General features: G+C 52.4%; 2 protein-coding genes across 2 annotated transcripts; both read right to left on the reverse strand.

Moving 5' to 3' along the window:
• Positions 1-5,524: 5,524 nt before the first annotated feature.
• On the reverse strand, positions 5,525-59,796 carry CSGALNACT2 (chondroitin sulfate N-acetylgalactosaminyltransferase 2). Its single transcript, XM_062214265.1, has 8 exons — positions 59,766-59,796; positions 39,462-40,369; positions 37,031-37,247; positions 35,014-35,115; positions 31,985-32,163; positions 24,968-25,062; positions 12,870-12,951; positions 5,525-6,984 (listed from the first exon to the last, which is right to left on the reverse strand). The coding sequence occupies exons 2-8, from the start codon at positions 40,123-40,125 to the stop codon at positions 6,692-6,694; spliced, it is 1,632 nt and encodes a 543-aa protein (XP_062070249.1). The 5' UTR covers positions 40,126-40,369; positions 59,766-59,796; the 3' UTR covers positions 5,525-6,691.
• A 20,003-nt stretch (positions 59,797-79,799) lies between these two features.
• Positions 79,800-104,458, reverse strand: RET (ret proto-oncogene). The gene is made up of 20 exons (XM_062214332.1): positions 104,416-104,458; positions 101,413-101,676; positions 98,640-98,927; positions 96,810-97,051; positions 95,725-95,920; positions 94,540-94,739; positions 92,815-93,073; positions 91,956-92,081; positions 91,390-91,500; positions 90,744-90,863; positions 90,105-90,361; positions 88,253-88,400; positions 86,477-86,584; positions 85,911-86,125; positions 85,696-85,818; positions 84,175-84,245; positions 82,944-83,081; positions 81,861-81,960; positions 81,219-81,366; positions 79,800-80,086 (listed from the first exon to the last, which is right to left on the reverse strand). The coding sequence occupies exons 1-20, from the start codon at positions 104,456-104,458 to the stop codon at positions 79,929-79,931; spliced, it is 3,315 nt and encodes a 1,104-aa protein (XP_062070316.1). The 3' UTR covers positions 79,800-79,928.
• Positions 104,459-142,396: the final 37,938 nt, after the last annotated feature.

Below are 142,396 nucleotides of genomic sequence, written 5' to 3' on the forward strand. Positions count from 1 at the left end.
TCATCTCCCCGACGATGGACTGACTGAAAGCTACATGATGTAACTACACACACGCACCAGGAGTTAAAGCGCCTGACTTAACAAGACTGGAAGTGCTGGGCTCAGGAGGACGTGAACCTCACACCTGGCTGCCCAGGGTCCACTTCTTGAAACGACTGAAAAAAAAATCCGCCAGCCCCCAGCAAGGCTGAGCCAGATAAAACAGACAGCACAGACGAACAAGATCAGGAGGAGAAAGAGGTTATCACCGTGAGTCCTGCACATCCACACTGCCAACAACTTCATGCATCTCATCTAAGTTTTCAAGTTTATAAGTATAGACTTCTAGAGAACTATAATTTATCCCAAATAACTCAATCAAATGATTCTAGATAAAACAGAAAAATCTGAATAGTCCTACAATCATTAAGTAAGTTGAACCAATGAGCCATCATCTTCCTGGGTAGAAAAGTTAATGCCGTGCCATGGGGCTCTCAGGCCGCCTAGCCAAACGTTCAGGGAAGACATAACTCCAGTTTTACAGATCCTCTCTAGAAACAGGATAAAAGGGACCTCTGGAACTTATTTTTATAAGCAACCTTAACAGAAAAGTGCAGTGAGGATGAGAAAGGGCAGTTACGGGCAATCTGACTCATGAACATGGATGAAAACATTTCACACACACACACACACACACAGGAACACAGATGTGTGTATGTATGCAAACCAAATCCCGCAATGTCAAGCAAGGATAATAATACATCGTGACTCACTGGTTTGCCCAGGAATGCAAAGTACTTCAGAAAATCTATGAATTCATTAATGTAAGATGCAGTAAAGGAGGGGAAAACCATGTGTGCATCTGAACAGATGTAGGAGGATTTAATGACTGCTCTTAAGCATGATGAAGACTAAGTACGGAAGGGAGCGAGCTTTCTCAACTCTGAGACTGCTCCCAGCCCTTGCACTGCAGAACATGAGCAGGGGTGCATTTTAACCTCCTCCATCAACACTGCTGGACAAGTCATAACAAGCACCAAGAGGCAAAACGGAAATCAAAGACCAAAAAACTGAAGTGAAAGCTTCCAGCACTCATGTGGTGTGAGTAAATGATACAGTTGTGCAACTGCAAAACAAACCAGAAATATATCATTAAAGAGTTTCTGAAGACAAAACTTAATATACAAAAATAAATGACTTCCAAATGACCAGCAACAGGCAATAAAAACAAACAGAAGACAGGCATGGCATAAAAATGCAAAGTATCTAGAAAAAAAATCTAAAAAATAATATATGTATGTTTACTGTGTGAAAAATTCTGAAACTCCAGAGTACGTCATGCTCAAAGACTGGAAGATTCCTTGTAAAGATGTCAGCGTTTCCCAAAGGGAGCTGCCAGATTTAATGAGATCCCAGCCAAATTCAGAAAAGGTTTTTATGAGACTTATCAGCGTACTCTAACATTTATATGAAAGTGCAAAGGCTGTGCCCAGGATGGCCTTTCAGGAGAAGGTGAGTGGACAAGTTCTCCCAGGTGTGAACTAGCTGAACGTCAGTTAGACCACGGGTTAAGGGTGCAGTGACAGGAAACCTCATGAAACAGGAGCCCCCAGTGCTGCTCCTGCAGGGACAGCTGGTGGACGACGGGGGTTCTGCACAATAGTAAGGTGGTGCTGGACAGCAGTGAAGGTGACCCTTACCTCACACCATACACAAATCTCTCCCGTTTGAAGACGTGAGAAATTCAAAGCTATCCACGAGGGTTTTAGACCAAGCTACAGTGTCTTTAAGAAACCCTTCCCTATTACGGAGTCATAAATCAACAATAAAAACTAGAAACCAACACCCCACTGAAGAAGAGGTACAGAGGAGAACAAGTCCAGAAAAATAGGTTGCACATCTAAGTCATCAGGGAACTGCAAATGACAACGAGACACCACCACAGGCCTGCTAGCCGGCCAACTTCCAGAATGCTGACACCATCACACACATCACTCATTGCAGGAGGCAGTGCAAAACAGTGTGTTCACTTTGGTGTCTTACAGAACCTCACCGCACAATCCAGTAAATGGACTTGCCCAAAGATGCTGAAAACTAGGACCACATAAAAACCTGCACCCGGGCGTTCACGGTAGCTTTGTTCATCACTGCCAACAACGAACACGTTCTCTGACGGTGACGGCACAGACTGTGGAATGTGCAGACGATGGGGTTACTTTCCAGCACTAAGACATGAAAAACTATACAACAAAAACGTAGATGAGGATTACTCAGGGAAAGAAACCCACCTGGAAAGGCTCTCCGGAGGTGACTCCCAACTCTGGCATTCTAGACAGGCACAACTATGGAGGCAAAGACCAGCGGTTTGCCAGCAGTTAGTGGGAGGCAGGGGTGAACAGGCAAGCACAGATTTTCAAAGGCAGTGAAACAAATCGCTCTGTGTGACACGGCAGTGGTGGACACGCATCCTCACGCTCGTCTAAACGCTCTGTGTGACACTGCAGTGGCGAACACGCGTCCTCACACGCTCGTCTAAACGCTGTGTGTGACACGGCAGTGGTGGACACGCGTCCTCACACGCTCGTCTAAACGCTATGTGTGACACGGCAGTGGCGGACACGCGTCCTCACACGCTCGTCTAAATGCTGTGTGTGACACGGCAGTGGTGGACACGCGTCCTCACACTCGTCTAAACGCAGGGATTCCACAACACCAGGAGTGGACCATAATGCTAACTATGGATGTGGGTGGTGATGCGGTGTTACACACACACACACAGAGTTTTTGTATACACTATATATATGTGCACACTGTATTATCCTTATACATACATACTTGTGATCAAGTTTAATTTACAAATTAGGCATAGTAGATTAACAATGATTAATAATGAAGTAGAACAAATATATACTGTAATAAAAGTTATGTGAATGTGGTATCTCTCAAAATACCTTCCTGTATAGCACCTACCATTCCTGTGATGACGTGAGATGGAGCGAGGTGAACGATGTCGATGCCGGGTGAGTGTGAGGCTACTGCTGCCCCCTCCCCGAAGGCCAAACCCCAGGTCTTCCAGGCTGCAACAGTCAATCAATCTGAGAGCCCAGGCTGCTACAAAGTGACTAATAGGCTGTGCACACTGATTCACATCCAGGTGGGCTGCAGAGAGACCTCATCACACTGTTCAGCATGGCGTGCGATTTAAAACTGAAGAGGTTTTATTTCTGGAAATGTCCATTTAATATTTTTAGACCACGGCTGATCATGGGTAACTGAAACTGCACGAGGGAGGAGCACTGACTGTGGAAGCAATCTGTTCCTTCTGCTCAGATTCTGCTAGAACCTAGGACTGCACAAAAAAACAAAGCTGATTTTTCAAAAGGTAGAATCATAAAAGAAAAAGATCAATCAGATTAAAGTGAATTTTTATTCATAAAAAAGTACCATAAAGAATGAGGAAAGCAAAAGAAAAAGCTATTTAACACACACACACACACACACAAAGCTGTTTAACACAAACACACACACAAGAATAAAAAGAATGAGGAGGGGCCGGAGCCGTGGCTCACTTGATCTTCCGCCTGTGGTGCTGGCATCCCATATGGGTGCCGGGTTCTAGTCCCAGTTGCTCTTCTTCCAGTTCAGCTCTCTGCTATGGCCCAGGAGGGCAGTGGAGGATGGCCCAAGTGCTTGGGCCCCTGCACCTGCATGGGAGACCAGGAGGAAGCACCGGGCTCCTGGCTTCAGATCAGCACAGCGCCGGCCGTAGCAGCCATTTGGGGAGTGAACCAATGGAAGGAAGACCTTTCTCTCTCTCTCTCTCTCACTATATATAACTCTACCTGTCAAATAAATTAAAAAAAAAAAAAGAATGAGGAAAGATAAACTGGGAAAAAGATATCTGCAAATATTTTAAACAAAATTGGTATTCAGAATGTGCAAAAAAATTCTATGAACTAGTAAAAATGGGTAAAAGCCTAGCAATGCAAAGTATCTGCCCATTAGATTAGCAAGAACTAACAGGCTTATAAAACTAAATATCGCCGGCCGGTGCTGCGGCTCAATAGGCTAATCCTCCGCCTTGTGGCGCCGGCACACCGGGTTCTAGTCCCGGTTGGGGCGCCGGATTCTGTCCCGGTTTCCCCTTTTTCAGGCCAGCTCTCTGCTGTGGCCAGGGAGTGCAGTGGAGGATGGCCCAAGTGCTTGGGCCCTGCACCCCATGGGAGACCAGGAGAAGCACCTGGCTCCTGGCTTTGGATCAGTGTGGTGTGCAGGCCATAGTGCGCCAGCTGCGGCGGCCATTGGAGGGTGAACCAACAGCAAAGGAAGACCTTTCTCTCTATCTCTCTCTCTCACTGTCCATTCTGTCAAAAAAAAAAAAAAAATTAAATATTGTCAAGTATGCAAAACTAACTCTCACCCAGTGCTGGAAGGTGGCTCACCTGGAAAGTAGGAATCATGTGTATGGCCAATGACTGCACGTTTACACCCAGAGAAACCCTGGCACATCTGCTGGAGATAGGTGCAGTGTGGTCATGGCAGCACTGCCTGTAACAACCACAGTAAACAAGCAAACAGCAAAAATACAACAACAAATATTTACCAATAGCAGAATTTTGCAATACTGTAGTATAGTCAAATGGAATACTATTCAATAATAAAAAAGAGTGAATTTTGAGATTGACATGGGTGCCTTTCAATATAAAATTGCATGAAAGAAAGTTAGAGACTATATAGTGAGATAATAATGTATGTAAATTCTAAACAGTATTTTGGGTACAGGTACATACACAGTTGAGAAAACAATGGAGTAGAGGAAGTACAAAATGACTGCGACAACCAGGGGGCTGCTAGAGAGAGGGTGAGGGTGTGGGATGCAGAGGGGCACACAGTGGTCACGGTGACGTCCCTGCTGTCTGCCGTACTGGCTCGCCTTCTTCTTCTTTAAAACGCACAAATGCATGTGGTGTACTTGTCTGTATTCATGACATTTTTCAACAGAAAGACAATGATATATCACAACTGCATTTAACTTTTGGTAACAAAATACTTTATTGGTACCATTTAATGTCAAAAACATAATATATTTCCACTGCTTAGCTTCTGTCTTTAAATTAAAAGCTAGTTTAAAAAAACAGGAATAAAAGTAAAATAATTTTTCTCAAAAAACAATCCTCAACTTACCTGTGCAAATAGTTAAGTTCTCTCACTTTAAATACCATAATTCGCTGGGCTTCACGATAAATAATTGTGTATAAAAGACGACGCAGTCTGAACTGTCTCGCAGAGAACATTTTACATATCCTTTAAAAAACACCTAAACACTACCCTGACTTAAGGTTTGTAATAATTGGTTAAAAGGAATTGTAAAACTCAATTCATTTAGCACCTAGGAATTTAGAACTTTTGACATTTCAGATATAATTTACTGACCAAAAGGAGTAATGATTTTTCCTGTGTGAATTTTCAGGGGTTTATATACAATGAGGTCCTTTTTAAAAGGAAAAGGCTAAAAAGTTCATGCATGCTTTCCACCTTATCTCTATTTTCTGGATCAAGCAACTGACCCAGTGGTAAAAGAGCCGCGAGTGATAAATAATGTAGTACAGTCCTATCTGAATATATTTTCTTATTCATTTTGTCTGTAGTTTATACCCCAATTAAAACAACATTCTTTCTATAGGCAAGTAATACATTTCTCTAAAATATTCTATAGTTCAGATTTCAGTTCAGACTATCTTCTCTCTCCTCAAATCAGTTCTCTTACAGTAGATCTCATTACATTGTTTTCCTCGCCTCAGTGACATTCTTTCAACTCACTATTGTAATAATGCAAGTACATATATATTAGTTAAAATAAAGGATAATAAATATATATGGATCCATGCTAAATGAGACAATACAAAGCGAAAAACAAGCAAAATCACACTATAGTATCTATCCCAAGCCACCTTGGGAAGGCCCTGGTGTAGCTCACTCACGTAAACTGATGTTCTGAGACACTGCTAATATCTTGTACGCCATCATAATTAAAAGCTGTTAAAAATGTTTCTGTGTTTATTTCTGCTTGTTCAACAGTTACTGCAACTGTGACCATTAATCCTGAACATGATGTTATAGTTGTATGTTTATTTAAGCCACAGGCTCTAACCTGTTTCCTATTATTACTCATTCATTGAGAAAGACATTCAGGGGTTTTGATTTTTCTTTTCTCTTGACTGGTTGGGGATTTACAGGTGCCATTTAATTATCTCTGCGTCAGTGCGAAAGGACTCTTCAGCCAACCAGAGCACTTTATTTAGACACCTAGCTGATGAGCTTGGCGGCTGGCAGGTGAACACTACTCCTGTAAGACTGTCTTCCCACAGGGAAGGGAGGCACCTGACCCTCCCTCAGCCCAGCACATCTCATCCCGCCACCCCCTGCATCCGGGGCAACATGAAATCCCACATGCAAGCAGAACAGGGTACAGCGTAGAAACTAACTCAAAGCTACTTTTGGGACAAACACCAGATCTCATTTGTCAATTATTTCATAGTGCAGTATTCTCCGAGAACAGAGGCTTTGCACTGAAACCTTTGTTTTCTTGTATCAAGCTAAAGTAACGTCAGAAAGAACATGAAAAATAGACACGTCTTCCCTGAAAGAGGCACTGCAGCTGGCGCTGGAATTAAGGCTGAATACGCAGTGCTGGCTGTGGTGCAGTGGCACCCTAACCAGCAGCCTCGCTGTTTGTCCTGTACGCCTGTTTATGAAGGTGCGTTTCTATCTCCTCCCTGAAGACCAGCATTCCCAGGTGGGAGTGAGAGGCCTCGTTCATGGCTTTGGACTGGATGCACATGCGGTACTGCTCGGGCGTCAGCTCATCGGCACAGCGTTTTTCGTGCCAGAGGTGGAAGAGACCAGGCACTGGAGTCCGAACAACGATTAGGTCCCCGTGTAAGTATTTTCGGTAAAGATGAACATCTTCTCCACCCCAGCCTTTTACTTCCATGTCAAATCCACCTGCAGGATCAAAATTGACACGGTAAGCAACTGCCTGACACCCACAGCACCTGCAGGCCTCATAAAAACGGGCGTTCTTCTGGTGAGACAGCACTGCACGGCGCCGAGTCACTGACGTGGAGGACGGACGTCCCTGTTTGCCGTCCAGCCGCCAGGTGCCAGGAGGACCCCAGCAGCTCCAGGCCGTCAGCGTGAGATCAAAAGTCTGAGAACACTTTGGAAATGTGAAAAGATCTACAGAAAACTGTAGAAAGTCAAATAGAGGAGGATATGTAAACCATCTATAATCTCAGGTTCTTGTTCTATTCTTTGAGATGTGTGTGTGTGTGTGTGTGTTTTCTGGTTTCCAGAAAACTTTCCAAGGGGGAAACAAACAAGGACCAAGCTGGAGCTAAAAATGTGAGAATGGGGGAACAGATGATTTAAAGAACAGAATAAATGAAAACTACTGAAGCAGTTTACCAGAAAGACAAAGGGCTCAGTGGGTTAGGCCGCCTGCCACATCAGCATCCCATATCAGAGCCTGGTTCAAGTCCCGCGGCTCCTCCTCCAACCCAGCTCCCTGCTCATGTGCCTGGGAAAGTAGGGAAAGTTGGCTCAAGTGCTTGGGCCCCTGGCTTCAGCCTGGCCCAGCCAGCTGCAGTAGCTATTTGGGGAGCTGACTAGCTGATGGAAGATCTCTCTGTGTTACTCTGCCTTTCAAATATATAATTTTTTTTTAATTGAAGGAAAACAAAGCCTAGGTCTGAACAATCAGAAATGCCCATTTCTAGAGGTTAATCAGAGGCAGAGAAAGGTAAGTCAGTAAGACTGACAAGTGACCCCAGACAAGGAAGAAAATTCTGGAGAAGGTACCATCACCAAGTGCAGAAAGTGTCTTGTAGTTGTCGTGTGTGCTACTAAGAACTTAAAAAGAACCAATGGCCTGGCAGCAAAAACGTTACTTATAATCCTACCTAGAACGACTCTGATGGAGAGATGGGGCAGAAGGCTAACTACAGTGGGGTGACACATGACATGGAGATAAAACAGATTACTTTCAAACTATGCTCAAGGTGAACAACGATCTAAAGGAGCACCGAGGGGCCAACACTGTAGCAAAAGCTGCTGCCTGTGATGGCAGCATCCACTGTGAGTGCCAGTTCAAGTCCCCACTGCTCCACTTCCGATCCAGCCCCCTGCTAGTGCACCTGGTAATGTCAGCAGGAAGTTAGAAGTGAGCCTATGTGTGTGAGAGAGGGGCCTAAGGAAGACAAAGCACCTGTGGAGAGGCATGACGCCGCCCCCAGCAGCCTGGGGAGCACACCTGAGAAGCAACACTGTGTTTCACACTACAGAGTCCTGCCCATAGCCCCAGTAACTTTACAGGCGGTGCCAGCCTCCCCCTCAGCGCCAAGTGGGCTACCCAGTCTGACAACAGTGGGTAATAAAACCCTGGGAGGAATTTCACCCCTGCACACCCAGCAGACCTTTATGTCCAGGAGAAGAGGGTGGCAAGGAGGAGAGCTGGCGGGAAGAACTGGACCCCATTCCCTTCCAGCCCCAGTCTGCACACAGGCTGCATGCCGTCTCTCCTGAGATGCCCACCGGCTCCATCAGTGTGCTTCTCTCAGCTCAGCCCCTCGGCTCTTTGCTGAGATGCCCACCTGGCCCGCCAGGTGTATCCTCTCCATAAACCATGTAACCTTGCTTACCCCATCAGATTCCCCTCCTGACAGGTGCCCTACCCCGTTACACTCTGCTACCTTGCTTACCACTGCTCTCTGTCTCATGCCTGAACTCTTTCTGGAGCTCCTGAAGGCAGGAACCTCTACCTCAGCCACCTCCACTAGGAAGACGGCAGCAGAAAGATGGCCCAAGCGCTTGGGCGTCTGCCACTCACACGGGAGACCAGGCTTCTGGCTTTGGCCTGGCCCAGCCTGGCTGTTGCAGCCATCTGGAGAGGGAATCAGTGGATGAAGTGTCATCCCTCTCTTCGTAACTCTGCTGTCCATGTAAATAAATACATCTTTTTTTTTTTTTTCAGGAGGCATGGAGAACACAAACCATTTATAATTTTTAGCAGAGCTAGAAAACAGATTCTTTTAAAAACTGACAAAAAAAGATGATTCTTGGCTGGCGCCGTGGCTTAACAGGCTAATCCTCCACCTTGCGGCGCCAGCACACCGGGTTCTAGTCCCGGTTGGGGCGCCGGATTCTGTCCCGGTTGCCCCTCTTCCAGGCCAGCTCTCTGCTATGGCCCGGGAAGGCAGTGGAGGATGGCTCAAGTCCTTGGGCCCTGCACCTGCATGGGAGACCAGGAGAAGCACCTGGCTCCTGGCTTCGGATCAGCACGATGAGCCGGCCGCAGCGGCCATTGGAGGGTGAACCAACGGCAAAAAGGAAGACCTTTGTCTCTCTCTCTCACTATCCACTCTGCCTGTCAAAAAAAAAAAAAAAAAAAAAAAAAAAAGATGATTCTTTAATTAGAAGCAAGGTTTCCAACCTGTATCTGTGAAACAATTCTACCCCATTTAATTTCACATTCACAAGGTAGACGGTAATCCTGAAATCTCTGGAAGTGTTATTTTGAACGATCACAGCTTTACCAAATGCCCTGTTACACTCTGTTTTTCTTCCCTGTAGATACAGAAAAGCTCTTCAAACACCAGACACGCTGTGTTGACACTTCAACAAGGGGCTCTGGGCTTTCTAGTCTCCATCCCAACAAATCAAAAGCTGAACACACTGAAAAATCAACAAATCCTCTCACTCAGTGAAGTGAGGTCACAGGGCAAACTCCTGCCCCCAACACTGGAGAGCCAGACAGGCAAGAAAACAACAATAACAAAAATAGTAACGACCTCCTGTAGCAGACTGGCCAGGAGCCACACTCCGGTAGGAAAGCCTGGGCTGTAACTGAGGAACTGCTAGAGTCTCAAGTATAGATAAGAAGAGAGTTCAATAGCGGAGGGAGGGGGACCTGTCATCAGGACCCCACTCCTTTGCAAGTTTTATCTATAGGAGCTCTACTGGGTTCTCATACTGAGTATCAGAGACAAATCCTCTAAAATGCTTTGGGGACTGGGAGGTGGAGGGGTGGGGCGTGGGCAGAGAACCGGATGGACAACCATTTTGAAAAATATCAGAGCAATCTACCGAGGGTCAGGGCCTAACCTGCAGGGGTTTTATCAGTAGCCTCTGTCTTGGAGGAGAGGGGAGAACAGAGAAGCCGCGTTAGGTTCACAGTCCAGGGGCACAGGCTCACTCCCCACCTCACCACCACATCCCCAGTGGGTACTACTGCTGTTCCTTCTGCCCAGCAAATCAAGTCCAGCTTCAACAAAAAAGATTACAAGGCATACTAACATGTCAAAACAAACAAAAAAACCAGTGTGCAGAGACAGAACACACACTTGGTCCAGATTCAGGTTTGGTAGGTAGGCTGCAGTTACCAGGCTAGGAATCTACAGCTGTGACTAACACGCTAAGGGTACTAATAGATAAGCAGAGAGCAGTCAAGATGGGTGATGTAAGCAGAGAAGCACGTGCTATCAGAAGTAAATAAATGCTAGAGATAAAAAAATACTGAAGCTAAAAAGAATGCTTTTGATGTGCTCCTTAGTAGCGATGAGGGGTAAAACATTCATTAAAACAGTAGCCACATCAGAAAACAAACAAGCAAGGAGAGACAAAAATGAAATCTCTAGAGGTATGGGAAAGTAAGTATCCAGAACTGTCACAATTTATTACCGAAAATGTCAAGTTTTCAAAAGAAATTTTGACACAGGCAAAGAAACAGGAAGATGTGATCAGAAAAAAGACAGGAAGCAGGCACCGCAAAATGCCTGACAGGGCTCCGATTTTTTTTAACAAAGATTCCAAAGCAGCCATTCTGAATATGCTCAAAAATTAAAATAAATTATGCTTATATGTATCCATCAACATACATATAATGAATATAAGAAAGAGAAAATAAGGACCAGAAAAATATTTCTAGAAATAATTACTGAAACTTCCCTAATATGATGAAAAATAGTAATGTACATATTCCAAGAAGCCCAACAAACTCCAGTAACTCAATTAAAAGTGGCCAAAGGATCTGAGTAGACATCTCACTCAAGAGATGGTCAATAATTACATGAAAAGATGCTCAATATTACTAGACATCACAAAAATGAAAATCAAACCACAGTGACATTCCATATCACCTCCACTATAATGACAGAAAATAATAAGTACTAATGAGGACGTGGAGAAATCAGCTCTCTCATACACTGATGACAGGAAGAGAGAATGATGCAGGCACTCAGGAAAACACTGTAGAATTCTGTGAAAGGTTAAACAATCTTTCACGTGGCCCAGGGATTCTATACTTGGGGATATAGCCAAGAGAATTCAAAAGCTATATCTACAGAAAAACGTATACACAAATATTCATAATAGGAGCAAAATTTAAGAGCCAAAAAGTAGAACCAACATAAACGCATATCAACGGACAGATAAACAAAATATGGTATACAATGACACTGTTCAGCTGTAAAATAATTAAGTGCCTTACACTATATGGACAAATCTTGAAAACATATGCCAAGTGAAAGAAGCCAGTTATAAATGACCACAGATTGTATAATCTCATTTATATTAAATGCCCAGAAGGGGCAAGAAGAAGTAGATTAGGAAATGAGGAAGGGGGTTAGCGGGACATGGAGAGTGACTGTTAATGGGTATGAGGTTTCCTTTTAGGGTGATGACAATATTCTAAATTTGATTGTGGTGAAAGCTGGACAACTCAGTATCTGTACATTTCAAAGTGATAAATTTAATAATATGTGAATTATACCTCAATCAAGTTGTTATATAAAAATAAGGCACTATAAGCATTGAAAAATATATAAAATGTGTTTTTTGAGGGACAATGAACGCTGATTTTTTTATTAAGCAAGAAATCTGAAAAAAGGGCATTAGTTTCATTTAATAATCTTTTAACTGTCATTTCATGATTTTCCAATATCTATGTGTTACAATGGTAAGACAGAGATTTCTAAAACGAATGACTGAGTATAATAATGAATGTACTGTGGGTCTAGGAGGCACCTAAATGTATTCTGTGACTTCTGCTATGCTGCGGAGAGGCAGCCGGGAGACACAGGATCAGGCTTCAGCTGCTTTATTAAACCATCTTCTGACACTCGATGTTTAGCTGGGGAAGACTGAAGCTGGTGTGGGGAAAAGCATTAGACTGGACGATGGGTCACCTCTGGGCCTAGAGCAACGGACAACGAAGCCAGCCCCACCTCCAACAGTTCCATCAGAGCTAGAAAGAGCAGCTTTTTTCCATTTGTCTTAAAAACTGGGATTTTGCATAGTAATGCAAGGAAAATCGAGGATGCTTCATCTCTAAAAAGAAAAGACAAGAAGCCCCCTTAGACTAAATCTGAGAGAAACAGAAAAAGAGAGAGCTTTAGTGACAGTGCTTCTAACAATTGCTGCAAATGTGGGCAAAGAGTCAAAAAGGGTGAGGAACCGGTAAAAATTATGCTTTTATCTTCTGCCCTTAATGAGTTGCACTATGAGAATTAACAGTAAAACTAGTACTCAAACAGTACTTTATACTTTGTGTGTCTGTGTGGTACACCCACTGTTGAAATCTTTACTTTGTACAGAATTGAACTTCTGTATATAAAGCTAATTAAACATGAATCTTAATGAAGAATGGGAGAGAGAGTAGGAGGTGGGACGAGAGTCGGGGTGGGAGGACAGGTATGGAGGTAAGAACCACTATAATCCAAAAGTTGTACCTATGAAATTTATATTTATTAAATAAAACCTTTATAGAAAAAAGAAAATGCTGTGAGAGCTAGAGTAAATACAAAGTCCTATCTTTAAATGTCAGATATACTTACCAATGGTCAGGAAATCTGATCGATACTGACAAGTCATTCCAAAGCCAAAATCTCGCCAAAAGCCAGAATCCTTTTTATGAACCTTAAGTTAAAAAAAAAAATCAGTTTATTCCCTTAAGAATTAGAAGTTTTAAACAATAAAGAAACAAAAATATTTTCCAAAATATTTTTTTCCCATCATTCAAGGGGGATCACATGCATTTATATTATAAAACCTCGAAAAATAAAAAAATTATAGTGGTTCGCACCAACTTTTTGCCACTTCCAATCTAACTGAATTCAAGCCCTGTACAAGGGGCACGCTGAGGTTACTAGTGGTCAGTGTGGTGCCCACCTTCAAGGGGTTTCCTTTCTGAGAGGGCAGCAGTCACACGAAACACCTGTCAACTCATCAACTCTTCCCTGAGTGCCCGCTCAGCATCCGTCCCGTCTCGCCTGGTGGGTGTGCTGCTTTGGTAATCCCTGGACCCAGGCAGCCCAGGAGCCCAGAAGCTACGGCTTCATAGTAGCCAAGACTACCCTACCAGTGAGACAGCCTCTCCCCACTATAGTAGGAACTGGTTCACTATCAGGATCCGATAAAATTCAGGCCAATAAGTAAAAAGGGGGAGGTTGTTGGAAACTTTGGAAAACAAAGTCCCCTGGTTCTTCTGAGACAGCTGCTAGAAAAGACACTTGTGGGGCCAGTGCTGCGGTGCAGTGGATAAAGCTGCCACCTGCAGTGCCGGTTCCAGTCCCGGCTGCTCCACTTCCGATCCAGCTCTCTGCTGTGGCCTGGGAAAGCACTAGAAGATGGCCCAAGTCCTTGGGCCCCTGCACCCACGTGGGAGACCCGGAAGAAGCTCCTGGCTCCTGGCTTTGGATCGGTGCAGCTCTGGCTGTTGCAGCCAATTAGGGAATGAACCAGCAGATGGAAGACCTCTCTCTCTCTTTCTCTGTCTCTCCTCTCTCTGTGTAACTCTGACTTTCAAATAAATAAATAAATCTTGTAAAAGAAAACACACTTGTTCTTTCTGGATGGCTGAGAGCAGGGCCCAGCAAACTACAGCCTAGGACTAGGTGTGCTCTGCTGTCTGCTTTCCTAAGTAATCTTCATAAATCACAGCGCACTCACGTATCTGTAAATTGTGCTGAGAGCTGTGATGCTACAGCAGCCCAGTCGGCGCAGCAGGCCTGCACGGCTTGCACAGCCTAACACATTTCTTATCTGGTTTTACACAGAGCAGTTGGCTGACCCCTGGTGCAGGACGTAGACGTGACATTTGGAACTCCTGCAGCCCTTTTCTACTGCGAGGGAAACCAGCTTTAAAGGGAAGCTGTCGGGGCAGGTGTGCAGGCATCGTCGGTTAAGCTGCTGCCTGGGAGGCCCACATCCTACACTGCAGGGCCAGTCCGAGTCCTGGCTGCTCTGCTTCCAATCTGGCTTCCTGCTAACGCATCCTGAGAGACAGCAGATGATGGCTCAGGTGCCTGGTCCCCAGCCACTCAGGCAAGACCCGGATGCACTTCTGGGCCCCTGCCTTTGGTCTGACCCAGCCCTGATATTGTGGGTCTCTGGAGAATAAATCAGTAGATGGAAAATTTCTCTCTTTCTCTTTCTACCTGGCCTTTAAAGGAGATGAAAACAAATAAGCATTTTTTTTTAAATAAAATAAAGCTGTCACCTGAGTCCAGGTAGAGAAATAAAAAATCAGGGCTTTGATGCCCTCAGAATCACTTCTACTTAGAAGCTGAAGCCCGATAAACCTCCTTTATTTTATTCATACCTTTCCACACGTTTAATCTGCTAGATACAGCTCTAGTAACTGGGATCCGGCAGTGCACACAGGTGACAAAGGCCTTGGCCCATAGAGCCTTCCTTTTGGTGAGAAAATAGCAGATAAGTAAACCTACTTACTAGGGGGTGACACATACTGGGAAGAAAGTCACAGCACAGAGAGAGCACACAGGGGACGATCTAACCCGGGCAGAATAGCACAGAGCTGCCCTGGGGTGTGACAGGGGCCTGGACGACACGAGGGAGTGAGCTGTGCACACTCAGGGAAGCCGATCACTCCAGGTCACGAGGGCAGCATGTGCAGTGACCCCGAGGCAGGAGTATGCCTGGAGTGTCTGACAAACAGGAGACTGATGGTGTAAGGCCTGGGGTTAAGGAAGGGCTGCTCGTGTTTCCTAAAGATAAGCTACAGGATTACAGCATTTCTGTGTGCTTAGGGGAATGACAGGAGGCAAAATGAGGACAGGAGGCGGGAGGATGACTAAGGGAGTCCTTGTGAAGTTGCAAGGGACGAGCTCCAGTTCCCTGCCAAAGGCTGCCCTGCCTTCAGGCAGCTCTTCCATGGGGGTGGGAGAGGCTGGGGCAGCAAGGCTGGTGGAGCTCAGGAGAGCAGCAGCAGAAAAGAGAACTTGCCGCTGCTTCTCCTTTCCCAGTGAATGAGGAAGCAAGACACGTGGAGGGGGAGGGGCAGCGAGGGGCTGCGGGGTGCAGGAGGGGCGTGCAGGACACTAGGGCAGCCCAGGAACCGCAGGCCTGGGGTCACAGAGGCAAAGCCATGCCATGTATGGAGCAGGGCTGTGTGTGGGCCACTGCTCTGGCCTTCAGTAACAGTCACCCTGAACCAGGCTGAAGTTCCATGAGAGAACGCTGGGAGGCGCAAAGAACAGAGCAGGTAGGCACGCGCCAACGGGACTGTGGAAGAGCCTGGCTATCGAGTCCGAGTTGGGCAGGGAGAAACGCGAGAGGGAGGAGCGACGCCTCACCTAGACTGCTGTTCTGAGATAGCTCCCTTGCAGACACCAAGCTGGAGTTGAAGCTGACAGATGAGGAGTGGGCCAAGTGAAAAGATGTGCTTGGGAAAGAGTTCCAGCAAACCGGAAGTTTGGGCCAACGCCTGCAGGTCTGAGAGCGTCCTTGAAGGATGGTGACTCAGTCAGAGAGGGTGAGGTGCCCCCGGTGCAGGCCAGGGCTCGGCAAGCCTGTCTTGTAAGAGGCCAGCAGAACACAGTCCCTGTCACAGCTCCCCACCTCTGCCACTGCAGAAGGAAGCTGTCACTGCCAGTATCTAACCCACGGGAGCAAGCTGTGTCCCAGTACACTGTCTCCATGGACACTGAAATTTGAACTTCCTCTAATTTTCATATGCCATGAAACGATGAAAAAAATTTTTTTTTTTACCATTAACACTATAAACACCATTAACTCATGGGCCACATGAGGTGGAGAAGCAGCCTAGAAGGGGCTACTGGGCTTTGTAGACAACACTGGGTGCCTGGTCTTGTGGCCGGTGCTTCATCCTCATGACAATGAGAAGCCTCCAAAGAGCCGGAGCAGGAGTAACGTGGTGTTTTTAGAGGCTCACTCTGGCTGGAGTATCAAGAATAGAGAAGGCAGGTGGGGAGTCCAGGTAAGAGGCAGCATCTTATAGCAAGGATGGGGAGCTGGAGGTGTGGACGGCTGTAGTGTGTACAGAAAGGAAAGTGAATGGACGTGAAAACGATTCAGCACACAGGACTGACTGAAGTCGGCGAGCGACGGACTGGCAGGGGCGGGGACCAAGGACTGATGGTGCCAGCCGCAGTCCTGATCGCGGCCCGAGATGGTTTCCACAGCCAGGGGGAGGGTCAGCCGGAACAGTAGCACCACGGAGCTGGATCAGGGCTCAGGGCGTCTGAGCAGTCTGTGGGGCAGCCAAGAGAAACTCCCGTGGACGGCAGGAACACGGAGATCTCTAGGGGAGACACGTTTTGAGAGCAGTGGGGAAGGCTGGGAAGCACTGGCACAGAGTGGCAGAATCCACTGGAAAGCACAGAGTGACCCCGCGGCCCTGAGGGCTGGGCTCAGCCAGGAGCTGACGGATGGAGTACGCACTTTCTTTTCTTGTTGTTTCCCATGGAGGCATTTCTTCCCTTTCTAGGACTTCTGTGGGTTCTGATCACTGCTACAGCTTAGAGCCTTGGGTAACACTAGGCACTCAGGAGCTTTCAACACATATTTGCTTGGGTGAGCATTTGGCACAGCAGTTAAGATGCCACTCACGGTGCTGGAATCCCTTACCAAGCTGCCCGGGTTCAAGTCCTGGTTCCACTGGAGTCCAGCTCCTCACTAATGCTCACCCTGAGAAGCAGGCGACGATGGCTCCCGAGCCTCTGATGCCCATGGCGAGACCCGGATTGAGTTCCAGATCCAGGTTTTTTAAAATTATTTTTGACAGGCAGAGTGGACAGTGAGAGAGAGACAGAGAGAAAGGTCTTCCTTTTGCCGTTGGTTCACCCTCCAATGGCCGCCGCGGTAGGTGCGCTGCGGCCGGCGCACCGCGCTGATCCGATGGCAGGAGCCAGGTGCTTCTCCTGGTCTCCCATGGGGTGCAGGGCCCAAGCACTTGGGCCATCCTCCACTGCACTCCCGGGCCACAGCAGAGAGCTGGCCTGGAAGAGGGGCAACCGGGACAGGATCGGTGCCCCGACCGGGACTAGAACCCGGTGTGCCGGCGCCGCAAGGCGGAGGATTAGCCTAGTGAGCCGCGGCGCCGGCCCAGATCCAGGTTTTGACCTTGCCCAGCTCTGGCTGTTGCAGGGATTCAGGGAGTGAATGGGCAGATGAAAGACAGATCTCTTATTTGTCTGTCTCTGTCTCTCAAGTCAGAAGAACTAAAAGTAGTTATTGAATAAATAAATACACATATGGGATATAATTTTAGTGGCAGATCCACATCTACACTCTAATATTCTTTACTAATTTTACTTTTTTTTATTTGAGGGGGGGAGGGAGTGAGGGAGGGGGAGAGAGAGAGAGGGAGGGAGGGAGAGGGAGGGAAGGAGAGGGAGGGAAGGAGAGGAAGGGAAGGAGAGGGAGGGAAGGAGAGAGGGAGAGGGAGAGGGAGAGGGAGAGAGAGGGAGGGAGGCGGGGAGAAAGAGAGAGAAAAAGCACCATCAGAGATGGAGAAGTCAGCTCGTATCTGCTGGTTCACTCTCCAAATGCCCAAATGGCCAGGGCGCCAAAACTGGGAGCTCAACCCAGATCTCTGATGTGGGTGGCAGGGAACCAATGACTTGAGCCTACCCGCTGCCTCCCGGGTCTGCGTCACCAGGAAGCTGGAGATTAGGAGCAGAGCCAGGACGTGAGCCCAGGTGCGCCGAGGTGGGATGCAGGTGTCTTAATCACTAGGCCACACACCTACCCCTAGACTCTCATATCCTTGTCTTTTAGTCAAAATGCAATCATGGTACAAAGTATTAAAGCAAAATATTCACTTTGACATTTCTACCTAATGCTAATTTTGATTTTAATAAAGATTTTGCAGCAATTTCAGTAAAAATTCTTCGAATATTATCAAACTATGAGAAAGGAATCCTTGGTTTCGTTTGATTTTTAAAGTAACACTTTTCACTGAGGGGAGCGGAAGGAAACTCAATTCACTCGTGGTCCCAATTCACCCGCTGGTATTTTCTTGCGTTGCCTTGCCTGTCCTCCTAAGCACATCCCGAGCTTATCCACACACAGCCTGCAAGTGCAGCCCTGGGCCCCTCCCCTCGGACGCCTGATACCCTGGCTCCAGCTGTGGTCCGAATCTCCCCTCTCTCAGCCCCTCCCTTTTCCTCAGGCCCTGTACTTCGGTCGCCAGCAAGCTCTGTGAGCTCCACCTCCGAACCATAGTCAGCCTTCCTCCTAATTACCACCCTGGCCACCTCCTGTCTACGTGGACCGCCTCCTGCTGTGGCCGCACGCAGTCTGCCCTTCTCTGTGAAGAATTCTATACACCGAGTGCAGCATTCAAGCCCCTCCTTCCACGATGGGACTCAGCTCTGTGTGCAACACCCACCACTGTGCCCCTGCACCCCAGTGCCTCACAAGCCGAGGAACTGTTCCGTCTGCCTGCGGCCGCCTTCCCCTAGCCACTGCCAGCTGATGTCTTCTTGCCGCCTGCACGGCTCCTCCAGCAGCCCCATCCCAGGAAGGCCTTTCTGGCCAAACGCAGCACCAAAACCACATACTTCACTCTTCACAACTCAGCCTTACCTTCGGGTTTTACTGTCTCTTCCTGCCGGAATAAAAGTCTTTGTGATCAGTTAACTATGTCCGTTCCAGGTGCCAGGGCTCCAGTTCTGAATGGTGCCTGGTACAGAATGGACTCTTGACATGGGGGTCCATTCAATAGAGGCAGCCTGTGTGGCAGACTGGGGCCACGCTGCCCAGGCTCTGGGCCCCCCTGGGGCAGGCACCCAATGGCAGCACAACTGTTCTCATCTGTCAAAGGGGCCAGTGATAGCACCTACCTCAGAGGTTCTTATGAGGAAAGGACTTAACATGAAGAGCACCCTGCATACAGTAAAGGGCACATCAAATACTAGCTAGCATCATCGTGACACTATCATCTGAAACACATCTCTAGGACATTCCCTCTATATTTACATTGCTGTGTTCTTCACTCTCACATTTCCCTCTTGATACGTAACAGTCACCTAAGCAACCCAGAGCTGATTTAAAGTAGACAGGGGGATATGCAGAGATTATATGTAAAAACATCATGTTATCTGAGGAACCTGCGTATCCCTGAGGATAACGATGGAGAAACTACGACGTGGGAGCCAAGTGTGCTATGACTACTGGGGGTCACTAGTTTGGGCCCTTAGCTGAGAGTGCTAGGTAGAACACTGTGTGCCATATACATACCTTCCAACTTCGAAATCCCAAATTGCTGCTCGCTTCCTTTTTATCATGTGTTTCAACAACAACTATTTAAACAAAAGTTTTACATTTGTTTTTTTGTTCACTACCATTTTATTACCAGGGCTTCCTCTCTTAATGTGTTTTCAGGTCTCATTATGTCAGACGAAAAAGTCTGGGAGAGAAGCACACTTTGAGCCCCCGACTGTCCAAAAACGTCTATTTTGCCTTCAAACAGTAGGTCAACTAAAGATTCTAGAGTCAAAGTTGTTTTTCTTCAGAATTTCCATGGTTTCCTTTACTGTTTTCTGGCACCAATATTATAAAGAAAGTGAATCCCATCCTGACTCTCATTCCTTTGTGGATAAGTGAGTTTTGCTGCTTTGATGTCTCTGCAAGCTATTGGGCTGTGCCCTCACAGCTGTTCTCAAATGCCAGAGGACTTGCATTTCCCTAGTTATGCAAAGTCTTCTTCAGTTTCCTCCCCCTCTATTCTCTTTTGTCCCCTTTCTGGACTAGTATTAAACAATTTGTGAGTTTTGGATTGGTTCTCCACGTCCCAGTTTTTCTCTCACGTTCTCTCTTGCTCTTTGTCTTGTTCTGTTGGCCTACCTTCTAGTTTACAAATCTGTTTCAGCTGTGACCAATCTAGTATTCAGTCATTTACTGATTTTTCTATTTTCAGTTTCCAAGTTCTGATTCCTTTTCAGTAGCAGATCTCATTTTACGCGATTAATACACATTTTTAGTCTCCCTAAAGATGTATTTTTTTAAAGTTGTTTTCTATTGATATTCATATTCTTATGTGTTAACTCTTCTGTTAAAATTTGGTGCTTCTCTTTCATGGTGCTTTCATTGAAAATGTTTGATTATTCTTGTTAGCTGCTATTCATTTTTGTTTCAAAAATCACTGTTCAAACACCCATGGCTGTCAGCTATCATCACAGGGGCTATCTCCACTAACAGCAGATAAGGGCAAAGCATGGTCTCCGGGAGAATGTGCCCACAGCAGCTCATCTTTGGGGTCCAGGCTCCCTGTACACCCTGACCTGTCCCTCCAGCTCCAGGGACCACACAGACTGCTTTACTTACTGGTCAATTCCTGTGAGGCACACCCCAGAGAAGCACTCACACTCCATGTCCCCTTCACTCCCTGTCTGCTGTGAGCTCAGAGGAGGCAAGGCAGCCCCATGTTCATGCATTATTCTCCTGAACAAATTGTGGACTCTTCCGTCTAGCAATCCTATACCAAATGTTGTTATCTTACAGACATTTCTCAAGACTTATGGCTGCCAATGGCTTCTCTCCTTTTCCAAAATTGATGTGCCTACTTATTTTTAATAAAATCATGGAGCCATGTGTTAGATGATTCTGTCATTGTGTGAACACCAGAGAGTGACACAAATCTATGTGGTGCAGGTCAATCCCTTGGCGTGGCCTCAAGGGATGCAGTGAACAGTGTGTATGAGGCTGCTGCCGGCACAACATGGCATACTGCTCTACAGTAAGCTTGTACGGGAGGAAACACTCCAGTGGTTAAAAAGTATACTAGGACAAAGAGCTGAAGCAGTCACATAGTTGATTATCATCAAGGATTATGTACTGCACGCAACCGCACACGCTACACTCCTACACAATCAGCAGAACAGAAGTGCAGGCCTGTCTACACGTGCGCCATCACAGACAAGTGAGTACCCTGTGGCACGACAATGTCAGGACGGCCACCTCACCAGCTGACAGGAATTTTCCAGCTCCATTGTCATCCCAGGAGATCACTGACCAAAACATTTATGCAACACATGACTGTAACTCACTTTTACAAAGGATTTGGGGGGTTGGATCAGGCAGATGTGGGTGCTCAATCTGCCATTAAAAAATTATTTATTTACTTGAAAGGAGACTGACAGAGAAAGAGACGGATATCTTCTATCTACTGGTTCATTCCCCAAATGCCAGAAACATCCAGGGCGGAGCCAGGCTGCAGTCAGGAGCCCAGAACTCCACGGGACTCCCACATGGGTGGCAGGCATCAGTGCTGCCTCCCAGGATGCACCAGCAGAAAGCTAAGTCGGAAGCGGAGTGGCCAGGTGCGGAATGTGGGTGTCCCAAGCTCTGGCTTAACCACAGCACACGCCCCCAGTTTGTCATTCTGATCATATTTTATCTAAATTCATAAATAACACCAGCCTCCAGCTAAGATGGAGGTGAATGACTGTGCTTTGCCAGGCACTGGTATCAGGATAATGGCATTTTGCAATATATTAAGTAGATCATATGATCATATGGCATGAATATTATCAGTTCTTTGAAAATTTGGGAAAACTTACCAATTACACATTTTATCAATGTACTTAGGATAATTTTTGATAACTGCTCTATTTTTTTATCTTTTTTTTTTTTTTGACAGGCAGAGTGGACAGTTAGAGAGACAGAGAGAAAGGTCTTCCTTTTCTGTTGGTTCATCCCCCAGTGGCTGCTGCGGCTGGCGTGCTGTAGCTGGCGCACTGCACTGATCCAAAGCCAGGAGCCAGGTGCTTCTCCTGGTCTCCCATGCGGGTGCAGGGCCCAAGCACTTGGGCCATCCTCCACTGCACTCCCTGGCCACAGCAGAGAGCTGGCCTGGAAGAGGAGCAACCGGGACAGAATCCGCCGCCCTGACCGGGACTAGAACCTGGTGTGCCAGCGCCACAGGCGGAGGATTAGCCTATTGAGCTGCGGCACCAGCCTATTTTTTGATCTTTTAAAAACATTTTTACTTATTTAATTGAAAGGCAGAGTGGGGGCGGGGGGGGGCAGGGGAATCAAATCAATCTTCCATCTGCCGGTCTATACCGCAAATGACGAAACAGCTGGGACTGATCCAGACCAAAGCCAGGAGCCTGCCACTCCACGTCTCTCACGTGGGTGGCAAGGCCCAGGTATTTGGGTCATTCGCCGCCACTTTCCGAGGCCCATTAGCAGGGAGCTGGACTGGAGGCAGAGAAGCCGAGACTCAAACCTGTGCTTGGATAAAGCACCTCAAGCAGCTGAAGCTGTTGTGCCAGAATGCCAGTCCTTCTAACTTCTCAAATGGCTCTTAGCTTCTTCAGAACTTCCTTTTCTTTTTATTTCTAAAATACTAATATGAACTTAACTTGTGCTTATATTTCATAAATTCTTAAGTCTTTTATTCAATCTCTTAAAACTTCACCATGTATGGGGCTGGTGCTGTGGTGCAGCAGGTTAAAGCTCTGGCCTGAAGTGCTGGCATCCCATGTAGGCACTGGTTCGAGTCCCAGCTGCTCCTCTTCTGATCTAGTTCTCTGCTGTGGCCTGGGAAAGCAATGGAAGACGGCCCAAGTCCTTGGGGCCTTGTACCTGTGTAGGAGACCTGGAAGAAGCTCCTGGCTCCTGGCTTTGGATCGGCATAGCTCCAGCCATTGCAGCCATCTGGGGAGTGAACCAGTGGATGGAAGACCTCTCTGTCTCTACCTCTCTCTGTAACTCTTTCAAATAAAATAAAATAAATCTTAAAAAAAAACCTCACCATCTAAAACTGCTTTCTCTCAATGCGTTCATATTCTCCCAATGTTAATATTTTCCTTTGTACCCTGAATCTGCCCATTTCATGATAATTTTTTGCATATAAATAATAAGGCCCTATATTTGTCAATCTATTTTTGTTTTACTAAGCTCTGCCTTCATCTTTTACTTTCCTCCTGCTCTCCCTGGAGTTCTCTTTTCGTTTGTTTTTTAACATTTTAAATTGCTTTCTTAGTTTATTTGTTTCCACTTTTTCTTTTTTAATTGTTTATTTATTTAGAAGGCAGAAAGACAGAGATCTTCCATCTGCAGGCTCACTCCTCAGATACCCATAATGGCTAGGGCTGGGCCAGGCTGAAGCCAGGAGCACATCTCAAGCTGGGTCTACCAATGTGGGTGGCAGGGGCTCATCTACTGAGCCATCACTGCTCCCTTCAAGAGAGTGCATTAGCAAGAAGCTGGATTTGGAAGCGGAGTGGGACTTGAACTTGGGCACACAGATAAGAGATGTGGGCATCCCAAGTGACATCTTAACCCCTTCACCAAACTTTCTGTTAATGCTAACAATAAAAGATTATGTTAAATGTAAACTTGTTAACACAGCCTGGAATAAAAAACACATCTGTGGAAAAACTGGTGAAATTCTATTAAAATCTGTAGTGTAGCTAACTTACTGCTGTTTATGTCTCAGTTCTGACAAATACACCATGGTTATGTAAGTGGCTGGCATCGGGGGAACCGAACAAAGCATGAGAATTCCCTGTGCTAGCTCCACAGCTTTCCATAAACCTAAATTATTCCAAAGTATTAAATTAAAAAATCTTTAAAAAGGTTATGTAACTATAGCTTTGGCAGTAACTGTAAGTTTTGAAACATGGCATTCCCATTCCCTGACTTTCCATGTAATTTTCCATAAGTATATATTACCCATTCTTAGTTATTTAACAGAGTAGTTTTAATTTCTAGTTAGTAGGGTGTTCAAATTAAATTTTTAGTATCACTATGGCCGGCGCCGTGGCTCAACAGGCTAATCCTCCGCCTTGCGGCGCCGGCACACCGGGTTCTAGTCCCGGTCGGGGCACCGATCCTGTCCCGGTTGCCCCTCTTCCAGGCCAGCTCTCTGCTGTGGCCAGGGAGTGTAGTGGAGGATGGCCCAAGTGTTTGGGCTCTGCACCCCATGGCAGACCAGGAGAAGCACCTGGCTCCTGCCATCAGAACAGTGTGGTGCGCCGGCCGCAGCGCGCTACCGCGGCGGCCATTGGAGGGTGAACCAACGGCAAAAGGAAGACCTTTATCTCTGTCTCTCTCTCACTGTCCACTCTGCCTGTCAAAAATAAAAAAAAATTTTTAGTATCACTAAAAGTAAGCTGTACAGAAATGACTGTACAAATCCACCTTCTAGAACATGAGGTTCTTTTTTTCCTCATACTACTGACATCTAATTCTGAAGCAATAAATGTGAAAGCATTTTATTAAGAGATGTGGGTATTGGAAATGTGTTTGTAATAACTAAAGTTTTTCTACCTGTACAACAAAAGAAGTCTAGGAAAGGTCTTTGGGATCTTTCATGACTGACAATATAAAGGTCACCAGCCAGGGCGTAGCAGGTTAAGCTTCCGCCTGCAGTGCCAGCATCCCATATGGGGGCACTGGTTCTGATCCAGCTCTCTGGTAATGCACCTAGGAAAACAGTGAAAGATGGCCCAAGTGCTTGGGCCCCCGCAGCCACAGGGGAGACCTGGAAGAAGCTCCTGGCTCCTGGCTTCAGACTGGCCCAGCTCTGGCTGTTGTAGCCATATGGTGAGTGAACCAGCAGATGGAAAATTTTTCTTTCTCCATGTCTCTCCCCATCTCTGTCTGTAACTCTGCCTCTCAAATAAATAATAAATCAATCTTAAAAAAAAAGTCTCACCAGCTGCTGCTCCACGGGTGGTGGCACATCTTGGTTGGCATAGACGATGGCAGGATTGTAAAGACTGAACACCACAGGGTAAAATACCTTCTTACCTATAAATTAAAAATATTTGTTTGTGTCATACAAATTAGTTAAAAAATGAAGGACTGATTTCGAATACAATATCTAGTAAGACCTTACTGAAGTCTTTACCACATATTATGATTTTTATCAATAGTATTTTGTTGATATTCAAGCTATGGGATGTTGTATCAATTTCATGAACATGGTGATGACTTTAAAACATATCAGGTCAAACCACAAAACTAAAATTTGGTAAGAGAACAGAAAAAACACACTACAGAATAATTCACACGTTTACTCCCTTTGACTTTGGGGAGACAGGCAAAGGTTTCTCGTAGTTGTCCATTAGATGAGCTGTTTATTATTTTCCAGCTAATTGGCAGTAATAATTGTAGATTAACTTCTGGCAATCACCAAGAAACTTAAATTTCTGTTAAACTCACCCTTCAAAATGAATCATTAGAAATAGTAAATCCAAGGAATACTGTACAATGAATAGATATTTAGAGAATAACTATAATACAGAATTGCAGACTGATCTGAATAAAAGCTGGGACAGAAGGGTTAAAAACATGTAACGTGGGGAGCGGCAAGATGGCAGAATAGGCAGGGAGCACACTATTAGTCTGGGGGAGAGACAGTTTAATATAAGTGGAGATACTGCAGGGTCAAGGAAGAGTAGGGGATGAAACAGCAGAGGAAACTCTTTCAGAACTAGTGATTCACAGTGGACCTGCGTGGAGAGCGTGGGAGCCCAAGTTCGGGACACCAGCGGCAGACTCAACACACCAGCGCTGGAACGCGAGGTGAGCCGAACCTCAATAGCCCGAGACACCAGCGGGCAAGCGGAAAGAGGAGGCTAGAGGGAACGAGGCTTGAAACTCTGTGGGGAAAAATTCACCAGGCTAACTAGAAGAGAGAGAGGAAAAAAATAAAAAAAGTGACCGATACGGACACAAGTTTCTCTCTCTCCGCTCACCTCTCAAAAGCGAGCAAGACAGATCAGGCACCATTTTGGACATACGTCATAAGCAGGGCGACCTCAGGTCTGCACCGGCCCTGAGCCTAGCAGAAAAACCTGACTCTGGGGGGAGGGGTGAAATAACAGGAGATTAGCATCTAACTTGGCAACCCAGTGGGAGACTGCAGGAGAATTGGAGCCCACACTGAGGGCAGCAGAGATTCCCTGTGTGGTCCTTGGGAAAGATCTTCCGATCTCTGGCTCCTGTGGGTAGATCATTTGCCTGCTAACTACCTCCAATTACGTTCAGCTGTGCGGAATTACTTCCCTTTTAAATCAAAAAAAGAAAGAGAGATTTACCACACCTAACCTGGGAGTGTCATCTTTGACACACCCTCAACCCTGAGGAACCAAACACAGCTCTCAGTCCACACTCATCTCAAGCCTCTAAGGCTCCACTGAAAGCAGACAGTCCACTTAATATAGAGCCATCATGTAACAAGAAAAAACACCACAGTGAAGAAACCAAATATCTCCAACATGCCAAACAACAAACGCAAAAACCAAGCTAACAAGAACAAGGAAGACACTATGACGCCCCCAAATGAGAAAGACACCCCAATTCAAGATTATGAAGATGATGAGATTGAAGAAATGCAAGAAGTGGATCTCAAAAAATTGATAAGAACATTAAGAAGTTCTCAAAAACAAATTCTTGAACTACAGAAATCCTTAATGGACAAGATAGAAAATCTCTCTCGTGAAAATGAAATATTAAGGAGGAATCAAAATGAAATGAAACAACTAGTGGAACAAGAAACAGTGATAGTGACGAGAAATCATAATGAAATGAAGAATTCAATAGATCAAATGACAAACACATTAGAGAGCCTTAAAAACAGAATGGGCGAAGCAGAAGAGAGAATATCAGACTTAGAAGACAGAGAACAGGAAAGGAAACAGGCAAACCAAAGAAAAGAAGAAGAAATTAGAAATCTAAAAAATATTGTCGGGAATCTACAGGATACTATTAAAAAACCCAACATTCGGGTTCTAGGAGTTCCTGAAGGCATGGAGAGGAAGAAAGGATTAGAAGGCATTTTCAGTGAGATACTAGCAGAAAATTTCCCAGGTTTGGAGAAGGACAGATACATCTTAGTACAGGAAGCTTATAGAACCCCTAATAAACATGACCAAAAGAGATCCTCACCACGACATGTTGTAATCAAACTCACCACAGTGAAACATAAAGAAAAGATCCTAAAAGGTGCAAGAGAGAAACGTCAGATCACTCTTAGAGGATCTCCAATTAGACTCACAGCAGACTTCTCATCAGAAACCCTACAAGCTAGAAGGGAAGGGCGAGACATAGCCCAGGTACTAAGAGAGAAAAACTGCCAGCCCAGAATACTATATCCTGCAAAGCTCTCATTTGTGAATGAAGGTGAAATTAAGACTTTTCATAGCAAACAGAAACTGAAAGAATTTGTTGCCACTCATCCTGCCCTGCAAAAGATGCTTAAAGATGTGTTACACACAGAAACACAGAAACATGGTCACCAATAGGAAAGAAGGTAAAGGAAGGAAACCTCACAGCAAAAGATCACAGGAAGCTCAATTTCTCTTTGACATAGAATTAAACTCTGATGCTCTGTTAAATCAATGTGTTAAAGTAATCTATTATGTTCTCTTGATGTCTGTTAAATTCTAATTGTTCAAAAACAGCTGAATTTTTATTAAGAGCTATGGGTTATTTAAATATGTGCTTATTTTCAAAGATCTGAATAATCACCTTGTAACAATGATCAAATTTGGTCTATGTTATGTCATGATTTTAAGGAATCTTATTTCAACCAGATATTCTGGATTTTGAGCCTTCTTGGCATTCTTGACAGGCATTCAAAAAATCAAAGTTTCAAACAATCTGGTCTCTAAAATTTCCAGTAAATCCTGGACTTTGGTTTTTCCAGTTTGGGCCCAACTGAAAAAATCGAAGGACCTATGTCTCTCATCCTATAGAGACACCAACTAATCAGTCTATTTGGATTATATTAGAAGTACTGTCAAGATGTGATGTGGTACCAGACTTTAAGTTTCTATAATGGAAAATGCTATTAATACAAATGTTTGAGAATTAAAAAGTCTAATGATCTTGTGTTACTAGACATGATAGTTATCTTAATGAGAAAGCCCCAGAGGCCTAAAGGGCTAAATACTTGTAAAATCCTACAGGTGCTTTCAAAAATACTGTGAAGTAAGCAAGTGCCTCTTGTTGGTTGATGAGTTTATAATTTTAAACATGGCAACTTAAAGTCTTTTGTCATCCATAGTTATATATGATGTGCTGCTCATAAAACTAAAGCGTTGTTGGTTCTGTGTTTAGCTGTCCTCCTATAGGTTCCTATGGACTTTTTCCAGCCACTTTTATTGTATTCAGTACTTTGGGATGGCTCTGTAAACAGATGAAGCCAATAATGTATTAACAGTACCAACTGAGAGAAAGTATGGTTAACTGAGGTTACTAAAAACAAAAAGCAATTCAAATCAATTGGCAATCTACAAAAAGAGTTAAAGATTTTAAAAGCTATTATTAAAATTGCTATATTGGTCTATTATGCTATCTTATATGTGTGTACATATTGTATGTCCACATGGGGAAATTTTATTAAGAGTTTTATTTTAAATGGCTTATAGATAAGATTGTCCATAAATTTAAGCTGCTAAAATTAATCAAAGATACATTTTAATTTGTGTGACCTGAATCTGTGTATCATATGTTTTAAACGTGTTGGTAGAAAGAAACTAAAAACATTTTATATGGTTGTGCTTAAGTTTACTGGCTAAACAAACTACACCATGTTAGATATTTAAGAGGTGTTTTCAAATATATGATTCTTAAAATTTATAGAAGGCATTGGACCTTCTGGTAAATGTTTTCTTAAGTTGTTATCTAATGGTTGAAATGGTTTGCTAAGTATTCATGTAATATTGCTATTGTCAGCAAGCGATCTAGGACTTGCTCCCTCATTTCTCTATTCTAAGCCCAACTTGTTCTTTCATTTCTCTATTCTCTTCAAGGTAGGAAACTAATTCTATTATAAAGGAATCTGTAGGATGCACAATTTAATCTTTAGACCTTATAAAAGAGATGGCTAACATTTTTCTGTAATAGCATAGCCAAAATAAGAACTTAAATAATAATCTCATAGCTAGATTCACTTCGCCATCAGCAAAGTATACAGTAAGTAGAAAAAACCTCCCTTTCAGACCAAAGGGAAAGAAAGTTTTAAAGTGAGAATATAATTTTCCTCATGGGCATTGTCTCCCTTAGAAAAACTACTACAGAACATGCCTGTGACTATAGACTTGTAGTTCAGGCCACTGAAGATTAGAGATGGGACTTGGGCACTCCCCTTGACTTGCATCCTCTGGTCTGCTTTAACAAAAACCAGGAGGAAGAGAAAGCTAGGCATCAGAAATATAAAGATAGGTGGCAGCCTATTAATAGCTGTTCTGTACAGTGATCTGCCCTCAAGGAGACCCAACAGGCCAGTCCACTGCAGTGGCTTTCAATGTGGTAAGCCTGGGCTTCAGCAGAAGTCAGCTTGTGAAGAGCCCTGGCAGCTCTGCCAAGAGTTGGATCACTGGAAATGGACCTGCCCTGGAGTCGAAGGATGCCCAGGTCAGAGCCACAGATCTTATTGGCTCTAAGCTGAAAAGCCCTTCACTCAGCCCAACTTCCAAAGTGACCACTGCAGCTGAGGGTATGGTCAAGTAGGGTCAGCAACATTGCAGGCAGAACTGTAAATTTCTTGTTAGAGATGCCCCCTGCCTTTACCTGGCCAGCTCTCCTCCCAGGCCAGCCAAGTAATGAAAGTCAACAGGGTGCCTTCCCCTAGGAGGTTCACACCTCCCTTAGGATATACCCCATGTGAATAGATAGATAGGCCTGGGCCTCTGAATTTACAAGGCCTAAAGCCCACCAGATTATTATCAAGCCCCTTCTATCAGGTTCTATTTGCCTCTCAATCAGAAAAATTACTTGTAGCTTAGACAGCACCTTTCTTAGCTCCTCTAATAATGACTCTGTCTTTTGTTCTAGGCCCTGTCTAGTGCACTTGGGCCTCATTCCTTTGTAATCATAACCTCTACTCTACCACCAATGGCTCTACTCCCAACCTGTGTGTACTGATGGTCCTCTTCCCCACTTAATGCTGTATAATTGTTCAAACCTGGTAAATGCCACTCTTAGGATCATTGGTTACTATCCTCACTTTGTCTTTTATGACCTTGTCTAAATATGATCAGAGTCGGCAAACTTGGAAGGCTTCCATAGCCTTGGCAACTCATGACGACAGCCTAGGGTGGTTACTGGCGCCATAAACTAGAGTGTCAATTTGTTGGGTCAACAACAGGAGCCACTGTGCACTTGCTCCTCATGTGGGATCTCTGTCCTTAATGTGCTGTACATTGTGATTTAATGCTATAACTAGTACTCAAACAGTATGTTTCACTTTGTGTTTCTATGTGGGTGCAAACTGTTGAAATCTTTATACTAAATTGATCTTCTGTATATAAAGAGAATTGAAAATGAATCTTGATGCAAATGGAAGGGGAGAGGGAGCGGGAGAGGGGAGGGTTGCGGGTGGGAGGGAAGTTATGGAAGGGGGAAGCCATTGTAATCCATAAGCTGTACACTGGAAATTTATATTCATTAAATAAAAGTTAAAAAAAGAAAAAAAAAAACATGTAACGTAACAGCTGTGAGGAAGATCTTGTCATTAGCATTCACAAGGGCAGCACTGAAGGCTAGCAGCCCATCTCACTCCCCAGTGAGGGCCTTGCTATGACTGGCTTCACTTGGGCATGACAACACGAGTGCCCAGTGGCTGTCAAGGAGTGTGGGGGCGACACGGCAGCCCTTGCACTGCAGGTCCCAGGCCGATGCTCATTCCACCTTCGTTCACCCCCATTTACAGATGGAGAGTTCAATTTCCCAAGGGAAAACCTATTTTTAGATATAAAAATAGTTCTTTTACACTGAGCTTTTCCAAATTCCCCATTTTGAATTTCATGCTGTCGAGAGTAAGACAAATAAACCCAATCCTCATTTATTCATTAGGCTCCCAGAGACCTCCTGACACTGCTCCTAACTCAACTGCTTAATAAGAAGGCAGGCATTCACAGGATATGAGAATACGTTTACTATGCAATTCTTTTTTTAAAAACCCAACTGTAGAACAACCAAATTACACATATTTATAGTGCACAACATGTTTTGATACAAGCATACAGTGAAATGATTGCTCAAGCTAATTAACAAAGCATCGCTTCACACACTTATTCTTTTCTTCACATGTCTAAAATCTACTCCCTGAGCACGTTTTAAGCATACAGTACATTCTTATCATCTACAGTCACTGTGTTGCCCAACAGATTTCCTGAACTTATTTTTCTTGTTGGGATTCTCTCATACAGAAAACTTCCTTTTTACATTTAAAACAGAATTTGAATTATAAAAATATGATTTGTGTGTTCGTGTTAAAAAATACCCACAACCTAAACTGAAACACAGCAAACCAGCCCCAAATGCAGAGTCTGTGTACTGCGGCCTCTGTGGGAGTGCGTGTGTGTGTGCGTGCGTGCGTGTGGGCAGTTCTGCCTCTCACACCTCCACGCTGTCACAGGGCTCGCCTTCTGTTCAGGGGCTTCCTCCTCATCAACGCCCAGACTTCCCCCTCTTTCTCATTTGTTTATCTGATTTCAAACGCAGTCAGCAGAAATTTGACCCCTACAGAACAAAGGATACAAACCTCAGAAGGTCAAATTCAATTTCCTACTTAGTATTCCAGTTAGGTTATGCCGACTGTAACTAATATCCTAGGGTTTAATTAAAACTTGGCTTCCTTGAAACTAACGAGTCACAGTATGGAACACACCGACACTGCCCTCCATTCTACACTCAACTCAGCTACCAAAATTTTACGCACCTGGTTCAGCATTTAACCGGCAGCTGTTAAGGAATTCGGCTGAGAAGTAGATATCAACATCACAGAAAAACATCAAGACCTCGCCTTTGTCCCATGCTCGGGCACCCACATTTAGTCCTCGTCCACGGTTAAATTCTTCATTCAACGAGACCAAGGTGTAATTGTGAAAATTAGACTCACTATGAGGAAAACACACACAACAAATGGTAAGTCCCATTAAAGGTAATTAACTCTTCCTTCAACATGACTTGCAAAATACGTTTTACAGCTGTAAAATTTTACTGGTTGATCCTACATTCACATGGGGAAGGAAGGCATCCGCTTCAGGGGTCTGACCATCACTGGGGACAGACATTCACTGAGGGCCCACACTTGAGGAGGCATGCTGGTGGTGTGAGGCTTACAGGGCTGTTACATGGCCACTGCCCTCTGGGATCTCGTAAGAAATACACCCACAGCAAAGCGGCCATCATGTTCTCTTCAACCACCTCCCCTACTCCCCAAGAGCAAGGATTTTGTTTTGTTCATTACTTTGGACACAGTGCCCCTCACAGAACAGGGGTTCAATAAATCTTAGCTAAATGAATGAATGCACAGCAGTTCTGAGAAGCGAGACTATGTGTGTCTGAAGCAGTTAGAGAAGATGTTAGAAGTGGAAGTACAGTGATTTATGTCTTAGTTAAAACCCTGGGCTCAGTGGCCAAGTGTAAAGGTCATTCCAAAGAATTACTCTCCAAGGCAAAGATGTAAGAAAGCAGAAAGCATTTCAGAGAGAGCATTTAGGGATCAGACAAATCAGATTAGAACAAAGGAACTCTAAATGGGAACAATGAGGGTCAGACTGAGGAGCACCTGCCATGCGAGGTTAAAGAACTTGGTAGTAGGGTAAAGGCAAGGAGTCAGCGTGGTTTCCGTGGTGGGGCAGTGATTTTCAGTGTCCATCAGGCTCCTCCGCAGACCCACTGAATCCAGGAGAGGAGGGGAGCCAAGCCTCTACATTTTAATAAGCCCTGCAGGTGACTGACATTAGAACTGCAGAAGCACTGCATCAGGAGACAGATCAGAAGGAGTAACACCCAGGAGGATTACTCTTCTAACAGTGCAGAGCCGGTGACAGAGACGGAAACAAAAACGCAAATGGGTCATCAAGGGACTCTGAGGGCTCTGACGCCCAGGAGCCTTCTCCCCACCTTACAGGCTAAGAATCTCTCCCTTTTTTTTGAGAAATATCCCAGTTCCACCCCGCATGCCTGGTACCAATGGAGGCACTGATCACAAAATACCCTTCACTCTCTATCCACCCCAACCACAGTTATTTCCTAGGGGCGGGGCCCAGGCTCAAGTGGGGCCAATCACAGTGGGGCCCATCCCACCTGGCCATAGTGACTGGCTCAAGAGCGGGCAGAAAGTCCTTCCCTGGGATTTTCTCAACTGGACCTGGGAGAAAGCTCTTTCCTCTCTGGTGGCAAAGCTGAGAAGATGAGGGCCCAGAGCCGCCAACAGCCACATCCCTCACCATGTGGAAGAAGCCAATCTGCAACAGGAGCATGCAGTCAGCATGCAGAGAAAAACAGACAAGGCGACAAGAGGGTCCTGATGGCATTCAAGCCTCTGGTCAGCGCCTGAGATGTCAAAGCTGTTTGGACTGCCTTCCCCAAATCTGGCTGTTAACACTCATTCTACTTCTGGGAGGTAGCCAAGACTCTTCAGTGGTGCTCCTAATCCCCTAGGCGAGCGCGAGGCAGGTGTGCTCATCTGCTTCAGCAACATCACGTGAGTTCTTGGCACTGAGCAGGTGATCAGGTAACAGTGAGGGAAGAGAGAGGGAAGAAATGGATGGGGGTGTGGAGATGGAGGAACTAGAGCTAGAGGGACAGAGGATGTCCTGTGAAGTAAGTGGGTGGGGACTGACTCCTCAGGGGGCTCAGAGGTGGAGAAGGGGTAAGAGACTGGTTCTCACGTGTCGAGCCCAGTGTCCCGAGTCTGAACGGAAAGGCCAGCAGGAGGAGGCGCTGGTGCAGGGAAGCAAGACGGGCAGTGTGTGTGTGTGCATCGTCAGGGACTGAGACTCACTCAGCTGTGCCCAGTCTTCTTCCAACTACCCCAGTCAGATCCCCAGGCAGTGCACCTGGAACACAGCAGGCAGGACTCAATGAATGTGAGTAACTCGCGAGAATGGTCAGCCAAACCTGACTCTTACAGAATGGCCACAACTAAGCAGGAGGGTAAGGAAGCATGTAAAAGATAGTTAGTGTGGTTAGAGAAGACAACCAACTCAGTAGTTTACAACGTAACATACTTACATTCGCCAAAATATTTACATTTTACAAACACAAGAAGAACATTTTAGAAGAAAGTACTGGTTAGGTTGTGAAATGTGAAAAAAGCAATCAAAGAGGATAACAGAGAAAAGGCTGAATCTGGCAGTTGGGTTGCACTTTTGGGCCCTTAATTTAGGAAGAAAAGGGCTGAGAAGGTAAACTAGTAATTGAGGAATTACTAATTCATTCATTCAAACCTCTGAGCACCTGCCATGTGCCAGGTACTACAGGGGTTCCTTAGTTACGGAACTACGGTTCAGTGAGGTTTGGCCGTGGAAGGACAGACACGTCACAGCAGCTACTGGGTACTGCGGAGTCAGCTGGGGGCTTCTTAAGTGTGCGGGAGTCTAAGCACCATTTGCTGGAGGGAGGGGGGAAGAAGGAGACTGAGGAGATGGAGGAAAGAAAGGGGTAAGGCAGAGCCGCGCTCTGGAGATGACATTAAAGTGAAGGGATTACATCTGGAGAAGGGGAAGCAGCGGCAAGTACACGGCAGGGAGGGGGCCACAGAGACGGGTCCTGCCTGCGAAGCAGCTGGGGAAGGTGACTGGCGGGGCTGCATGTGGAACGGGGAACCTGCAGCACAGCTGCCCACGCATTCAGCCAACGTTGAACACCAGCTGTTAACCAGCTCACTAAATATCTGAAATTCCCACGCTGCTAGTAATGTTACTATCGGGGACTTCACTGGGGATGGGGGTCACCAACCTTGTAACAGATTCTAGGATAGACTTGACTTCAGACAGTCCTTCTTGACCAAAGTACACTACAGTGAGATGAATCCTCTTGTCCTGATGAATGCAAACATCCCTATCAGAATTGAAAAATAAAGTTTGTTCAAGCAAACACCAGACAGCAACTACACGAAGCTTTAACAAGAAAACGAATGAGGCATTACTCATACAGAATGAAATCACATGAAGAACTGCGGAGAGAAGCAGCAATATCACTGGATTATTCCTAACAGTGCTCCAGCAAAGGCACAGGGCCGCAGTCCCAACTTCATCGCCATATTTCAAAACCAAGTTCGGAGCTTTGGCTTTGGGATTGCTTTCAGAATCAAATTACAAACTCTTCAAGGAAAATCAGTTTAGGACCAGATACATAAATATTCAAGTTCTGGATCAACAGTTATTTTTATCCTCAGACTAGGTAATTAAAAAAATTATACCAATTATCAGGGAAAAATATTTGCCATTGCTGAGATTATTTATTGAAAAGAACAATGCAGCCTCTGAATGCAAGTCCAAGAAAAAATGCTTTAGAAAATCAGATCTCAAGTGAGCTACTTCAAACAGGTAAAACTCTTGACTTCTACATACTTTGCTGCAGAACAGTGTTAACTAACTTTTTAAGTTCAACAATTTCAATACAAGAAGGACTATTAAAACTAGTACATTATAGTATCTAAAACATTAAAAATATTAGTGTTTAAAATACACTTTTCTTGTTATTCTAATGTGTAGTTATTAATTCTTTAACACTTCAGTATTTTAAAATAATCCATTTTAAAGTAATGTTTATTTATTCACTTTATTTGAAAGGAAAAGCAACACAGAGACAGAGATCTGCCATCTGCTAGCTCGATCTCCAAATACAGGCAACAGCCAGGAGCCTGGACTCCATCTGGGTCTCCCACCTGGGAAGCAGAGAGTCAAAGTACTAAGTACTTAAGCCATCATCTGCAGCCTTATCTATATGCATTAGCAGGAAATAGGAAAATGGATCCCAGGCACTTTGATACAGGATGTGGGGTGAAGCAATGCAAAAACTTTATTTTCTGTTTCTCAAGATGGAATAACTTCCTCCTATTTTTAATGACATGTTTGTAGTTCTAAATTTAGTTTTAAAATTTTATTTATTTATTTGAAAGGCAGGGTTATGCGGAGGGAGGAGCAAAGAGGAGGGGAGGGAGAGGGAGATGGGGAGGGAGAGGGAGATGGGGAGGGGGAGGGAGGGAGGGAGGGAGAGAGGGAGAGGGGGAGAGAGAGAGAAAGAGAGAGAGAGAATATATTGATTTTTTGTTCACTTCCCAAAGGCCAGCAGCAACACCCAAAGGAACACTATAGCCAGGGCTGAGCCAGGCTGAAGCCAGGATCCAAAAGCTCTATCCTGGTCTCCCATGTGGGTAGCAGGGGCCCAAGCACTGGGGCCATCATCTGCAGCCTTCCCAGGGCCTGGGCCAGAAGCTGAATTGGAAGCAGAGCAGACAGACTCCAACCAGCACTCTGATATGGATGCTGGCTTCACAAGTGGTGGTTTAACCTGCTACACCACAACACTGTTCCCTTATGTTAACTGAAACTCAAACTGTCCTCAAAGAGTTTCTTGGGAGATAGCAATGGACTGTATCTTGACTGGGGTAATGGGTTGTGGGCACCTATTTGTTAAAAGTCATGAAAATATGTGGATTTTATTGCATGTAAATTATGCTTCAATACAGTTGACTTTTAAAAACTTGTCCTAAAACGAATTCATACACAATTATATTCTAACAGTTGTCACCCTCAATTGATTTCATAGTTTAAACTGTCAATAACACAATATACATGTTTTATGGAAAAAAAAGAGAACTTCAAAAATAAAGTTCTCTTAAAGCCTATCAAATTATTCTGTAATTCTAAGAAATCATACTCAGTGATGATACATTAAGTGCATCTGCATGAAATGTGATTTTTTTTTTTTTAAAAAGATCTTGGCCTAATCATTCAGCACTGCCATTTACCTGAAGTTCTGCATAAACTGTGCAAATGCTTCAGTTCTCTCAGCAAGGGGCACAATGATATTTATAACGGATCTGGTAATGTCAATCATCTCACTCTTCACTTTCATGAGCGGTCCAAAAGGGCGGAAGAGGGTCACGTGTCTGTACTCCATTAGGTCTGCTGTCTTAAAGAAGAGTTCATACTGTGTGCCCTTATCTCTCTCGGTGCGATAGTAACCTACAGGACAAAGTTCGGAACGGAGACATCTCCAGGTCAGAGTTTATACATTCAGGAGGAAGACAAATTTCGCTTAGTCAAAGGCCAAGAGTTATTAAACCAGACAGTAAAGTTTGTATCTATTTGTGAAATATTCATCCCCATGGTACAGTCAGTAATAACTATTCATTAAAAAAAAAGAGGTTCAAATAATGCTCACTGTTCGGCTACTTTATTCAGTTCATAAATGATATTACTTTAATAATTATTTTAACCATTGTTACTTTTAATTATCATGTTAATCCAAATGAGAACTATTACTTTTTACAAGATTTTTTAAATACTAAAGCCTATCCAGAACAGTAATGATATTACAAATTACTCTCAGCAATACTCTATTCTTGACCCAAGAGCTAAAACTTCTACCGCTTGGTTTAGCTGAAACCAAGTGTTATGTCAGTGGCTTGGTTTAGCTGAAGTAGAGTGTTCAGTCAGTTGCTGATTTTATGAAAGGAGTCATGTGGTGTCAGTTTTGAGGAAGGGCCAGTCTGGTAAAGGAGACAGACAACAACACTGTAGTGTTTATACACACACACACACACACACACCCTGAATAGAGTGGAGTCAGACCAAGAAAATTCTGTATAGACTTAAAGGCTGTGATCTGACATGCCTTTTGGAGAAAAGTATGGATGTGTGTGGGCACTGTGATTTTTAAACACTGATACTTAGGAGACACTGGAGGTTAAACCTAGAGGCATGTGAGTCCCTAAGTCAGCATCTAGAAATAAGACAGTGAACAAGGTAAGACTGGGTCTCAACCCTCCTGGAGCTTTTAGTTTGGCAGGAACTAGGAACCAGGAGACGGGCAATGCCAAACCCCGCACCAAGTGCTGCGAGAGAGGATGCGGGTACGGTGACACGGGCACACGGGAAGCACTGCTGTCTCAGACCGGAGGGTGCAGATGACTCCCTGAAGAGGGAACATCTGAGCTGAAGTCTGGACGAGCAAGGGAGTTACTCAGCTGCTGGGGCTGTAATTATGTGGGGGGAGAGGGTGGGGGCACAACGGGGGAAAAGTGAGGATGGAGTATGTTCCACGCAGGGAAAACTGTTTAAAGTGACAGGATTCAAGGGGAAGCGTAAGAGAAGCAGCAGCTGCAGAATATGAAATGGGCACAGCTTCCCTTCTATGCAGAGCTGACGTGAGGACACTTTTTACATGTCACTCAGTTATCTGATTTCCTTGCAGCGTTCAACTCGGCCATAAGCTATGAACAGAGTGAAAAGACAAAGTTCTGACCTTGCAGAAAAATTAGAAGAGTTCTGAGAGAAACAATCCATCAAAGATAGCAGGAAGTGACAGCAGAAATAGAGGCAGCCATGGGGAGAAGACACCTGACACCACAGCAAAGCAGAGCGCCCTCCCTGGCGGCCTCCACAGACGTCAGTGAAGTACAGCAGGTGATAGCCACGCTGATTCAGGGTTAACAAAACTACCTGTGCTACACTATCTATGAAACTTTTCAGACACATTTATATACCAAGTGGTTTTAAGTCAACAATTAACTATGTGGCAGGGGATATTGAGATAGAGATGGCGGTAATTATTTCTGGTTATATCAATCGACACATATCTCAAATTTTTATAGCAGTGGTCCTTGACCTTTGGATCATGTACCATCTTGATGTAGAAAAATACCCCATATCCCTTCTGCAGAATATATTAGGAAAATATATTATTTCCTTATTTTTCCAAATGCCAAATACGCAAAACTGTGTATGCTACTTGATGTGTTTTCCTTCTTCCAAAATAGAAAACAAGCACTAGCCTACTAAATTAATTTTATCAAACTTTTTCACATTTTGAACCTTAGTGCATACATGCTAAAATATTTTTTTAAAAAAGGGACATTGAGACCATTTAATAAGAGGAATGCAAATCAGACACACGCAAATAAACACACATCCCACTAGGGCCCTTCAACCTCAGTGGTTAGTATTCTATTGTATCAGTTTACATTTATTCTATGTTCTGGTCTTTAGTCTTTATTTTTACTATGATCTTGTTATAACTTTTTTCCAAAGAGCCACTGCAAATTTTTGGTGAAATGAAATGGGTAGAAACATACATGCATTTATACTGTGGATAATGACCGACTTATATTATCAGCATTCAATACTTGCATTCTGTCAAATTAATATAACTACCGACTGGCGTATTTTAAATATTACCTTCTATGAAGTCATTTTCATTAAATAACAGTTTCTCTCCAAGGGGACCTTCCTCATCTTCCTGGTCATCTTCATCAGGATTATTAATGACCTCCAAGCCGGCTTCAATAACTTCGACCAGTTCATCTCGTTTGTCTTTTCTAACTGGCTTTTCTTCAGGATGTCGAGTGAGACCCATTTCCAACTGAAATACTTTCATTAAGGTAAAACTTTCAAAGGGAATGACCCCATACTCACTGGGTAGTTTGGCTCCTATGCTAACTTCAGCTTTGTCAATTTGGGAATGAAGGAACTCTAAAATATCACTAGGTGCTTGCTCTTTGTTGCCTTGATAGCCTACGCCATTAGACCCTCCGTTCTTTTTTTCTTGCAACGATCTCATCTTTTCACTCATTTCTTGTAATTCTTGTTTTAGCTGGGCGATCTGGCGTTTCAGACTGGCTGCCCTGGTTTGATAATGTTCTTCTTGCTCTTGGAGGAGGGCTTGGTAATACTCTTTACTGTAACTGTCTCCAGCAACACCAGGAAGAGACGCGTTGCCATCGGTCTGGGGGGCACATTCCAGAAGGTACATGAACAGCACCAAGCTGCAGAGCAGCGCGAGGCCCAGCAGCAGCCAGTGGGTCCGGGCGTGAAGAGTCAGCCCTCTTCTAGGCATTCTCATTCAGGGGCGCTTGCCTAGCAAGATGAGCTCCTGGCTTGTTCATACCTTTAAGAGCTAGAAGCAAAACCAGGATGTCCATCAAAGGTACCAAAATGAATTCTGCTGCAGCATAAAAAACGTCTTTCTTTGGTGGTGATGACTACTAACAGCAGTGAGAAGTTACACATACTTCCTGTGTTGTTACCATGACATCCAGAAAAAAGCAATCTGACCTATCAAATCCATTATATGGCTGGTGACCTTTCTGAAAGAAACAGATTAATACAGTCAGAGCTTTTAATTCCTTGGTTATGTATATAAAGTTGCTGGCAGTTTCAACAAACTTAACTATGTGATTAGTATATACAGAATATCACGAGAGATGCTAATATAATTTAGGGTATTGGGACAAATCATTAAGAAAAATACCTTGTAAGGCCAGCGCCGTGGCTTAATAGGCTAATCCTTTGCCTTGCGGCACCGGCACACCGGGTTCTAGTCCCGGTTGGGGCGCCACATTCTATCCCGGTTGCCCCTCTTCCAGGCCAGCTCTCTGCTATGGCCCAAGTGCTTGGGCCCTGCACCCGCATGGGAGACCAGAAGAAGCACCTGGCTCCTGCCATCGGATCAGCGCGATGCGCCGGCCGCAGCGGCCATTGGAGGGTGAACCAACGGCAAAAAGGAAGACCTTTCTCTCTGTCTCTCTCTCACTATCCACTCTGCCTGTCAAAAAAAATAAAATAAATAAATAAATAAATTTAAAAAAATACCTTGTAAAACACTAAAATACTATGTATAATACTTTTAAGCAATATGTCTACACACTCATAACTTTCTGAAGCAAAGAACATTATAATTATGTTCAGCGTAGTTTGTGTTATATAGATTCTACTGTTCTCCAATGATTTGAAAATTATATTGCCTATAACTCTTTATTAACATAATATTTCAAGTAATGCACCATTTCCTAACTAAAGCAGATGACCATGTGGGAACTGAATCTCTAAAAATTGTTCTTGTTATAGTAATAACTAGAGAGAACTATTTTATTCCCATTTATTCAATTCAAACAGTCTACCTCATTAATTTCTATTGCTCAACTCAGCCAATCTAGCAGCCTTAAAATTAAGTGGGAGGAATAACAATTTCAAAAGGTCACAGGCATCTGGAAAACACATTGAGAAAATATTTTTATATCCAAAGTCCTCCAGTAGATTATTTGAGCATGAGATCACATAATTTTTTTTCCACTGTATGGCAACAGATTTCCTACGAGCCTATGAGGCTGGAAAGGTTTGTGGTCTATATAAAGAGAAAAAATGAGTATTTTAATTATATTTATCTGCAGGAAAAAAGTTCAAAACCATTAATAAATTTACAAAATGACATGCTACCTTTCATTCTACAACCAACTGTGTGACTCCCTCATGTCTTTTTTTTGCTTATATTCCTGTATAAATCTCACGTCTAATCTTTTTATGAATGAAGATATACCTATTTAATCATACTAGACCCAAACTCTTTTAAAGTGAAACTTGGTAAGAGAACTAATAGTATGTACTCTAAATAGCATTAACCAATGGGGAACAGTATGTACTAACAGTATGTACTCTAAGTAGCATTTATCAATGGAGAATCTGTAACTCATTGTTTTTCTTTACACATACCATATCTTTTACATATAACTCATAAATGGGTAACTCTTAAAAAGTTTATTTTCAATGAAATAGAATAGAAAATATCAGCATGAATCATATCTAGTAGTTTTGTGATTATACAAGGGTACTTCAAAAAGTTGTGGGAAAGGGCCAGTGCTGTGGTGCAGCGGGTTAAACCTGTGGCCTGAAGTGCCGGCATCCCATATGGGCACAGGTTCTAGTCCCGGCTGCGCCTCTTCTGATACAGCTCTCTGCTATGGCCTGGGGAAACAGTAGAAGATGGCCCAAGTCCTTGGGCCCCTGCACCCACATGGGAGACCTGGAAGAAGCTCCTGGCTCCTGACTTCAGATAGGTGCAGCTCCGACCATTGTGGCCATCTGGGGAGTAAGCCAGCAGATGGAAGACCTCTCTTTCTCCTTCTGCCTCTCTGTGACTCTGCCTTTCAAGTAAATAAATAAAATCTTTTTAAAAATAAAGAGAAGTTTATTTTTTAAATTTAAAAAGTTAAAATTTTTTAATTAAAATTTTTAAAAATTTTTTTAAAATTTCAAAATCTGCACATAGGTTTTTCTGTACAATGAACATTTTCCATGAACTTTCTGATGATCTTCTGTATGCATAGACTGCAACATTTTTGCACCAAAATTAAAAGATAAGTATCTTTTAATTCCATTTTCCCATGAACTTTTGTGAGACCTCTCATGTATATTAATGAGATCTTTGTGTAAAGTGTATTCGACTGGTTTGTGACACAAAAATCCTGCAAAAACACTGGTGTGAAAATTATTCTAAAACATATTCCAAGCCATGCTTTCACGACAGCACAAACAGTACCTTTATTTTGTAGAGGAAAAGTCAGCTCAGAAATGAAAAGATCTGCAGAAGGTTAGAACTAAGAAGTGGTAGCATGACAGCTAAGGTCATTTATCCCCACCCCCACCCCGAGAAACCATACATGTCCTTAATATTACAATTGAATAGCTTCCATTTGCCAAGAAAAGATGCTGTAATTATTTTAGAATGCAAATATTAGTTGCACAGCTCTGTGGTTGCTAAAAAGAAAAAGATGTCAGTGAAAATCTTACTTTCTTAGTTCCTGAAAGAAATTCTTTGGTCACGTCCTAGGAGACTAGATTATTATTATTATTATTTTAGAAGTTTATTTATTTGGGCCGGCGCCGTGGCTCACTAGGCTAATCCTCCGCCTTGCGGCGCCGGCACACCGGGTTCTAGTCCCGGTCGGGGTGCCGGATTCTGTCCCGGTTGCCCCTCTTCCAGGCCAGCTCTCTGCTGTGGCCAGGGAGTGCAGTGGAGGATGGCCCAAGTCCTTGGGCCCTGCACCCCATGGGAGACCAGGAGAAGCACCTGGCTCCTGCCATCGGATCAGCGCGGTGTGCCGGCCGCAGCTCGCCAGCCGCGGCAGCCATTGGAGGGTGAACCAATGGCAAAGGAAGACCTTTCTCTCTGTCTCTCTCTCACTGTCCACTCTGCCTGTCAAAAAAAAAAAAAAAAAAAAAAAAAGAAGAAGAAGTTTATTTATTTGAAAGGCAGAATTGGGAGAGAGAGAGGGAGAGAGACAGAGATATAGAGATCTTCCATATGCTGGTTCACTTCCCAGATGGCCGCAATGGCTGAGGCTGTGCCAGGCTGACGCCAGGAGCCAGGAGCTTCTTCCAGGTCTCCCACGCAGGTGCAGGGGCCCAAAGACTTGGGCCATCTTCTACTGCTTTCCCAGGCCATAGCAGAGAGCTGGATCAGAAGTGGAGCAGCCAGGTCTCGAACCAGTGCCCACATGGGATGCCAGCATTGCACGCGGTGGCTTTACCTGCTATGCCACAGCACTGGCCCCACTAAGTGGTTTTTTTTAAAAAAATATTTATACATTAATTTGAGAGGTAGAGACCTAGACAGAAAGAGGGAGTTCATATCTATTGCTTCACTCCCCACATGCCAGTAACACTGTGGGTTTGGCCAGGATTGAAGGCAAACCCAGGAGCCAGGAACTCAATCTTAGTTTCCCACATGAGCCATCAGTGTTCCCTCTATCAAGAAGCCAGAGTCGGCCGGCGCTGTGGCTTAACAGGCTAATCTTCCGCCTTGCGGTGCCGGCACACCGGGTTCTAGTCCCGGTCAGGGCACCGCATTCTATCCCGGTTGCCCCTCTTCCAGGCCAGCTCTCTGCTATGGCCCGGGAAGGCAGTGGAGGATGGCCCAGGTCCTTGGGCCCTGCACCCGCATGGGAGACCAGGAGAAACACCTGGCTCCTGGCTTCGGATCAGCACGATGCGCCGGCCGCAGCGGCCATTGGAGGGTGAACCAGCGGCAAAAAAGGAAGACCTTTCTCTCTGTCTCTCTCTCTCTCACTATCCACTCTGCCTGTCAAAAAAAAAAAAAAAAAAAAAAGAAGCCAGAGTCATGACTGGAGACAGATACTGAACCCAGGCACTTTAACATAGGATGCAGGCCTCTTAACCACTGGGTCAAATGCCTCCCCACTGAACGTTTTGAGGAGAAAAAAGATGCTATGGAGAAGGAAAAGGAACTGTTGACAGCATGTAACAAAAAATCAAGCTAAGCCTCTGCCTGTGGTACCTGTATCCCATATGGGCACTGGTTTGAGTCCCGGCTGCTCCTCTGATTCAGCTCTCTGCTTATGGCCTGGGAAAGCAGTGGAAGATGGCCCAAGTGCTTGGGCCTCTGCACTTGCATGGGAGACCTGGAAGAAGCTCCTGGCTCCTGGCTTGGGATAGGCCCAGCTCTGGCCGTTGTGGCCATTTTGGGGAGTGAACCAACCCAGGATGGAAGACTTTTCTCTCTGTTTCTCCCTCTCTCTGTCTGTAACTCTACCTCTCAAATAAATAAAACCTTAAAAAAAAATCAAAGATCACAGAATTGGAAGAAACTTTACAAGTCATTAATTTTAACTTTCTAAAAGAATTATAGCCAAGATGAAATAAAGGGATCAGATGTAACTCTCATGCTTGAAACAACAAAAAACAAAATCCATCTCCATCACCAAAAAAACAAAACAAATCCAAATACGAAACCACTGTCATAGAGATCCTGAACGTCAGGTAACAAAAGACTGTGACCTCCAGAGAAACAACCATCGGGTGACTGCCCAGCTCAGACCACAGCACAGGGAAGGGAGCCTTGGTGCAGCCCAGCAGATCTGGAGCTGATGGGAGCAGCCAGCAGTCTGAGGCGGTCTGAGGCGGCCAGGGTGGAGACAACCACGCAGAAAGAGAACCAGAGAGAGCTGAAGAGGGCACCCTGTGGGTGTTTAGGACAGCACTGATCAGGGCCCGCTTATGAGGAAACTGACAGGCTGAGGAGAGGACCACACAGAAAGAACTGGAGGACTCAGAACCCAGAGAGCCTGGAATACTGCATGCTCCCACTAGACTGGAAAACCTTACAGTTCACGGGGCACTGGATAGAGTGCTCAACAAAGTCATGCCTTAGCAATGGGAAATAATTAGCTCTAGACTAAACAGGGATCTAGTTCTGCCAACCATCGTAAAAGCAAAACCTGAAAGGATCAGATTGTTTCCAAGCAACAACACAACCTGTCAAGAATATTTACCAGAATGTAGCAATGTCCAGCATGCAACAGAATAAAACTCACATTACCTGACATCTAAACACAAATTACCAGGCATAAAGAATATGGCCCAATACTGGGGGAGGCGGGGGGGGGGAGCAGAAATCAATGACTAAAACAAACCTGGAATTGACACAGATGCTGGAATGTTCACATTCACAGATGACATGAAAAAGATTCCAATTAAACTTCAATGCATGGACAACTTAGTGTCATATTTTCAAATGCACTGGATGAGGTTAATAGCTTATATATTCCAGAAGAAAATATTAGTGAACTGAAGATGTAGCACAGGGAAAGAGAATGAAAAATATGAACAGAGCCTCAGTAAACAACATGACAACTTCAAACCATCTAATATACCAGTTACTGGACTCCCCAAAGAAGGGAGGGAGTCAGAAGAAAACTATACACACGTAGATCATAGGTAGGGAACCCATTTTCTGCCAAGGGCCATTTGGATGTTTATGATACTGTCCATGGGCCATAAGAATCATCAGTGTAAAAATTAGCCTGCTGTATAAATCTACTGAATTTTGAGTCTTGCCTGTGGTTGCTTTGGCAGGGCCAGATCAAATGATTTTGCAGGCCTTATACAGCCCGCAGGCCAGAGGTTCCCAATCCCTGTTACAGATTTACGAAGCTCGACCAGGCCAGTGCTGTGGCAGTGGGTTAAGCTGCTGCCTGCAGCACCAGGGTCCCATATGAGTGCTGGCTTGAGTTCCACTGCTTCACTTTTGATTCAGCTCTATGAATCAAAAATCTGGGAAAAGCAACGGAGGATGGCCCTGAGCCCTTGAGCTCTTGCCACCTGCATGGAAGACCCAGAAGAAGTTCCTGGCTCCTGGCTTTGGCCATTGCAGCCATTTGCAGAATCGCAGAGAGAGAGGGAAAGACAGAGACAGATCTTCCATCCGCTGGTTCACTTCCCAAATGGGAATAAATAAATGAATCTTTAAAAACAAAAAAAGAAGAAGCTCAATCAACCCCAAATACAACAGTCATAAAACAAAGCACAGGAAAATTAAATTGCTCTAACTCTATAATGATAAAGAGCATCTTAAAAGTAGGCAGATGAAAAGCTCACATCACATACAAGGAATAAAAGACAGTAATGACAGAAAATTACCACTAAGAAACAATGGAAATGAGAAGACAGTGGATCAACATCTTTAAAAAACGTAAGGAAAAAATATATCAACCTAGAATTCTACAACCAGAGAAATTACCTCTGAAAAACAAAAGCAAAATATTTTTCAGATATAAAAAGTAAAAACAAGTAATAATTAGATTTGTGCTACAAGTCATTTAGGCAGAAGCAAAACACCAGATAAAGTTCTATACAAAGCAACAAACATCAAAAATGTTAATCACACTGATTATTGTAAGAATTTTGCTATTGTCTAAATTCCTTCAGAAGATAACTGAATGAAATGCACAAATTCCCAGAAAGACACAAACTAAGGAAAATAACTCAAAAAACAAATACTAAATGTGAATAGACCCATAATAAAAGATTGAATTAGTGATCAAAAAAACTAGCTACAAAGAAAAATCAAGGCCCTGATGACTTCACTGGTAGGATTTAACAAACATTTAAATAAGATAATAGTGATTCTTCACAAAGTCTTCCAAAAAAACAGAAGAGGAGGGAATAATTCTCAGCTCACTCTATGAGGCCAGTATTATCCCGATACCCAAATAAGACAAAGACATTAAAAGGAAACTACAGGGGCTGGCACTGTGGCATAGTGGGTAAAGCTGCCGCCTGCAGTGCCAGCATCCCATGTGGGTGCCAGTTCAAGACCCGGCTTCTCCACTTCCAATCCAGCTCTCTGCTATGGCCTGGGAAAGTAGTGGAAAATGGCCCAAGTGCTTGTGCCCCTGCACCCACGTGGGAGACCTGGAAGACGCTCCTGGCTTCGGATCAGCTCAGCTCTGGCCGTTGGGGCCATCTGGGGAGTGAATCAGCAGATGGAAGACCTCTCTCTCCCCTTCTCTCTGCCTCTCTGTGACTCTGCCTTTCAAATAAATAAATAAATCTTTAAAAAAAAAAAGAAGGAAACTATAGACCAATATTCCATATATAAATAGCTGCAAAAACCCTGCTTAAAAAAACACTAGCTCATCAAACCCGGTAACATATAAAGGGGATCATATAACTATGTGGAATTTATTCTAGGGAATGCAAAGTTAGTTTAACAATTGAAAATTAATTAATGCAGGCCGGCACCGAGGCTCACTAGGCTAATCCTCTGCCTGCGGCACCGGCACTCTGGGTTCTGTCCCGGTTGCTCCTCTTCCAGTCCAGCTCTCTGCTATGGCCCGGGAGTGCAGTGGAGGATGGCCCAAGTCCCTGGGCCCTGCACCCACATGGGAGACATGGAAGAAGCACCTGTCTCCTGGCTTTGGATCGGCGCAGTGCCAGCCATAGCGGCCATTTGGGAGGGTGAACCAATGGAAGGAAGACCTTTCTCTCTGTCTCTCTCTCTCTCACTGTCTAACTCTGTAAAAAAAAAATTAATTAATGCAATACACAATATCAATAGGAAAACAAGAAAAAAACACACATGCTCATCTCAGTAGACACAGAAAAAAAAAATCCACAGCTAGCTTCCTATTTAAATGGTGGCAGACTGCATGTTTCCCCCTGGGTCAGGGATAAGACAGTCATGTCTGCTCTTGTCACTTCTATTTCTCACCGCACTCGGGGAGGTTCTACCCAGGGCCATAAGAAAGTAAAATAAAAGGCATCCTTATTGGAAAGGAAGCAGCAGAACTATCCTCACTTGTACAGGACACGGTTTTATATCTAAGAAATATACCTAACATAAATGATGATCTTATATCTAGAAAACCCCAAGGAACTCACCAAAATGCTATGATAACTAGTAAATGAATTCAGCAAGGATGAAGACACAATATAAATGTTTAAAAACCACAAGTGTACTTCCATATGTCAGTAATGAACAATCTGAAACACAGTTGTTAAGAAACAATTCCCTTTATGATATAGTACCAAAAAGAATAAAATACTTAAAATGTATCTTTAAAGTTTTACTTATTTGAGAGAGAGAGGGCACCAGTGAGCCAGAAAGTCTATGTAGGTTTTTCACAGGGGTGGTAGAAAGCTGGTATTTGAGCCATCATTGCTGCCTCCCAGGGTCTGTATGTGGAATACAGGAGTCTTAACTGCAAGGCCACCAAACACCTGCCTCAGGAATGATTTTAGCACAAGAAGTGCAAGACTCGTACTCTGCCAACTAAATGTTGCTGGAAGAAATGAAAGATTTAAACAACTGGGGGCAGGTGCCGTGGCTTAACAGGCGAATCCTCCGCCTTGCGGCGCCGGCACACCGGGTTCTAGTCCCGGTTGGGGCACCGCATTCTATTCCGGTTGCCCCTCTTCCAGGCCAGCTCTCTGCTATGGCCCGGGAAGGCAGTGGAGGATGGCCCAAGTGCTTGGGCCCTGCACCCGCATGGGAGACCAGGAGAAGCACCTGGCTCCTGGCTTCGGATCAGCGAGATGCGCCGGCCGCAGCGGCCATTGGAGGGTGAACCAACGGCAAAGGAAGACCTTTCTCTCTATCTCTCTCTCACTGTCCACTCTATCTGTCCAAAAAAAAAAAAAAAAAAGAAATTTAAATTCTTTAGGGAGTGAACCAGCTGACCTCTTAAATAAACAAATCTTTTTTTAAAAAGAGGGCGATACCCGCAAATTGATCTGCAGATTCAAGGCAATCCTCTTTAAAACTCTAGTCGATTTCTTTGCAGAAATGACAAACTGATCCTAAAACTCATATAGAAATTCAAGAAATCCAAATTAGCCAAAGCAATACTGAATGTGAAAAACAAAACTGAAAGGCTTATAGGTACCCATTTAAAAAACTACCTCAGGGGCTGGCGCTGTGGTGCAGCGGGTTAAAGCCCTGGCCTGAAGTGCCGGCATCCCATATGGGCACCGGTTCTAGTCCCGGCTACTCCACTTCCAATCCAGCTCTCTGCTGTGGCCTGGGAAAGCAGCAGAAGATGGCTCAAGTTCTTGGGCCCCTGCACCAGTGTGGGAGACCCAGAAGAAGCTCCTGGCTCCTGGCTTCAGATCAGTGCAGCTCTGGCCGTTGCAGCCATATGGGGGTGAACCAGCGGATGGAAACCTCTCTCTCTGTCTCTACCTCTCTCTGTAACTGTCTTTCAAATAAATAAAAATAAATCTAAAAAAAAAACAAAAACAAACAAACAAACAAAACTGGGCCAGTGCCATGGCTCACTTGGTTAATCCTCCGCCTGCGGCACCGGCATCCCATATGGGTACTGGGTTCTAGTCCCGGTTGCCCCTCTTCCAGTCTAGCTCTCTGCTGTTGCCTGTGAGTGCAGTGGAGAATGGCCCAACTGCTTGGGCTCCTGCACCCACATGGGAGACCAGGAAGAAGCTCCTGGCTCCTGGCTTCGGATCGGCACAGCACTGGATGTAGCGGCCATTTGGGGAGTGAACCAACGGAAGGAGGACCTTTCTCTCTGTCTCTCTCTCACTGTCAATAACTCTACCTGTCAAATAAATTTTTAAAAAATTAAAAAAAAAAGAAAAAATAACTACCTTAAAGTCACAAGTAATCAAGACACCATGGAATGGTATAAGGACAGACACAAAGATCAATGGAACAGAAAATCAAGCCCAGGAATGAACCATAGTTATAGCATTTATGTTCAACTGATCTTCAACATGAGTAGCAAAGCAATTCAATGAGAGAAATAAGTCTTTTCAATAAACAGTGCTGGGACAATTCCATATTTACAGGCAAAAGAATAAAATTAGATGCCTACCTCATACCATATTAAAAAGTTAGATCAAACTGGGCCAGAGATATGAATTTAAGAACTACAACTATAAAACTCTTACAACAGAATGTAAGTGTAAATCTTTATGATCTGAGATTAGACAGTATTTTTTAGATATGAAATCAAAAAACTAAATACAAAATATGTAAATTGGACTTCAAAATTTAAGACTTTTGTGCAGTAAAGCACATCAGGAAGAAAATGAAAAGACAATCCACAGAATGGGAGAAAGTATGTATAAGTCAGGTATCTGAGTCTCATGCTTAGTATATAAAAAGAACTCTCACAACTCAACACACAAAAAAAGACAAATAACTCAGTGGGCAAGAATCTAAATAGAAATTTCTCTAAAGATATACAAATGGCCTATAAGTACAGGAAAAGATGCTTAACATCATTAGCCAATAGGGAAATGCAAATCAAAACCACAATGAGGTAACACTTCATAGCCACTAGGATATAATTCAACATGAATTAAAGATCTAAATGGAAAACTTAGAAACACACAACTCAAAGAAAGCATAGATAAAATTTTTGTGACCTTCAGTCAGGCAAAGGTTTCTTAGATCAACTGATAAATTGGACTGCATCAAAATTAGTAATTTGAATAGTGGCACCATGGCATAGCGGGTAAAGCCACTGCCTACAATGCTGGCATCCCCCAGTTCAAGACCCACCTGCTCCACTTCTGATCCAGCTCTCTGCTATGGCCTGGGAAAGCCGTAGAAGATGGCCCAAGTCCTTGGGCCCCTACACCTGCATGGGAGACATGGAAGAAGTTCCTGGCTCCTGGCTTCAAATTAGCTCAGCTCTGGCGGTTGCGGCCATCTGGGGAGTGAACTAGCAGATGGAAAACCTCTCTCCCTCTCTCTATCTCTCTGCCTCTCTGTAACTCTGCATTTCAAATAAATAAATCTTTAAAAATCTAGTAATTTGTGCTCTGTAAAAGACATTGCTAAAATAATGAAAAGCTGGGGTCAGCATAGTGGTGAAGTGGGTAAAGCGGCCACCTGCAATGCTGGCATCCCATGGGTGCTGGTTCAAGTCCCAGATGCTCTACTTCTAATCCAGCTCCCTGCTAATGGCCTGGACAAAGCAACGGAGAATGGCCTAAGTTTTGGGCCCTAGCCACCCAAGTAGGAGACAGAGAGGAAGCACCTGGCTACTGACTCCTGGCTTTGGCCTGGCCTAGCCTTGGCTGTTACAGTCATCTAGGCAGTGAATCAGTGGATGGAAGATCCCTCTCTCTCTGTCTTGCTCTCTCTCTCTGTAACTCTTTCAAACAAACACTTTTTTTTTTTAAAGAAAAAATAAAGACAGTAATGGACCTGGAGACTATCAAAATGTTAAAAGAGCTGAACACTTCAAATAAACACCCGAAAAAGATGCTAAATGTTGCTAGTCAGTAGGGAAATGAAAAAGTAAACCACAGGGAAATACCACCATGCAAAATGGCTAAAATTAAAAAGACTGACTACACCAAGTTTTGGTGACAATGTGGAAGAACCAGAACTTTCTTATGCTGCTGGAGAAAATGTAAATAGCTTTGCAGTCCCTGAACAAGTTAAACATAGGCCTACCCTCCAGTCCAGCCAGTGCACTCTTGGTACATACCCCAGAGGAATGAAATCACACGTTCTACTATTGAAACGAAATAAAATGGAGACTAGGGCTGTAAATTCCCTGAACAGGCAAAGTCTATGAAGTTGTGAAGGCATCCTTGACCTTGCTTACTATGTAAACAAGAGCAAAATTTAAGCTGAGCCACTTGCAGACACATGTGAAGCCTAACTTGTGCCAAAGAAAAAGAAAACTTAACTTTAACCACCCAGAAGCTGCCAGCTAACTTAACTGCAATAAAGGATACTATTACCCCTTATGTAACTAGTAACTTGCGAATGGCTTCTAGTTTTTGTTTGTTTGTTTTGCTTTCCTGTTTACCCTGTTTAAGAAAAAAAAAAGCTTCCCTTACTTTCCTTAGTGGAGTTCTAATCCCTCTGGTGCAGCCCGATTCATGAACTGATGAAATACTGCTCTTTTGAATTTTATTGTGCCTCAGTTTATCTCTTAACAACACAAAACCATGGGGCTGATGTGGTGGTGTGGTGCGCTAAGTTGCCACCTGTGATGCTGGTTCTGGTTCTCACTGCTCCACTTCCCATCAGCTCCCTGCTAATACATCTCGAATAGCAACAGCAGATGGCCCAAGTGCTTGTGCCCCTGCCCCTGACATGGGAGCAGTGGGTGGAGTTTCACACTCCTGGCTTTGGTGTGGCTCAGCCCCAGCCCGTATGGTCACCTGGGGGAGTGAACCAGCAGATGTAAGGTCAATTGATATCCGGTTGCCCCTCTTCCAGTCCAGCTCTCTGCTGTGGCCCGGGAGTGCAGTGGAGGATGGCCCAAGTCCTTGGGCCATGCACCTGCATGGGAGACCAGGAGAAGCACCTGGCTCTTGGCTACGGATCAGCGCGGTACGCCAGCCGCAGCGGCCACTGGGGGGGTGAACCAGTGGAAAAAGGAAGACCTTTCTCTCTCTCTCTCTCACTGTCAAAAAAAAAAAAAAAAAAAAAGAGTACACATTCTGTGATTCCATTTATATGATATTCAATAAAATACAAGGTAAACTGCAGTGACAGAAAGTAAACCAGTCAACAGCTATCTACTGGAGGGCCTAGTCTGAGTCCTGGCTCCTCCTCCCTTCTGATCCAGGGTCCTGCTAACGAGCCTGGGAAGGTAGCAGACAATGGCTAAGTACTTGGGTCCCTGCCACCAGTGAGGGAGACCCAGACTGACTTCTGGGCTCCTTTCTTTGGCCTGGACCAGCCCTGGTCATTGGGCCATTTGAGAAGCAAATCAGCAGATGCAAGATCTCGCTCTCTCTCTCTCTTTCAAATAAATTAATTACTTAAAAAAATGAAACTTAAGAAAAGTACTGAGCATCAGAAGCCACTTGAGTACCTACTGTTTTTCAGGCACCATGTTGGGTACCAAGAATAATAGATGATGTTTTTGATAAAATGTTTCTGGGGGAAAACTGTACTCACGGGGCCTGGATTTCAGCAAAACAAATGGCAGTAATAGTCACGATGCCATTATACATAAAGCGGACAAATGTGTGCGACTGTGGCAAAGTGAAGACAATTCAGATGGCCAAGTGTGACACCTACTTGACGGCCCTGTAAACTGGACACAATATCCATTACCTGGATAGCCAATGCTCCTTCCCACATGTTACAACTCCACTGACTATATGATAAACATGAGTACATATACACAAACTTAAAGAGGGCCAAGTTTATTTAAATGCATGCGCCCTTTAATCCAGCAATTCCTACTCCCTCTTTTAAGATTCCCTACTACATAAATATCCATACTGGTACCTAAAGGCGCCAGCACCAGACATTTAATAGTATTATACCTAACAGCAGAATAAGCATAAAAGCTACTTAATATCTGCCCATAGGAGAAAGGGTAAAACTGCAGGTCGTTGTATGTGGACACAGACAATACCTGTAAGACGGTGTTAACACGCTGCAGATCCTCTTCTCACTTTGTCTTGCCTGAATAACAGACTCGGGAGTCAGACGGCCTACATTCAGTTATCCGCTCTACCATTTCCTAGGTCTTCATCACAGACACATTCCCTAATTTCTCCACAAGCTTCAGCTTCCTCATGTAGAGGGTGGATCATTAGAGTCTGTCCCAGGGTGTCACTCTAAAAATCACTCAAGTAAAATCTGACAAGCAGTAAGTGCTCAGTGAATGTCAGTATTACTTCGCACTCCACAAAGCAATGCCAACGGCAGCCAGGGCTGGGCAAGGCCACAGGCAGGAGCCAGGAACTCTACCTAGGTCTCTCACGTGGGCTGCCTCCAAGGATGCATTAGCAGGAAAACTGGATTGGACGTACAGTACCCGGGACTCAAACAGGCACTCAGACTGGGATGCAGGTGGCAGCCCCACCTGCTGGGCCACAACACTCACTACTACTTTTTATGCTTCAAATTCAAGAACTGACTGCTTTTTTTCGTGGCAGCCTATATGTGTTCAATAGATACAATATGCCCCGAAATTTGAGGAAACGGATATTTATTTTAAAGTTTTCTTTAGTTTCTTAGATTAACTCCAAAGCATCAGCGCTTATTTCTTATATCTGTTTAGTTTTGGGCTTCTACATGCAGTTTTCCCAAAAACATTTAATGATTTTGTCTATTCACATTATAAATATACTAGAATGGGGCCAGTGCTGTGGCGTAGCAGGTAAAGTTGCCGCCTGCAGTGCCAGAATCCCATATGGGCTTCGGTTTGAGTTCTGGCTGCTTCACTTCCCATCCAGCTCTCTGCTATGGCCTGGGCAAGCAGTAGAAGATGGCCTAAGTCCTTGGGCCCCTGTACCCACGTGGGAGACCCAGAAGAAGTTCCTGGTTCCTGGCTTCGGATCAGTGCAGCTCCGGGCCCTTGTGGCCATCTGGGGAGTGAACCAGTGGATGGAAGACACCTCTCTCTCTCTCTCTCTCTGCCTCTCCTTCTCTCTCTGTGTAACTCTTTCAAGTAAATAAATAAATCTTTAAAAATAAATATACAAACTAGTATCTCAGTACCTGTGGACAGCTGTGTGCTGCAGCAAACTCACAGCTGTAACTGTTACGGATTGGACAAGACGTCTCCCCAGCTCATGCAATCGCTTAACTCCTGGTGTTATGAAGACAGCTGATGGATTAAGGGTGGAAACTTGATCTAATTATGGTGTCTTAGAAGTGGACCTGGTGAGAGGTCTTTAATTCACTGGGGGCTGGGAAGATAGTTCTTAATTGGAAACAAGGAAGTCAAAATAGCCCTGTTTGAAGATGACATGATCCTCTATATAGGGGAAGTAAAAGACTCCACTAAGAATTCAGCAAAGTTGTAGGGCCAGAGCTGTGGTATAGCGGGGTAAGTAATGACCTGTGACTCAGGCATCCCATATGGATGCCAGTTTGAATCCCAGCTGCTTTGTTTCTGATCCAGCTCCCTGCTAATGAACCTGGGAAAGCAGCAGACAATGGGCCAAGTCCCTAGGTCCCTGCACACACATGGGAGCCCCAGAAGAAGCTCCTGGCTTCGGCCTGGCACAGCCCTGGCCATTGCAGCCATCTGGGGAGTGAACCAGCGGATGGAAGAGTCTCTGTCTCTCCCTCTCCCCTCTCTCTGTAATTCTACCTTTGAAATAAATAAATAAAATCTTTTTAAAAACAGCATTCATATAGTAACAATGCTCTGACAAAAAGAACTTCCAAGATCAGCCCCATTCACAATGGCTATAAAATATTTTAAGGGGCCAGCACTGTGATGTAGCGGATTAAGCCTTCACCTGCAGCACCAGCATCCTATATGGCCACCGGCTTGAGTCCTGGCTGCTCCACTTCGGGTCCAGCTCCCTGCTGATGGTCTTAGAGGGCAGTGGGGGATGGTCTGGGTGCTTGGGCCCCTGCACCCTCGTGGGAGACCTGGAGGAAGCTCCTGGCTTTGACTTGGCACAACTCTGGCCACTGTAGCCATCTGGGAGTGGACCAGTGGATGGACGATCTCTCTCTCTGTAACTCTGCCTCTCAAATAAATAAATAAATCTTTAAAAAATGTTTTAAATCCTTGGAATGTGAAGGATCCCCACAACGAAAATTATGTTTTTTTTTTTTTAAATTTATTTGACAGATAGACAGTGAGAGAGAGAGACAGAGAGGTCTTCCTTCCACAATGAAAATTATGAAACATTAAGGGAAGAAAAAGAAGACATATATGAAAAATGGAAAGATCTCCCACGTTTGTCGACTGGAGGAATTATCATCAAAATGTCCATCAAAAAAGCAATTTACAGATTCAATGCAATCCCAATCAAAATATCAATGCTTCTCAGATCCAGAAAAATGACCATAAAATTCGCATGGAAACACAAAAGACCACAAATAACCAAAGCAATAAAACAAAGGCAATAAAAACAAAGCCAAAGGTAATACAATATTAAATTTCAAGACATACTACAGGGTTGTTATAATGAAAACATCCTGGTACTGGCACAAAAATAAAACATGTGAAACAATGGAAACAGCATAGGCACCCCAGAAATTAATCCACATATGTACAACCAACTAATTTTTAACAAGTGAGCTGAAATCACTCCCTGGAGAAAGGACAACCTCTTCAACAAATAGTGCCGAGAAAATTGGAACTTTGCATGCAGACATATTAAACAAGACCCCTACCTAACACCCTATACAAAAATCAACTCATAACGAACCAAGGATCTAAACCTAAGACCTGAAACCATCAAGTTACTAGAGGAAAACAGGGGAAATGCTGCAAGACATTGGCCTAAGTAAAGGCTTCATGGATAAGACCCCAGAAGCACAAGCAATAAAAACAAAAACAGACAAATGGGATTACATCAAGCTAAGAAGCTTCAGCAGAGCTGAAAACACAGAGGAAACACTCAACAAAGAGGCAACCAATAGAATGGAAGATTTGCAAACTATATATCTAATAAAGGATTAATATCCAGAATACATAAAGAACTCAAGAAACAACAACACAAAACAACTAATCTAGTTAAGAAATGGAGAAAGGGAGGGAGAGAGGGAAGGGGGAAGGGAAAAGTATCATTATGTTTTTAGAATTATATTATGAAATACATAAAATCTGTTTTCTTTATATTAGCAAAAAAGAAATGGCAAAGAACATGAACAGGCACTTTTCTCCCTTTTTTTAATAAAAGATTTATTTTATTTATTTGAAAGGCAGAGTTACAGAGAGAGAGAAATATTCCATCTGTTGGTTTATTCTCAAAAGGCTGCCACACCCAGGGTTTGGGCCATATCAAAGCCAAGAGTCAGGAGCTTCTTCTGTGTCTCCCACATGGGTTCAGTGGCCCAAGGACTTGGGCCATCACCCACTGCTTTCCCAGGTACATTATTAGGGGGTGGATTGGAAGTGGATCAGCTGGGACTCAAGCCAGTACCCATATGGGATGCTGGTGTTGCAGGTGGCAGTTTAAACTGGTACACCACAATGCTGGCTCCCCTGAAATACAAATGGCCAATAGACACATGAAAAAAAAAACAATGCTCAGGATGACTAGCCATGAGGGGAATGCAATTAAGAACTACAACAAGGTTTTACCTCACCCCAGTTAGAACAGTTATCATTCAAAATTCAAAACAATAAATGCTGACAAGGATGTGAAGAAAAAGGTACCCTAATACACTGTTCATGGGAATGTAAACTGGTACAACCATTATTGAAGACAGAATGGAGATTTCTCAGAAAACTAAAAATACATCTATCAAATGACCCAGATATCCCACCCTGGAAATACATGCAAAGGAAATGAAATCATCGTGAGTTACCTATACCCCCATGTTTACAGCAGCTCAACTCACAATAGCTAAAATATGCAATCAACCTAGATGTCCATCAGCTGATGACTAGATAAAGAAAATATGGCATATATACACGATGGAATACTACTCAGCCATAAAAAAGAATGAAATCTTGACTTTTGCAACAAAATGGATGCAACAGGAGATCATTATGCTTAGTGAAATAAACCAGACCAAAAAAGACAAATATGACATTTCATCTAACTTAGGGTAGCTAATATATAGCTTATTAAAAAATTAATGTATGAGTAAAATTGAGATCTTGGGATTTGACTACTGTTTACAGCCCTTGTCTATATAAGTTCCTGGTCTTGCAATCCCATGATTCTTTGATTCATTTTTAGTCATTTCCCTGTTTTGTTTCCCCTAACAACCACTAACTTGAGTAACACAGTTCTTACCTAAACTGTTACACCAAACTGCAGAACCAGTTCCAACAGACTTGTGTAACACACAATTAAGTAAAGATAGTCTGTTAGAAGACTGACATACATGTGGGATCCAAGCGACAAATAACACAGTAATGAATCACTGAAGTCTTGAACTCATAACCATTTTGCTTTTTGCCAACCTTTCATGTTGTATTAGTTAGAATAAAAACCTTACTACATTTTTTAAAAAAGGAAGACTTGGTTAAAATGCAATTTTCCACCTACTTTATGAGTCATTCTACAGCTGAGAGAAATGTATACACATGTGCATCAGAATGTTAATATCCAAAATATATATTTTTAAAAATTATTGGGGGAGGGGGGCTGGAGACAGAGAAGAAGAGAAACTCTTCCATATTCTGGCTCACTCCCCAAATGTCCCCAACAGAGCCAAAATTGGGAGCTGGGAACCTAATCTGGGCATCTCACTTGGGTGGCAAGGACCCATAGGAATATACATCAACAAAAAAGCAGTCACGTATATTGAAACGGAAGGTTACACGGAAGTAAAAAATAAAGAACTACTGGTAGCAAATCACGATATGCATACAGGATGCCAAACCATGCGATATGGCTGGAGTGCACAAGCAATAAGGCAATGTTTCCATTAATACAAAGCTCAAGCCCACAAAACTCATCAGTGATGTGAGAACTCAGGATCCAGACTAGGGAGCAGGGGCAGAATTCAGCTGGAAGCAGAGAGGAACTCTTGGAATCCTGGAACTATTCTAGTTGTAATCTGACGAAACTGGTGGTTACACAAGGTGATAAATCTGTAAAAATTCATTGTCCTGTATAACTGAGACGTATGCACTTGCGGACTTCACGTGTATTTTACATCTCAACCAAAGTTAAGGGGGAAAATGTAATTTCCAAACTGTCTGCACTGGAACAGGGCTTCTTTGGGCCAAAATTCACGTTGGGCATGAATTCCGGGCCACATACCGTGGACACCCTGTTTGCATTCTTTTTGTTAGTGACGACTGTGTAGCACCTGAACAATCCCACAGAACGAACGTTCTCGGGCATAAGACACCGGGTTTTTCACTTCCTAAGAGCCAAGCACTGTTTTCAGCACATGACATGAAAAAGCAAGGCTCACTCCACCGCTGCGCCTAGCCAATGTCAGCCAACTGTCACCACAAAGCCTGCACGGATCTCGAGAGTTTTTTTTTTTTTGCATCCAAATCAACTTTTCTTCTCCTTAATTGCACGTTTCCAAGAGCATTTCGAGGCAGCCTCAAGAGCTAGAAAACATCTCTAAGACGACTCAAGGGCTTCAAGAACAGCTTCAGCTCCGGCACCGCATTGCCAGCGCGGGCAGGAGCACCGCCGCGGCGCTGCCAAATCCCTCCCGGGCTCCAGGCGGAGCCCCGCAGCCCCGGCCCCGCAGCCCCCGCGTGCCCCCTGCCCTGCGGTCGGCTGTCAGAGACCGATTTTAACGCCACCAGGAGCTGACAGCCGCCGGGCGGAAAAAAAAAGTTTACCCACTGAGAGGCGCAGTGGGATCTTTTTGCAAAAGATGATGTAGAAAACACGGACGCGCAAGCCGGGGCGGCCTCCGGCAGGAAGAACCCCGCGGCGCCGTCGGTAGCGCGCCCGCCCGCCCGCCAGGCCCCCTCAGCGGGGGCTCCTCTGAGGTGACCCCGACCGGCCGCGGCAGCCCCCGGCCCCAGCCCCGGGCCCCGAGCGGGCGAGGCCGCGCGGCCGAGTACTCACCGCGCTCGCCGGCCGCGCGCACCGGGGCCGCCGCGGGCACCCGCCGCGGGCAGCGCCCAGCGCTCCGGGGCCGCCCCGGCCGCCTCAGCCGCCTCAGCCGCCCCAGCTCCGGGCGCGCCGCGGCGCGAGAACGGCCACTTCCGGCGCGCGCGAGGAAATGAGGCCGCGGCCGCCGCGCCCCGCCCAGCCCCGGCCCCGCCCAGCCCCGCGCGCGCTGCGGGTGCGCGGCGTGGGCGCGCGGCGGCCGGCCGCCGGCTGCACGGGTGGGTGTGGGAAGCTCCGTGTGTGGCCCGAGCGAGCCCTGCACGGAGCGGCCGCAGCCTGGCGCGCCCGGGGCTGAGCGCTGCCGAGGGGCCCGCGTGGGCGCCGGCTGGGGGGCCGGCTGGTGCCCAGGGCCGTGGGGGTGGCGCAGGACGCGGGACCTGCTGTTCCTTGGGCCCCAGTTCCCTCCTGCGTTAAAGGAGGGAGTGCAGGCGGTCGTGGCTTGGTTTTGGGGAGCGGGAAGAAGACAGGCGCCCCTCACACTTGGGCCACTCGCCCCCTGGGTGCACTGCGTCCCCAGGGCGCTGTGTCCCCCAGGGCCCTGCACGTGCCCGCTGGGAGCCCGCTCTGGCTCTGCCGGCTTTCCCGGCTTGCCTGGGCAGGCTCCCTCGGCTTGGCCTCTGTGCGCCTCTGTGTCTTGGGGACCACAGCAAGCGGCGAAGGGCGTGCTTTCCGGAGCTGTTGTGAGACTTGCACGCAGTGCTGTATTGCAAGCGTTTGGCATTGTGCGTGTTATCATTATTAATAAATGCAGTTAGACCCAAAGCCGAGCTGACTGCAGGGTGCACCTGCAGAAGTTGCTTGGGGTGGGTGGAGGATTTGATTCTTATCAAAGCTGTCTTCGTTGGTTGTCCTGGGCTCCGACTGGACAGCCTACTTAAACTGTTTTATTACTGCTATTATTTAAGTTTATTTGAAAGGCAGAGAGAGAAGAGCTATCTCACATCCTTTGAGGTTCCCCCCCCCCCCCCCCCCCAAATGCCCACAATAGCCAGAGACAGACAGGGCTGAAGCCAGGAGCCAAGAACTCAATCTGGGTCTCCCACGGAAGTGACAGAGACCAGCACTAGGGTCATCACCGGGCTGCCTCCCAGGGTCTGCCTTAGCAGGAAGCTGGATCGGAAGTGGAGGTGGGGGACCGGCGCCGTGGTGGCGCACTAGGTACTCCTCCCCTGTGGCGCCGGCATCCCATGTGGGCGCCGGGTTCTAGTCCGGGTTGCTCCTCTTCCAGTCCAGCTCTCTGCTGTGGCCTGGGATGACAGTGGAGGATGGCCCAAGTGCTTGGGTCCCTGCACCCGCATGAGAGACTGGGAGGAGGCGCCTAGCTCCTGGCTTCGGATCAGCATAGCTCCGGCCGTTGTGGCCGTTTGGGGAGTGAACCAGTGGTGGGAAGACCTCTCTCTCTGTATCTCACTGTCTGCAGCTCTACCTGTCAAATAATTTAAAAAATATTTAAAAAAAAAGTGGAGGTGGGACTCCAGTTCAGAAACTCAGGTATGGAATGTGAGGCACCCCAAGCAGCATCGTTTTTTCTTTTTAAAAAAAGATTTCATATATTTTATTTGGGAGGTAGAGAAAGAGAGAGAGGTCCTGCATCCGCTGGTTCACTCCCCAAATGGCCACAACAGTCGGAGCTGCGCCGATCTGAAGCCAGGAACCAGGAGCTTCTTCTGTGTCCCCCATACAGATGCAGGGGCCCAAGGACCTGGGCCATCTTCCACTGCTCTCCCAGGCCTTAGCAGAGAGCTGGATCAGAAGAGGAGCAGCCGGGACTTGAATCAGCGCACGTATGGGATGCTGGCACTGCAGGAGATGGAGTAACCTACTGAGCCATAGCACCGGCCCCAAGCAATATCTTACCCACTGCGCCAAATGCCTACCCCTGGCCAACCTAATTCTAAACCAGGTTTGCTGAATATCCTGTCTCTCTTCAGCTTCAAAGCTCACTCCTTCCTTGATCATTTCTGAGTAGCCATGAATATCTGTAGCTCCCATAGTCCTACCTTCCCGACCTGGGCCAAGATTGACAGACTCATGCAGTCACCCACACTGCACCTGTGTGTGAGCTGAGCTCTGAGAGATAAGGACCATGCCTTTTTTCTGCTCCAACCACTTGGCACATAGTAAGTGTTCAATTAAATACGAAGCGACCTGATTAAAAAGGAACATGCAAGGATCTCCCAGCATCTCTGCCACTTGAACAGGTGAGCTGGCAACACTTACTGCCTCTGAGGTTCCACCCTTCTGCCTGATCGCCTGCTCGTTCACTCTAGTATGAAGATCAGCCTGTGGGAGTCTACTTAGGTAAACTGAGTGGCTAAATCTCCAGGGTCTCTAGGGTCCAGAGCTCCCATGACGGTTACCATGCAGACCCCAGGACCAACTGTGGGGTTGACCCTCAGGCTGGGGGAGAATTAGCGAGTGGGAACCCCTGGCAGATAGATGGTACAGAGCACAGTGCTCGTAGGTTTAAGATGGCAAGGCATTAGTAGGAGACTACTTCAAAAACTTTGGGCAAAAGTGGAATTAAAAGTTTATTTTGGGGGGCTGGCACTGTGGTGTAGCGGGTAAAGCCACTGCCTGCAGTGCTGGCATCCCATATAGACGCCGGTTCGAGTCCTGGCTGCTCTTCTTCCAATCCAGCTCTCTGCTATGGCCTGGGAAAGAAGTAGAAGATGGCCCAAGTCCTTGGGCCCCTGCACCTGCGTGGGAGACCCGGAAGAAGCTCCTGGCTCCTGGCTGCAGATCAGCACAGCTCCAGCCATTGCAGCCAATTGGGGAGTGAACCAGTGGATGGAAGACCTCTCTGTCTCTCTGCCTCTCCTTCTTTCTCTGTGTAACTCTGACTATCAAATAAAACACGTTTTATACAAATATGTTTTGTGCAAAAATATGTTTTAAATCCATGCACAGCTTTTTTATAATACACATTTTCATGAACTTTTTTTTTTAAAGTTTATTATTCACTTTCATCTACTTGAAAGGCAGAGCAACAGGGAGAGAGATCTTCCACCTACTGGTTCACTCCCCAGATGCCCACAACGGTCAGGACTGGGCCAGGCAGAAGGCAGGAGTCAGGAACCGCATCCAGGACTCCCATGTGGTGGCAGGGCCCAAGGACTTGAACATCATCTACTCCCAGGATGTACTAGCAGGAAGCTGGGTAGGAAGCAGAGTAGGCAGGATTTGAACCAGCATTCAGATATGGAATGTGTGCATCCTAGGGTCAGTTTAACCTGCTAGACCACAACATCTGCCCCCCCCCACCCCGTTATATATGGCTCTCAACATTTTTTTTTTTTGCACCAAAATAAACTTTTATTTTAATTCCACATTCTACAAATATTTTGAAGTACCCTTGTATAGCAATACAAATGATAGCTCGGGGCCGGGCATTGTGGCTTTAGTAGGGTTAAGCTGCTGCCCGAGACGCCAGCATCCCATATTAGAGTGCCAGTTTGAATCCCAGCTGCTTTGCTTCTGATCTAGCTCCCACTACTGTGCCTGGCAAGGCAGAAGAAGGTGGCCCAAGTAGTTGAGTCCCTGCCACCCACGTGGGAGACCTGGATTTAGCTCCTGGCTCCAACTTGGCCTAGCCCTAGCCATTGTAGACACTTGGAGAAGTAACCAGCAGATTGGGGACTCGGGGAGTCTTTCTGTGTCTCTCAGCTGTTCAAATAAAAAATTTTTAAAAATTTGTTTATTTAGTTGAAAGAGTTAAAGAGACGGGGTAGTGGTGGTTGGGCATGGAGAGAGAGAATATTCTTTCTGCTGGTTCACTCCTCAGATGGCTGCAACAGCCAGGGCTGGGCCAGGTCAAACCCAGAAGCCAGGAGCTCCACCCAGGTCACCCCTGTGGGTGGCAGGGGCCCAACCACTCGGGCCATCTTCCGCTGCTTTCCCAGGTGCATCAGCGGGGAACTAGATCAGAAATGGAGCAGTTGAGATTCCAACTGGTGCTCATATGGAATCCGGTATTGCAGGCTGCATTTTTTTTTAAAGATTTATTTATTTATTTGAAAGAGTTACACACACACACACACACAGAGAGAGAGAGAGGGAGGGAGAGAGACAGAGAGATCTTCCATCTGCTGGTTCACTCCCCAATTGGCCGCAATTGCCAGAGCTGCAGCCAGAAGCCAGGAGTTTATTTTGGGTTTCCTACATGGGTGCAGGGGCCCAAGCACTTGGACCATCTTCCACTGCTTTCCCAGGCCATAGCAGAGAGCTGAATCGGAAGTGGAGCAGCCTGGGACTCAAACTGGCACCCATATGGGATGCTGACACTGCAGGCAGTGGCTTTACCTGTTACGCGCCACAGCGCTGGCCCCACGGGTGGCGTTTTAACCTGCTGTACCACAATGCCAGCCCCCATTTCAAATAATTTTAAGAAAGAAAAGACATCCAGAAAAAGAGGTACCCCACACCCCGTCCTCTAGTCTCACATGCAGTCCCGGCAGCGCTCACCCTACCCGTTTCCACTGCAGTGTCTGGACACAGCCTCCCCGTTCTCCCTGGGGTGCCCAGGCCAGACACTGAGTCAACCGCTGCTTCCCCACGGGTGTGTGCATGAAAGAACTCGGGACTCTCTCCAGAAAGACGTCTGTGTCTCCAGCACCCGGATCTGAAGCCCCTCGCTTGGTAATGCACAGCAGTGGCCGTCTAGCAGCCCAGCAGCTGCTGCTCTGTCTGTCTCCTGTCTTCCCTCCCCTTCTCCACAACCCTGCAGGCGCTGTTTCTTCCTCACTTATGCATTCATTTCCCTCCGTCCTTACTGATCGCACCGTGCAGCCACATGCCTGGCACATACACAACCCGCCCTTGGCAGCGGGCGCTTCTCCCAGTTCTCTCTCTGAACCCTTCCAGTCCTTCCACGGCCCCAGGGACTCGGTTCCGGTCCTCAGTTTACAGAGGCAAAAACAGGAAGCTATTCCAGGACCGGCCCTGGCGTGGAGTCAGGGTGGTGGGGTTAGGTTGGTGGCCATATGTTTGGAATCCTCTCTTAAGAATTGTTTCTAAGGGAAGTGAGCGTCTCCCACCCGTGAATTTGAATTGTTACCTTCTGATTTTTTTTGTTGTTGTTAAACAGCTAAACCAAATACTATGCATGTAATTTGAATTTGGTGAGAAGACACAGTGCATGATTCAAGTTCTGTGGCAGGCCGTGGGTGGTACACTGGGGCTCATAAAATAAGTAGTTTCTTTGGAGAAAACACTCATGCTAAATTGAGGGTGACCCATATCGGAAAAATGTAGTTTTTTTTTAAAGTTTCTCTCACCAGTAGCCTCTGAAGTGAAGCCCTCTCTTTCCATTCTTTCTCTTCTTCCTATTCCTTCTCCTTCACTTTTTTTTTTTTTTTTTTTTTGACAGGCAGAGTGGATAGTGAGAGAGAGAGACAGAGAGAAAGGTCTTCTTTGCCGTTGGTTCACCCTCCAATGGCTGCTGAGGCCGGCGCGCTGCGCTGATCCAAAGCCAGGAGCCAGGTGCTTCTCCTGGTCTCCCATGGGGTGCATGGCCCAAGCACTTGGGCCATCCTCCACTGCCTTCCCGGGCCATAGCAGAGGGCTGGCCTGGAAGAGGGGTAACCGGGACAGAATCCGACGCCCCGACCGGGACTAGAACCCGGTGTGCCGGCGCCGCAAGGTGGAGGATTAGCCTAGTGAGCCGCGGCGCCGGCCTCCTCCTTCACTTTTAAGAAAAGGATTTATTTATTTATTTGAAAGGCAGAGTTACAGAGAGCAGAGCAAGAGAGAGAGGTCTTCTGTCTGCTTCCAAATGGCCACAACAGCCGGAGCTGAGCCAATCTGAAGCCAGGAGCCAGAAACTTCTTCTGGGTCTCCCTCCCATGTGGTTGGAGGGGCCCAAGCACTTGGGCCACCTTCTGCTGCTTCCCCATGTCCATTAGCAGGGAGCTGCATCAGAACTGGAGCAACCAGGACTCGAACTCGCTCCCACGTGGGATGCCGGCACTGCAGGCAGCAGCTTTACCGGCTCCGCCACAAAGCCAGCCCCAGCCTTTGTTTTCACTGTAGAGCTTTTTCATTGCTGCTTCTCTCATGGCAGCTGAGAATAAAGAGCATTTGCTGGTTCTCACTTGAGTGGTCTCTGTCGATGTTCAGGGTTTTCCTGGTGTTCCCAGCATGAGCACTGCTTGTGGCCGAGGCCCCCAGCCTTCCCCAGGCGCAGTGCCCCCGGAGGCCCTGGGCCTCACTGCCGTGGCCTCTCCAGTGAGTGCCCGTGGCCGTCTGAGCGCCTCTCTCAGTGCTGAGCTTCGTGGCTCTACCTGGGTTTTGCTCCTGATTCCCATCGGTTTGGCATCTCTGGCAGAATCAGGCCATTTCTCTCCTTCTCAGCTCCCCGCTCTGCTGCGTTGTGCACAGCTGTGTTGTGCTGTGCCATTTGTCCTAAGAAAGTCCTTGTGGAACACAAGCATAGGCCCAAAGAGAGCCTGTTTGAGTTGGCCTCCCAGGCCAAGTCAGCGCTTCTCACCACACCGGTGTCTCCTTGGACAGACTTCGCCGTGGTCACCAATAAAACTGCACACAATCCTCCTTTGGTCCCGATTTTGTGTCCCGAGAGACAGGAGCATGGCGTTCCTGTGGCCAGCTGGCTCTGGAGGTGGGGTCTGAGTTGAAATCCTCTCCGACTCCAGCCAAAACGCCTGCTCCCTGCGCGTGCTCTCTTTGCAATCCCACGTCTTGTGCCCTTCTCTGCCAAGCACTGCCTCCATCAGGGACCACCGAGGCCTGCTGGGACCACTCTGCTCGCTCCAGAGATGCCATGGAGAAGAAAGGGCAGATTTCCAGGCCCTGTGGGCAGCGCGTTTTGAAAGTCATTAGGAGTCAGAGGTCTCCTAATGCAATTCTGCTCCAAAAATTGCTTCCCAGAATGTTTCTTTGGCCAAGGCTAATGAGCACTTAGACAGACTTAAACAGCCACACACGAGCCTACTTTTCCAGCTAAGTCCTTCCCAGCTTATCCTCCCGTGGCCTCCCTGAGGTCAGCTCTCCCGCTCCCCGAGTCCTTTGGGCCTCCTCTCTTTCCACATGTCTGTCGCAATCTGCTTTTCTTCCCTTTGTCCAGATCCCTACCCTCTCCCACCAACTCTCCTAAGACCCCCAAATGCCAGTTCCCTCCTTAGACATCCGTCCCTCCCACAAGCCAGGGATGCAGGCAACTGTAGAATGTAAGCCTTGGACCAAACTGAACTGAGAACTATGATTAAGGAATTACCCAACCCAAGCAAGACCAGCAAGTATTCCAAGAATAATTGGGAGGTTGGGGTGTGGTGTGTGTTTGTGTGTGTGTGACCAAGGGTTACCACACTGACATCGGCTTGTCAGGACCTTGAATGCTAAATCCCAAGTGGCAAAAGTGACCAGGTTCACCCAGGAAAGTGCCTACAGAACCCTTTGTCACCTGAGAGTCCACACAAAGACTCGACACACTGAGCAAAGTCTCCTAAAAGTCGTATCTAGAGGGCCAGCACTGTGGCTTCGTGGGCCAACCCTCTGCCTGCGGTGCCGGCATCCCATATGGGCCTGGTTTCAGGCCCAGCTGCTCCTCTTCTGATCCAGCTCTTCGCTTGTGGCTGGAAAAAGCAATGGAAGATGGCCCAAGTGCTTGGGCTCCTGCACCCATGTGAGAGACCCAGAAGAAGCTCCTGGCTCCTGGTTTTGGGTCAGCCCAGCTCCAGCCGTTGCGGCCATTTGGGGAGTGAACCAGTGGATGGAAGACCTCTCTCTGTCTCTCCCCCTCTATCTGTAACTCTACCTCTCAAATAAATGAATAATTTTTTAAAAATGTTGTACCTAAAGCATTTCCAATAAAAAAGATGGGGCCATAATTCAATCATGTGATCAGATGACCCTGTAGGAGATTTTTCAAGATAGGCTGGAAAACACATTGCAGTATTTGGGATTGTTCACAAAGCAACCCATGTGTCTTTTGTCCATGAAGTTAAACCTCAGATTGGAGACCTAATTTGAAAACATAAAGGAGAACAGGAAGCGGCCTCTTTAACTGTAACACCCACCCCGGATCCTTAACGGCTAAGAACACAAATGAGACCGGACATGAATCTGGCTTGTGGACCTCCAGATCAGACAGCAAGGTGCCTGCACCACAACCCACCACTCACCGGCAAGGACCCTTGTGGACAAGGAAATGGATGCCGGAGAAAAAAAGACATCCCACATCGCACAAGGAGATCCAAGATGTTGAAGAAGGAAGAGGCATCCATGTCTTGCCGGTCCCCGCACACTCAAGGTGAATTAGCCACGAGTACCGTGTGGGGAACCCCTCCCCCCCAGGCTGCTGCTGGGAGGCATGTGTCTGCAGAAAAGTAGAGATAGGTGGCAGGCCTATTAAATGTAGCTCTGCACAGTGACCTGCCCTCAAGGAGACCCAACCGGCCAGTCCACTGCAGTGGCTTTCAATGTGGTAAGCCTGGGCTTCAGCAGAAGTCAACTTGTGAAGAGCCCTGGCAGCTCTGCCAGCCAAGAGTTGGATCACTGGAAATGGACCTGCCCTGGAGTCGAAGGATGCCCAGGTCAGAGCCACAGATCTTATTGGCTCTAAGCTGAAAAGCCCGTCACTCAGCCCAACTTCCAATGTGACCACTGCAGCTGAGGGGATGGTCAAGAACGGTCAGCAACATTGCAGGCGAAACTGTAAATTTCTTGTTAGAGATGCCACCTGCCTTTACCTGGCCAGCTCTCCTCCCAGGCCAGCTAGGTAATGGAAGTCAACAGGGTGCCTTCCCCAAGGAGGTTCACACCTCCCTTAGGATGTGCCCTATGTAAAGATAGGTCTGGGCCTCATAATTTATAAGGCTTTAAAGCCCACCTGGTTATTATCAAGCCCCTTCTGTTAGGTTCTCTAATAACAACTCTGTCCTTTGTTCTAGACCCTGTCTAGCCCACTTGGGCCTCATTCCTTTGTAATCATAACCTCTACTTTACCACCAATGGCTCTACTCCCAACCTGTGTGTACTGATGGTCCTCTTCCCCACTTAATGCTGTATAATTGTTCAGAATTTTTCTACAGACAAACCCCTCTACCTACAAAAGATGAGTGACTTTTCTCCCAGTTTTGGCTGGGACCAGCTTTAAGCCACATCCACCAAACTGTCCCCATAAGGGTCCAGAGGCCCCTCATTTCCTCTCCTCTATAAAATGGTTAATGCTACTCTTAGGATCATTGGTCACTAGTCTCAACCCTGTCTTTTATACTACAGTGTCTAAGTGTTTACAGCAAGTTATAATGGAACAAATGAAGGCCTTCAACAACCAGGCAGTCAATCAAATGCTGCTACAGGAATACACTCGGCTCCCCACCCAGGAGACAGCGGCCTGAGACATCGCCCCACGCCAGTGAAGAGTACATCATGGCCCCATGTCAGCAGGAAGTAGCTCTAAAGACAGATCATCGTCCCTCTACCCCTCCTGGACTTTTGGGACTAATGTAACCCCATACAAACCCTGCTTTATAAAAACAAAAGGGGGGAATGTTAGGAAACTGGCGTGGTTTTAGCCAGGTGGCCTCATGGCCCAGCTACCTGAGCCAGGTTCCACCCCCGTCCTAATGGGATTCACTGCTCCTACTTCCCTGTCTGCCCTCAGGCAAAGTTTTAAAAGGGCCTGTTCTGAACACACGCTCTCTTGGCCTCTCGGCTTCTCTCCTCCTCTCGTCTCTCTTCTCCCTCCTCTCTGTCTCTCTCTCTTACATTCTCCTTCTCTTTTTCCTTCGCTGCCCCTTCACTTTGGTCTGTAGGGTGTTCCCCAATAAACCCTTTCCCTTAAAAAAAAAATTTACTTATTTGAAAGGCAGAGTTGCAGAGAGACAGAGAGAGAGAAAGGTCTTCTATCCACTGGTTCGCTCCCCAAATGGCCACAATGGCCAAAGCTGGGCCAACCTGAAACCAGAAGCCAGGAGCTTCTTCTGTGTCTCCCACATGGGAGCAGGGGCCCAAGCATTTGGCCGTCTTCTACTGCTTTCCCAGGCCACAGCAGAGAGCTGGATCGGAAGAGGAGCAGCTGGGACTCGATCTGGCGCCCATATGGGATGCCAGCACTGCAGGCAGATATGTAACCTACTATGCCACAGCACCAGCCCCCCAAGAAGCTCTTCTCAGGCATTTGAAGGGAAGGAGACGCTGACTAACTCAGTGTCTCTGTCTTAGAAGTGAGTTCTGAGCCTCCGGGGACTGGATTAGTTACCATGAGAGTTAGGTTGTTGGAAAGTGAGGCTGCCCTCGTGTGTTCTGCTTGGACGCCCACTCCCTGGCCCTTGTGACTGCCACCCAGAGTTGAGGCAGCAGGAGACCCCCACCGGAAGCTGAGCAGGTGTCAGCAGGGCGCCCTTGGACCTTCCCCCACACCCCAAAAGAAACCCCATTCTCTTACAGATTACCCAGTCTCAGCTATTCCGTTCCAGCAACAAGGACCAAGATAGTGGGAAAACATTCCTTCTTGATAGGCTAAAAACCATCCAAACGATCCGCGGCTCCTCGCTAAACCACAACTAAGAGGACTGCCAGACTTGGCTGGATGCTGCAGACCACGGGTGCCAAGCTGTCCCGGGATGGTTCTCAGGAAGAGGCGCTTTGCTCGGGGAGCCAGCCGTGAACCTGAAGAAGGCTCCTCAGAGACCTCCTTTCCCCAGACACTGTGGCTGTTTTGTGCGTGAGTGCGCTGGACAAGGTCTTTTGGTTTCCCGGGAACCGTCTGCATCTACCACTTCCCCATGCCTCGCCCTTGGCTCGGGTGCAGAGTTTAGCCGCTCTGGCTTAGCTCCGCTGCACATCTTGTTGCTTCTGCTAAACCACTCCAGGCTTCCTGCCTGACCTCAGGGTTCTGCAACCAGCGAGCTGTTCCCAAGGCCTGAGGACACGTCTCAGCAGCTGACTCATCTCTGGATCCCCAACAGCAGGAGAGCCTCACCGTGGTCCCTCTGGATCTCTGTGACAGCCCCGACCCGAGACTTAGGTGGTGATGAATTTGTATGCCCAGGCTGACGCTGGAAGTTATCAAGTAGGGGATACCGTCACTAATCGAAGTTCTTCTTTATAGTCCTCAACCTCCTTTGCACATCGATCTCAATGAGTGGCTGCCCTCACCACAGCTTGTCAACTAGCCAGAGACCAGAGAGCACACATACACGGGGCGGGGGGCACACCTGCTTTCACAGCAATGCAGAACTTATGCATGCTGGAACCCCCGCCCAAATGAACTGCAAGCGAAGCACCTTTGAGATGTAGTCTAATGACTACAGAGGTGACTGTTTTCAAAGGGCGGGGCCTTAAAAAAGAGGTAAGATTGAAGCTAAAGGAAACCCTGTCACAGGTCCTTATGTCAAACAAGCAGCCTGAGCAGCAACCACAATGAAATCCCCGGAGAGATTCCGAGCGGCCACGAGAAAATGCAAATGTGTAGCCTCTGATTCTGCAAAGGAAGTATAATGGGAACCATCTGACAGTACCCTTCACTCCAAGAATCTCAAAAGGAAGAGGGTCTGGTAGCACCGCATGAGCTAAATATAACCTAATGGAAGAATTGGTCACCATCCGAAACCAACACTGCAGGCGACGTTTGAGAGGCGGCTGAGGTTACTCTGGTGTCAGCTGTCATCCAGCAACAAAGAAATCCCAAGGAAACTCTGAAGGGGAGTTCATCCAGATTCCACCCCCGAAACACGCTTTATGTTTGTTCACAGCCTTCCAGCACCAGAGTATCAATAGTTGGGCTCATCCTCACAGCTAAAGAAGCAATCCAGGGCCAGTGCTGGGGCGTGCTGGGTTGAGCATCCACCTGCAGTGCCTGCATCCCATATGGGCACTGGTTCGAGTCCTGGCTGCTCCACTTCCAATCCAGCTCCCTGATGATGGCCTGGGAAAGCAGTAGAAGATGGCCCAAGTCCTTGGATTCCTGCACCCATGTGGGAGATCTGGAAGAAGCTCCTGGCTCCTGGCTTCAGATAGGTGCAGCTCCAGCCATTGTAGCCATTTGGGAAGTGAACCAGTGGATGGAAGACCTCTCTGTCTGTCTGTCTGTCTCCCCCTCTCTCTGCCTCTGCCTTTCAGATAGAAAGATAAATCTTTTTTTTTTTTTTTTAATGTATATGTGAACAGTGTTTGGAGGCAGGGCCTTTGGAAGGTGATTGGATCAGTTGGATCAGACAAGGCCATGGGGGTTGGTATGTAGCTCGTGATGGCATCGGTAGCTTTACAAGAGGAGCTAACCGAGCTCACGGGCGTGCTCTGTCTCTCCAAGTCACGATGCAGCAGGGAGGCCAAAGCCGCTACCAGCGCTATGCTCTCGGGCTTCTGACGTCAGAACTGGGAGCCACATAAACTTCTCTTTGTGGATGACCCAGGCTCAAGTATTTTGTTATTGCAACAGAGAAGACCAAGGCTCATCCTAATGACATTCCTAGATTATCCCACATGGAAACCACTGCCCATCAATCTTACTGACTGCCGAGTAAACCCACCCATCATGAGGGACCCCTCCACCCCCCAACCCTGATGAAAGCCTCTGGGGAATTCAAGCGTCATCAAAGGAGACCATATTCTAGTCTCCCTCCCCTCCCCTCCCCTTCCCTCCCTTTCTCTCCCCTCCTCTCCCCTTCCCTCCCTCTTCTCTCCTTTCCTTTCCATTTGAAAGGCAGAATTACATGCACAAAGAATCTCCCATCCCTTGGTTCACTCTCCCAAATGGTCTTAATACCAGGGCTGGGCCAGGCCAAAGCCAGCAGCCTAGAACTTCCTCTGATTCTCCCACTTGGGTGCCGGGGCTCTAAACACTTGGGCCATCTTCTGCTGCTTTTCCAGGCGCACTAGCAGGGAGCTGGATTGGAAGTGGCACAGCTAGGGCTTGAACTGGTGCTCCTATGGGATGCCAGTGTCCCGGGCAGAGGCTTAAACCTCTGTACCACTAAGCCGGCCCCTGCATCCTCCTATTCCTGATGGTGGGGTTGACTATGAAGGTGGCTGGGTAATCCCTGAGCTGTGAAGATCCTTCTCGAGCCGGTCAGCAGGCAAGGCAATGACCGAATGTGGGGACTGAGACAGAGCATGGCCAGGCCACGTATGGTGCAAGGACTCTGGCCACAGCCTCCGCAGTGGCCAGGACAGGAAGCCAAACCACAGCGTCCACAACAACCAGCCCAGGACGTCAGGACTTGGTCAGGAACTGCCAGCTCCGCCCCCTCCTCCTTTTTTTTGCCCATTGCCAGCTCAGAACCAATCAGAGAAAGCCAAGTATGCTCCCCAAACTAATCACATAAGACATCTTGGTGCTAGGTACCCTCAGCATCCACAGCCTCCCAAGCCGGCACTCCTAATGCCTTTCCGTCTCCTCTCGAATCAGTTTTTTTTACTATAAAGCTTTTCCATCCCTCTACCTGCCTTTTTTTTTTTTAAAGACTTATTTATTTATTGGAAGTCAGAGTTACAGTGAGAGAGGGAGGGAGGAAGGGAGAGAGAGAAACAGAGAGAGATCTTCCATCTGCTGGTTCACTTCCCAAATGGCCACAATGACCAGGGCTAGGCCAGGCTGAAGCCAGGAGCCAGGAGCTTCTTCTGGTTCTCCCAAGCACTTGGACTATCCTTTGTTGCTTTCCCAGGCAAGGATCGGAAGTGGAACAGCTGGGACTCGAACAGCTGCCCATATGGGATGGGGGCACTGCAGATGGTGGCTTTACCTGCTACGCCACGGCGTCGGCCCCGCCCTGCCTGCCTCTAAAGCCCTGCTAAAAACCAGCGCTGTTGGCTGAGTCTTCTGCTACAGCGACTTCAGAACAGTTTCTGCTTGTTCTCACGTGGATGGGCTCTGCTTATTTTTACAAAATTGAAGACTTCAAGAAGTTCCCCTTATCCATGGTTTTAATTACCCACAGCCAACTGCAATCTGGAAATGTTAAATAAAAAATTCCAAAAATAAACATGTCATGAGTCCCCCCCCCCCCAGGATGTGTTTACTTATTTATTTGAAAGGCAGAGTGACACAGAGAGAGGGAGAGACAGAGATCTCCCATCTGCTGGTTCACCCCTCAGTTGGCCACAACAGCCAGGGCACTCCATCTGGGTCACCCACATGGGTGGCAGGAACCCAGGTGCATTAGCAGGAAGCTGGATCAGAAGCACAGGGTAGCAGGGACTTGAACCAGGCACTGCGATATAGGACACAGCCGACCAAATCTGTAGCTTAACCTGCTGTGCCACAACACCTGCGCTGATTCCTAAGTTTGTTTTATTTATTTATTTATTTAAAAGTCAGAGTTACACAGAGAGGCAGAGAGAGAGAGAGAGAGAGAGAGAGAGGTCTTCCATCCACTGGTTCACTCCCCAAATGGCTGCGATGGCTGGAGCTGCGCCAATCCAAAGCCGGGAGCCAGGAGCTTCCTCTGGGTCTCCCATGCGGGTGCAGGGGCCTAAGGACTTGGGCCATCTTCCACTGCTTTCCCAGACCATAGCAGAGAGCTGGATGGGAAGAGGAGCAGGCGGGACTCGAACCGGTGCCCATATGGGATGCCGGCACTGCAGGTGGTGGCTTTACCTGCTAAGTCATAGCACCAGGCCCAATTCTTAAGTTTTAAGTTGTGTGCCATTCTGAGCAGTGTGACCAACTCAGGATGTGAATCACATGTACAGTGTATCCACATTGTATATGCTACCTTCCTGAGAGCCACTGAGTAGCCATCTACAGGACTTGGCACTGGTTTCAGGCATCCACACATGGACTGGTGGATGAGAGCTCTGTCTGAAAGCCTCTTCATAAATACATAACAATTAGTTTCCATAATCTCACTTAGTCCCCCAAACCCTGGGAATCCAAGCAGTGCAGCAGCTGTACCGTCTCAGGACCGGTGCCGGAATCTCTAGGAAAATTCGTGAGCTCCCTAAAGCTCTCCTAAGAAAGGCACAAAACACAGAGCAAGTCCTGAGTCTTTGGGGAGAGGCTTGTGGACACGGGCGGTGACACAGGCACTGCCTGGCTCCCCGCACCCTTCAGCCACCACCGCTTGCCTGCGGCAGCCTCATACCAGCCCTGCCCACGCCCCCAGACACCTTCCTTGGAGGTTAGGGTGCGGGTGAGGAATGAGAGCCACCCTGGTGCTGTTTACAGCCGTGGCAAAGACAGACACAGACTCAGACACTCACAGTGGGCTTCCTGCTTTTATTTAACAAACGGACAGTTTGCATGGCAAATACTGTGTGTGTAAGAAATATCAATTGTTGCCTTCTCCAACAGCAAAACATGATCTTTTTTTTCCTTTAAGCCCAGAATGTACTCTCCTTACCTTGCCTGTCGACACTTATTTTTAAACTTGAATTGCTCAGCATCATTTGCAAGGATGTGGGTTTGTGGTCTCTGCTGGGGTGGCCGGGGACTCCTGCAGCCACAGTGGCTGGGCGGGCCTTGGGCTGCGGGCTGTCTCCATGCTGCCTGGCCTGGTTCCCTGTGACACTGACGTCTCAGCAGCCACTGCTGCCAAGGCTCTCGGGCCTGGGCCGCCGCCCAGAGATCTTGGTTGGCCGCGTCCTGCCATTTAACACATCCCAGGAACAGCTGCACAAGTATCTCGTCACTTGACACAGCCCTCCAAACCACAGCTGCTGCAAGGATGAACTGACTTATTCTGGGTGTGCGCAGTGTTCGTCCCGTAACTCGGGGTGGGGGGAGGGAGGGCAAAGGTACCCTCACAGGTGTAAGCAGTCACCCACCTGCCCAACTTGAAAAATGTTCTACATCCAGCTGTGGCATTTTGGGCTCTCAAGCTAAGATGATCCAGCTCCCCAGAGTGGTAGAAGGCTCTGCAAAGTTCTCTCCCAGGCTGCCACCGCCCAGACGGGACAGGGACACCCAAGCTCTGAGGGTTTCTTAGGCGTGCCTAGAACCACCCTCCAGTTGCAGAGGCAATGGAATATTCTGCATGTGAACAGGCGCCAGAGCCAGAGAGAAGAAACGCTTCCTTTTAGACCGGAGGAAATTTGACTTGTCCTTCTGAATTTTCCTTTGTATATACAGTATTCAACCAAGCCCTGCCCATAAACATGGTCAACTGGATTCTCACGCAAATATTAGCTGGCTTCGTGGTGGCCAGGCCTCCTTTGTGGAGGTTGGCAGAAAATGTGTTATTTCTGGGGAGGAAAAAAAAGAGCAAAAACATAAGGCCGGCGCTGTGGTGTAGCGGGTTAAAGCCTGGCCTGAAGTGCCGGCATCCCATATGGGCACCGGTTCTAGTCCTGGCTGCTCCTCTTCCGATCCAGCTCTCTGCTATGGCCTGGGAAAGTAGTAGAAGATGGCCCAAGTCCTTGGGCCCCTGCACCCACGTGGGAGACCCAGAAGAAGCTCCTGGATCCTAGCTTTGGATCGGCGCAGCTCTGGCTGTTGCGGCCATTTGGGGAGTGAACCAGCGATGGAAAACCTCTCTCTGTTTCTACCTCTCTCTGTAATTCTGTCTTCCAAATAAATAAAATATAAATCTCTAAAAAATACACATAAATATTCCTAATGGAAGTTCTGTTCTTTAAAAAGGGGGGGGGTGCTTTTAGCACTGGTGTTTCACAGCCTGGGCTCCTACATACTCAGAGCTAAAGGCTGCAGCAGGTAACTGGCCCCAGAGATGCAAAATGCCGTCAGCAGTGAGGAGCCGTTAGCAGCAGAAGTGTTGCCCAAGCTACTGGGAAGCTGAACACACAACTTATCTCCAGCTTCTGCAGTCTGCAGAGCCGTGAGTAGACACCAAGGCCAGGGGTGGCCTCGCTGGCTGGTGATGCAAACACAAAAGCCCCTGTACATGCACTCAGGTGCATATTCTGTCCCCTGGGAATAAAACCGGTGCCCAGCATCCACTGCACTGTGGCCACACACCAGATCAGTGATGCTAACAACCAGTGTTTGCCGAGGGAGCCGGCTGCTCTTTGCCAAGGACTACAGGAAGCAGTCATGCAACCCGACAAAGCCCAATGGGAAGACATCGCAGCAGCAGTCAGTAAGTTGGGTTTCACAGCGACTCAGGGCAGGGCCTCCCCCCCCCCCTTTTTTTTTTAAAGCTTTATTTACCTTGAAAGGCAGAGTTACAGACAGAGGGAGGGAGAGAGGTCTTCCATCTGCTGACTCACCCCTCCAAATGGCTGCAACAGCCAGAGCGGGGTCTATCCAAAGCCAGGAGCCAGGAGCTTCTTCGGGGTCTGCCATGCGGGTGCAGGCTCCAAGAACTTGGGCCACCTTCCTCTGCTTTCCCAGGCCATCATTAGGGAGCTGGATCAGAAGCGGAGCTGGATCAGGACTTGAACCCTCACCCACACGGGATGCCAGTGCTGTAGGCAGATGCTTAACCTACTGTGCCACAGTGCCGGCAACTCCCTCTCACTTCCGATGGGACTTCATTGGTAATGAACACACCTTCCACTCTCTCCGTTCCAAGCAATCACACACACACTCGTTCGGCCGAGTGCTGACTGCTGTGTTCCATGTTGAGGACCTGGGCTTGGTTCAGTGCCTGCCCCAGCTTCCTGCTCATGCAGACCCTGGGAGGCGGTGGTGATGGCCCCAGTGACAAGAGTGCTTTGCCAATAAACAGGGGAACCTGGATCGATTTCCCAGCTCCCCACATTGGCTAAGCCAACCCGGGCTGTTACGGGTATCTGGGGACAGAACTAGTGAAAGGGAGCTCTCTCTCACTCTTTCTCTCGAATAAATAATTTCACCAAAAAACCTTTTAAGACCATCAGCAGGGAGCAAACTACTAAACCTGAGGCTTGCTGTTTTATTCCCGGCAGAGAAGCTCAAGGAAGGAATTCCTTGAACAGTGGAGCTGGCTGAGCAGACAGCCTGTTCCCGTGCACGTGTGCATGTCATGTGGGACGAACCAGTGACAGCAGAAGCCCTAGCCCTGGGGCCATGGTGGATGGACGGCCCCAGTAGCTACCAGGAGTTTCTGGCAACATTTTAATTCTTGCAATGGACACTGTAGCATCAGAAATCTGAAGTTTGCAAGGAGGAAGTTGCAGAGAAAAGAAAGCTGACACATTTTGTGTTACATAATTTTATTTACACAACTGAAATTGTTTTCTTAGTCACCTTGATTACAAAAAAAACCAAGTGAACAGGGTATGATTTAATACCTTTGCATAATGGGTTTTACAAATTTCAGTAACTGATTACTACTTAACACTCAGTAATACTGGATACTTAGTCATGTCTGCATTTAACGTGGGTGAGAATTCTGTCTGCTGGGACTGTTACGATGGACATTTTTATAACTCAGGGCCAGACAACTGGACTGTTAGTCAGGGTTTGTTCCCCAACACTGGGTCAGCCGTGAAGACCCAGACTTCTCATCCCGCTGAGAATAAACCTGCCACAGCTACAAGGCACTGGAGATGGAGAGAGTGCCTCTTTACAACTGCATTTAGTAAGACTACCTTTAAGCACATCTGAACATCAAGTTCACCACGACTTCTAGGTATTTGCAAAAGAATGTATCACAGTGTATCTGAAAAGTGGCTCAAACTAAAGCCAGGCTACAGGTCCAGTACACACTTCTCCAGTTGTCTTCCTGTGTGTGCACACACGTAACCCGAAGGCTCTCTCGCGTCCCCGCCCAAGCTCTCTTGGCCACCCCAAAACGCCTTTGTGAAACCCCCACGAAGTACAGTATTTTCAACGAGACTCTCAGGAGTCCTATCACAGTGCTTGAAGTCTGAGGATCAGGCCGTGTCTTAGTAACCACCCCTTTCCTGCAGTGACAAGGCTCAGCCGGCGGCCGCAAGAGCTGCTGGGACTTTCCAAGAGCCACACAGCCCCTCCCCTCAAGGCAGTGAATACATGTGGCCACAGTGAGGAAGCTTCCGTAGGCGGCACGGTCAAAAATCGAAGCAACAGACCACGCCCTGCTTATAGCAGCATCAAATGAGAAACACAGGGAGAGCTGACCCGTGAGCTTGTGGCGGGAGCTCTACAAGAGCCAAACGCGGTCTCTTTCACATCAGAATGTACCCAGAGGGAGGGGCCCGGCCCGGGCCACTGCCAGGGCTACTTGGAACACAACCAGATCTGTCCCTGTAGGGCTAAGTGGCTACCGCACCAAGCCAAGTGAGCAGGTGCCCCACGAGCTCCCAGCACGCATTCCGAGCCGCAGTTGCTTTCTTGGTGCAGGGGCAGGCTGGTGGTGGGTGGGGACAGCAGAGGCCTGTGCTGTCAGTGGTCCTGGGCCTGGAGACCACTGCAACTCCAGACACCCCCTTTTCTTCATCCGGTTCTGGTCACTCGGGACTGAACACTCGAGGGTGAGGCAGCGGGCCCAGGACGGGTAGACGGGTCTTGCGAGCCCTCTTCCCCCGCGCCGCTGCTACCGACATAGCAAGCGACTCTCTCTCCATTGTGCTAAATCTAAGAACCATTGGTATTGAGATAATGACCAAACGTCTTCCTAAGAGAAGGTTACATGGTTTCAACAACACAATAAAACAAAACCAGCACGTTCTCGGGACGTCAAATGCTGAACTGAGGCCCCAGCCCCCGCCCCGTCCTGAGACCCCCACGTCCCCTCCAGCCCTGGCAGGAGGGGGACTGTGACCACCACCCAGCCCCACACTGGGCTCTCAGCCTGAACAGGGATGGGTCACTCTGGCCCCACTGCGTCCCTCCTGCCTCGTGTGTACAGGTGTGTATGTGTGTGCGTGTGCTTGTGTGCTTCATGTCTAAGCCTTGTTGCTCTGTTTGGTGGCAACCAGAAAAATCAGACAGTTCAGGAACAATCGCTTATACAAGGTAGTGGCAGACCCACGAGGGGGACACAGAGCACGCGGCAGTCACAGAGGGTCACACACCGACAGGGCGCTGAGAAGGGACTGCTCAGCCATGGAGTCTCGGGACCCTCGTCCCAGTGGGGGGACATGGTCTGGTGCGGGGTAAAGTCACTGGCTTACTGGGGTCAAAACCGCTTGGGGGGACCGGTGACCACCAACTACCGGGAACGAGTCTGCCACCTTGGTAACTGAACTTGGCTTGGCCAGTGGGATGTGCACCGAAGGAGCCGGCGCTGGTGGCTCTCCATGCTCGGCCTGTTTCTTCCCCCTGGCGAGTCCGTTACCTTTCTCAAAGGAATGTTAACTATCAAAGGTGTCCGTTAGTTTTGCCGCTGAGGGTGAAACCATCCAGTTAGCATATACACTATCATTTGCATATCTTGGGAACCCAGGGTTAGTGCCATCAGTTCTCGTGAGTGGTACAGGACTCTCTCCGGGCCAGCTCGGGTCTGACATGCCTAAAAATGAAAACACATCATTCGCTCTGCACCGAAGACCCCGCGTTTCACGTGTAGACAGCAAGGCCTTGGCAAAACTCCCTTAGGGGCTCAAACTGAACTTGCGGATCCCGGGACCATTGCTCCGGGTTCCCAAAAACGCTGTGGTATTTAAGGGCAAGTAGCAAGTGATTTTGACTTTGAGGAGCTTCCATCTCAAATCGGATGCGGATTGGAACCGTATAATGTATATATATATACATATATATATTTTTTTCTCAACAGCTCAGGGCAGTGGGAACGCCCTCTAGAATGTTCTCTGACTTAAAGGAGCCTACTCGCCGCTCATCCAGGCCGACACCGGAGGAGAGGACCTTCCCCACCGAGGGCGCACGCAGGTCACCCCTCCAGGGTTGTGGGCACCCAGGCAGTGAGTCAGGAGACTATGCGGGAGGAACACTCTTGAGACATGGCTCGCGACTCCGAGATCTCAAAACGGACCGGGAGGGGAGTTAGGAAACAGGAGAAATGGCAAGGACTTCATCGAAGACGAAAGCAGGAGTTTTGGCAAGAACCGGTATTTACTGTCCATCGCAACACCACGGCACCACAGACCAGCTCTTAGCACTGGCTTCATGAGTGACAACAGTCAAAGACGTGGGGAAGGCAAAGGATGTGAAAACAGCCGTGCGGGGGCGCCCTCCCACTGCCTCCTGCGGCTGGGGGTGGCAGCGGGGCTGCCTGCTGGTCCCACAGGTGCCCCTGGGGCCCCCAGTGCAGGCTAGGGACACTGGCTGCTCCCTCCTGCATCAGCAGGACCCCTGCCTGCTTCCCGTCCCATATGGGACATTCCTGTGGTTTTTCTCAACCTCCCCTGAGTGCTCTGGCCCCATCTCTCTCCCTCCCTCTCCCCCACCTTTCTCTCTTCATGGCAACGAGGCTTATTTTCACATCCTTTTGGGAAAACAGAGTTGCAAAAATGCCCGAGTGTAAACTGGGTGCAGAGTCAAGACACTTACAAATGAAAAGGGTTGAGAGCGGACTTTGGTTTCGTGGAGATCAGAAACACTCTTAGGAAAGCGTTACAGACAGCAGAGGGAGGGCAGAGGGCGGCAGTGCTGCTAGAATCTAGTAAAGGCATGTGAAATTCTACCATAGAGTTTGTTTTCAATCCATGTGGAAGGAAGGGCGCGAGGGAGGGGAGCATTATTACAGTCCACCAGGGGTGTCTCTTCTTCTGAGAGACCATCCTCGTAAAGCAGCGAGTCGGACGGCGTGGACGCAGCCAGGTCTAGGTAGTCCTGGAAGACAGAGTGGACCGGTCATCACTGCCCGTGGCGGGGGCAGGGGCCCTGGCTGTGGCTCACTCACTCCCGTGCCCCCACCCACCCCCCCCCCCGCCTCTGTGCCCTTTTCTTAGTACTGACACACTCCTGTCTGCCACACTCCCCACCGTCCCCTACTCACTGCCCACTCCCAGCCAGGCCCCTCCAAGCATCTGAGTTTAGGACACTCGCTCCACCTCTACTTTCTCACGCTCAGTTGTTAAAAACGACTTCCTGTGGCTCTGGAAAATCTTCCTCCCACACTTGTCTGTGCAGAGCTCATAAGCGTCAAGCTCACCGACTGGAAAAGACGCCCCAGGGCCTGCCTCGAGGTGCAAGGGAGCCAGCGCGGCCACTCCTCCTGCATGGCTCCACTTTGGGAACGCAGAGGGCCCAGAACCATCGCCCCGGGGTGGGGCTGGGGGACCCTCCCCAAGTTCCACCTGCACGACTCAGTTCCAGGCACTCACTCTGCTCTTAACCATCATCTTCTCCAGGTCTTTGCTGATGTCGGCAAACACCGGCCTCTTGTCTGGTTCCTGCTTCCAGCATTGCAGCATCAGGCGGTACCTGGCAGAGAGAGCACAGGGAGGTTACAGCTCCATGGGCCGAGCACCACGGCCACCACACCCAGCACAGCACCATGGGCCCAGGGGCTCCATCCTCAAACCCCAAGGCTGTTCCTGCGTCTCTGACATCTCCCCCCAGGGCATTGGGAGCAGGCACACCCATCCCCCTGTAGGACCCAGACCACTTCCCGGACCCTAGAGGCTCGCCTTGCCTCTGGGACATTTACTCTCTGTCCCCTTGTCCAGTCCCTGGGGGACCAGCCCACTGCACTCTGCCAAACACAATGGTGGGTGGGGCCAAAGTGCCAGTTCTCAAAAATTCCAGCAGGAGCCAATCAGGGACTTTCAGGCATGGGAACATCACCTTGTGGCAATCAACCACACTCTGCCTTGCACCCTCCTCACCCCTGCAGTGGCCAGGCACAGCCGCAGGATTCCAGGCCTTGACGTGGCTGCTGCTGGCTCAGGCGCACAGCAGGCGTGGCCCTGCAAGCTCCACCCTGCCCCGAGCCGAGTACAGACTCTGGAATGAGCCAGCGCAGCCTGTCTCTGGCTGGTCTCTTCTCATCTGTCCTCAGCCGAGACCCAGGTACAAGGTGTGAAATACGAAGGCTATGGTACCAGTGGGCACATGTCCAGGCTGCCTCTGTCCGCCGCTACCTGGCTACTCCCCAGACACACCCCCCAGACCACTAAGAGTCATCTGCCTCTTCCTGATGACCCGTGGAGGCTGTGAGCTCCAGCACCTGCTCCCATTTTTATAAACTCCTCAGGGAAGCATACCAGCCCCCAGTGGGGTCAAGGACCCCAGCATCTTCCACCACACCCAAGGTGGCTGCGTGCCCTCTGCTCTGTCACTCGCACTGCTCGGCTCCCCCAGGGTGCCCAGGAGGGGCAGGTGGATTGGGTGCCCACGTCCCCTCCCCTGCAGAGCCGCCGCTGTCGGTGCTGGAGGGAGGCCGCGCGAGAGCAAACCACGCTCACATTTCTTCGCTGCAGTTGTCCGGCCTCTCCATCCGGTGGCCGGTCTTTAGAAGGTTGAAGAGCCGCTCAGGAGGAATCCCGGGGTAGGGGTTGCCCCCCAGGGTCACGATCTCCCACAGCAGGACACCAAAGGACCACCTGCAGCAAGCGAGCAGATGTGTGAGTGGTCCCACCAGGGCGGAGAGCAGAGGGAGCCCAGACACCCAGGCCCACAGCCGCGGCTGCCCCATCAGCTCTAGGCACGGGTCTCAGCCTCGGGTCCTGCCTGCACACACGGCTGCTGGGTGTGTGTGTGCGTGTGTGTGTGACTGACTGGCCCTCGAAGTCTCCGCCCAAGCTGCTCCATGGGAACAGCCACACCCACAAGGGGGACATGTGCCTGGACCTGATGAGGCCAGAACCAGCTGATGGGCCCTGCGTGGGGTGGGGGTGGGGGCTGCACCATCCTTTGGCCTCCTCTGTGCACTTAAGACATTCTTGTGGGGCCTGCAGTGCCAGCATCCCATATGGATACCAGTTCTAGTCCCGGCTGCTCTGCTTCCAATCCAGCTCCCTAATGGCCTGGGAAAGCAGCAGAAGGTGGCCCAAATACTTGGGTCCTTACCACCCATGTGGGTGACCTGGCTGGAGCTTTGGGCTCCTGGCTTCAGCCTGGACAAGCCCCAGCCATTGTGGCCATTTAGAGAGTGAACCAGTAGATGGAAGATCTCTTTCTCTCTGTCTCTCCTCTCTCTCTCTGTTGCTCTGCCTTTCAAAATAAAGAAGTCAATGTTTTTTCAGAAGTGCCTTTTCACAGTCTGTCTGTGTTACTTGTGCTTGTCTGGGACCATAGAACACTTTGGAGCACATGTGTCGTGTCTGTAAAGATGGCCACCAGATCTTGGATTTGACCTGGATGAACACATTCTGGCTCCCCGTTTTGAGGATTGTGGAGCATAAACTCACTCTGCAAACAGAGACAGCCACAGGTGCCCTGCCTGAGCCAAGGACCCATAGGCCATCCAGACACATGGGAGGGACAGACTGGGGGATCCGGCCACCCGTCTCTTCTCATGCCCTGCCCTACTGGGACCAGGCCTTGCACCATGGATGAATGGAGGCCCCTCGGCTCGGGGCTCACAGTGATGCTGGCATTGCACAAAGGGCTGGCTCAGGGCCAGCACTAGTACCCTGGCTGAGCTACACAGACATAGCCCTCCCCGCCCCCAGGGAACGCAGCGCCCACACTCACACATCACTTTGGGTGGTGTAGATATGATCAAAAAGGGACTCGATTGCCATCCACTTAACTGGAATCCGACCCTGAATGGGGGTTGAAAGAAAGGCATCCATGTCACTCTGATGTCCTGGGAGCCAGGGTGGAGGCTGAGCTGGGGCCCTAGTGAGCCGGAGATGCTCCTGGGTATAGAACTGACCGTGCACAGCCTTGAGCTCCAGCCTGAATCTCAGGCCTGGCTGAGGTCCCAGCGGGAGTCACCCAGCTGCCGTGCAACCCGGGGCGACCTATCATACACCACACTCCTGCAAGAAACCCCAGGAAGTGGGTGCTTCCCACCGGTGAGGACCACCATGGCCTCAAGCAGGCCCTGTCCTGGCGCTCTGCGGGCCGGTGTATTAGGAAAACCCACACCCAGAAATCCCACCTTGGAGACTCCCGATGCCAACGACACTAAACCATGGCTTCGCCGGCTCACGTGGCCTGTGGCTGCTTTCTGTAAGAAGCAGTGTTTTCCGGCCGGCCGATCTTAAGGCGCCCATCAACTTGAAATCATGCACGCCTTGAGCTTTAAGCCAACACTGTCCGTGCTTTCCTCTCCTTTAAGAGCGGTCCTTAGGATTTTTGCCCTTTGAGCCTGTGACAGTGCCCGCCAGCCTGTGCCCTGGGGCAGGAGGCACAGTGGCCCTGGAGTGCGGGGGCCTGGCACCTGTCCACTGTGTCCACCACCCAGGGCCACTCTGGAGGACCCGGCGTCCCACGTCCCCGCCAGCAGTTCTGAGACGGCCCTCACAGCAGACTACAGAGGAATCGAAATGTCATCCATACACAGTGGCCGCGGCAGCTCACTGTCCCTAGGGGGCAAGGCTGCATCACTGGAAGCTGCTTTTTCTGCCTTTTTTTTTTTTTTTGGGGGGGGGAGGCAAGGTCTGCTCTCAATGTGTAGCCAGTGGGACCTTTGAGAGGCTGAGATGGTGACCGAACCGAGTGAGTCAAGGTAGGACAACACTGGGGAAGTCCCCTGTGCCTAGTTTCATGGCCTTGGAGGCTCCTGCGACCCCCAAGCCTCATCGCTGGACCTATCTCCAGGGACTCCTGTGCACTGAGGTCTAGGGGTCCCAGTCCTGGCCGGAAACCCTTACTTGCAAAGCAAGTCATTCCTTCCTACAACGAACGTTCATCTAGTCTAGCCCATCTGCCCTCCCCGGAGCAAAGAGCTGTGGGGACCCAGGGCAACAGCGCCCCCTTCCTCCCAAGGAAGCGAGAGGAACAGCAGAAGAGCAGGTGTTACTTCTCCAGCGTTTGTTAGGTGGCAACAGCGACAGTGCTGGCACCCCCACCCAGGGCCCCCCAGGACAGCAGGAAGAGTTGCAGAAGGCACCTGAGCGGCCCCCAGGGACGCAGCATTGAGGAAGATGTAGGGCCAAGGGCCAGGCGAGTTAAAACCCACACTGGGCTTTCTTTTCCCGGATGTTCTATGCACCCCACCCACCCCCCCACCCCCGCCCAGCAGGTGCACAGCCCGGGCCCCGGTACCTTGCTCCTCTTTACGTAGGAATCCTCTTCATAAACATCTCGGGACAGCCCAAAATCCGAAATCTTCATCTTTCGCCCCTCAGCCACAAGGATGTTTCTGGCGGCCAGGTCCCGATGGACCAGCTGCGAGGGAGGAGACAGGAGGAATCCTTAGTCCAGGGCCCTAGGGGGGGCGGGGGTGGGGGGTGGGGCAGCACAGCCCCTGCGGCACCCACCTTCATCTCAGCCAGGTACTGCATCCCCCGTGAGATCTGCCAGGCGAAGGAGATGAGGTCGCCCATGGTCAGGGCCCGCTCGTCCGGGTGGTCCAGGGAGCCCGAGTTGCGGCCGCCTCCGCCGCCCACGTAGCCCGGCCCCACCTTGCGGCTGTCCCGCAGGAAGCCACGCAGGGAGCCGTACTTGGCGTACTCCACGATCAGGAGCAGTGGCCCTGGGGGACACAGACAGGGGCTGGCTTTGGGTTTCCGGGGTGTGGGGGCACCGAGAGGACTGGGTGGGCTTTCCTGCACCTTCGGCCCCGCACAGGTCCAGCCGTCTGCCTGGACCCTGGCCTGGCTCAGCAGGAATCAAACGCTCAGTATCCACCAGCCCCCCAAGGAGCTTCCTGGGGCTGCAGCCTTGCTCTGGGCCCAGCCCCAAAGCCCTGGTGCTGACCAGGGTGCACAGAGCTGACAGCCCAGGCCTCCAGGAGATGGGAGAACGTGGGAGAGGGCAGGGCGTAGGGAGAGGGTGGCGGCAGCTGCCGGGGACCCCGCATCCCACCCCGCCGCGGCTACTTTACCATCCTGGCTGCAGGCCCCGTGCAGCTTGATGACGTGGGGGTGGTTCACCTGCTTGAGCAGGTTGAACTCGGACAGGAGGTCCCGCAGCTCGCTGGGGGAGGCGTTCTCTGAAACGCAGCACAAACATCGCGTCGCCAAGGGGCCCCGTGGGGAGCTCCTCACCTGGCCGGAAACAGACCCGTCACCTCTTTGATTGATTGCTGCCTGGCTAGCTGAGCACCTGGAGGTCCCCGGCTGCAGTGGGCCCCTGCCTGCCTGTCTGCCCTGGGAGCAGGTGTCCATATCACATCCGGGGAGAGGGGATTGCATCCGGGCATCCTAGACACGCCCCTCCTTCAGCCTTCTAGACAGGTGAGGGGACCACACCCTGCCAATCCTGCATACCCCTGGGGGTCAAGCCCTGGGGACCAGCTCTGGGAGGGGACTCCCACTCCTATTCCTAGGGGCCGGCAGCTCACCCTCAGCTGCCACGGAACCTGGCTCATGCCCAAGATAAACCATTCTTCAACCCAGACACTGGCTTGGGACTTCAGGAGGAACAAACACCCCCAGTCCCGTGAGCGTCTGACCGGCCTCTGTGAAAGGGGCTGCCCAGCACCCACGTCCTAGGGCGGCCAGAGCTGTGCCTGGGCTCCCCACCATGTGCCGGCACCCGAAGGTTTTCTGAGAGTCAGAGAATGCGGCTGAAAAAAAATCACTCCTGGGTCACTGCCCCACCTGCCAGACATCTGCCTATGCCAGCTGCCACCTCCGTCCTGCGGGCTTGTCTGGAAGGGAGACGATGGCTGGGAGACAGGGCCCTGGGTTAGTGCCCCAGGGTCTTACTGTGCTCTGTTAGGACCTGGGAAAGCAGCCAGAAGCACCCTGCGCTGTGCAGCCCCTACTGGAATCACCAAGTGACCCGTGCTCACTGCCACATTAGAAGTACTGAGCCTGGGGCCGGTGCTGTGGCGTAGCGGGTAAAGCCACGGCCTGCAGCGCCAGCATCCCATATAGACACCGGTTCCAGACCTGGCTGTGCTCCACTTCCCATCCAGCTCTCTGCTATGGCCTGGGAAAGCAGTGGAAGATGGCCCAAGTCCTTGGGCCCCTGCACCCACGTGGGAGACCTGGAAGAAGCTCCTGGCTCCTGACTTTGGGTAGGCTCAGCTCTGGCAGTTGTGGCCACTGGGGAGTGAACCAGCTGACGGAAGACCTCCCTCTCTCTGCCTCTCTCTGCCTCTGCCTATCCTCTTTCTGTGTAACTCTGATTTTCAAATAAATAACACATAAATCTAAAAAAATGAATTACTGAGCCTACCAGTGACCCGTGCTCACTGCCACACAGCCTGGCCACCACCAGGCTCTCAGTCCACACAATTGGCCTGGGCCGTGGCCCGGGATGGCTTGCCTGGTGTAGCCCAGAGACATATGTTCACTGGCAGGCAGGCTGGCACGCCCACCGAGAGCCAGGCTCCAGCGTAAACAGCCAGACTCACAGGAGCCGCCTGGGTGCATGTGTGTGTATGTGGGGGGGGCACTCCTTCCAGGGCACCTCTGCCAGGGCACCAGTGCACACTGGCTGGGAACTGGCAGCCCACAGGGGTTTTGAAAAGCACCAATGCCACGCAGCGGCAACATCACCAGTGGAAAGCCACATCTTGCCATGGCTCAGATCACTGGCTCGTGCCTAGTACCTGGGACCCTGCACTCAGATGCTCAAGAGCAGGGTGGAGGCAGTGCAGGTCCCACGGAGGTAGCAGGAGCTCCCCACCCCCGGCGGCTCCCACAGGTACCTTTCAGCATCTTCACAGCCACCGTGGTGTACCCGGCTCTGCCCTTCAGACGGAAGGCTGTCGCCTTGACCACTTTTCCAAACTCGCCTTCTCCCAGAGTCTTTCCAAGAACCAAGTTCTTCCGCGGGAATTCCCACTTTGGATCCTCCTGCATTGTGGGGGAGGGAGGGGGAGGGCAGACACAGGGGAAGAAACAATTGAGGGGAGGAGGGGAAGGAGGGGAAGGAGGCCAGGCCCATCCAGGACCCCAGGCTGGGCTCAACGTCCTCACTCTCATGGCCACTAAACGTGGCCTGGCCACTCTGGGTCCATGACGCTGTCTCTCAGGTGAGAGTTCAAGGCATCCAAGCATGTTGGTAAGACTTGCTTGTGCTTTGGGTACCCAAGTCCCGGCAAACAAAGGGGCCAGCGTGCTCTTTCCAAGCCCTAAGCCCCAAGCCCCAAGCATGGATGTGGCTGCTCCTGTCCTGCAGGCCCAGTTTGCCACACCCCTGCCCAGGCCCTGGCTTTCCCTCCCATGGTTGCTGCTTGTCCTGCCCAGGCCCTGGCTGTCCCTCCCATGGCTGCTGCTTGTCCTGCCCAGGCCCTGGCTGTCCCTGGTCACCACAGCCCTGCTCCTCCTCTGGCTGTCCTTCCACCCCCGGCCCCAGACCCTCCTGCCAAAGTCCCACCCACACCATCAGGCCCATTCACGGCCTCTCTGTATGCTTCCCCAGACCCCAGCCTGGGCCCTGTGCACTTGAACTCTGGCCGGGGCTGCCCAAGGCCAATAGGAACCCTTCCCTCCTAGATCTGCATGCGAGATCCATCAGCTGGGCAGCCCTGGAACCCCTCACGGACACCACAGGCTGCACTGTGCACGTATGGGTGGCCCTAGCTCAACCCTCTTAAATCAAGGAAGTACTTCCGTTTAAGACAGGGGTGGAACACGTGAGTCACGTGTCCTAGACCTGGTACACTAGGAAGTGCGGCCCGAGGGTGTCAGGCTGGACTTTACGCAGGGGAGCCTTGGCCAGCCCCGCAACCCTGCTGGGTTTGTGAAGGGTTTATCCTAGAGACCCTCAGGGAGGCTGAGCTGCGTCAGGGACTGCACCACAGATTGCAAGAGCCCAGGGGGACAGACGTGGCAGTGGCCGTGTCTTGGGAAGGGCTGCTTGGCCCAGAAGCTGACCACAGGGCTGGGTGGCATCCAAACCAAGCCCCAGCACTGAGACCGCCATGTGGGGTGTGGCACCTCCTAGGAATCACAGCCCTGCCCTGCCAGGCTGAGATGGGAAGCAGGCCTCTGAGCTCTGTCCCCAGGCCCGCCCCTTGCCCTGTGGTCCTCCCTGGGCACACACACACACACCCCCTTAGCTCTGTGTACTTGGCTTCCAGCTCCTGGGACAGATGCCCAAGGGGCAGGCACGAAGGACAAGAGAGGGCAGAGGCGTACACGGCAGGCCTAGGGAATGCCTGGCTGACACACGTTGACCCGTGGGCCAAGAACATAGGTGACAGGTGGCCATGGAGCTGTGACTCTCCCTCCATGCCCTGTGGGACCCCCCACCCCTGACCAAGCCCCAGCCCTGCCTGTGTGGAGGCAGCAGCTCCTGCTTCCACCCAACCCCCACACACCCAGAATACACTCTTGAGGGGTCCCGCGAGGATGCGTTCTCCCCAAGCCCTCGGGGCCCCTGCACGCATCCCCCTACCCCTCCCACAGGCAGAGCCTGGGTCTCCCTCCCTCGCTCTGGGCACTCGGGGGTCTTTCCGGCGCCAGGCATGTGGTGGGCTGCTGCAATGCAGTCAAGGTGGCAGGTAGCCCGGGGTGCCCCTCCCCATAGCCCCCTGGCCCCCCAGGGACCCTCACCGGGATCTTGAAGGCATCCACGGAGACCTGGTTCTCCATGGAGTCGAGCGAGGGCCGGCGGGCCCCGGACGAGGAGTAGCTGACCGGGAAGGCCTGGGCGGGCCTGCAGAAGGTCATCTCGGCCGAGGCGATGGGCGGCTTGTGCGCATGCTTGTGGTAGCGGTGGATGCAGAAGGTGGAGAGCAGGACCGAGACGATGAAAGAGAAGAGCACGGCGGCGGCGATCACCGTGCGGCACAGCTCGTCACACAGCGGGCCTGCGGCGGGGCACGGCGGGAGTGGGGCTCAGCAGTCTGGTGCCACTGCCGCTGCCGGGGAGGCCCCCAGCCACCACTGCGCTCCCACACAGCACAGGGCCCAGCGCCAGCTAACAACTCGGATGCCAGCCAAGTTCCTGGACCAGGGCAGGGAAGGTTTCCCTAGCATGGTCCCTGTGGCCCAAAGCACCTGCTGCTGCCCGGGACCTGGGACTGGAGGCTCTGGCTGGGACCCCAGGGCCATTCATCGCTCACCTTCAGGGTGACCAGTGGCTTAAGGAGACACTTTCTCGGGGCCCAGGAGGGAAGCTGAGGCTCGGGGCGGGGGTTGAGAGGGGTCTTATGGAGGAGGGGGGACCCCGGCCCAGCCTGACCCGCTTACCCTGGCTGTCCTCCGGCTCACAGAAACACTTCTTCTCCTCCGGGAAGCAGTTGCAGATTCCATAGCCAGCTCTGATCCCCCGGCGCTCCCCGGGCTCGTGTCCCCCAACGATGCTTCCCCCTGAGGATGTACACAGCCCCCTCAGCCTCCCGGGGTGGCCTGAGAGAGCCCCCTCCCCACCTGACATCAGCCAGCTCAGGCCCAAGGGAGGGCAACAGTGACCTCAAAGGCCCAGCTCACTGGGCAGGGGTCCCAGCTGTGACCCCCTCCCCCAGGGGAAAGGCTGGTTCCCTGGCTATGGTGGAGGGAACCCACAGACGGCTCAGGCCCCCTGCTCAGGTCCTGTCTCAGCTGCAGGGGAGAGGCAGTGCAGGGGCAAAGGGGAAGGGTGGCTCCGAGTAGGCAAGCCACATGCATGGGGCTGTGCCCTGGGAGTATTCCCCAGAGAGTGGTGGGGACAGGCTGCCACGCCCTAGTTTTGGGGTGGGGCAAATGCAAACATGAGGAGGCTGGCCGACACAGGCTCCCTGGCTCAAGTAGGGAGCTAGAGTCCCTGTAGCCGGCAAACAGCCCCGGCCCCCACCACCGTGCCCTCACTCCACCCTACCCACTGCATACCACCCCTGCAGGCCACGGCGCAGCTTACGGAGGCAGTCCTGGGGGCAGATGTTCGGGTCTCTGCTCTCCACGGTGTCACAGTGGCCGTCGGGGCAGGTCTTGGTGCTGGGGGAGCAGGTGGAGAAATTCCTGCTGATCCCTGCAATAGGACACACAGCGGTCGTCAGCCTGCTTGGAACCCTCCTCCCCCAACACACACACAGCGTGGGGGGAACAGCCGCCTTCCCGGCAGGAGCACCCCTCTCCCAGGGGAGTGCAGAGAGCTAGAGGGTCCCAAGTGCCCAGGCAGCCACAGCAGTGTGAGCTAAAGAGCCCACAGGTAAGTACCAGCCCAGTGGTGGCAGGTGCACCCACGCTGGCTTCTGGCTGAGGCAGACCATGGGCCCCATCTACAGGAAGACCTACTCCAGCCCCTGCACACTCCAACTTCAGCCCAGGCCTTCCAGAGCCCAGAGCGACTCCAGCCTGGGGAACCTCTGGGTAGAAGGCCCTGTCTCTAGTCTCCTCCCCAACCCCAACATCATGAGCCACCTCCCGCAGCCCTCACCCTGAGCTGGGCCACCACAGGTTTCCCCCAGCCTCGGCAAAGCCTACCTTTGCCATCGCCTTGCCGCCATTCGCACCTGCCCGTCGGGGAGCCCAGGCCACCGCACTCCTCACACTCGGGCCGCCTCTTGCTGACTGCACAGGACAGGGGGCAGCCTGCCTCCTCGGCCACGTCTGGGGTGGTACATTAGCAGGGTCATGGGGGGCCAGCCAAGGAGCAAGGCCAGGGGGCACGGGTCAGGGCTCAGGGGCAGCTCCTGGGGGGGGTGTGAGGGCAGCCACACTTGGCACGGGGCACACAGGACACTCAGTTCCAAGACGGGCACCTGTTGCATGCATGGATGCACTGGCTGGTCTCCCCAGATACCCTACCATAGCTGCCTGGGGATGTACTTCTAGGACTCCAGGGTCCGTTATCCAGAATGTGTAGGGTTTGCACTTGGAGGACTTCTGCATCTACCTAATGGGTTCCGCGGACACCTAATGAGCCACCGTGGGGGATGGGACCCAAGTCGGCAGCGGAAGCCCGCTGGCTGTACGCCCAGTCTGAAGGTGACTCGTACATGTCGCCTGGCCAGGTGTGGAATTCTGCACTCAGGGGTTCGGGCCAGTGCTCAGAAAGTCTGCGATTTTCAAGCATTCTGGATTTTTGCAGTTTTGGATGAGGGAGGGGCTGAGCCTCTCATGAGCCAATGACTGGCTTGTTCTTTAGCTGAAACTCAAATTTAACCAGGGCCCTCTATTTGAACCTGCACTGGCTCTAAACCAGGCACGCACACAGGACGCGTGGACAGCGGTGACAAGGAGCGCTGGCCTTTAGCGGGCACTGCTTCTTTCTCTTAAAGGGAAGGGGCCCTGGGGGCAGGACCATCCCCCGCCCCGTCTCTCCACGGAGCCCGGCACTCACACGTCCCCTCCACGGTGACGAGCAGCGGGGCCTGTGCCTGCCTGCGCGTCTGCCGGTCGGTGGCCACCACCGTGTACTGCAGCTCGGCGCACTCCGGCCGCCGCAGGGGCTCCGAGGCGTTCACAAACACGGTCCCGGAGCTGTCCTCGGCCGAGGTGAGCACGCCCAGGGCGCTGCAGTTGGCACTGGAGGGCTGCAGCTTGTACTGGACGTGGATGCCCCTGAACTCTCGGCAGTGCTCCACGCACACCTTGCCAATCTAGGCGGGGGCACAGGGAACAGCTCAGCCGGGGAGCTGCACAGGTTTCCCGGGAGGGCCAGTGCCCCCCAGTGGGGTCCCCAGCTCGGCCTGGGAAGGGCAGCTCCCTGCAGAACCTGAACACCTCTCACCTGCCCCATCCAGCCCCTCAGGCCTCCCTGCTGCTCCTGGGAGTCCCAGGTAAGGGCACCACCCCCTACACTGCAGGCCAGCCACACGGCTCAAGTGGCACGGCCACCCGGCCCATGTGACACCCTGGGGGCCTCCCTGCAGCTTTGGCTGGAAGCCCTGGGAGCAAAAGGACCCTTCGGAGCCAAGCTTCAAACCAGGAGCGCCACCAAGTGGGCACCGCTGGGGGCCCTGCCCACAGGCCACACAGCCAGCCCTAGCTCAGCCCCCTCAGGGCCAGGGCAGAGTCAGGTGCCTCCAAGCGCACACTTGATGCTAAAACGCGGGCCTCCTCACGTTCCTCTATAGGGGTGCTTTCCTCTTTCTCATGGGATCCTCAAAACCAGACAAGGGTGGGGCTATCTGGCACAGCTGTGAAGACACCACTCTCCATATGGGCGATGCCTGGTTCCAGTCCTGCTAATGTACATCCTGGGAGACAGCAGGTGATGGTTCCAGCACCCACAGGAAGACACCTGGACTTAAGTTTCTGGCTCCTGGCAGATGGGCGGCAGACTTCCAAGGGTTCCTTGAGGGATGGGTGCTTGGTACAAAAAATTAGCATGCCCGCATCTCATACTGGAGAGCCTGGGTTCAAATCTCGAGTCTGCTTCTGATTCCAGCTGCCCACTAATGAGCACCCGGGGAGCCTGGATGGAGTTCTGGGCCCCTGGCTTCAGACTGGTTGTTGTGGGCATTTGGTGAATGAACCAGTGGATGCCAAGCTCTCTCTCTTTCTCTTTCCACCTAGCAAATAAACTGAAAGCAGATAAATACAAATATTTCCACATTTGTGGAAAGTGGAATTAAAAGGTGAGCTTATTTTGGTGGAAGAAATTTTGAAAGGCAGGCATTACTTCTTTTGGGCTGTTTCCATGCCCCCATTCCCAGACCCTACTTCTAAATACTCTATGAGCTCTCTAGCCAATGCACCTGCAGAAAGCAAACAGCAGAAGTGCCCCGTGCCTCTCCCAGCGCACCGCGGCTAACCGCTGCCAGTTCCCATCAGCGGAGATGCGCTTTGCACAAATGCAGTCAGGCGAGACTCAACATTTGGAACATCTGGTTCCAGTCAGGACACACAGATTTATCAAGTGCGGTGCAAGAAGTGTTCCTAAAGACACCAGGAAGAGGGAGGGCCAGTGCCCAGAGCTCCACCTGGGCTATTCAAAACTGTGGCATCATGGGAAAATGTCACCCACTCCCAGCCTTATGTGTCACCTGCTGACTGTCCCACCCGGGTGGCCTTCTCCAACTCCCTCCACCTTCTCCAGGCCAGCATCGGGCCACAGGCTCACCTGGGCGTAGCGGCGGGCCCTTCTGCTCACAGAGAAAGCATAGGCCTCAGGCAGGTGCAGACTGACGGGCAGCACGGACACGTTGAAATGGAGGAGGAGCACCCCTGCCCTGGGGCCCTGGAAGTCCGAGTCGTTGACCAGCACGGCCAGCTGCAGGGTGCGGCTCTCTGAGATCGGGATGCTCCGGTTGAGAACCAGCCCTGGGTGGGAGAGGGCGGTGAGCACCCAGCCACGGGGGCTAGCAACCTCCTCCAAGATGCATAGGCTGGCAGGGTATTTGAGTGGGATGCTTGTGTCCACGGGGTGTTTGTGGACAGGTTGTGTGTGTCTATGGGGTGTTTGTGGACAGGCTGTGTGTGTGGGATGTGGGCACAGGGCAGCAAAAGCTTTGTCACTGAGGCCCCGGAAGGAACAGGCCAGAGCCCTCCCCACAGTCCCACAGAGAACAGCAGCTCCAGTGGACCCCAGGGCCCCGTGCATTCTGTGCATCTGCTATGAGCCACAGCTGTGGGTAGAGATTAGCAGACACAGAACAATGGGAGCGAGCTGTGCTCATCAAGGGGATCATCTCCCTCGGGACGGGTGGGGGCCTTGGAAGGCTCAGTGGGATGGGGGGGCCAAGAAGCACATGGCAGGAGGCCAGGCAGTTAAGGTGTGACGGTGCCCCTCATCCAGCACCCCCAACACATGAAGCCCAAGTACAAGTGACTTATTTGGAAGTGGTCCCAGGACTCAGGGCAGGAGTGGAGGGGGGGAGGCAGGAACACAAGGTGGCTGATGGGATGTCTCACCGAGCCTGCGTGAGCACCCTTACACAGGGTGCCCAGCAGAACACCTGTCTCAGCACCCCTAGACTTCGAATTTGGGGCTGCCATGGCACAGAGCTTCTGGGGGCAGGGCAGCAGACCACAGGCACCACAGCAGGAACCAGGGGCTCAATGAAGGCCTCAGAGACATGGGGTCATGAGCCGGGCTGGTGAGCACGGGAGGTGCGCAGAGGCCCTGCCAGGGTCTGCTGGGGGCGGTTCAGGAAGAGATCAGGCTGCGAACACCTTCCCAAGATGGCCAAAGGCCAGGCCGGGGCGCAGGGAGAGCTGGGTGGTCATGTGGGGGGGCGGCTGCAGAGAGGCATGCCAGCCGGCATGGGAGGGGCGCTGCCCCGCCCAGAGTGCCAGCCCCACTTACTGTAGTCATGCACTGTCGCTCGCACAAAGGTGTCGTTGGCCAGAGCCAAGGTCTCGTTGGGGGCGTGCTCTACACGGAAGGTCTGCTGGGCCCAGGGGTCCCCGGGGAGCAGGGTGCTCGTGTACCGCCTCACCAGCTCTCCCGACGCTGGCACCACGTCCGCATCGAAGACACGCAGCGTGGCCACCACGGTGCCCTGGGGACACACATGGCCGCGGTCAAGACTGCTGAGTGGGACCCTCCAGAGCCCCAGACAGCGCCCGTGGGCAGGGGCCCAGTCCCCACACAGCCACACCAGAGTGCTCGGTCAGAGCTAGCTCTGGTCACAGACTGACCTGGGCTCCGGTCCCCATGGGGCCACTTGTCAGCGCGGCCCAGTTCCTCACCTGTGCAACAGGTGTGACACGCACCTACAGACTTCCCGCCAGCAGCAATCAGAGCGGACAGGGTTCATCCAGGTCCCCACAGTGGAGGCGGGCACCTCCACTCTCCCCAAGGGAGTTGGGCCTCACATGGTGAAGGGCAGTTCAAGGTCACAAGCAATGGCAGAGCCAGGTCCAAGCCCAAGTGTGCAGCAGAGTGCTCCCCTCCCAGTGTCATTGGCAGAGCAGGCTGGTGGGGGAGCTGTCTCCACCAGGTCCTCTGCTGTCGCCACCCCCCCCCCCTTGGGCTCCCACGGCCTTTTTTGCTGCAGGATGGCCGGAGAGCCAGCAGGTGGCGGTAGCGCTCCACCTGAGCGGCCCAGAGACCCGAGGGGCTGGATGGCTGGAGCCGAGTGAGATGCCCCTTCCTTCAGCTCTGCCGTGCCAGGGTTCGGTGCTTCCCCCTCCCACCCCGCTGCGGCACCGGCCGGTGGCGGGACAGAGTGGTGTGCAGGGTGTGCCGCAGATGCTTGTCCTTGAGCTCACACTCAGGCTGGGCACCCAGGGCTCCTGGCCTCTCCGACCAGAGCTAGCAGAACTGCCCCTGGAGTGCCGGGGAAACAGACGGAGGGGTGAACGAACGGGACGAACAGACCAAGCTATCGGCCGCAGACTGAGGCACACAGGCAGCGGGAAGCAGTTTCCCACGCTGGGGACAATCACCTCCTTGCGCCTGAACTCCACCACGGCGTCGGCGGTGTCCACGCCCCCCGGGAAGGTGGGCGGCGAGTCGTCCTCATCGTAGACCGTCACGGGGAAGGGCACCATCACGGCCTCCTCGCGCGCGCCCACGCGCACCGTGCACTTGGCCACCAGCTCGTACTTCTCCCGTTGCTCGCGGTCCAGGGCCCAGAGCGTGCTCACCTCTAGGCTGTCCGGGGCGCAGCGGAAGGGCCCGTTCTCACCTGCACAGCGAGCAGACAGGGGCTGGGGGACGAGGGAGGCGGGAAGAGGGGTGCAGGCGCGTGCTGGCCTCCTCCCCTAGAGAACCCTGGGGCTCCCAGGGTTTGCAGTGATGTATGGGCGGGGACCAAGAGGCCATTGGCGGGGGTCCTCAGCCCTGATGACCCTCGGAGTGCCCCCGCCCTCTGTCTGGAGTGGGCATGTGTGGGGTCAGGTGGTTTTGCTTCAGCTACAGCCCCCGGGGTGGGGGGAACTAGCTCTGCACACCGGCCAGGTTTTAATGAGGAACTTCAAAAAAAAAAAAAAAATCTAGAGGCAACATGTGCTCATTTTAGGGAAGGCAAGAAACAAACCCACAACACGGGGGAACACGTGGGACTGTGGGGTCAGCTTCTGTGTCCTCCTCAGCTGACCTGCAGAGCTCCTGGCTCAGCTGCCCACTCTGTAGCGACTCACAGATCCCAGCCAGCAGAGGGAGACCCCCGCGAACCACAATGCACCCTCCAGCAATGACCCAGGAAGACAGGAGGCTGGCTGGGTAAGGATGAAGCTCCAGACAGCCCCAGCCGGCTGGCCACAGGGGAATGAGGGCAGCCCACACATCCAGAAACCAGCCGGGAGATGCTCACCCTGCCATCTCTCCCTCTACCCCCTTCAATGGCCAAAACCTCGCTCAACGAAACCTGCACACCATTTAGCACAAGTGGGAGGCGGGCAAAAGCACCTGTTTTGCCAAGCACTGAGGTCAAGGACACACACCCCAGGGAAAATAAAAGCAGGCTGAGGAGTGGGCGGGGTGGGTAATCCACCCGGAGTTCAGACTGGGACATTAAAACAGCCCAGTGTGTGCTTCAGCCCTGCTGGGCTGCCCTAAACCTCCCCACCCCAGACCACACTTAAGCCAGTGGTCTGATGAATCCTTTTAAAGGTCAGTCAGGCTCAGTGGGTTAAGCTGCCCCTGCATCCCATATCACAGCGCCAGGCCAAGTCCCAGCTGCTCTGCTTCTGATCCAGCTCCCTGCCAATGCACCTGGGAATGCAGTGGAAGACGGGTCAGTGCTTGGACTGCTGCCACCCATGCGGAGACCTGGATGGCGTTCCAGGCTCCTGGCTTCAGCCTGGCCCAACCGCAGCCACTGCGGTCATTTGGGGAGTGAACCAGCCGGTAGTTTTCTTTGTCTCTCTCTCTGTCATTCTGCCTTTCGAATAAATAAATCTTGAACAGATGCTAAAAAATCAGGACCCGAAACAGCCTCCCCCTACAGCCTTCCATGGCTCCCCATGTCCCGAAGGGCTCTTCTCCCATCACCCTCTGCTCTCTCCACAGTGGCTCACTGTCCTCCAGCCATAGGGGGCCACGTTGGCAACCTTCAGGGGGCTACAGCTACACACCTGGTGCCCATTCGCCTTTGCTCAGTACCTCTGCGCTCACCACCCAACTCAAGACGCACTCTCCACCACTGCATGGCCTCCCAAAGCCCCTGTGTCTCCATGGCCCCAGCATGGGCTCCATCCCCAGGCAGGCAGGACGCTGCCCTCCTAGCTTCTAGAGCAGTGCCTGGCTCAGATCCTCCTGCTGGCAGCACTCACCTTCCAGGAGCCCGTAGGTCACGCTGATGTTGGGGCACAGGAACTGCACGGGCAGCAGCCGGAACTGGTGGAAGGTGCCGGGCGGCTTGTTCTCCCGGATGCGGAAGGAGAGGTCGGTCTCCGGGAAGCAGAGCTCGCGGGACGAGAGCGAGCTGCAGGCGGGGAAGGAGGAGTTGATGCAGGAGAAGTAGACGCGTGCACAGCCGGGCCACTGGCACTCGGCCTCGCGCAGGGACGCGGGGGACAGGAAGACCTGGAGGAAGATGGTGAGCAGGGGGAAGCCGCCATCTGCAGGGAGAGAGGAGGAGTCATTTGCTGGGGAGGCCACGGAGGGGGTGGAGAGGGGCAGGAGCTGCAGGGTTCACGGTGGGGTGGGTCCCAGGGCTCTGTGGGCTCTCCGGCCCCGGCTGCCACCTTCCATCCATGCCTCAGGGCCCCACATGTCTGCCTCCCCTGACACTCAGGTCTTAGCTCGGATGCCCCCTCAAAGAAGTGCCCCAAGGAAGTGCCCTGGGCACTGGGTCCAGCATGCCTCACCCACTGCAAGTGGCCAACTGCCCAGTAGGTGGTGATCAGTAGCAGCTTGTGTGTGAAGGTGTGTGTGGTGTGCATGTGTATGTGTATGGTGCTGGGGGTGTGTGTGGTATGTGAATGTATGTATGTGTGGTGTGGGAACGTGTGTGAGCGTGTATGTGTATGTGTGGTGCTGGGCAGGTGTATGATGTGTGCATGTGCATATGGGTGGTACATGGTGTGTGTTGTGTGTATGTGTGTGCATGTGTGTGGTGCATGGTGCGATTGTGTATGTGTGTGGTACATGGTATGCATGTGTGCACGTGTGATGAGTATGTATGTGTGGTATGTATGTGTGTGCACATGTGTGGTGCATAGTGTGGTGTGTACGTGTGTGTATGTGTGGTGTGTGATGTGAGTGTGCATGTGTGTGTGTGTGGTGCATGGTGTGGTGTGTATGTATGTGTGTGGTGTATGTATGAATGTGTGTGTGTGTCTCTGTGTGCTGCTCCTTACTGCGCAGGCTGAGCTTCTCCCGTGTGTGTGTGTGTGAGTGTGGTGTGTGTGTGTGGTGTGTATGTATGTGTGTGTGTGTGGTGTGTGTGGTGTGTGTGTGTGTGTGAGTCTGTGTGCTGCTCCTTACTGCGCAGGCTGAGCTTCTCCCATGTGTGGTGTGTGTGTGTGTGTGTGGTATGTGTGTGGTGTGTGTGTGTGTGGTATGTATGTGTGTGTGTGGTATGTATGTGTGTGTGTGTGTGTGAGTCTGTGTGCTGCTCCTTACTGTGCAGGCTGAGCTTCTGCCAGGTGTGTATGTGTGGTGTGTATGTGTGTGTGTGGTGTGTGTGTGTGTGGTATGTATGTGTGTGGTGTGTATGTGTGTGTGTGTGTGTGAGTCTGTGTGCTGCTCCTTACTGCGCAGGCTGAGCTTCTGCCAGGTGTGTATGTGTAATGTGTATGTGTGTGTGTGGTGTGTGTGTATGTGTGGTGTGTGTGTGTGTGGTATGTGTGTGGTGTGTGTGTGTGTGTGTGGTATGTATGTGTGTGTGTGGTATGTATGTGTGTGTGTGTGTGTGAGTCTGTGTGCTGCTCCTTACTGTGCAGGCTGAGCTTCTGCCAGGTGTGTATGTGTGGTGTGTATGTGTGTGTGTGGTGTGTGTGTGTGTGTGGTATGTATGTGTGTGGTGTGTATGTGTGTGTGTGTGTGTGAGTCTGTGTGCTGCTCCTTACTGCGCAGGCTGAGCTTCTGCCAGGTGTGTATGTGTGGTGTGTATGTGTGTGTGTGGTATGTGTGTATGTGTGGTGTGTATGTGTGTGTGTGGTGTGTATGTGTGTGCGTGTGTGTGTGAGTCTCTGTGCTGCTCCTTACTGCGCAGGCTGAGCTTCTCCCAGTTGTGTGTGTGTGTGGTATGTGTGTGGTGTGTGTGTGTGTGTGTGTGTGGTATGTATGTGTGTGGTGTGTATGTGTGTGTGTGGTGTGTGTGTGAGTCTCTGTGCTGCTCCTTACTGCGCAGGCTGAGCTTCTCCCAGTTGTGTGTGTGTGTGGTATGTGTGTGGTGTGTGTGTGTGTGTGTGTGTGTGGTATGTATGTGTGTGGTGTGTATGTGTGTGTGTGGTGTGTGTGTGAGTCTCTGTGCTGCTCCTTACTGCGCAGGCTGAGCTTCTCCCGTGTGTGGTGTGTGTGTGTGTGTGTGGTGTGTATGTGTGTGGTGTGTATGTGTGTGGTGTGTGTGTGAGTCTCTGTGCTGCTCCTTACTGAGCAGGCTGAGCTTCTCCCAGGTGTGTGTGTGGTGTGTGTGTGTGTGTGTGGTGTGTATGTGTGTGGTGTATGTGTGTGTGGTGTGTGTGTGAGTCTCTGTGCTGCTCCTTACTGAGCAGGCTGAGCTTCTCCCAGGTGTGTGTGTGTGGTATGTATGTATGTGTGCTGTGTATGTATGTGTGTGGTATGTATGTGTGGTATGTGTGTGTGTGTGTGTGTGCGAGTCTCTGTGCTGCTCCTTACTGCGCAGGCTGAGCTTCTCCCGTGTGGTGTGTGTGTGTGTGTGGTGTGTATGTATGTGTATGTGTGTGTATGTGTGTGTGCGTGTGTGTGCGAGTCTCTGTGCTGCTCCTTACTGAGCAGGCTGAGCTTCTCCCAGGTGTGTGTGTGTGTGGTGTGTGTGTGTGTGGTGTGGTGTGTGTGTGTGTGTGTGTGGTATGTATGTATGTGTGGTGTGTATGTGTGTGTGGTGTGTATGTGTGGTGTGTGTGTGAGTCTCCTTACTGCGCAGGCTGAGCTTCTCCCAGGTGCTCTGGTCCAGGCTGCGGTTGAGGTACAGAAGGCCAGTGTCCTCGTGAATGCGGATCCACTCGTTTTCGTGCAGCCGGGTGCGGTAGGCTCCGTAGAGGTGCTGGCCCAGGCGGAAACTGGCCACCTCCCCTGGGGCGTCCCGCAGCGCGTGCACGTACAGCAGGGGCGTGCCGGCCGGCTGGTCCACGTACAGCTTCTCCCAGTAGGCATCCCGTGAGAAGTAGAGGCCCAGGGGGGCTGCAGAAACAGGATGGATGCTGAGGGGGGTGGGGATGGCGCTGCTTCCCGGGCACACAGGCAACACCATCCGTGGATGCTTCTGCCCTTAGGAGGAATCCCACCTCCAGCCCTGAGAACGTAGCTGACCACTGGCTGCCCGTGCACCTGCTCCAAGGCAGAGAAAGAACGAGAGAAGGGAGAGGCGGCACGGACAGGTGCCTGAGGAGCACCCGAGGACTGCCAGACAGGGCACGTGACCTTGCCAGACAAGCCACCGTCCCCGACAACCGAGAAGCCGCGTTCCGAGAAAGCGAGCGTCTGTCTGTGTGTGAGCACGCCCCATACAACCCAGCAACCCCACCCTGCCCACCCCAGCCGGCTGAAGCCGCACGGCCACTGGGTGAGCTTCTACATAGGAGTGCGCGGTGAGAGCTGGAAGACCCTCAATGCCCTTCATGGCAGGACGGATGGGCACACTTGGTGGAGGGGCATCTGTCCTTGGGACCCTACACAGCCATGAACTAGGCTGACGCCAAGGGCAGGAAAACACACAGGTTCCACATCCTGATGGATCAGACAGGGTCGGCGCATTCAGGGGAGGAGGAGTGGCTCCCTGGACACATCTGCGTGTCAGCAGGGGCCAGCTGAGATGCCCGCATTGTAACCCTAGCAAGCTTGATCCAGGATAATGAAACACTGTTCCCCAAGATGGCTATGGGCAGAGGCATAGCTAGGTACAGTGAAGGAGGCAGGACGCCAGCCTCCGCTATGGCTGGAGCCGGCAGACCCATGTGTGTCCCACACTGGTTTTATAGTAAGAAGTGTCTTCAATAGCTGGAATTGGTTTGGTGCCTAGGTGCTCTGTGGATGGGAGTGTAGAATGGCACAGCTGGGTGGGAGACAGTACTGTGGTTCCTCAAAAGTTAATAACAAAATTACCCCGTGAACCCATAATCCCACGGCTGGTCTATATCGGCAAGAGAGACCTGTGTTCACAGAGGATCCATTATACACACAACAGCCACTAGGGGGCAGAAACGAGCAGAAGGTGGTTACACATACAGTATAATAGCAAACCAGGCTACAACCCACGGACCTTGAGAAGGTTATGCTTGGAGGAGTGAGACCAGACACACACAGAGCCACTGCATCGACGGGAGCGTCCCAGAGACAGAAGGACACTGGCCGCCAGGGGCAGACTGACGGAGTGCATGGTTTCATTTTGGGGATGGTGGTGATGGTGGTACAAGGCTGCGGGTGAACTTAAAGCCCCTGAACTGTACATACACCTACGCAGTTAAGGGGATCGATTTTATTTCAAGTGACTTTTTCCTTTATGAAAGATAGCTACGAATTTTTTTTTTTTTAAATTTTTGACAGGCAGAGTGGACAGTGAGAGAGAGACAGAGAGAAAGGTCTTCCTTTTGCCGTTGGTTCACCCTCCAATGGCCGCCACGGTAGGCGCGCTGCGGCCGGCGCACCACGCTGTTCCGATGGCAGGAGCCAGGTGCTTCTCCTGGTCTCCCATGGGGTGCAGAGCCCAAGGACTTGGGCCATCCTCCACTGCACTCCCTGGCCACAGCAGAGAGCTGGCCTGGAAGAGGGGCAACCGGGACAGGATCGGTGCCCCGACCGGGACTAGAACCCGGTGTGCCGGCGCCGCAAGGCGGAGGATTAGCCTGTTGAGCCACGGCGCCGGCCGATAGCTACGAATTTTAAGAGATGTATAAACAGGTTAAGAGTGCTTAACACTTACTAAAACCTGCAACTATATCCTAGAACACACAAAAACAGCGGACACAGCAGGCAGCATGGCTCTGCCAGCTCTCACCCTCTGGCGGGGGCACACACCATAGCCCTGGGCTTCCCAATAAGTAGCAGCTGTCCCGGGGGTGGGGCTGGGGGACCTTGTGCAAAGGATTTGGGGATGCTGGGGGTTTGCAGGAGAGAGGTTGTGTGCAGGCTCAGGGAGGCGCTGTGCGCAGCCCAGCAACACCTTGCAGCCGCCACCTCTGGGGGCAGCCCAAGCTGCGCTCCCCCCTCCCCTCCTAAAAGACCACATGCACCGCAGAGAACAGCTCTGACCACGCTCTCCTCGAAGAGCTGGGTCCTGGAGGACCGTGTGGGGCCCCTCATTGCTGCCAAAAGGGATTTGTGTGTCAGGTGATGATCGGGAACAGGAACAGATGTAAATGCACTCAAAATGCCTCCCAGGCGGCCCCTCTGGCCACAGGCACTTCCCGATGGCAGAACACACGGTTCAAGGGGGCACCCAGGAGGCGGGTGCAGGGCCCGCCCCGGGGGAGCACACAGAGGGATCTCCTGCGCTTCACTTCTGTCACCACCGTCCTCTTGAGGCACACCTAATTCCAGACCAAGGAACAGCAGAGGCCGAGAAAAGCCGACAGGGAGGGCGGGCGGGCTCTGCAGAGACCTCGCCCTCTCTGGGTCTGTTTCCACCACCATGAGCCACAGGAGGACCTGCCGAGGCCAGGAGGAACCACCAGGGCAGGTGTGGACAAGCCGACGCCTCTCTACAGGTGTGTGTTGTTACAAATTTCACTATGGGCTCACGCCTCTGGCCACAGGTCCTTTCATGGGCCCATTTCACAGACAAGAACACTGAGGCTGGGAGCTGGAAGACTGAGCCAAGCCAGAGAGCTGGGCACATCCTGGGATGGCAGCAAAGTGATGGTGGGGGTGAGGCACAGGGCAGGCGCTGGGCCCATGGGGGTGACTGCCCCTCGCAGAGCCTACCTGAGGGCAGATATCTGTCTCTGGCCAGCGGCAGAAACCTCATCGCCTCCCAAATGCCACATGATGACAACACCACACAGTCCTCCACAGGTCCCATCAGGGCTGAGCCCGCCCTGCAGCACCCCAGTGGCCAGGCTGGCCCCCTCTGCTCATAGCACACCTGTGGGAGACCCCCGCTGCCGCCGCTCACTTTGGGAGGGACTGTGTCACACATGTGTGCCTGTGTGTTCATGAGCAGGTACACATGTGCGCATGCAGGGGACAGAAACGGAGCTGCCCGCCTGTTCCCACCTACGCGACCTGACTCCACCTGTTCCCACACGACCCGACCCCAGCCACGCAGACTCAGCCCTGGCTCCTCCTTGGGGTAGAGCTTCCTCTGTAAACCCCGCACGGCCCTGGCCACCCAGAACTCAGGGTCTCATCTGGTGCACGGGGCTGGGGGTGTACTTCTAACTTGTGTGTTTTCAGCCAGGAAACACCTTTTGCAATTTGGCCGGGACGTGGCATGCAGACGGGGAGCAGCCGTGAGCCCTCCTCCCACACATGCACGTGCAAACACACGTAGACACGCCTCATCACGCACTCTGTCCACATGTGCACATTCCCAAGGCTGTTGCTGGGCTCCGGGTGGGCCCCGCTGTGTGCAAGCAGCACGATGCTGAGCTCTGTGGGTGTAGGACGCTGGGGCGGGGGGAGGTGAGACTGGACACGGGCTTGCTTGTGCTTCTGGGGCAGCCTGCGGGCCCAGGGCATGGGGAGACGCAGCAAACTCTGCCCCTGGTGTGCACCCAAAGCACACGGTTTTTTGGCCCCTGCACGGCCCGTATCCAAGCTCAGAGATGCACTTCCCGCAGCCCACAGGAGCCACGCGCAAGCACACACGCATCTGCTCTCACACAGTGCAGTCCCAGTCTTGCTCTAACAAGCAGGTTCAAGTACGGGCAGCCCTCCGATGCCCCAGGTCCCATAGCCTCGGATTCCACCAGCCATGGATAGAAAAGACTCAGGGAAAGAAATGCAGGTGAAGGCATGCAGACTTCGACCTTGTCGGTATCCACTCAATGATGCCGTCCACCCGGGAGTTACACGGCGTCAACATTGTTATTAGGGATTGTAAGTACTCCAGACCTGATTTAAGGTATGAAGGAGGGGCGGGCATTTGGTCTAGGGGCTGAGACGCTAGGATGTGAAACTGTTCGATGCCAGGCCCCGCTCCTGACTCCAGTTTCCTGCTAATGCTGACCCTGCGAGGTAGTGGTGATGGTTCAAGTAGCGGGGTCCTTGCCTCCCCACCCTTCTCTCTCTCCCTCTTTCAAGATCTATGCATTTTCTGAGAAGCAGAGTTACAGAGAGAGAGAGAGAGACAGAGAGAGGGCTTCCATCCGCTGGTTCACTCCTCAGATGGTCACAACAGCTGGGGCTGAGCCGATCCAAGGCCAGGAGCCAGGAGCTTCTTCCAGGTCTCCCACATGGGTGCAGGGGGCCAAGGACTCGGTCCATCTTCTGCTGCTTTCCCAGGCCAGAGCAGAGAGCTGGATTGGAAGTGAGGCAGCTGGGTCTCGAATCAGCACCCTTTTGGGATGCCGACACCACCAGTGGAGGCTTACCCATAGCGCCTGCCCTGGGGTCTTGCCTCTCAAGTGGGAGGCTTGAGTTGGGGTCTTGGCTCCCAGCTTTGGCCCTGCCCTGGGGCTGCTACGGAAAGGGAATCAGGGCTCAGGTTCTGAATCTACATATCAAATAAAACTTCAAAAAACAAAGCAAAAGAATTATTTAACACATACACACAGTCCAGGGGAGAATGTGTGTAGGTTCCACGCAATGACTATGCCATTTATCCCTGGGCTCCATGGACTGGACTATGTGCAGGGGTCTTAGAGCCAGCCTCCCATGGATACCAAGGAATTGGCTGTATGCTCTCACACTGTTGCACACTTACTACCACACTCTCATTGTTGCACACCTGCCTGAGATCACACAAGTCTGACACACTCAGCGCAGATGTACCGAGCCTGCCACCCCCAGCCTCCATCTGTGGCCCCCGGAGCCTGCTGGATCCCAGGGCAAGGGGCTCCAATGCCCAGCCCTCCCCAGGGTCCTGGCCTCTGGTCAGGAGTCCCACGCAGCCCACCTGAGGCCCCCTGCACCTTGTCACCAGTCCTGCGGGGGGGGGGGTGCTGCTCCCAATCCCTCCGGTGTAGGCTCTTGGTCCCTCACAGCCCCTCTGCTGCTGGCTGGCCCCTGGGACACGCTCACCATGGCTCCTGGTGACCCCGCTACAGCAACACACACAGACCTGACAGCTGAAACTCTCCCCAGGGTGGAGGCAGGAAAGGGGGAACCCGGGGCGTTCAAGAAAAGGGCGAGAACGGAATGGTCCAGTCCGCACGCCGGGGACTGCGCAGGGTGCCCCGCCCCCTCTGGACACCGGCCCCGCCCCTGATGAGCAACAGAACAGGCAGATGACAGTTTTATTACGAGCCAGCAGAATCTCCTTAACAGACGATTTCCTAACGCAATCATCTTCCCTGGGAGTGGGAGCCAGACCCCAGCAGCCGGCTGCTCCCCAGGGGCCCGGGGTGGAAGGAGGCAGCCCTCGCCGCAGGCCAGCTGTCCCCGTGGGGGGTCCCGCCGGGGCTCCCCGGGGGCTGGGCAGTCTCAGCGTGCGTCCAGAGGAGAGGCAGCACTGGACAAGGTGGCTGCCTCAGCCCACGCAGGGCCGCGGGAGCCCGGGGCTCGCCCGGGTTTCTACAGCTTGCGCTCACGTCTCTGTGCTGGGTGGCGAGTTCTCCAGCGACGCCTGTTTTCTGGAGCAGGGCTTGCCCTGAGCCAAGCACCCTGTGGGTGTTCTGGCCTCTCCCTGGGACTCTCTCTCTTCTCATCGGTGGCAAGGACTCCTGTCTCCACGTCCCCCAGCGGACTAGGTTCCGCCCCCCCCCCATATGGGTGCTGGTTCGTGTCCCAGCTGCTCCATTTCCAATCCAGCTCCCTGCTGATGGCCTCAGAAAAGCAGTGGAGGATGGCCCACGTGCTTGGGCCCTGACATCCCCGTGGAAGACCCAGAGGAAGCCCCTGGCCCTGGCTTCAGTCTGGCCTACCTCTTGTCATTGCGGTCATTTGGAGAGTGAATCAGTGGATGGAAAGATCTCTCTCTCTCTCTCTCTCTCTCTCTCACTCTTTCAAATAAAATAAATAAGCCTTAAAAAAGAAAAATCCATGCATAGATTTAATTTTTGCACCAAAATAAACTTTATTTTATTTTTGAGGATTTATTTATTTTGAAAATCAGAGACAGAGAGAGACAGAGAGAGAGAGAGAATCTTCCACCCACTGGTTCACTCCCCAAATGGCTGCCATGACAGTAACTGGGCTGACCAAAACCAGCAGGCAGGCACTTCAGCCAGGTCTCTCAGGTGGGTACAGGAGCCTAAGCACTTGGCCATCTTCGACTGCTTTCCCGGGCCATAGCAGGGAGCTGGATCTGAAGAAGAGCAGCCAGGACATGAAACGGCACCCACGTAGGATGCATCTTTAAATTTCATGGACTTTTTCAAGTTCTCTTACAATGCCAGCAGCCTGACTGTCCATCCGCATCCTCTCTGGCAACTGCAGCCATACCTACCTTTCTGCGTCCCAACTTTAGCCCTGACCTGTCCCTGCCCCCATCACCGCCTTAGTCCACCCCACATCTCAGGCGGTCTCAGACGACAGTGTGCCCTTGCCCACCCCACAGCTGCTCCGTCCCCATCCTGTCCCAGTACCGCCCCTCCCACCACACCTCTAGGAGTCCTCATCCTCCACCTGGCCACGCCCTGCCCACGCCCCGCCCATGCCCCACTTTCCATCCCTGAACCCACTCACACTGCCAGGCCACCAGCCACTGAGCAGCCAGGGCCCTCGAGATCATGGGTCCTGTTTGTAAAACACACGCTGCTCCTGGCCAGGGTCTCAGCGCCTCCCTCCACAGGGAGCGCCCTTCCAGCCACATCTGCCATCCGGGAACCAACGCATGCGCCAACGAAGCAATCAAGACACTAGGTGTGGAAGGGCTAGTGGACGTGCGCGGGAAATGGTCAGAATCTGGGCCAGCACGGGTCACTCGGGCGGGCCCTGAGCCCCGTGTGCTGTCAGCCCAAGCAGCGGCGTCCGGGGCCTCCCCCCACCGCACGCACAGCGGCCTCAGGCACAGGCGCAGCCAAGCCGCCGGCTCCCAGCAGGCCCATCCTCCTCCAGCTCAGGAAATGACTTACAGAGGAGCAGAGCCAGCTGGCAGCTGCTGCCAGAGCACGTGCCCAGGTGGGGCCACCTGCAGGCGGCTGCTCTCTGCGCCGGGCCCAGCTGCAGGAGGCCTCATTCCACGTTGAGGAGCAGAGCGTGGAGCAGGGAAAACCCTACTGAGGATGACGAATCTGGAGGAGCCTGCACCGAGCCAGCTTGGCCTTTCAGGATCAAAAGGTGATGAGACACCCGTAACAAAGTTGCCACCTTCACAGGGGCATTGCATGGACAGCACTGTGTAGCCATCGCTCCCACCCATGCAGAGAACACCTCTCTCTCGCTAAGATTTACTTCTTTATTTCAAAGTCAGAGTTCCATAGAGAGAGAAGGAGAGGCAGAGAGAGAGGTCTTCCATCCGATGGTCACTCTCCAATTGGCCACAATGGCCAGAGCTGCGCCAATCCGAAGCCAGGAGCCAGGAGCTTCTTCGGGGTCTCCCACGCAGGTGCAGGGGCCCAAGCAGTTGGGCCATCTTCTACTGCTTTCCCAGGCCATAGCAGAGAGCTGAATCGGAAGAGGAGCAGCCGGGACTCGAACCGGGGCCAATATGGGATGCCGGCACTGCAGGTGGTGGCTTAACATGCAACGCCACAGCGTCTCTCTTTTTAGACTGAACCAATAACGTCCGGCTCCTCCCCCAGCCATGGAAACTGCCACTCCCCACCCCTGCCTGCGAATCTGCTTACTCCTGGGGCCTCGTGTCACTGCAGTCACACGGTGCTTGTTCTTCTGAGACTGGCTTCTTCCACTCGGCACCACGTCCCCAGGCTTCATCCAGGCTGCATGGAGCAGTGTCAGAACTGCCCTCAGTGACAGTCCCCTGCGCAGATGTAGAACCACGTCCACTTCACCCCTTCTTCCGCTTCCAGACACTTGGGATGCGGCTGCTATGGACCTGGTTCTGCAGGCTTATCTTAAAAGACCCTGCTTGGGACTAGCGCTGTGGCAAAGCAGGTAAAGCCGCTGCCTGCGGTGCCGGCATCCCATATGGACACCGGTTCAAGACCCAGGTGCTCCACTTCCAATCCAGATCTCTGCTATGGCCTGAGAAAGCAGTAGAAGATGGCCCAAGTCCTTGGGCTCCTGTACCTGTGTGGGAGACTCATAAGAAGCTCTTGGTTCCTGGCTTTGGATCAGCTAAGCTCAACTCCAGCCATTGTGGCCATCTGGGGAGTGAACCAGTGGATTGAAGGCCTCTCTCTCTCTCTCTCTCTGCCTCTCTGTAACTCTGCCTTTCAAATACATAAGTAAATAATTAAAAAAAGATATTTATTAATGTATCTGAAATGACAGAACAGGAGACAGAAAGAAAGTTCTATTCGGCTGGCTCACTCTCCAAATAATGGCAACAGGCAGGGTTGGGCCAGCCTGAAGGCAGGAGCCGGGAACTCCATCTGGGTTTCCCACAAGACGGGCAGGGGCCCGAGTGCTTGAGCCATCACCTGCTGCCTCCCAGGTGCATTAGCAGAGAGCTGGATGGGAAACGGAGCTGCCAGGACTCCAGCCAGCTCTCTGATATGGGATGCCGGCATCACAAGCAGAGGCGTAGCCCCCTGCACTGTTTGCACTTAACACCTGCTCTCTCGGTCCATTTTGGAGCCAGGTTTGTGTGCTGCCAAGCTGTGGAAGTTCTTCATGGACCCTTTATATTAACCCTTAGCAGATATATGATTTGCAAATATTTTATCTCACCCATGGCTTCGATTGCAGCCTCTGGGTCATGTCCCTTGGGTTCACAAGCATTTGGAGCTGTGATGTAGTTGGACTCACACTTGTCCTTTTGAGCTGTTGGTCTTAGACGGGGGTCCCAGTTTGTAATACACGCCCACAGCTAAACCTTCAGCCGAGATCAATGCCAGGCAGAACAGGAAGTTCTTGGCATCCTGCCCCTCCCCCACAGGGGCCCAGGCACCTGCTTGTCACTGGGAAGACCACCGCACCCAGTGCCTAGGGCGAGGGCACACAACACAGGCTGGTCCACTCGCGCCAACCGTGGTGTTGCGTCTGAGGGTTCAAGGAGCCTGAGACAAGGAGGCCTCTGCTCCCAACTGGCTCCAGCTCTGCTCTTGGCCCTGACCGAGCCAGCAAAGGCGCCGGCGGTGGTGGGGAGAGTGTGTGGTTGCAATTATTTTAAATCAAAAGGAAGCGATACCTCGGATCCTAAGGAACATCTAGTAATAAAGTAGCCTGTGTTACATTTGTGTTTACATCCATGCATGGCTTTGCTTCTTAACCTGGGCAGGGGCCTGGGGCAGAGGCCAGAGCTCCTGGGAGGGAGGCGCTCAAGACAGCACACACAGCTTTAGGGGAGGCAGGGACAGTCCACAGTCCAAGGTGCACTGAGAAGGCAGAGGCCAGGCTCAGGCAACGCTCGCTCTCTTCCTGATGCAAGCCCTTTCCTCCCCCGCCCCCCGTTTATTTACTTATTTGAAAGGTAGCATTAGAGGGGGAGAGATGGCTGCAACAGCCGGGACTGGGCCAGGCCAACGCCAGGAGCCAGGAGCTTCTTCTGGGTCTCCCACATGAGTGCAGGGGCCCGAAGACTTGGGCCATCTTCTGCTGCTTTCCCAGGCACATTAGCAGGGAGCTCGATCAGAAGTGGAGCAGCCAGAACTCGAACTGGCGCCCATATGGGATGCCGGCGCTGCAGGTGGTGTCTCTATTTGCTATGCAACAGCACCAGTCCCAGCCCTTCCATTTCGATGTCTCCCTACAATGGGCCAAGGTGCCCACACCAGCAGCCACCAGGCACCGCCCCCATCACCATGTGGCAACCAACAGCGCCCAGCTCAGCCTCTTGCTCTGCCTCCCCCATTCCCTGTGTCTTTCCTGCATCTGTAGGGGCAGCTTCCATGGCCTCTGACCTTGGAGGTCTGCCTGTCACACACACACCTGTTCCCAGGTGTTCTTTGGGGTCCTCTGCAGGGCCTGCATACCTACTCACAAATGCCTGGCCCCCGACCGACCGCTGCGGCCTGCAAGCTCCCAACACCAGTGTTACCTCTGGGTCTCAGCACCTGCTCAACCCAGCCTTGCCGGAGGCTCCTGGAAACCTGGCCCTCCTGGCCTCTCCACCTGCTGCCCTGGGCAAAGCCGACCTTTGCCCCAAGCCCCAAGCTTGCTGGCCTTGGTTCTCCTGACTCTCAAAGAGCTTAGCTGATGAGAACAGAGTCCGTGGCAGGCAGATGCCCCACTCCCACCCCCATGTGCCCAGCACAGACCTGTACCGCCTCTGTCATCATTACAACCCTGGAGACAAAGCTGAGCCCAAAGAGCTCTGGGACCTGCCCACGCTGTTTCACAGAGTGTGAGCAGGGGAGGGGGGCACTCATGTGACCCCCTGCTGGCTGCCTCCTGGAGCGTGGGGCGTGTCCACACAGCTGGGGCTCCCCAGTGTGCCACTCAGCCTTGGCATGCAGCAATAGTACCCTAACAATGTGCTCCAAGGCCCTGAGCAGTGCCCACGGGAAGAACCAACACCTGTTCCCTTGCTGCCCAGGAGCCCAGGGAGAAGTGACAGCGGAGGGGTACTGAGCATATCCAAGCCACGCTGCAAAGACAGGCCCACACATGCCACGCCCAGTCCTGGACTGCTCCGTGATATTAAGGCTGCAGACATCTCCATGGCTTCCCGCGGGGGCAGGGAGCGTGGGCGCCAGCTCCGGAGTGTGCAATCTTCTGGTGGCACCTGACTGGTATAGGCAGTGTAGGGTGGGCCTGGTGGGCAGCTGGGGCTGTGGCCAGGGGGTGGGAGGGCCGCTGTGGGCACCATGGGCTGCCCGAGAGGGGGCAGTATGGGTCTGGGAGTCCTGTCAGTCCCTGGGCCTTGGGGCTGTGCCCACCTGTGCATGTGGCATGTGGGTGGGAAGTGTGTGTGTCTGAGAAGCAAGGGACACGTGTGCTGTGGATGGTGTCTATGCGTGGGGGCAGGTGCGGTGACAGGTGCTTCTCCACCTCACTGGCCCCATGCAGCACTGCTGGCTCCACCGTTAGCTGCTCCAGCACAGTTTACGAACTCCCCCTGAATTGCCCATTCTGCAAAAAAAAAGCCTAAGTGGGAGAGGAGAGCTGGGTGGGCAGCAGCTGCACAGGCAACCGTGCCTGGCCAGGACACGGGGAGAGCACTGGGCAGTGCGGCTGGGCCTAGAGAGCAGTGGGCAGCGAAGGCAGACAGAGTGGGGTCAGCCCAGGGCTGGAGGTGGCAAGAACCAGCTGAAGACAGGAGGTCCTGCTCTGTGGTCATGAACTTGGAGGAACTGGCAGAAGAGGCGAGGTGGGCCGGCTCGCTCCAAGGCAATGGAGAGCAGTGTGTGTCTGCAGGGCAGGTGGGGGCGAGGGACGCATCCACGTTCTGTGTCTCAGTCTTCCCTATGCCCATCACCCCCATGTCATCTGTGTCCGGCCTTCATGTGAAGTTCTCAGAGCAGAGTAGAAGCTAGTGAGTAAAGCACACTGAAGATGTCTACACCACTGCCATCCCTACCACCATCCTTGCAACCACTCCCTTCCCAAAACCCCCACCATCACCTCATATCACCATCACCTCCATCATCTCCACCATCACCTCATATCACCATCGCCTCCATCATCTCATCACCCATCACCTCCATCATCTCCATCACCTCCATCATCTCCATCATCACATCACCCCGACATCTTCACCATCACCTCTACATCACTTCCATCATCACTTCCATCATTATTGTCATCTCCACTATCACCTCCATCTCCACCACCACCTCCATCATTATCATCCTCTCCACTATCATCTCCATCTCCACCATCACCTCCATCTCCACCACCACCTCTATCATTATCGTCATCTCCACTATCACCTCCATCTCCACCATCACCACCATCATCATCACCTCCATCACTTTCACCATTACCAACAAAACCATCACTCACCTCCACCATCAGCATTCCCATCACCTCCAACAACAACCACTACAGTCATCCCTACAGCCTCCACCATCACTTCCACTGCTACCTCTATCACCACTATCACCACCACCACTCCCACTATCACAACCATGCCCACCACCACCATGCAAACACCACCATCTCCACCAGAACCATCTCCAATCACCTCCATCACCACCACCAAAACCATCTCCCATCACCTCCACCACCATCACCTCCATCACAACTATCTCCCATCACCTCCACCACCATCACCTCCACCAGAACCATCTCCCATCACCTCCACCACCATCACCAGAACCATCTCCCATCACCTCCACCACCATCACCAGAACCATCTCCCATCACCTCCACCACCATCACCTCCACCAGAACCATCTCACATCACCATCACCTCCACCAAAACCATCTCCCATCACCTCCACCACCACCACCAGAACCATCTCCCATCACCTCCACCAAAACCATCTCCCATCACCTCCACCACTATCACCTCCACCAGAACCATCTCACATCACCATCACCTCCACCAAAACCATCTCCCATCACCTCCACCACCATCACCTCCACCACAACTATCTCCCATCACCTCCACCACTATCACTTCCACCAGAGCCATCTCCTATCACCTCCACCACCACCACCAGAACCATCTCCCATCACCTCCATCACCACCACAACTATCTCCCATCACCTCTACCAAAACCATCTCCTATCACCTCCACCTCCATCAGCATCACAACACTCTGAACCCCTTGCTAGCCAGCCTGAGGTTTCCATGGAAAAGTGGCTTTGCCAGCTTTGCCAGCTTTGACTTGTATTAGCTCTGGAAGGAAAGCTGGACCCAGAGCCACGCAGGGCCAGCACCGGGCCAGCCTGCCACACAGTGGCTGTGAAGGAAGGGGCCCAGGGCAGGCTGGCAGCCCCACCTGGGCGCAGGTGGCCTCAACTCAGGGCTTCTGGCCCCAGCTGTATTCACGAGACAAGGTCACCTTCAAGGAAAACCTGACGGCTTACCCTAGCCCTGGAACTTCTGCCTGCAAACCATTAAGAAAACAGCAGGCTCTACAGACAGATGGACACTCAGTGCATACACTGGGTGCTCAAGAAATGCCAGAGGCTGCTACTTCTGTGGTGCACAATGCGGATACGGCTCTCACCACCATACAGTGCAGTCTCAGCCCTGGGCTTAAGTTTTTTCTTCCCCAAATGCTGTCAGCAGTGCTTGGCAGGCAGCTGGCACCACTGTGGCCACCGTGAGGCCGAGGGTGGCTCTGCCAAGCTGCCCCGGCACTAAGGCAAGGACACACACTGGGCTCCAAGGCTTCTAGGTGTGAGCTGGGTGTCTCCCCCCAGCCCAAGGGTCTGTCCAGCACCCAGCCCCCTCGGCCTGTCTGCTCCGGCTTCGCCACAATACAGCCCTCAGGGCCTCCTCACATCTTTTCTCCAGCCTGCACCCCCACGCCCAGTGTGGCGCAGTGACTCCCCAGACACCCGTCCTACTGGGCCCCCAGCCAGCAGGGCGGCCGGCGGCCTGGAAGAGCAGCTGGAGGGAGAGGAGGAAGGGAGTGGGCCACCCTGGCCTCAGAGGCAGCACTGTGCCTGCGTGCCCAGCAACACCCCGCTCCGGCCTGGGCAGAGCCGCTCTTCCCTTTCAGCACTGGGGAACGGAGGCCTAGACTTCACCGCTCACACCCACACCATCCTACAGTTCCTGCTGCAGGTGGGGAAGGGTGTGGGGCAGGAGACAACCGGGCATCAGAGGAGTGAGCCGGCACTCCGGGGCTGTCCTCTGCACACAGCCCAGTCTCCTGCCCCAAGAGGCCCCGGGGCCCCAGGCTGCACCCGGAGCCACCGCCCGCACTCCCACAGCCGCCCCGCCAGCTGCAGTGGCCTCACAGGGATGACGGATGCTCTGCCCAAATGCGACTGCCCAGCTGCTGCAGAATTAATCACCAGTCGCGCTGCCAGTTCCTTCCGGCTTCTATGCAAAGGAAACTGCCAATTAGGTTACAATTAATTTCTTTCCTAGGGCAAGGCCTGGTTGCAAAAGGACTGGCCACCCAAGTGGCCTGCCAGTGACCTGGCGTGGGTCACCAGGCCCCTCATCTCCAGGGGCTGGTGCCTCAGGCCCCAGCCGACTGCGTTGTGTGCAGCAGCCGAAGCCTGGGGGTGACGGGGGCGGACAGGGTCAAGACGTCACCTACTTTGACCCTGGTGCCACTAGCCTGGGCCCCCAGCACACACCAGGACTCAAGCACGACCCCCTGCTAATCCAGACTCATCTGTTACCCCCCTCCCCACACACACAGGCCCCAAGCTCTTCCAGCTGAGAGATGGCTCTGCCCATTTCTACCCAACCCCCCATCCCCAGGTACCCTCCCTGACTGCCCAGCGTAACTCCAGTGGCTTCTCCAGGGCATTGGCGAGAGGCCCTGGGCCTTTAAGCATACCCTGTGCATCGTCCCACGAATCGGCAAGTGTCAGCAGCGGGAACTGTAGGATTCCCATGGCACAGGCAGAGCCTAAGGCCGTGCAGAGTGAGCGAGGGCTTCAGCCGGGCCTGGCCTGCTCCTCTGCTCTGTGGTGTCCATGCACACAAGTGCAGAGGAGCAGGGCACCCAGGCCTGGGACCCGGGCTGTCTGTCCACCCACTGGCAGCCCCAGGCCATAAATGCCTCTGAAGAGAACTACCCCAGGGGCGGCACCCTGGCGTAGCGGATAAAACTGTCGCCTATGGTGCTGTCATCCCATACAGGCACCGGCTTGAGTCCACGCTGCTCCACTTCTGATTCAGCTCCCTGTCGATGCACCTGGGAAAGCAGTGGAAGATGGCTCAAGTGGCTGGGCCCCTGCACCCATAGCGGAGACCCGGATGGAGCTCCTGGCTCCTGGCTTCGGCCTGGCCCAACCTGGACGTTGCACCATTTGGGGAGTAAATCAGCGGATGGAAGATCTCTCTTTCTCCTGCTCTGCCTTTCAAATAAATGAATTATTTTAAGGTTTTATTTATGTATTGAGAGGTAGAGTTACAGAGAGAGGGAGAGACAGAGAGAGGGGTCTTCCATCTGATGGTTCACTCCCCAAATGGCTACAACGGCCAGAGCTGAGCAGATCTAAAGCCAGGAGCTAGGAGCTTCCTCCAGGTCTCCATGCGGGTACAGAGGCCCAAGTACTTGGGACATATTCCACTGCTTTCCCAGGCCATAGCAGAGAGCTGGATCAGAAGAGGAGCAATTGGGACATGAACAGGTGCCCATATGGGATGCCGGCACCGCAGGCAGAGGCTTAGCCCACTACGCCACAGCGCCAGCCCCAAATAAATTAAAAAAAAAAAAAAAAAAAGATCCTAGGCCCCCTCGGCCCCCTCTCAAAGGAAGGTAGAAGTTTCCATCCACAACTTGGCTCTTTTAACATTTGGGCAAAATGAGGCTGCAGGGGGCAACCTTGAAATGGGGGAAAGGCCCAGGAGGCTGAGACCAGGCAGCAGTTCGCTCAAGCAGTGCCTACTGCTCGGAGGAGCACTGCCAGGTGCCCACCGGATGCTGGGAGTCTCACGCACCGTTCCTGCTGGACACAGAACGGAACGGCCGGGGCTCTTTCCCTCCCAAGATGTCAGCTAAGAAGGCAAAATCAGTCACACAGCACCTCGGACAGTCCAGAGACTGTACCCCCAAGTGGCACCCCTGCAACCCGGCGGAGTCAAGTGTGACTACATGTGCCCAGACAGCCACCCCGCCAGCAGCCGCTGCACCTCAGCTGGAGGGCCAGCCTGGGGTCCAGGAGCACCCCCAGTCTCAGGCAGAGAGGAACAAGCTAGGTGAGGTGGTAGCCCTGGGTCCCTGGGCCAAGCCGACACGGCCTGTATCTGGTCAGTTGCACGTGGCTACTCATGCCTGCTGGCCTGGGCCTTGGTCTCCCCATCTATAAAATGGGAAAGCTGCACCTGATGCTAAGGCTCCTCCCAGTTTAAGTTCTGAGCCCTCTGTGAGTCCATGTGATGTCTGTGCACGAATCCTCCCCCTCCCCAGGGGCCAAGAGGCTGGATGGGGGTGGGCAGAAAGGGTATAGTGGAAACCAGGCAGGTTCTGGCCTCTCTGGCCCCTGAAGGGGGAGGGGCCAGGGGCTGGACCAGGACCAGGACTGCAAGTGTCGTTCTCGGCCACTGATGATGAGACAAGGAGACCGGAGGAGGGATGGCAACACCACCAAGAGGCAGAGACAGTGCCAGGCTGGAGCCAGGTCCTGGCTCCTTCAGCTTGGCCTCGAGGGGTGGCCAGCCTCTCTGGCTCTGCGGAGGGAGGCTGACCCCGTCCCCCAACCCCCCACTCTGGAAGCCTTCCTGTCCCCATGCCTACCTCGGCAGCAGGGACACACAAGGGGAGGGACAGGGCTCTGGGGCATGACATCACACAGCCCCATTAGGGTAATCAACTTACTGGGATCTGCGGGCTATTTATAGTGTCTGGATGCAGGCTGAGCAGGAGGGGGCAGCCTGGGGTCCCCTGGCAGCAGAGCCAGGCGGGGTGGGGCTGCGGGTTGCAGGCACCTCCTCCCTTCTCTAGTCTTCGGTGGGGGTGGGGCTGGGGTTCCTGGGCGCCAGCTCCTCGGGCACGAGCCACATGGCCACTGCTTTGGGATATGTGTGCTAGCGTGGCCTTCAGGGTTCAGGTCTTTTGAGAACAACCTCAGGTTCCCCAGGCTGTGATGACGAAGAAGCTGTTCCCCGGCCACACTTGGCAGAGCCAGGACAGCGAAGTGATGTGGGCGCAGGTGGAAGGCTGGAGTGGAGGGAGGGCTCCAGAGAGACAGTTGGCCAACGGGCGTGGGAGAAGAGGAGCAGCACGGCTCCTCATTAGGAAAAGGTACACTGTGGCCATCCTGGTAGGCACCCACTAGGGTGGCCAGGATTAAATATCCAACAGCAAGGGATCAGGGAACAGCACAGCAAGTTCAGGCGCCGGTCCAAGTCCCGGCTACTCCACTTCCGATCCAGCTCCCTGCTAATGAGCCTGGGAAAGCAGCATAAGATAGCCCAAGTGCTTGGGTCCCTGCCACCTCCATGGGAGACCCGGATAGAGCTCCTGGCTCCTGGCTTCAGCCTGGCCCAGACCTGGCTGTTGTGGCCATCTGGGAAGTTAGCCAGCTGATAGAAGATCTCTCTCTGTATAACACTATCTTTCAAATAAATCAATCTTTTACAAAACTCAATCAACAAGGAAATTAGAAAATAACAAGTGTTGGGAAGACATAGATGAATAGTAACCTTTTTGTGCAAGTCAGTAGAATGTAAAATGATTCAACCAGTATGGAAAAGGGCTTAGCAAGTTCCTCCGGAAAGAAAATAGCAAATTACTTAGCAATTTCACTTCTAAGTAACCCAACAGAAGGGTAAACAGGCAGCGAAACAGATGACTGTGCAAAAGGCTCATGCAACATTGTTCATAATAGGGGAAAGGCGGAAAACATCCCGGAGTGGAATACTACTCAGCCCTCACAAGGCAGGAAGCACCCACACATGGAACAAAGTGGAATACTGTTCACTCCTCACAAGGCAGGAAGCACCCATTGGTGCTGCTTGACAACACTGCCCTGTGACAGAAGCCAGACACAAAGAAATATCCAGAAGAGGCAAACCCATAGACACAGACACCGAGCAGTGGTTAGAAACCACCAGGGATTGGGAATGGGGAGCAACTGTTTAATGGGGACAGGGCGTCCGTTTTCAGGTGACAGAAATGTCTTGGACTGACACTAAGGTGATGCGTTTGCCACTCTAACCGCCATCAATTGTCCACTTAAAATGACCCGTTTTATGCTGTGCAAATTTCACCTGCAGACTGTAATAACTTGCCACCTGTCCCCACTCTCCACCAGCCCCAGCTCCCGCTGTGCTGACCAGGATAAGGGGCTGAGAGGTGACCTGGGAAAGCTGCCTAGGAGGAGTGAGGGCCTGTGTGTGCAGGTGCACAGGCTGTGTCCTCTGCACTCCCAGCCTCCCCTGCCCTGAGAGCTGATGATGGGATTCCAACCTGGGTAACTTGGGAAATCCCTGTCAAGGTGAGGCAGGCAGGGAGGTAGCATTAGCAGGAGGAGCTGGGGTTTGCCAGTGGCTGCTCAAACCCTCCCCCCAAGTCCACCCCCTCCACCCACTGCTCAAACCCCGCTTTCACGCCCCACCAACCTTCACTCGGTGTAGTGGAAAACTACAACTTCCGCCGTTTTGTCATTCCGAATAGGCGCCAGCTAAAAGCATCACAAAGTGGCCGCAGGCTGTGTCCCTGCAGTGACCCTCAGGTCATTATAATGTCATTATGAGAAAATCACCACGGCCGACACTCCCACTCCCATCATGCACCAGATGCCAGACACAGCCAGGATTTCCAAACAAGGGCAAGGAAATGGGTGGCACTCAAGCCCTGCCCCAGACTCCACCCTCTTTGAATACTTAATCAAGCCCCACCCTTGGCTCCACCCTCTATGTCTCTGGATGGCCCTGGAAAATGACTGCAGCTCATTCTCTCCTGAGCTGGCCCGCACTCCTTCCTGTGTACTTTCACTTGCTTCTCCGCTCATCTCTGCCTTTGTCTTTCTCGAATCCCTTCTTGCCACACGACTACGGGGCGCAGGCTCCTCTGATGCACACAGCCAGGTGCTCCAGCATGGAGAAGTCAGGCTGTGCCTCCAGCAGGACAGGGTGGAGCCCCTGAGATGCGGGCAGGGGGTGACTGTCACCAAGTGTGGGCTCACTTGTCCTCACACAGCCAGCAGCATCCAAAGCTCTGTGGAGCGGCACGTGGGGCCCTGCCAGGTGAGCTTCTAGCAAGGGCGACCTGCAGCAGCTCACCTGTGCTGGGCCACAAACCAGATCAAAGCCCTCATGGCCACAGCACAAGGTCTTCACGGGGCTGCGGGACCAGTCCCACCCAGTCTCCAGCTTCACCGGCAGGCAAGGTTTGAGGAACAAACTCAAACCCACTCCCCCCTCATCTGTGCACCCTCAGCTCAGCCCCCACCCTTGGGTCCTGGCTCCCTACGTGCACGTCTTCCCCAGCATCTTCCGGGATGTCACGGATACACACAGATCACATTTTTCTCTTTCTGCAAACATAAAGGCGAGAGTGGCCCGCAAACAGATGCACCAGGGTGATCAGAAACAGTTTGGATGGCCATGGTCCTGCCTCCTTGCCCCCTGCCCCAGGCCCACATGGCCCCATAGCCACGCCCCTGGAATCCCTGGGCTCCTGCAGAACCCAGACATCAAATCCCCCCCCACCCCCATCACAGAGGTGTCCACACCCGGGTCCCGGGGGGAGGGGCTTGGGCTGCAGGCAGCTCCTCTGAGCCATCTCCACTGGGCCACTGGGTATGGCAGCTGAGGAGGAGGAAACTGCCTCAGACGGCCCACCAGGCAGGCACGCACCTGCTCAGGTGCCCTGGCGACCTTTCCGCAGGGATGCCCGGGCTGCTGCAGAGCCACCCACCAGCCAAAAGCAAACAGAGGTGTTTGCTCGCGGCTGGCCACCTGCTCGCTTCCAGGGCCCAGGTGGTGCCTGAATGGCCGCCCTCAAGGTCTCCTGGCATTATCTACCCTGCAACCGGGCTCCTGCGGAGACCAGCCCAGCGGGGCGGGGGGGGAAGCTGTGCCACCAATGGCGGGGCGGGCGCCATGCTGCCTCCTCTCGGCCTCCCGCCTTACCGTCTCCTAGCACCTGGTCCTCCGACTCCACAACTTCCAGCCTCTGGGGGGAGGGGAAGCTGTCTGCCCAAAGTCCACCCATGGGATCAGCCTGGCCCCTGAGCTCAGGGAAGCCGACAGTGGGGGACCAGTGTCCCGGAGCCTGGGTCTGGAGAGCACCCTGCCCTCTGAGACCCTCTCAGGAGGCACAACCTTGGCTTCCTCTCTCCCCTCTGGGTCGGGGAGGGGTAACAGCAGGTGGACACCATGGAGGCCTGCAGCCTTCTCACCCTGTCTGACCCTGGATCTAGGGGCATCCTCCCCTACATGGATCCCTGGACAGAGGCGCTCAGATTACCGCCATGGGAGGGACCCCATGAGCTTAACCTGACTCTGCATTGGCTGCTGCTGACTTGGGGCTGAAGCCTCTGCCATGTGGCCCCGCCAAGGCACACCCCTGCCCTTCCTACCCTAGTGCCCTGCTGCCTGCTCACGCCACAATCTGAACAGCGCACTCACAGAGAGTCACTCGTCCCGTTTGACCCTGTCACCTCTGCAGGGTGACAGTCTCCCAAGTGCAGCACCCCCTGGAAAAGTCCCGTAAACGCCAGCTGCCTCCCTCCCTCTGCAGCCTTTATGGGCAATCATTGTTACTATTGTTGTTACCATAAAGTCATACAGAAAAACAACTTCCGCAATAAGGAAGAGGAAGAGGGGGGAGGAGGAGGGCCCACAGCAGGGGATGGAGAAGTGGCCTGAGGGTAGCCCAGCTCTGACACCAGGAGGGGTCTGCCCCCAGGCCCACAGGAAATGGGGCTTCCCCAGTGTAAATGTGGGGGAAGGGCTGGGCTGCCTCTCCCCTTCACCCTGGCATCTGTGCACTCCCGTGAGTGGCTCCTTCTCCCGGTCAGTGCAGGAGTCCTGCCTGGCCGAGGTGGCACACATGCCCCTGCAGCTCTGCCCATCAGCACAGTGGCTTCTGTCAGATGCTGGGTCCCTGGGCAGGTGCCGGCTGCAGGAGCCTGCACCACCGCCGCCGCGTCTTCCTGGGGCCCACATGCTCCCCAGGGGGCCAGCCTGCACAGCGCCAGGCCTGGTGCTGGTCCAGGCCCAGCATGCTTAGTGGGTCCAGATGCCAACTGAAGCCAGACAACAGGGGCTCCTGTTTCCGGCATCTGAACACAGCATCGCATGCCACCCCAGATCTGGGCCAGGGTGTCCCGAGGGGGCTGGAGCCCCGAGGTGGGTGCTCTGTGAGCCCAGAGTCTGTGGGCAGTGGGGACCTCAGTCTAGTCAGCTGTGAAATGGGACAAGGCCACAAGCATCAGTGTGAGGTCGGGAAGATGTGGCAAGCCCATGAACAGGGCACAGTGCAGGACCACACAGTAAGCCCACCACAGAGCACCCACTGTGGGCGCTGGCTGTACCACTTGGCACAAGGGGACCCAGAGGGTCTTCTGTGAGGCTACCCAGGGGCGGAAAGCCCCGGGGAGGCTGGAGGCGGCAGCTTCCGGGGAGGGGGGGTCCCATCCCCTTAGCACCCCAGGCTGCATTTTAACAGATTCCATAATTTTTAATTAGGTTTTTTTCCTCCCCTGGCTAAAAGGCCATTAGCGCCCCATTAGGTGAATACATCCCATTTTCTTCACACCACCAAGGAAACAGTGATTTACTTAGCCGGTCCCTAAAGCAATTCTGTAGAATAAAGGCAATTGAGCGAATGGGCTCAATAAACTTGCCGCTCATTTGTTCCCGACTGCAGGGCCCAACCCTTAGAAGCCCACCAGCTGGGGGACCACAGGGCCTCTGTGGCTGGGGTGGAAGAGACGGGGCAGGGCCGAGGTGAGCCTGGTGAGGCAGGACAAGGCTTGCACCCACCTGAGGCCGCCCAGAAGATCTAAGGTAAAAGAAAATGAGAGAGAAAGCAGACAGTGCTTCAAGGAGCAAGCAGGTGCTACAGGCTCTGCCAAGCCAAGACTCTTGGATCTGCAGTGCTGGGGGCCCCACAGGCAGAGAGGGCAAGCCCCTCCTTGCAGGTAGAGGTGCTCAGTACAAGGGGACCGGGGGAGCCCGATCCGGAAGATGCGAGGCAGGAGGCAATGTCGCAAATGCTTGGACTCAGTGTCCTAGCCTGCTAATGGGGACAGCGGCACCTGTGCCGTGCAGGCAAAGGCCAGCATCTCCTAGAAACAGCTTTTAGATGGAGGCTCCCCTGCTCAGCTCCAGGACACGTGGCCAAGAGGCTGTGCCTCAGGGGTATGAAAAGTGCTAAGGGGCTGTGGTCCTGTTGTGAACCTCCCCAGGGTAGGGGTTGTTGAGCGGGCAGAGAGGAGTTCGGTCCCTGGGTGCACCTGCGCGAGGGAGCCAGCCCATGCTGTGGGTGACTACAGCCCACGCTGTGGGTGACTACAGCCCATGCTGTGGGTGACTACAGACCTCATGAGCACATTTCCGGGAGCAAGGGTGAGCCTGTGTCTTGGAGACAGCCCAACGTGGATGCGAAAGTGAGCCAGCATTCTGGACACCCAGACCAGCCCCACCAACAGGCCCGGCCACCTGCACTGCTTCCACAAGAGGGAGCCCAAGGCTGGGACGCTCCCCCACTGGGGTGGTGGGGGGTGGTGGGGCTGGGCTGCCCGTGGTGGCCGTTCTTGAAAAGAGGGAGGCCTCGCCCAAGACCTCCTCCTGGGTGTCAGGCTCCTCTCCCAGTGCCACCAACCACCGTTTCTTGGTCATCCCAGGGAGCAGAAACAGAGGACAGGGGGCTCCCAGGACTGGGGAAGCTGCAGCCATCCCAAGCCAAGCTGTTTGTACTGAAAGCAACCTGTGCACCTGCCAAGTGCCACGAGCCAAACCCCTGAGCGCGCTGCCTGCAGCTCTTGGTCCCCGCAGCCTTGCTGGCCACCCCCTCCCCCACTGCATGCGGGGCTGTGGGAGGGTTGGGGAAGTCCCCCGCAGGTTGCCCGCCATGCGGTGGCTCTCCCCTGACCACGTGCCCACAACTACAAAGTCGAAATCTCAGGTCACAGCAGAAAACCAGCTTGTGTACAGCATCCAGCCCGGCTTCCTCCTGCATCGCTGGCAGCCCAGAGCGCGGTCCCCATCCATTCCCAAGGGACGGGAAGGGCCGGGCTGCTCCCCTACCCTCAGTGGAACGGGGTCCCATTCTGGCCGCAGTCCCTGCTGAATTGGGGAGCGAAGGAGGTGTGGGAACCCAAACATTTTGCAGCACTTGGGAGCTCAGGCGTGGTAATCGCGGTCGACGCCCCTTGTACGGAGTGGGGGAGGGGAGTTCGGGCTCCCCCCCCACCCCGGCAGAGGGACACCTGAGGCTACGGAAGCGCTCCCTCCGGGAAGGGACCAAGTGAGGGCCGGTTTGCAGGACACCGAAATGCGCAGTCGAGGGGTTCAAAGATTCCACAGCCTCAGGCTTAACTCTGTCCGGGTTCGGAGCGGAGGCGGTGACTGGTCCCGGCGCGGCCACACCTAATAACGGGATCCTAAGGCGAGAGACGCTCACCGAAGACACAGAACCTTACTCCGCCCCCCAAGCAGGTCCGGAGCGCCCTGGGCCGCCCCAGGTCCCCGAAGGCAGCCCGCTCGGCGCCCCAAGCCGGCAGGGCCCCAGGACTCGCGGCGGCCGGGTGGGACTCGTGGCTTTGGAGCTTTTTAAACACCGGCACGGCAAACACGCACACGAGGAAGACAACCTTTTATGAAAGCGTCCCCGCACCGGAGAGCGGCCGGGGCGGCCGGCTGAGCGAGCCGCGCACCCAACGGGAGGGCGTACGCAGCGGGCCCCTTGCACAAACAACAACTCCCCGCGCCAGGCGCGGGGTCCCGGCGCTCCCCGGCCCGCCGGCGCCCCGACCGCACCAACATCCGTCCGGTCGGCGCTCCGGGGCGAGGCTGCGGCTCGGGCTCCGGAGGCCGACCCCAGCCGCCCAGCCCCGCGTCCAGCCCGGGGCTCGAAGCGCGCTGCCCGCGGCCGCCCCTTTCGCAGCCCAGGCCGGCGGCACGCAGCCGCGCAGCCCGCTGTCGCCCGCAAACAGAAAGGCGTCGCCGAGCGCGTGCGCTCCGCTCGCCCGCGCTAACTTCGTCCCGTCCGCCCGCACGACTCACCTTCGCCGAGCAGCGGCAGCAGCAGCAGCAGCCGCCGCAGCCCCACGGCGCCGGACGGCGCCTTTGCCATCGCCCGTGCGCACCGGGGCCGCGGCTGGGGCCAGCAGTGGGGTGCAGTGGGGCGCAGTGCTCAGCCGGGCCGCCCCATGCCCGGCCCGGACGCCGCGGACACTGCGGGCGCGGTGCGTCCGGGCGCCGACTCCGGCGCGCTCTCCTCTGCGGTGCGCCCGGCTCGGGTCGCGGGACTGAGGCTCGGCGGGCGCGGGCAGTGCGGAAGGAGCGGACAGGGGCGGGCCCGGGGGCGGGGCGGGCGGGGCCGGGGTGCGGGGTAGGGGCGGGGCTCCGGGTACTGGCTCGGGCCTCGCGGGTGCGGAGCTGGCAGGCGGGGCGCGGTTAGGAGCTGGGAGCGGTGCGGGCCGGCAGCCGGTAGCCGGGCTCCGCGCACCTCGGCACGCACAGCCGCGCTGTTTTTACAGTATGCGCGCGCTTACGGTGTCTGCGTTTTGCCCTTCGCGGCGGCCCAGAGCCGGCAGGGAAGCCACGCCGGGATGCAGAATCTGGCCGACCGCATGGGAGTGTGGCCACGCGGGCCCTCCGCGCCTCCAGGCTCTGGGCGCCGGGCGCATCCTCCGCCATTTCTCAGCGGGGAAGGCGCGGTGGGAACGCGGCCGCCTCTGGGTCCAGGCGCAGCTGGAGGGGAAGAGCCTCGTATGCCTGTCCGCGGCCAGCGAGCCTCGTGGCTCAGGCAGTGTCCCCTGGTGCCGCGGGTGGGGTCTCCTAAGGCTCACTTGGGTTCGGCAGGACGGGTCCCTTCCATGGGACCAGCAGACTGGTTCGGAGAACGGTTTTCACGGAGCCTGGGTGCTGGTAGCTAACGGGGTGCCTGGGTGTAGGTACCCCTTCATCTCCAAATGGGAGAACTCAGGACGCGGGGACGGACTGCGGGGACACGGAGAGCAAGCAGCAGGGAGGAACCAGTGCCCTAAAGAATCTTAGCCTCTCTTCCCAAATGACGCCTGCAAACACAGCCACACCCCAACTCTGGGCTGTACCAGGGGTCTGAGGTGAGGTTGGATGTGCGCCCTGGACCTCCATGGGGGAAGGTTGGCTGATGTTCCCCCACCCCACCAGGGGCCGTGCGCGGAGACAGAGGAGTGGAAGCGCACAGTGGCCGGTGCCTCTGAGCCGGCTGCTCTTCCGCTGTGCGCCCGGCCCCGCCCTTTCGCGGGGCTGAGCTCAGCGCTGAATGCGGGCGACCTACACATCACTCTGCAGATACGAAGTCAAAGTGAAGTCAGGAGGAGCAGCTGCCAAGACGGAGGCTGCCTTGGGGCTGGGCCAAACCCCGCTGTCCACAGCCAGCCTGCTAATGGGTGGGTGGCCAGGCCGGGAGAGCCTTACCCTGCTCTGCCTGCCATGCCTCCCTAGGGACCTGGTGCCTCACATTCACTGAGCGAGACCCAGCCATGGGGCCTCCCTTGGGTGCCCACATCGCTGGTGCTAGCCACGCCCCCGCACCCCCCAAGGACTATGTGGGCTAGGCCTTGTCGGACACTGGCCAGCCTGTTCGGCTGGCTGGGCTGGGTGTGACCATTGCCCGGGCCCACCTGAGGCTGGGCTCCTGGCCTCCTTTCCATCTTCTCTGGGGAGTCCTGAATGCATATCGGATACCCAGGGCGGGGGCATCCCCATCCCTTTGGAAAGAGATGGGGATGGGGACACCTGTCATGTGTACTGCTGTCCACACACGTGTAAACATATGTGCAAATGCCAGAGTCCACATACAAGAGCCCACATGCACACCTCCCCCCGCTCATGCCCATGGACCTGAGGGCAGAGGGAAAGCCTGGGCTTGTGGGCGGGAGTCAAAGGGAGGGAGTGACTTGGCCCAGGAGCTAGAACCTCAGAGGCCCTTGTGTCTCTGTTCAGGGGTGGGGAGGGCCTGCAGGAGGCTGGGTTCCCCTATCTGTCTCCGAGCCTCAGTTTCCCCATGTATAAACTCCTCCCTCTTGGAAGGAAGGGTGCAGACGGAAACAGGAGTTTGCAAGAGGTCAGATCCCAGCACCGGGTACCCTGCAAGCACTCAATGGTTCATCGCTGTTGTCCAGGCCAGGGCTCCTGGGAACTGGGCTCTGGCACCCTCTCCCCCCACCCCTTTGAGGGACATGGGCACCCTGGAGCTGAAGGAGGGTGCCTCAGAATGTGTTTGGTGCCCTCCACGCCTGTTTGCAGGTTCCCATGGGGGGTCAGCCTTTGGGGCCAGGCTATCCTTCGCCCTGTCATATACGCTCTCCCTGTGAATGCAGTCACAGGACACCCAGCTCAGCCTGAGGGGTGTGTTTTACCAACTCTGTCCGCAGAGGCATCTGCAGATAGGATCTGTGCCTGGCTTGGGAGAAGACCATCCTTCCATCTTCCCCAGGGCCCAAGCCCCTGATTCCTGAGCGCCAGCAGAGAGGCCTGTATACCCATGGAGACCCCCATGTTGGAAAGCAGAGTTCCTTCTCCCTGTGTTGCCTGAAGCGTAGGAGCCACTGTTCTTATTATGGCTTATTCCCATGAGGCCAGAGAAGTCCATGGTGCTTCTATGGCCGACATCACAGACATCCAGGGGCCCCAACAGCCAAACTCTCTGCTTCCCTCCGCCCCGAATTTCCCATCTGCACAGGTGACAGCTCACACCTGGGTGCTCTGGGGGCCTGGTAGCCACACCCACACCTGTCTTCTGCCCTCCGAACAGCTGGGCTGCAGGTTTCCAGCCTGTGCCAGCCGATCTGCAGCCCAGAGCCCTCTCGGCCACAGCAGACCACTTAGCTGGCCTTGTGATTACACCTTGCAGAGTGGCGGAGGGATGAATGTGGGTGCCCCTGGGGGCTCCTTGGGGCTTCCTCACATCACGGCTGGCCCACTGGGGATGGCTGGAGCCGGGTGGGGCTGAGGTCTGACAGCCTGTTCTTCATCTGGAGCCAGGGAGAAAGCTGGCCGGCTTCAGCAGCGAGCGGTGGAGGGAGCAGGGAGCTGCAGTTGGCAAGTCCGGCAGAGAGGGTCTGGATGCTCTTTCGACAGAACATCTCCCTAGGCAGCTTCAGAATCTGCCATGTAATGCAGATTTAGACAACTTTTTACGAGTGCACTTTTTAAAATAGGTCTTAATGGATCCTTTGCAGTAGTTACAGTCCATTGTGTAAATGCAAACAGAAGGCTTTTTGAAAACATGTATTATTGATCACAAAGGCAGCAGCAATTAGAAGCCAGTGTGTCATATTGTTCAATATACACTTCCTATACAGCTCTGTTTGTGCTCACTCATAAGTTTCTGACCACGGATGCTGTCCCTGGGAAGCCCTTTCTTTTCCTTTCTGCTTCTGGAAGCAAAAGAGGGCCTGCCCGCCCGCCCACCGGTTACTAACCAGAGGTCACTGGAAAACGAAGCCAGCCTTTAGCGGAGCAAAGCCTGTGGATGGCTTCTCCGTGGGGTTCCAGGCTAAAACCACAAAACCTTCAGGTCAGGAGGATGCCGCGGCATGATGGGGTTTGTGATGCACGGTGGAGGAAATAATGACCCGATGAGCAGGCGGCAGTGAGCTGCCCGTGGGCAGGGGCCCGGAGCCCAGAGACCTGAGCTGGAGGCAGCCTAGAGCCAGCTCCGTGGGAAATCTGTGTTCCCGCGTTTCCTGCATCTGCGCATTGCCACCTACGCTTTTTGCGAACTTGCTTCTTCAACACATGTGTAACTGACTGAACACTTATCACACAAAGGTGCCTCAGAAGTTCACAGAAAACAGGTAGAGAGGCAGAGAGATCTTCTATTGGCTGGCTTACTCCCCAAAGGGCTGCAACAGCCAGAGTTGGACCAGGAGCCTGGAACTCCATCCTGGTCTCCCACGGGAATGTCAGGGACCCAAGCACCTGGGGGCCGTCTTCCGCTGCTTTCCCAGGCGCATTAGCAGGGAGCTGGGCTGGGACTCGAGGTACTCATACGGGTTGCCGACATCACATGCGTCGGCTTAACCCTGCGCTCCACAATCCCCACCGGCTGCTTACTTCTGTTTTCTCACAAGCTTCTCGAAGCACTCTCATAGCGCCATCTTCAGAGACGGAGAGGCTCCTGTGAATAAAGGCCCTCTCTCTCGGTGTGGTGCGTCAAACCACCAGGCCTCACAGTGGGCCTGACAGAGGGGGCCCCGGAGCAGGGGTGGGGGTGGGGGGTGGGCAGGCGGCTGTCTGGCCTGGGCCCCCCGTGGGGAGCAGATCTTGTGCACAGAGGACGGAGCTGGGGACAGGCTGCACAGACCAGGGACGGAGACTCATCCTTCATCTGCCTGTGGGTGGGGGGAGCCCTCTGCTGCCTCTGCCTCCCCACTGGGTTCCTGGAAGGGTTTTGCTTGTAGGAGCCGCAGGGGCGTGTCCTGGCTCGGGCAGCTGTGTTTTTGGATTGCCGACAAATAGGAAGTCCATTCACTTAATGCCCTCTAATGGCTTCTGCAAGCTGCCCTGGCCCAGAATCCTGGGGGGAGGGGGGCCGCCCTGGGCACATGCAGGAGCTGAGGCCACGAGCTGCCTTTGGGAGCAGCACGAGGGCTCCCAGCCCCCACCTCGGCAGACAGGCCCAGAGCTTGGCCCCCTGTAGCTGCTTGGCGCACCCAGGCCAGCTGCTTTCGGAAACCCTGGGGCTGGTGGTGGGCACATCCTGGGGGACTCCCTCGCTGTCTCCTTCCCAGCACCAGCCCACCCTGATCTGCCCAGGGTTCTGGCTGAGCCAGAGCTCTCGCCTGTGGGCTTACTGGGAAGCTGGCCGGGCCGGGCCTGGTCCCCTGGAAGGTACAGTAATGACAGGCATCTTCCGTCTGTGTCGTTTGAGGGCCTGAAGCATGGCGCGTGTGACGGAGAGCCCAGGATTTTAAGTGTAACTCATTTAAAATGTGAAGTGAAAGAGCCGCGCGCGTGTGGCTAGGATGGCTCACTCAGGCAGTGTGGATGCTTTCCCAGAAGCTCCCTGGGGCGTAGCGGGAGGGGCCGGCTCCTGGCACCATCTCCCACCCAGGGAGTGAGTGGGCTCAGAGAAGCAGTCCTGGGGACACCCCGTGTGGCCCCAGCGGACTCTGAGTCGGCAACTCTCGCTCTGTGACTGAACTGCACAGTGTCTCCAAGATGCCACAGCCGGAGGAGAAGGAGGCGTGGCAGCGGCACGCGTGGGCGCCTGCGGGGGCTTGGTTCCCCTCTGGGCTCGGTGCCCAGCCTCCTCAGGAGTCCTGGTGTCCCTTCCCACTGCAGGCCAGGCGACTGGAGGGCCGCTGTCTCTGCTCTCTGGGGCCTCTTTGGGGCAGTCTGATGAGCTCGCGCATATTAAGACACAATGATGAAGGGTTGTCAGGGGACCCAGGCTGCAGCCTGAGGCCCTAGGGCCTGTTAGCTAAGCTGTCCCCTCTGCCTTGAAGCGCCACTGTCACCAAGGCTTCCCAGGGGCTCCCTGGCCACCCCTGCTCCTCCCCTCCCCTCCACCTGCCTCCTTCCAGCCCCTCTGTGGTCCAACACCCATCAGTACCTGAGAAATCATCTTCCCGAGCCCCTGCCCAGCCACTGCGGGAGGCCCTGTGCTCTCCTGGTCTGTCCGTCCTGGACTTGTCTCGGGCCCCACTCGGCAATGTCTGATGCCATCATGCGTCACACTCGTCCTTGTCCATTGCTTGTCCGTCTTTGCCTGTGCTGGGGACAGTGGCTGGCTGGTGTCTATAGTAGCTGGGGATATGGTGAGGATGCTGAGCCACAGGTCACAATGGCCCTGCAGGCAGGTGGCTGTCTGTGCTCACTCTGGCTGCTGTACCCTCTGCAGGCCCCGGTGGCCTCCACTCCACCCCTCTGAGCCCCTAGCTCCTCTGGGCTACCTCCCTCAGGGCAGGGTCAAGCCCTTTGCAAACAGTGGAAGGAGCCCAGGACCAGGCCGGAAGCAGGGAGCATGGAGGTGCCCCCAGATAAATCACCTGGGGCCCGGCATTTGCCATTTGCTGTGTTGGAGACCAAACACAGATGCCCTTTAGATAAATACATTTTGGAGCCATGGTGGGAGAAGTTTACGACTTGAATAGGTTTTTAGTGTCAGCCAAGTATCAGGAAGCATTTTTTTTTTTTTTTTTTTTTGTGGAAACACTTGCCCTAAAAAAACCCAGGAAGGTAATTTGCCCTCTGGCCCTTTAAGTATCAGGATGGAGGATCCAGGCAAGGGGAGGAGCCTCCTTCTGCAGGTTCCCCAGGGGTTGGCCCTGGGCTGGGATTGCTCAACTGAGAAATGTTCAGGAAGGTTCTGAAGCCCTCAGAGCTGGGGCCCGCACCGGGGTGGGCTGGGGTCTCTGGAGAATGCCGTAGAGGCCTGGAAGCATCCTCTCCCAGCTCCAGGCGTCCCCACAAAGACCTGGAAGGTCCTTGGGCCCCAGGAGGCTCTGGGTGGAGGGTGTGGGTCCTCCCCAGGCTCCCAGAGGCAGGCAGTTTTGTGTGCATTGGAAACTTGACAAAGTTTCCCTCCACGTAGCCCAGGAGTGGGAAGGAGCTGAGCTCACCGCAGGCCGCGCGCCAGGGACAGGAGACTCAAGGAGAAGGTCACATGCAATCATGTCTGGAAGCTTCTCCCTTCCGGCTCAGACAGGCCCCCACCTGCCTATGCCGGGCTCTGTCCCCCTCCTGCAGGCGCCCCGCCCCCCTGTGCCTCAGGCCTGTGGGGGGGCTCACCCTCCCATCTCTCAGCTCTGTACCCAGCACAGGGGGCTGCACAGCGAGACGTGGGGTGCTCTCCTTGGGTTGCAACTCCAATTGCAGCTGATCCTCAAAAGACACCAGCAGCAGAGATGACCCCCGCCCCCGGGTCCCCTGTGCTCTGGCTCTGGGTCCCTTCCAGCCAGGGACTGGAGCGGGACTGGTCCTTGCGGCACTGTGGATGCAGGGGAGGCAGGGCCCTGTGGATCCCAGGCAGGAGAGACACGCGAGGCTCACGACAAACTCCCACGGGGATGAGACAGGGAGGAAGCACAGGTGGGTTTTGCCACTGGGGCTGGGGGCTCCTGGCAGGGCTGCGGGAGGGGGTGTTGGAGAACAGAAGGCCCAGGTGAGCCCACATTGTTGCAAGCACGGAGGGGCTCATGGTCCACAGGTGACGTCAGTGCGGTGCCTGGGATGGAGAAACGTCCTCAGAGGTGCCTCACACGCTCACCGTGCCCCAGCCCCACCCCACCCCCAACTTCCAAGTGCGAGCCGCTTCCTGGACGGAGGCTGGGGGTGACCAGGGTGGCGGGGCCAGTGTCCCTGGTCACTGGTGCCGGGCAGCCTCGGGCAGTGAGGCCGTGGACACTGGGAGGCCAGGACTGAGCAGCACCTGACAGCCCCCGTCCCAGGGTCAGCCCATTCCCCTTGTCCCCACGTGGGCCACAGAGCTCACCTGCTCAGCCCCGAGACCTGCCCAGAACCCCTGCACCCAGTGGACGGAGCTGGACACCTCGGAGGAAGCACCAGGGCCTTCTGAAGCTTTGTCCCACGTCGTGGTTTTCCGCCTCGCAACATCCAGCCCTCGGGCAGCTGGTTTCTAAGCCACCACTCGCAGCCACTCTGTTTGTCTTTCCACAGTTGGTTCTCAGGAAGCAGCCCTGTGAACTGCCAATGAGCTTAACAGCTCTTCTGCAGGGGGTGGCAGGAAGTGACCTGGCTACTTCCATTTGTCCCCAATCAGCATCCTCCAGACCCGAACGATCTGGTGTTGAAGCGTGTCTGTCTGACCCACGGGAGAAAGGCCAGGTGAGGCAAGCCTGGGAAAGAAACCTTCGCCAAAACAGCAAATGTAGTGAGGCCGGTGGACAGAGGACCCCGCCGGGGGCTGGGTGGCCCAGGGCTGGAGCCTCTAGCTCATCCTGGTTTGCAGCACCCCAGGGTGGTAGCAGCTCCCCCTCCCCCACTTTACAGGTGAAGTCTCGGAGGTGCAACCATGTGATCCTGCTCCACACACTGCTTGTCCAGCCTGTGGGTCTCACAAGCCGGCAGAGGACTGATCTGCCTGTCCCCCAGCTCCTGACCCTACATGGGGCACAGTGTGCTTGTCACAGCTCCCAGGGACAGCTGATGATGGGCACGCATCCGGGCTCCTCGGATCCAGAGTGAGGGGATGAGAGAGAGGAACCCACCCACTCCCCCCTCCTCCAGCCCGATCTCCCAGTGTGTCCAGCTGTCGCCAGCAGTGGCGAGCCGCCCTCCTCCTCCGTGCTCTCCCGGGCTCCCAGTCCCCCTGCCCCTGACTTCTGTCCACGGCTCCAGCACACTGCCTCCTCCTCAGCAGGTCTCAGCCCCGAGACCTGCCCAGAACCCCAGCACCCAATGGACAGAGGAGAACACTTTTTAGGAAGCACCAAAGCTTTCTGAAGTTTCGTTTCCATCTTGTGGTTTACTGCTTTGCCACATCCAGCCCTCAGGGCAGCTGGTTTCCGAGCCACCACTCACAGGCCACCTGCAAAGCAGGCAGCCTCAGCCTCCCGACACCCACCTCTTCAGCGAGGCCCCTTGGGTGTGGCTCGGATCCCTTGGAACGCAGCAGTGTCCACATCGTGTCAGCAAAGAGGTCTGGACCCAGCGCTGGGCTTCAAGGAAGCTGCAGCAGGTGCATCCCTGAGAAATGGCTGCAGCGACAGTCCCAGCAGAGGGGGGCTGTCCTGCAAGATATACAGGGGAGAGTCCAGGATGGAGCAGTCCACGTGTTCCTCTCAAGGGCCTGGCGTGGTCCCTTGGCAAAAAGGCTGACGTGGAGCCTGTGTACAGCCAGTGCTGGCCTGGAGAAGCTGTCGCGATGCAGGGGGTGTAGCTGGCTCCCTCTACCCTTGGGTGGGGGCTCCAGCTGCTCCAGCTCCTATGGCAGGGGCAGTGGCGCAGGCTGGCCTGTGCATTTGTTTTCCATTCTTTCTTTAATGAAACCCTCGCAGGCGGGGGATGCACCCTCTGAATGACTGATACTCGACGAGATATGCACTTCTCAGAAGTGGCTCGTAGTCAATGAAGAAGAGATAACAGTCAGTGGAATAAAAATTAATCTGGCCACTATAGGAATTAATATAAAAACATCAGAGGCAGGACTTATAAGGGATGCCACCTCCAGCTAACCCTCCCTGGGTTAAATACTCCGGGGAGGCTGATTTACATTCCGTGCTGCCTGTCTCTCCACTGGGATCGATAAGGATGAGAAATGGGGCCAGGCCTGTCGGGCAGGAGGTCGGTGCACCCGCTGCTGGGGACACGGCGCCCCTGGGAGCTCCAGGCTGGTGGCCTGGGTTCCCGAGGTCTGCTCCACAGACCCTCTGCTCACCAGGCCTCTTCAGGGGCTATGGGAGGTAGTTGGGGCCAGCGCCTGCCCGAAGCCAGTGCAGGCAACACCAGGCCAGGACCTGGGCTTAGGGGAACATCCTGACTTTGCTGGGCCAGCTGCGCCCAGCTCTGCTCTGCGAGTCTCTCAGACTCATGCCTTTGCCTAAGCAGCTGTGCCTTCTGGCCATGCCCAATCCCGGCTTCCCGCTGTGCCCTGGGGCAGAAGTCAGCCCAGGCCATTTCCTCGCTTGCTGCCTGTACTTTGGTTTTCTGTGCCCGTAAGGGCTGGTGATGCTGGCATGAAGCCCCAGGGAGGCTCAGCTGGGGCACCAGGGCCTGGCCAGAGAGATGGAGGGGTGGAGTGCTTTCACACAGTGACAGCTCAGCTCAGCGGTTTTATTTTATTTTATTTTTTAAGATTTATTTATTTATTTGAAAGAGTTACAGAGAGTGAGAGTGAGAGAGAGAGAGAGAGAGAGAGAGAGAGAGAGAGAGAGATCTTCCCTCTGCTGGTTCACTCCCCAATTGGCCACAACGACTGGAGCTGCGCCAATCCAAAGCCAGGAGCCTGGAGCCTCTTCTGGGTCTCCCACACTGATGCAGGGGCCCAATGTCTTGGGCCATCTTCTGCTGCTTTCCCAGGCCATAGCAGAGAGCTGGATTGGAAGTGGAGCAGCCGAGACTCGAACCGACGCCCATATAGGATGCCAGCACTGCAGGTTTTACCCAGTACGCCACAGCACCAGCCCCCATCTAAGCATTATTTTAAGAATTTATATGAAAGGGAGAAAGGGGGAGAGAGAGAGAGGAGAGGGATGTATCTTCTGTCCACTGGCCCATTCACCATGCGACTGCAACAGTTAGGGCTGGGCCAGGCCAAAGCTGGAGCTCCATCCAGGTCTCCTGGATCAGTGGCAGGGACCTGACTACTTGAGCCATCACCTGCAGCCTCCCAGGGTGTGCACTAGCAGGAAGCTAGAATGGAGAACGGAGCTGGGACTCAAACGCAGGCCCTCTGACATGGGCTGGGGGTGTCCCAAGTGGTGGCCTATCAGCTGTACCAACCCTGCCCCCCGTGTCATTTTAATAGAAAGGACTTTGTGAGCTTGACAAGTATCCAGCATGGACTGCCAATACAATCGAAGACCACACGTCTGAAACGTATCCCAGAGAACGCCAGTGTGTTGCCCATGGCTGGCGCCCACCTGCTCAGGGCCGGGGCTTGCTTCCGTAGATGGAGGCTTAAGAAATGCGATTTCGGGCCGGCGCCATGGCTCAATAGGTTAATCCTCCCCCTTGCAGTGCCCGCACACCGGGTTCTAGTCCCGGTCGGGGCACCGGATTCTGTCCCGGTTGCCCCTCTTCCAGGCCAGCTCTCTGCTGTGGCCAGGGAGTGCAGTGGAGGATGGCCCAAGTGCTTGGGCCCTGCACCCCATGGGAGACCAGGAGAAGCACCTGGCTCCTGCCATCGGATCAGCACGGTGCGCCGGCTGCAGCGCGCCGGCCGCGGCGGCCATTGGAGGGTGAACCAACGGCAAAAGGAAGACCTTTCTCTCTGTCTCTCTCTCACTATCCACTCTGCCTGTCAAAAAAAAAAGAAAAAGAAAAAAAAAAAAAAAAAGAAATGCGATTTCATTGCAGGTCAGCTCTCTGCTGACCTACAGAAGGGATTCAGAGACTTCCCGGCCCGTGGGGAAATGACCAAATATTTCATTCTGAAGGCTAAGGCCCATTAAAGAGAAGCACCCAGCCAGGGCTTCCAGGCTGTGGCACCTGCCTGCCCACACAGCGCTGTGCCCTGGCCCTGAGCCCCCGCTGCTCTGACCGTGGCTCTCAGAGCCAATCTCCACATGCCGCCAGGCGCTGGCCCTGTGCCCAGCCCGGAGCCTCACGTGGCTGGCTGCAGATGCCACGTGCCCAGCAAGCGCTGGGGCGGGGCTCCCTGGCTGATGCCGGAAGGCCGACAGGCCGTGTCCAGGCTGAGCGTCTCAGAACAGCACTCCGGCTCCTCTGGTTCCTGAATCTGCAAGTGGGCAGGTGGGCGGCGCCGGCCTCTGCTCACCCCTCACCCACCCTCCGCAGTCACCGGGCCCTCTGTCGCGCTGCGGGGGTCGGTGCTGGCTTTCCCCCCAATATGGCGGCCGGAGTCGTGTCGCCTTCTGGATGACGTAATCCGGGGACGACGTCATCCGGGGACGACGTCATCCGGGGACGACGTCATCCGGGGACGTCTCCGCCATTCGCCCAGGCACCAGCCAAGTCCCGCCACATTTCAGGGGAAGAAGACCCCGCCCCCAATGGGCTCCGCCACCCCGAGCCGTCAGCCATCGCTGGAATCTGCTTCTGGAAAGCCCACTCCACGGGGCACTGTATAAGTCTTGTCACTGAGCGCCCGCGCCCGCACGAGCACCTGCTGTCGTCGTTGTTGGGGCACACGCTCAGATCCAGGTCTGCGACCCCGCGGCGCCTGCTCTGGGAGTCCTGCGGCTTCTCAGGACGCACGGGAATGTCCTGGGGGGCTCCCCCAGGCCCCGGCCGCGCCCCCACATCCTGCCACCCCACCCGGGCTGGACTCCTCACTCCTGCCCTACGTTCCAGATCTCAGCCGGCTGACCGAGCCCAGCCTCCCCGGACACAGCTGCAGGCCTCCGGTCCCAGCGGGGCCTGTCCCAGCAAGGTGGCGATGCACATGGCGCGGGCGGGGCTGCCGGAGGAGGCACACGTGAGCGGCGTGCCCTGGCTGGCGCTCTCCTCCATTGCATTCTCACTCTGTTAACCCACCCAGCCTCCAAGGGGGCCGTCCTTGTGCTATCAGCCTGAAACAACAAAACACAGTGAGGGGCCGCGCTGTGACGCTGGTTCGAGTCCTGGCTGCTCCTCTTCCCATCCAGCTCTCTGCTGATGGCCTGGGAGAGCAGTAGAAGATGGCCCAAGTCCTTGGGACCCTGCTCCTGCACGGGAGACCTGGAAGAAGCTCCTGGCTCGTGGCTTCGGATCAGCCCAGCTCCGGCCATTGCAGCCAATTGGGGAGTGAACCAGCAGATGGAAGACCTCTCTCTCTCTCTCTCTCTCTCTCTCTCTGACTTTACCTCTCAAATAAATAAATGCAATCTTAATAAACACACACACACATACAATGCACACAGAGAGAGATTCTCCAGATAATAGCCATAGGTATTGGAAACAGAGGGTGGTGGTAAATGCTGAGTATAATCAGAGAAATGGAGGCCAGGGAGCTTGATTAAGGACAGAGAAGAGGAGAACTACATCCGAGATTTTTGAAGCAGCCATCTTGTGTGGTGAGGCGTGGCACCTGGTGGGGGAGGGGGAATCTCACGCCCAGCCCACCTCACTCCTGCAGGAGTCAGCAGAGGGCAGGGGACAGTTTCGGGAGAGATTTCCTGCTCCCCCTCCAGGTGCTCACACCTGGGCTGCCCCCTTCCTATACAGGTGATGGGGAGTTGGACCAGATTTCGCTTCTAGGGAACAGAAAAGTAGAGGAGTGGCTGTCACCATCCAGTTGGGGTACAGATGCCTGTGAGTGTCTCGCTGTCCCTCAATCACTCCCGTGTCCTGCCCCAGCTGAGAGGCCGGTGCTAGGCTGGGCTGCAATTTACAACAGGATGGCAAGGAAGAAGCTGAGAAAAGGTGTGAGGGAGGCAGAGAGGCAGCCCTGACCCTGGGGGCAGAGCTGAAGGTGGGGACCCCCCTAAGTTGTGTGCTCAGGGGTCAGGGGTCCGCTAAGAGCAAGGGGAGAGAGGCAGGGGAGAGGCAGAGTGAGGAGGGGCCCTGCTGCATCTGGGCTCTGAGGCTGAACCCAGGGACTGGGTTTCAAAGTGTGAGCAGGTGCACTTTGTAGCAGGGCAGGCTGGGTGTTGAGAGCAGCTTGGATGGGGGTGGAGGGGTGGGAGCCCCGGAGATGACCCAAGGTGCGAAGTTTATTTTAAAGGTGGTCTAGGGTTTTAGCCTGGGGTCTCAGGCGGTGTGAGGGAAGAGAGCTCTTTGGCATCCAAGGGAAGGTGGCGGCAAGCAGGTGTGTGTGTGGGGGTGCCCGAAGGTGGGGGTGCACCCCACTGCAAAGCCTGGGGGAAATCTGCAAGTGGAAAACAGGGTGTCACAGAGGCTGTGCTCACACGGGCTCCCAAACACGCTGCCCCGAAGGATGCAGGGAGTTGCACGGGGCTGGCTTCCTGGAGGGGCTGGGGTCTGGCTGGACAGACGCAGGGAGGGGGGAGGAGGGCTCAGGGGCTGGGCTGGAGCAGGGACCTCAGGGACGCAGAGGGGAATGACTGGCAGGTGCCTGGGTGCCAGGAAGCTCCGGAGACCTCAGGTGCCCCCCTCACAGCTTGCGAGGGTCCCTTGCACATGCCGCCGTGACCCCTGAGCCTCAGCCAGGCTGAGAGACTCCCGGAATTTCCTGGCCTGGCAGGGGTTCAACTGATAATCTCAAGGCGGCATCTGCAGTGTTCTGGTTCTTGGGGCCCGGGGCGGGAGCAGGCTCTGCAGAGGGGACACCGTTGACTGAGCCCCGGAGGTTCTCCCCCCGCTGGTGGTGCAGACCTCTGGGTCATAGCACCAGGGGCTACAAGTTAACAGGACTCAATTTGTTCATCTGGGAAGGTGGAGCTGAGACCAGACCCTCACGGGTTGTGCGAGGCCCAGCAGGACGCACACTTGGGGCAGACAAGGAGAGGAACCTTCCAGGGTGAAAGGGGACCAGGTGGCGTCCACGGGAATCGCCTGTGTTTTTCTGCATGGGGGCTTTGTGAAAAGAGAGATTTGCTCCTGAATCCACGGGAAACTCTGGACCTGCTACAATCTCTTTCCCTTCCCTCTCACCTCTGCCTGGGGCAGGGCGCAGGGGTGGGGGGTGCTGCTTCCTCTCTGTGGCCTGGACACCCAGGTAGCAAGAGCAGGACCCCGGGGGGCTGGCTGGCTGGGCCAGTGCAAGTTCTTCCTTTTCTGGCCTCTTGAGAGAGATGATATTTCCTCCGCTGATAACAATGTATTCAAAGTGCAAACTACCCTTCTTCTGACGGCCTGGGCTGCGTTTGAGACCGTGGCTGGCCAGCCGGCTGCAGAGCCCAGGAGCCCTGAGAGGCGAGGCTCAGCAACGCCAGGAGGGGCCCCGGCTTCAGCGGCCAAGCCCACCCAAAGCCCACCGAGTGTGCAGCCCCAGGTAGCGTCTGATCCACCCTTTCTGTTTCCCACCAGGGTGGGCACCGCGCCCGCCCGCCTTCCCCACCCTCCATTTCAGACCAGGCTCTTTCTGGAAAGCAGTGGGGAGCCTCAGGCAAGGGGTTGGGTTTCAGCCAAGGGCTGGAGTTTGCTAAAAGAGGTGGAAAATCGAGGCTGTAATCAGGAGAGAGAATCTGGGGTCTGGGTTCACCGCAGGGTCTCCGGATACAGATACCATCTGCCCGGCCCCCCTGCGGATGTGAAGGGCGGCTCTGGCTGCACACACGGGAGCTGCTTTGTCCCGGGCCTGGCTGCGGAGTGGACTGAAAACAGGTGGATGAAGTGTGTGTGTGTGGGGGGCTGGCGCCACGGTGCTGGGGGTTGAGCCACCACCTATGACACTGGCATCCCGTGTGAGCGCTGGTTCGAGTCCCGGCTGCTCCACTTGCGATCCAGCTCCCTGTTGATGTACATGAGAGAGCAGCAGCAAATGGCCCAGGTACTTGGGCCCCTGCACCCATGTAGAAGACCCAGTTGGAGTTCCTGGCTCCTGGCGGTGTCCTGGCCCAGCCCAGGTCATTGTGGCCATTTGGAGAGTTGACCCAGTGGATGGAAAGTCTCTCTCTCTCCCTCTCTCAGTAACTCTGCCAATCAATAAATTGGTGAACAAATAAAGAGGTGCAACCATCCTTACAGCCAAGGGCTTGCTCCAGCAAACTGATGGCCTCTGGCTCCCTGTGCCGTCTGGGCTGGCAGCCACGGCCATTCCTGGCTGGAGCCCTGAGCCTTGGTGTGAGGGCTGGGAGTCTGCGGAGTCCCAGAGAGATTGTGAGCTCCAGCAGGCTTCTGTCTTACAGGACTGCAAGGGCAGGGAAGGGGCTGGGATACTGCACCGGTCCTATCACCGAGACGGGTCTGGTATGCTCCACCCTCCTCGTCCTGTCACTCAAACAGTTTGACAGCGAGGCTCTGGGAAGCTGTTCTGGCACTCCTGACCCTTGTAGCATGCAGTGTATTTTCCAGCCTGTGTTGAAAAGTGGTCAAACAACACAGTTGTGGGTAAAGCCGCCACCTCGCGCCAGCTTCCTGTATGGGCACTGGTTCGAGTCCTGGCTGCTCCACTTCCAACCCAGCTCCCTGCTAGTACCCCTGGGAAGGCAGTGGAAGATGACCCAAGTGCTTGGGTCCCTGCACCCACATCAGAGGCCCAGATGGAGTTTCAGTCTTTTGATTTCTGACTGGCCCAATCCTGGCCATTGCGGCCATTGTGGGGAGTGATCCAGCAGATGGAAGATCTCTCTCTGCCTCTCCCTCTCCCTCTGTAATTCTGTCTTTCAAAGCAAACAAATATTTTAAATGTATATATTTAAATATATATTTAAAAATATATATTTAAATATTTAAATATATTTAAATATATATTTAAATATTAGCGACCTAATGGCAGACAGCTGATGGAGTTGGGAACACTTGATTTCTTGATACCAGGAAGCAATGTGGTGGCATTTCCAGTTTTCTCTCCATTCCGCTTCATCCTGTACTGACAGCTGATGTGATGCCAGGAGCTGGGGCAGCCATGCTGCAACCCTGAGGCAGAAGGTAAGAAAGAGAGAATAAGTGCTTGCGGAGACGAAGCTCTGAGACTGCCCAGTTGAGGCCAGCGGCTATCTACTTGCAGGCCTCTTAAGAAAAATTTTTGTTTGTTTCAGCTGCTGTGTTGCAATTCCTGCAGCTGATAGCATTCTTAGCTGTTGCGCACGGCTATGGCAAACTCCCAGCCCTCATCACAGGCGAGGGTGAAATGCTCACCTCATCGCCTTCCTTCCTGAGACAAGACAAGGGGGAGGCAGCTGAGGCCGCGACAAGGCACGTTTGTCAAGTGTCGGCGGCACACTAGCCACTGGGCGCGTTTGCTCTCCCCGTGGGGGAGGGGCGGCGCGAGGCTGTGAACTCACCGAGCCCAGCCCCACAGCCGGCCCTCCTGCGCATGCGTGGAGGCCGGGAGGGAGCACAGCACGGCGTGGATCGTGTCTCTCGGCCCCTCGTCGTGCCCTCTCCCTGTGGGACATCAGGGGGAGCCGGGTACCTTCCACAGGAGGGCAGGGAGCCAGGGTTCGAGCAGCGAGTGGGTGTTGGGGAGACCCAGGACCCCACCTCTGTTCCATGGCACGTGGGAGTGAGCGGGCAGGGTTTCTCTAAAGCTGATGGATTCCACTCCTGGTGAGTACTTTCCCCTTTTTTTTAAAAATTTTGTTATTTTTAAAGATTTATTGATTTGATATACTTGATTGACTTGAAAGTCTGATTTAAGATTTGAAAGGCAGAGTGAGAGACAGAGGGAGAGAGAGGTCTTCCAGTCCTCCATCCACTGGTCCACTCCCAAGTGGCCACAATAGTAGGGCCTGGGCCAGCTGAAGTTAGGAGCCTGGAACTCCGTCTGGGTCTCCCATATGGGTGGCAGGGGTCCAA

Source organism: Lepus europaeus, chromosome 17, assembly GCF_033115175.1.
Source record: "Lepus europaeus isolate LE1 chromosome 17, mLepTim1.pri, whole genome shotgun sequence".
NCBI classification, from domain to species: domain Eukaryota; kingdom Metazoa; phylum Chordata; class Mammalia; order Lagomorpha; family Leporidae; genus Lepus; species Lepus europaeus.

Excerpts from the sequence above, each read along its gene's own strand:
- CSGALNACT2 (XM_062214265.1), bottom strand. The coding sequence starts at position 40,125 with ATGAGAATGCCTAGAAGAGGGCTGACTCTTCACGCCCGGACCCACTGG. Across the intron at positions 35,116-37,030 it reads CAGTTTATGCAGAACTTCAG|GGATGTTTGCATTCATCAGG; the intron begins GTAAATGGCAGT and ends CAATTCTGATAG. Across the intron at positions 32,164-35,013 it reads ATCCTAGAATCTGTTACAAG|TGAGTCTAATTTTCACAATT; the intron begins GTTGGTGACCCC and ends TTTTCCTCATAG.
- RET (XM_062214332.1), bottom strand. The coding sequence starts at position 104,458 with ATGAGGTTTCTGCCGCTGGCCAGAGACAGATATCTGCCCTCAG. Across the intron at positions 92,082-92,814 it reads CGTCACCGTGGAGGGGACGT|ACGTGGCCGAGGAGGCAGGC; the intron begins GTGAGTGCCGGG and ends GTACCACCCCAG. Across the intron at positions 91,501-91,955 it reads GCGGCAAGGCGATGGCAAAG|GGATCAGCAGGAATTTCTCC; the intron begins GTAGGCTTTGCC and ends GTCCTATTGCAG.